At 34.6% G+C, this 144,179-nt stretch overlaps 1 protein-coding gene across 1 annotated transcript; it reads left to right on the top strand.

Moving 5' to 3' along the window:
- The first annotated feature begins 19,129 nt into the window (after positions 1 to 19,129).
- Positions 19,130 to 20,778, top strand: LOC149545638 (uncharacterized). The gene is made up of 2 exons (XM_089790752.1): positions 19,130 to 20,463; positions 20,653 to 20,778. Exon 1 carries the CDS (start codon positions 19,553 to 19,555, stop codon positions 20,432 to 20,434), a length of 882 nt encoding a protein of 293 aa, XP_089646878.1. The 5' UTR covers positions 19,130 to 19,552; the 3' UTR covers positions 20,435 to 20,463; positions 20,653 to 20,778.
- Positions 20,779 to 144,179: the final 123,401 nt, after the last annotated feature.

The following is a 144,179-nucleotide window of genomic DNA, read 5'->3' on the forward strand; positions in this document are numbered from 1 at the left end:
TGCAAGATCAACAAAGGCACATATTAGGGCACATCATCCATCATCATCCCCCTACATGCTCTTTCATATCCTCTCCATCTCACAAAGCTTCTCCTAACCATCTTCCCAAAGCTTACCACAGCAATGTGAATGCCAACTTCAAAATGCATGAAGCTAAAAATCCACATCCTAGGAAATCATATGTCTATTCTAAAAGACATACTCCAAGAAGGAAAAATCCAATCAAAGAATGCAAAACAATGCCAAAGCCTTCGAAAAGAAAATCCAAAACCATGTGGATCCCCAAGAAAAAAGTTGAAACCCAATGCATAATGGCATCCGCCATTGCTAATCCCCCATCTAGTGACTCATGTCGCCCATCTCCTAACTCCATCTTGGGTGCCTATATCCCCAAACACGCTTCCAAAAATCCTCCATCACGCCCGCATCTACCATCTATCCCCCATATGCTCTTTTCACACCCGTCCCAACATGTGCCAATGTTGCTCTTCCAAGCATCCCCATCTCATGCTCCTTTCCAGCATTTTCATCCCTCCATCTCCTACCATCAATCCCATCTAATCCGATCTATTGCATAAATCACACATCTGGTGTACCAACAGCTAGCAACAAAATTGAACATTCCAAAAGCCAGTGAAAAATCCCAAAAAAGCCAAAATAGCTGAAGAAAGCCAAAATCATTCCAGCTAAGTCCAAAGTCAAAAAGTCAAAAAAAGAAAAGAAAAATAAAGCGTCCACTGGTGAAAACTTGGCAATTCAAGCACCTTGGACAAGTACCATGATGAAAACTTGGCAAACAAGCGTCATGCGTAATCCTGCCATCCCCAACTTAGCCTATCACCCTCATGCTTTTGGTCATCTCTTGACATCCAACTCCATCTTCCAATCTATCCACCTATCCTCCATCCTCCAGCTTCCATCTCACACCATCCACTAATCTTATGCAGCTTCAACCAATCATCTCAGCTATCATCCATCTCCCTAGCCCCTTCTGCTTTTTCCATCCTAGCTTCAATCCTATCACATCCATCATAAGACATCCTTCCGCATGTTATCTTCTGATTGGGGGCACTATATTCCTTGGAGATCTTGTCTTGTCCATCCTCCCTTGTCATTAGTATCTAGCTCTAGGCTATCCTCATGCAAACCCAATGTCATCTCTTTATATCCATCATAATCCTAGCTATCTACCATCCTATCCAACCATCTCATCCTGCTCCTCTAGCTATCCTTGGTCACAAAATCTCTCATCATCATTGGATGCATCCTTCCAATTCCATATCTTTCGCTATCACCCCACCCTTAGCTTTCGCATCTTGCACAACATCGAACCATCTCGCTATCCTATCATCCTGAGCTTTTGCCTGCTTGTAACTATCTTGGTCAGCTTCAGCTTGTAAATATCTTGGTCCATCAGCTTGTACATCCTCTTTAGCTTAGTACCATTGTATCTATCCAGCGTTCGTGTCAGTTCATCCTTGATCAGCATCTTGTACCCATCACACATCTTGGTTAGATATTCCAATGCATCCTTTAGCTAGATTTCCTATCACCAAAGTGTTATCTTTCTTAGTTCAGCTTGCTAGACGCATCACTCATCCAAATCCACCAACTTCAGTGCTCTTCGATAGGTCCTTGCAGGATATAGCTTTCCTCATGTCTGATCTTGGTCCGTTAGTACCTTGTCCTACCCATCTCGTTGGCAAACGACTCTCTTTTGGATTTTCACTTTCTTTTGATTTGGGATCTTCCCTTTTGGGTCTTGAAGTATCTTTTCCAAAAAATCTCCTTGTTCCCTCCTCAAGGTTGCCACGATCTTCCATATCATGGTATGCTGCGAATGGGGCAATTAGAGCATAAGGTCTAGATTAGGTCTTTCGTTTGTTTTTCTTTTCTGCTTGTGGGTTCTCTAGTGTCGTTTCCACGCTGCTTCCTCTAGGTTTCATGTGTGATGCTGGGGCAATCCTTGCGTGTTTGTTTTGAGTCAGTTCGTCAGTCCTCTGGACGGTTGGTGAAAAGGCCTTGATGTTCTTGGTAACCTTGGCAATTAACCAATAGTCCTATAGCAAATCTAGTGCTCAACTACATGGTGGTACTTCTCTTTGAAGTATCCCCCCGCTCAAAAAGCTTCAATGGTTTTCCTTCATCTCCATTATCCCCCATCCATATCCAGCATCCGTCTCTCCTACCCCAGCTGATGCATCAGTATCTCTTTGAATCACTCATTAGTCTTAGCTTTAGGGATCCACAATCCTAGTCTTAGGGATCCACCAATCCAAATCAACCCACCAAGCCTCATCTTTCGAGATCCACAATCCTAGTCCTAGGGATCTCTGAAACACATCTTCCGCCAATCTGACTCTTTGAAATCCTGTTGCATCAGCTTTTTTAATCCCCTCATCCATCTCCCCATCTTGGATTCCTTTTATAGCACTCCGCTCCTTCATCCTCCGCAATCCCTAAGGTCTTAAGCTTGCTTCCTCTTGTGCATCTGATTCTCCTTTATCATTCTCCCATAGTGAGAGTTTGAGCTAATTCAGCCCCTTCTCTTTGCCAATCTGAGTTTTCTTGCTCATCCGAGATTCTTGTACTTTTCAAGAAGCCATCGAGCCTCGCTTTCTCTCCCTGCCGCCTTCTTGAGGGGGCATCTCATAGTTCATTCTCTCCTCTTCTGCTCTAGCCTTGGGCATCTTATTTTCTTATCTTTGATGCCATGCCACTTGCGGCATCGCATCAAAGAGGGGCAAAATGTAGACACCTAAAAATCTTTTAAAAAATAAAGTATTTTTATTTTTTGAAAAAATCCTTGATGACATCATCATTTATTAATTAATTATTTAATTAATTAATTAATTAATTTATAAGCCATTAAATCCCTTTATCTTAATTAAAAATATTTAATTAAGGAATCCCTCCCAAAAATGTTTAAATCTTATTTAAACATTATTTCCTTATTTATTAATTATTTAATTAATAAATTGACCAAAAAACCCAAAATAAATAAAAAATTTATTTTTTGCCCAAAACTTGGCCAATTTCCTTAAGACCACTAACCTCTTCCAAAATCTTCTAATCCTTCTTTAATTTTGATTAAAGGCTAATCCCATCATTTCCTACCCCTAATCTCAACTCAAAATATTTAATTAAGATTAAATATTAATCCTCATGTTTATTAAAAAAGTTTTAATAAATATATCCTCAACCCAAACCCTTGAAATAAATAAAACTTTATTTATTTCCTAAAAATCTAATTTATCCTCATCCTAAGAAGTTCTAGACTCTTCTAGAAAGTCTTCATCCTCATCCTAGGAAATTTTAGACTATTCTAGAAAGTCTTTATCCTCATCCAAAGTCTAGACTCTTCTAGAAGATGTCTTTAAACCTAATCCTAATCCCCTCCTAACCTTGTCACATTCCCTAAACATGGGTTAAGACTTACTAACCCAAGCCAAAGTTAACAAATATCTCCTCCTTCACCCACCCTCATTAAATGCCATCCACTTGCCTATCCCTAAGCTAATCCTAAACCATCCTAATCCACCCTCTAATCATTTGCACAAGCCTAAGCAAGCTTAAAACCTTCTTAATCAAGTCCAAGTCGAATTTGCTCTCATCACCCTCAAAATATCTCAACCATAAAACTTTATGAAGTCCACTAGGTCATAAATGACTCTTACAAGCCCTTTTATTGCTCTTACAAGTCATTATGAGGGTCTTTATGAATATTTTATCCCTTGAGCCTCCTTTTTTGACTCATCCTTCCCCTTTTCTCCATCCTCTCACCATGTGACATGTGTCACTCCTTGATTGGCTATAAGGAAGCACAATCCATGTGCTCTCCTCTCATGCAATCTGAGCCCTCCATAAGCTTTTTTCCATCCTTGCATCTTAGCCCTCAATCCCTCAAGCCTCTTGCCTATAAATTGGATCCTTCCCCTTTGCAAAATAACACAATCCATGAAGTAAAGTCATAATGCCATTTTGAGAAGCCATTTTACATCAAAACCATACACTTACACTCCATTTGAAGCCCTTTTTAAAGAATAAGCTTGAGCATACATCCTATCTATTTAGACAAAGCTACTCAACAAGAGAGCTTCTCATTGAGAGAGCCCATTAATGGCTCATATTTTCAATTGAGAGCTCATCTTAGTCTATCTTGAAGTTTATGAATTTTGTTTAGTTTGTAGAAGCTTTATTTAAATTTGGTTTCTATTAGCATACTAACATTGCTCATATACAGCACCGACTTCTAACGCAGCTTTCAGAACCTTCTATTTGGTCGGTGGATGCCTACTAGCACTTTCTAGAATGTACTCCTAGTCCTTAACCCTCCAGGGTCTATTTAAGGAGATTTTTGGCATTGTAAAAGGCAGTTTGGAGTGGAATTTGAGAGGAGGTACCATAAGGAGAAATTATCTCCAGATTTATGCTATTGTAAGCCCTTAGGGCATGTTCTGAAGTTTATTTTCCTATACTGTTTGTACTAGCTTATTTTCTCAGTTAATATAATTTCCCTTTTCTGTTGTTTCTATTCTGTTCTTGGGCGTGTCTCCATCACTATCAGAGTTGAAGTGTGTAAAAGCCAAGAAGAATGGATTACTGAAACATGGATCTTTAATCTGGAAGTGAGTTGTAATTTTTTATTAGATCAAGCCTTACTATTACTTTTTAATCATTGTATTAGTCTAGGGTAAATCCTTTGGATTAAGGTTGACCTAACAATCATTTGTAAATCCTTTAACTGAGTGAGATTCCAATTGAATGGTCTAAAGTCATCTAACAAGGCTCACTCCTAATAGGGTGATTTAAATCCTCTAACCAGGTCACATTTAACACTATGTATTGTAACCTTTAATAGGGTTGGCCTTCATAGGGCATCACTTCAAAAGAGTGAGAATTAGTAAGATGTTACTGGTAGTTTTTTCCTAGATTGGGCTTCCATGTTAAATCCTTGTGTAAAATGTGTTATTGAATATGTTATGTTTCATGTTTACACTTTTGCAAAGTTGTTTTGACCTAGGATAGTAATCTACAAAGTTTAAGATTTGTATGATCTAATGGATGCATGCATAATAGGGTTTTATGGATATGGGTCTATTAAGCATTGAAAAGTTTTATTTGTACATCTAGACCTTGGATAATTGATTCACCCCACTCTCAATTATTCTAAAGAATTCCAACAATTGGTGCTTCATTCATGGTGTGACAATTCTTCTATCTATATGGGATTCATGAAATAGTGTTGCTAATTAATGAGTCTCAAAAAAATTGATTGTGCTTATTGTGATTCATATCTATGATCATTTAATTGTGGAGTTTATTTTTGTTGTAATTATCTTGTTGTCATTGATCATTGAGGAGGTTTCTATTGGAACTAAAATATAAATTTTTCTCAAAGGTGCATACATTCATAGTAGCTTCATGATTTTGATGAATTTTGATGTATCTTGCATCTAAAATACATTTTCCTTGGTGATTGCATCTACAAAGCATGGATTGTGAGTAATTATATTTCATGTTTTATGGGGTCTCGTCATCTTCCAATTGGTGGTTTAACTCACAAGATGATACAATGATAATTTATGTCCATAAGATTTTCAATTTTAATAATTTGCTTAAATTCTCATTACCCTACACCTTTGTAATTTTTTTTGGAAAGACTAGTTAAAAGAGGAATTTATGGTAGAGATAGATTAAATATCATTGATAGAATTGTATTTCATCATTGATAAATTTCTTACAACTTACAATTTTATTCGAATCAACAAAGACCTCATCATGAACAATTCACACAAGTCTTCAATTGAGTTATCTAGGCAGTTGACAAATAACTAAACGGAACATTGGCAATAATTTGATTAATCTTTTAATAGAGGAATTTATATCTCCAATTCATTTCATTATCTCATGTAATAACAACCCTCACAACATTACCTTTGTAATTCTTCCCTGGATTGTGTTTCCATGATAAAATCATAGTGTCATGAGCTCTTGGATGTTTACTTTGTGGTTTGGTAGTTTATTTATTACTGCTATTATAGTTATGCAATCAATTTAAAGTATTTAAAAAGTTCAAAACATTGACCCCCCAAGTGTTCTTCAATCCTAACATCAAAAATTTTTATAGATAAAGAGCTATCACAATTAGTTCAAAGTCATACATATTTTGATGTACTCATATATTTATCCAATACCATCATTCTTAAAGTTGATTATCTTATGCATTACACTTTATATACATAACTCAACATTTAATATTTCAACTATCACATATATTACTCTTAAATAATTAATTTAAGTTGATGTGTGCTTATATATGCATCTTATTGGACTAGCTCATATTAAGATTAGAAAATGTTGATCTTTCTTAACAATAATCTACAAATCAATGCAATAAATATATTTTGCACATAAAAAATACTTTGATGTTACATTATTGATTTTGTACCCTTAATTTTTGAACTCCAATTTATTTTTTCTTAAACTTGTGTTGCCATGATTTCAGGTCCCCTATATTTTTCGAACTTTAAAGATTAGGGTTGAGTCAATGTGATGTCGTGCATGTATCTAGATTGCCCTTAAGAAACTTCTCTCATCTAACCCTTTGTATGCATAGGTAGGTGGGCATTCAAAAGCAATCTAATGCATTCATTCATATTAGGTGATTAGGAAAGGGAGGGTAAGTCTATGCATTTCCTAGATGAGAGGGAAGTTGTTCTGGAACCCTAATGTGTTGATCAGGTGCTCATGGTGAAGACAAGATGCATTTGAAAAGAAGATCACAATTATATACAATGCAAAAGGCAGTAGAGAACATCGAGATCAAGGCTAGAGGATATGATGTAGATCATGGAAACAAGTTAGAAGGAAGAGCATTCAAATCAAATGCAGAGGAAAAAATAGAAGCCTTCAAGAATGCTCAATTTGTTACAGAATGGAAAACACCTTGGTCAAAGGTGGAAAGAATAAAAATGGAAATAAGATCAATGGTTCTTCTTCATTTTGGGAAGTTTTACTACAAGTACAAACTCATTTTAGAAAATCTCCCTAAAATGCACCATGTGTTACCATATGTTAGGCATGAAGGTGGGTCCCTCTTTAGTTTCCAAGTGATGTCAAACGATGCATCTTCCCAGCCATCAGATCTTAAAAGATCAAATCTTCTTGCTTTCTCACTTTTCAAAGATTCATGAAAAATAAATAAAGCAAGAATGTGAGCATTGGACACATGTGCACAAATGGACCCATGAAGGAAGTTGTAAATGAAAAAATAAGGAGGATTGCTAAGTTTTAATCATGATTGTTGATATAAAATCGAAGACCAAAATTCAAACTTGTTGTGATTGTTGAGATACGAATTACATGGATTTGGCTACAACAACAAAATATGAAGGAAATGAAGATTTTCACAGGGTTTTTGAAGCTGCATGAAGATAAATAGTCGCTAGGTGTTCTTAGAGGTACCATGTGAGGAGGATCATCACTGGGAAAGATACCACATATCCATACCATGTTTTAGTTTAGATATTTTCATCTTTTATTCATATTTTCTTGCTACTGTGTGACTATTGCATTGCCATAACTGAGGAATGATAGAAAACTATAAATGTAATTTCTTCTGATAATGAAAAAGTTTGGAAAACTTGACAGTGGAGAGTTGGTAATTCCATTTACCTTGATTTGGCTTTTTGTTGTTCCAATCATAGGTTAGATTAGATTTGCATTGAGGGCCAAAGAAAATTATATTTTCTATTGCAAATTTTCTCTTGGATTCCATTCCATTATGGTGATTGCAACATAGGTAATTCCATTTATCTTCCATCTGTAGTTTTTTTTTCTACACCTTCCTATTGTATTTGTACATCATTAGACTCAATATTCATGGTTGTAGAAGTTAACATAGTTGCTAATTATAAGTTAGATGCTATAAATTTAAGATGACTTATAACAAACATTCCATTGGGGGTTGTGAGTTATCCAAACCCAATTTTACCTAAATTGTGTGTGTCTACAAGCAATTTGGTTAGTATCCTCTTTTTCTCTCCTGTCAAGAGCTTATCCTTTAAAATAATGATCAAATGAAGACATCAGTTCATTGTATATCATTTCAAGCCAAAGGGTAGTGTACCTTGTAATTCAGAGGGTAGTGATATAACACATACACTGACCCATTTGTTGGTGACATCCATTTGTTTCTCCAAAACACTGGGCATTAAAAAGAGTCAAGTTATAAAACCTAACTAGAGAACAAATTGTTAACCAACAACTTTTGGTAACTCTACTGGAGAGAATTCAAAATGAAAGAGCTATGAAGAATTTCCCTTCATAATTATTTTGCGCTCTAGTTCCTTATATATTTTGAGTTGCAAGATAGGTCTTGTGGAGGTGAGGTGTTTTCCATAAGGACTTAATACTAATCTTACAACCTCAACTTGCTAGCAAAGGAGAAGATAACTCAAAGTTGAAGACTGGTAAAGTTTCCTTGATCACCAAGGTTAAGGTAAACTCAAAACACCATTTTCTAAGTAGTTGATGTAGACACCTAAATTTTATTACACTGCTTTGGTAATCTAATTTAGCCATCTCTAAAGGCATCATTAATTAAATTCTTATTTAATTAATCCTTTGCCATCCCTAGTTGATTAATTTAATTAATCATCTATAGTCCTAATTGATAAATCAAATAATCTATTATTTATCAATTAAATCCTTTTCTCCTATCTAATTCCAAAAATCCCCATTTATTAAATAAATCTATTTGATAAGTGAAATCCTCAAATTCAAAAACCCCTAACCTATCTCTAATCCTCCATTTAGCCTAATCCACCCCATCCACCCATACTAACCAAGCTTTGCCACTAACTCACCCACCCTCATTAATGTCATCCACTTGCACATCTCTAACATCCCTAAGCTAATCCTAAACCCAAGCCTAATCCACCCCCTAATGTTGTCACATTCCTTAAACAAGTTTAAGACTTTCCTAATCCAAACCAAAGTCTCCCCTCAACAAACCCAACCACTAAGTCATGCGTGCTCTTACGAAACATAAAGACTCTTACAAGCCCACTCATGACTCTTACACCCATCTTCCACACTCTTCCCTCTTCCACACTCATTCCTCTTACATCCCTCTTACATACTCAACCCCACTCATCATGCCTTTAACCAACCCTTTACCCTACCCTCTCACACTCATCCTCCTTGTGACAAGTGTCACCTTCCCATTGGTGCTAAACAAGCACAATCCATGTGCTCTCCTTTGAGTGCATCCTAGCCCTCCTTAAGCCTTCATCCATCCTTGCATCTAAGCCCTCCATCCCTCTACCCCTTAGCCTATAAATTGAATCCCATCCCAAGCCATTTCATCAACAATCTTTGAGCTAAAGTTACCATGCTATTTTGAGAACCAAAGCCATCAATCTTACCCTTATAATGCCAAATTGAGAGCTCACAAAGCTACCAATTTGCCATTACCCATCTCCATTGAAGCAAGCTTTTGAGCATCTTGAGCATACATCCACAGCAAAAGGACACATCTACAGAATCAAGAAAGCATGGAGTGTTTTATCTTGTGAGGTTTGCACTTCTTGTTTTCTTTCTTTGTCTAAGCATATATGTGAATTTAGTTTTTGGTTTGTGAATGTTTACTTTATTTGTTAATGTTCTTTGCATACTAAATCTTGTTCTACAGTTGATTCATCCTAGATTCTAAGTATACCAGGAGAACAAACTATTAACTAGCAACTTGTTAACAAAATCAACTACCGTAAGTCATATTGTTCACAAACCATAATTACAAAAGCTATTTGCAAAAGCCAGCTTCTAGCTTTTCATGTAAAAATAATATTTCCCATATATAAAATAGAAGTTTTGTGTAGCTAATAGATTTATGTACAATAACATGATAAATTATAATGTATAATTACAAACAAGAACATATAATTGTTACCATTTTTTAATCGACATTTAGCACTCTTCTTCTTTTTAAACTATGATTTAAATATTATCTAGTAAAAAAAATACCTATACTCAAAGCTTGCTCTAACCATGAAGAGATTGATATGGAACATCAAAATAAGATGCTCTTGGCTAAAACAACTATCAAATAAGGGGAAAAATGTACAAATCACTAAATGTCATAAATAATAACTCATATTTACAAATGCTTTTAAAAGAATGCAACTTCAAGTTTTTCATATCCAAACAAAACTCCACATAAATTAAAAACAAGGTTCATGTAAATAAAAGAGTTATGCACACTATTACTATCATTATAAGTTATGAATATTTGTTTTTTTTTAAAGATTATTTATATTAGTCATTATTGACCTTACTCTTAATTGTGGCAATTTCCAATTTGAAAAAGATCATGACCCTTACAAAAAGTCATAATAATGATCTATATCTACTTGAATGCTTTCAAATGAAGGAACTTCAAGCTTTCCATGTCCAAACAAACTCCCACATAAGTAAAAGATATGGCTTGTGTCGATAAAAGAGTGATGTACAATATCAAAAATTTACCAAAAAAAAAAAAACCATGACGATCCTATAAAACAATGGCACTAAACATGAGGGGATTGGTGTAGCACTTTATAATAAAACTTTCTCCCACCCATCAATATAGCCAACATGCCTAGCAAATTCCATAGAATATTTCAAAGTTGTACAAGCAAGGGAATATCATAGATAATGTTCATCACATTTTAAAATGCTTTTAAAAGAAGGAAACTTCAAGCTTTCCACATCATCACAAAATTGCCCATAAGTAAAAGATAAATTTCATGTAAATAAAAAGGTTATGTACTCTATAGATATCATTATAAATTATGTACTAGTATTTTTCCATAAAATTATATGCTAGCCATTATTTACCTTAATTTCCAAGATTTCCAATTGTAAAATCTATGAACCTTGCAAAAAGCATAAATTATGACCTTTATTTACAAATGGTTTCAAAAGAAGGCAGCTTCACGCTTTTCATTTGGAAACAAAATCCTACATAAGTAGACAATAATGTTCATGCCAATAAAAATACCATGTACACTATCAATATCAATTATTTATGTAGTCTTTTTCTATAAAAAAAAAATGCATACATGGTCCACGACCCTATACTAAAATCATGACCTTGAACATGAGGAGATTGATGTAACACTTTGGAATAAAACTTTCTCCTACCCATTAATAAAGCTAACATGTGTAATACCATTGCTAAATGAATTTCTTTTAACGTGCTTTCAAAAGAAGATAACTACAAGCTTTCTACGTCTAAACAAAGCCCCACAAAAAGTAACAAATAAGATTTGTGTAAACAAAAAAATATGTATACTACATGAATATCATTATACATACATACATATATACATATGCGCGCGCGCACACACACACATGTATGTATGTATGTGTGTATATATGTATACACACACACACACATATACATATATATAGATATGTATATATATACATATATATAGATATGTATATATATATACATATATCTATGCATGCATACATACATACATACATACATACATACATACAAGTTGTTATTAACCTTACTTTGCATCACTTTTAATTGTAAAAGAGCGCAAGTGTCTTATGAAAATCATAAATTATCATCTATATCTACAAATGCTTTCAAGACAAGGCAACTTCAAGTTTTCCATGTCAAAACAAAACCTTGCACAAATAAGAGATAAGGTTCATTTCATAAAAGAGTTATTTACATATCAATATCATAATAGATAATGTAAAAAAATTTCATAAAATTATAAATATACTAGTCATTATTGACCTTACTTCTACTAATTTTAATTTTCAATTAAAAAGGAGACCATGTCATTGTACAAAGACAACGAACCTACACATGTAGAGATTGATGTAACACTTTGAAACAAAAATTTCTCCTACCCATCAATAAAACCAACATAGCAATTGCCATCAAAGATTTTGAAGTTAGAGGCTAGCAATGATTGTGTGGGTGAAAACCAACCACAAGATTCCCCATCTCAAATGCCATCAAGAAATGATGAACTAGGAATCCCTATCATTTAAATAAATGAGTCCCTCAACTCAAAAATTATCTTGAACATGAAGAGATTGATATAGAAGATCCAAATAAAGCTCTCTTAGCCAAAATGACTATTGAGTAAGAAAAAAGTGTCCCGAAGTATGCAATGTTATAAATAATTACTAATGTTTGCAAATGCTTTAAAAAGAAGGCAACTTCAAGATTTTTGTCCAAATAAATTTCCACATAAGTAAAAGATAATGTACACATCAATAAAAATGTTATGCACATTATCAATAATATTATAAATTGTGTATAAGTCTATTTTTATAAAAAATGTAGTTTTAGTTACTATTGACTTTACATTGATGTAATTTCCAATTTAAAAAGAACAAATGATTGTTTATAAAAACTATGACTCTAAACTATGACAATTAACATCAAGGATTTTGAAGTTTTAAGGCCTAGAATGGATGGATTATGTGGGAGATAGTCAATCACAAGATTTCCCTTATTAAACGCCATACAAAAAGCATGACAACTACAACTAAAAGAATACGTTGAAAAAGGGGCGGGGGAAATGGCCAAACACACTAAGAAAAAACTAATAATAATTCCTTTAAATAGGTCTATGAAACCAAAGTCATATAAAGAAGATGTTCATTTTCCCAAGAATCATGCAAAAGATATGAGTTTAATAATAAAGCGACGAAGCTTCCAGCGTGAGGTCATATGCCGCGTAAAACCACAGGTTCTCCTCAAATTCTTAACGTCGAGTATATGAATTATAGCGGAGCCCTATAAACGCGTTGTCGGTGGAAGACACCCTTGATTGCCGGTCAACAGCCGTATCATGAACGGCACGTCAAAAGGGTATTAATTTACCGTACACGCGGATTCACCGGCAGAAACCGGTCCTGCCGCCAGCTTCTAATCAATATTCTCTCTCAGAAAAAGTTCATTAATTTTTAATGATTTTAAGCCTGCCCGCTTTGCTATTTTTAACGCGTAACGGCAGCTTAAATGCGCATTCAATTTTGAAATACTAAAATATTCCGCCACAGGGTACCCGCTTTGGCCTACATTTATTGCCCTTGTATTCTCTTTACCTAATATTTACAGTCTTTTGTTTCGCTATATATTTTGACATTCTTTACTAGTTTGACTTTAATGGGTGGATTTTATATGTCAATTAGGTGAAGGGATCAAGACCCCCAATGGACCCCCATGGGCTCAAAGTCATAGCTTCCTCTAGAATGACCTTGCAATGGATTCAAAGTCATAGATTTCTCTATAGTGACGTTGTAGTGGTTAGTAAGTTATGGATCTCCCTCTAGAATGGCTTTCACATGTATGCCTTATATATATGAGTTGTTTAAATAATCAGTCTATAGGATCATTAATTGTAGAGATGTGTTTGCTAGATCTTCCAACTTTTTAGTTAACTTTATGTCATTTTAGGTTTGATATTTTGATACTTATTGACAAAAAAAACTTGACCTAATGTTTTATAATAGTCTATTTATCTTAAATACGATCAATCTTATGATTCTATCTAATAGATATGATAGTGATCATGTTCCCATTTTCAATTTTTGAATTCACAAATTTCAAGGTTAATAAGATTATGATTTGATCATTATATACGTGGGCACCAAGAATTATAATTACATATGTTCGTTTATAATCTCAATCTATATTTTAAAATTAGCTTTACATCATTTTTTTGTTTGATGATTCCAATATATATTGACAAAGGGCTTGACCTAATATTTGATTATGTTATATCAATTCTTAAACCTAATTGATTTGGTTTGTAGTAGTCTATTTATCTTAGACATGACCACTTTTATGGTTCTATCTAGTAGATATGAGAGAGAGTGATTACATCGCACATTTTCAAATTGTGAATTTATATTTTTCAAAGTTAGGAATGTTATAGTATGACCATCTTGCATGTGGGGCATCATAAGTTTGAATAATATGTCTTAAGTATTACGTACTCAAAGACATTACAAGCAAAAGTTTGCATCATTGAAAACAAAGAATAAAAAGTTTCTTTTCTTGTGAATAATCAATTATCCTTTATTAGAATCAACAACAAATCAATCTTTCAATAGTTGTCAAGAAAAAATGCATTCTTAAACTACATGACATGCACTTGGTAGGTTGCATTAAGCATTTATTACTATTGACTTCATAGAAGATTTTGAGTCAAATTCTCCATTTCTAACACATGTCTATTTATAGTTTTGGCTATTACATCTGTACCTTATATATCACTTTGGTAGAGTGCTAAAAAGTCTTTGTAATCATTACTATTAGAGGTGTTTCAAATCTCTTATGTTTTAAGTTAGATTTATGTCATTTCTAAGTCCAAGTTTTCTATGTACAATTTTATAATACAATTATTGAGTGTTGAGATATTTAATCTAATGGTTATAATATATTTTTTGATAACATATTTGAGTTAATTTATAGTGGTCTATTATCTTAGACTAATTAGGATTAATCTACTATGGAAGATAGATAGAGTGATCATCCCCTCAAATTCAAAATTTCAATTCATAAATTTCAAGATAAACAATATTAGAAGTTGATCATTACTAGTGTGTGAGCACCAAACATTTAAATTGCATGTTAAAGTAATATGCATTTTTATTCACAACATCCTAATACATTTATATAAGAAGAAAATGACACCATTGTGTAAAACATAAAAAGAAATCATGCAACACCAACTAATCTATCACTAATTAACAACATTCATTATTAAAAAATCCTAAAAGTGTAGTCACAATCACTCATTAGCTTACATCAAGCTTCAATAATTTAATTATCTTAGCAAAAATAGTGTCAAATTCTTTAATTTCAATTGTCTATACTCTCTAATGTAGAATCTAGTTTAGATCCCATGCATTAATCTTCCATCTCAACATTATCATTAATTTCAAGTCCATATCTTATACATGTTCATTAATTATCTTAGTTAACATTTAGTTGTCAAATTAAATACTCAACTAATTAACATGTTTAACATTAGCATTTAATTATACAAATCTTTAGATATTTGGGAAGGTGTGCTTATCCCCCTTCAATCTTAATTATGACAAAGCTTATACATTAGATTATTATTCATATTTTTTTGGAAATTGAGGCAAATAATGAGTGAAAAATCATAAAGTGGAAGGACTAAATCATTATCAATAACAATAGTTTAATGATAGTGCAATTTTGTAGAAGAAAAAATTGCATATATCTTTAACACTTACATTGGCCTTGTTATATATACACTATCTTGACTCAATTTGGTAAGTTGTACATGTAAGCTAAAACAATCTTCAAAAATAATATCCACAAATCTAGCATAGTTCTTGATGGTCTAAATCAACCCTCACCATGTCCATTCCTACAACCTAGAGTGGACTTCACATATGGATTTATCTCCTAGATAGAATTGCACGCATAAGATGATTGTAATTTCATTTTTCCACAAACTTTGCAACCAACACGTTTAGTGAAAAAGTATAATTGAAATAGTATTATATGTTGGAGTTAATTGAAAAAAGTAAGATGTATGCTTTGAAATTTGATGTGGTTATATATCATGAACATCTCTAAGACAATTAATCTTAAGAATATTCTAGTAATTGCCTATATGTTAAAATATATGTTGTATAACTAAGTTAGCTCTTATATATAAGAGGTTTAAAGTCACACCACATCAATCTAGACATGCTAGAATATAACACAACTTAATGAAGACTTGGTACTAATTTGAAAGTGTTATGACACAAAAACACTACAACATAGTAAAATATCATGTTGAAAACAATGAAAAAATCCTTTGAGGTAAGAACAAGATTATCCTAATTACAATTTTTGTAACTTTTATAACTATTAATTTTACTAGAATCAAATTGTTCAATACAAAAAAAATAAACAAAATGATTATAAAACAAAACTAGAATATGAAAGAAAATATTTTTGATAAATGCAAAAATGCTCTTACAACATTAATGCACTTATATCAAGTGTGCTACTCATAGATTAATCATTACATTATATATATATATATATATATATATATATATATATATATATATATATATATATATATATATATATATATATATATATATATATATATATATATATATATCATGAGTTTGACTTTGAAAACAAATTTTTTAATTTAATAAAGAAGTTAGACTTTTAACCCTCTTACTAACTTAAATACCATTTTAAAATATTTTTAAAAATATTTATGCTATTGACCAAGGCTAAGCAATGGGACGATTTTTAATTAAGCCCCAAGTACCTCTTAGAAGAGGTCAATGTCAAAATCATCTTGCTATATAAAACCTCACTTACCAACTCTAGTTAGATTTCACCATCTTCCAATTGTTTCCTATTAAATTACTAGCACTTTCATATCCTCCCCTCATTTTTCCTCTTGAAATTTTATATAAAGCCTATTACTATTTGAAAAAATGAAAATAAACATTTCTAAAATGTATTGACTCGTTGAAAAAGCATTGAGTTTGAAAATGGCATCATTGTCACTTTTTAACGAGATTCATTTTTGACTTATTCTAATGTAATATAAATAAATAGCATCAAAGTAACATATTTCTATGTAATATATGTCATGTAGTTTGAATTAATCTAAAATTGAATCTCTTCCCTACATGGTTTGTGTCTGATCTTTGTATCTATTGTTCCCAATCTTAAATTATAACAATTGTATCAATTTTAGTTTATAGTTATAATTAGAGTTTTGATAATAGTTCAAAATCATGAAATTTTGAAAAAGCCCTAAGTACTTCTTAAGAAGACCAAAGTTAAGGTCAAAATAAAACCTTTAGACATGTTTTAAGCAATAGGGGTACAATATTATTGGCTTGCACTTTTGAAACTAGTAAATGATTGTTCTTATGGTAAGTAAGGTAAGATGCATGCTTTGAAACTCAATGCAATGTGGTCATATGTCATAAACATCTTTAGAATCAATAATCTTATACATGACTCTAGTAATTGGCACAAGGTTCAATGTGTGACACATAATTCCAATTCATCTCTTCTTTAAACAAGTGTCACACAATGACTTGTATTTGTTGTAAGTTGTAATAGTTTAATTAAGTAAATAGTAATTAAATTTAATAATTATAGTTGAATTAAGTAGATAGTACATTCTTAATAATTATGATTTGGTGATAGCATTTAAGATAATTTATTCAAAACTTAAACAATTATAGTTTAATTAGATAGATAGTACATTCAACATAATAATTCAAATTTGGTGATAGTATTTAATATAGTTAAATCAATATTTTAATATTTTCCACAATTTACATGAAAGTTAAAAATATTATAAGATTATAAAAATTATCATTCTATTTTAAAAAGTTATTTCAATCTTGAATTCAAAATTTATTTCATATTTTAATATATTTGTGTTTTCCAAGATATTGCTTTAAAATAGGGGTATGCTTCCTTAACAATCACTCCTATAACACCCAAATAAATGAGTCAATCAAATTGAAGTAAAATGATTTTATTGATTTTCAAAATAAAAAATTTCACATATATACATTAGAAAAATAAAATAAAAATAACCAAATTTAATTGGTTGATAATCATAAAAGTGATTACTATAGTATTAATCCACAATAAATACAATGACACTAACACTAGATAAAAACATCTAATGATGACATGATATACTAGAGTAAGCTTAAGAAAACTATGGTACTAATTCCAAAGCATCTCATAAAGATAAATTATCACTCTCTTGAAATAATGAATAGTGAATGGATTAACTTTTACGCTGAAAACAAGATAATTGTAATTTCAATTTTTTACAACTCTTTTAACTATTTTTACATGAAAATAAAATATTTTACGCTAAAAATAAAATATTTTTAGTCAATGTATAATTAATTTTACATCATCAATACACTTAGAAAAATCATGCAATTGATTAATTAATTATTACATTAAAAATAATATTATTTATAAATTAATAATTATATTTAAAATAATACCACTAACAAGTTAATTATTACATTTAAAACAATGTGATCACAACAAAATAAACATTTAAAATATATAAACTTAACTATTAGAAAATAATATTTCTATTCAAATAGAAAATTGTAGTTTTCAACCCTTTACTAACACAAATTTTATTATAAAATAAACCATTTATTATAGTTTTTACTATTTATTGTAATTTTCAAATTTAGAAAAGATGTTGAATTTAAGACAAACCCCTCTTGACAAGATCCACGTCAAGGTCAAAATCAGCCAGCTCCATTAAAACTTCTCTTATCAAGGTCTAACTAAATATCATCATCTTCCAATTATTTCATATTAAACTAAGAGCAGCTTACCCTTCCACCTCATTTTCCTCTTCATAAACATTTTAAAATAATTAAAATCCAATTAATTTTTTTAAAAAAATTAATATTTTCGAAATTTCTTGACTAATCCTAAGCCCATCTAAATAAACCCACCTACTTCAAAAGAACCACAGCTTCATGTTACACTTGAGTGCACATGTGTAGAGGCAATCTATTAGTTAAATCTTTTTTCCCTCTCATCCCATGTTTTCGAAAAGGATTAGGCGTGGGGACAAGCTAATACAACCCAAAATTCCAAAATTTATAAATTTCGAGTTTCGTTATATACATTGTATATGACAAAATAACTTTTGACTTCTCCATTAAAGAAAGATATACACATTGTATATACGCACACAAGTCCGGCCCGGTCCACTGGGAACCGATCCATGCGCGTTGCCCCCGTTGTCCCGATGTGCTAATTATAGTGCGATAATCGCGTTCCGGTAGGCCCGCTTCTTCTGAGCAATCTAGGACGTATATACACAAAACGTTACCATATATACGAATGGACCGGATGGATACTCACAGTCTCGCATTATCTCGAACTTAAACAGGGAATTGGCGTTAAATTTTTAGGAACTCCAGTGCCCCCCTGTCTTAAAATCTATCTCGTACTCCACTCCCACTCTGATCAGGATGTAGGTACATCGCAGGGCTATTTATATATATGAGTTATATATACCTCGGTATTCTGGATTGATACACAGTTTCAAGTAGGGAATCTGGTAAAGGAAGAACTAGTTTTTTAGGGTGTTGTTTTTTTTCGGTTTTTTTGAGGGATAGTTTGAAGTATTTAGATTGGGCATTCGTTGAGATTTTTAAATGGTCAAGGTATGCACACAGAGTCCGCTTGGATTCGGAGGACTGTGTGGATCGGATTGAGCGTTGATTTGCATAAATGTTGCATTTCAGTATAGAGGTGTGAGATTGCGAAGCTTGTGGAGCTAATTGGGGTGAGTTTTTGCTTGATTTTCGGGCGTTGGAATCTGGTTTAGTGTAATTCATGTATAGATACGTCAAATTGTGATTGATTTGACAGAGCTCGGGGGAAGGGGGCTGATCTAGAGTAGATATCTGGGGATTTCTGTAAATTTTCAAGGGGGGAATTAATTTGGGGGTTTGAGTTATGGGGAAGGCGGGAAGAGATTGGATGCAGGTCTATGCAATCTACGGAATGGAAGAATGGCATTCTCTGGTGTTAACGCTGCTTCAGGGGAGTGCTTTAGGAGTGTCTTCTTTTTTATTTCTGACTTATTTTGGCCCAATCTGTACTTTTCTAGCCGGAACTTTCCATTTTCTTCCGATTCATGCCTGGAGCTTTGTGGCTGGTTTTGTCGGATCGCTCATGGCGCTTCTGGCGGTTTGTTATTTCGTCACGGCGGCGAGCATCTGGTATTCCGACGGGATTCTGCACTGGAAAATGGCGCAGAGGATTGTGTCGATGGTGAACGACTGGTCCAATGTGAAAACCGCTCTGGATATAGGATGCGGCCGTGGTATTTTGCTCAACGCCGTGGCAATGCAGCTGAAAAAGGAGGGAAGCTGCGGGCGAGTTGTAGGCGTAGATCTGTGGTTAGACGGCCAGAAAACCGTGTCTTCCACTCTCAGAACGGCCGCCATTGAAGGCGTTCAGGAGAAGGTTACATGCAGGAGCGGAGATGCAAGGAATTTGCCTTTCATGGACAATTATTTCGATGTTGTGGTTTCTGGACTGTTTCTACACACTGTCGGAAAGGAATTTGGCTTCAAAACCCCTGGTGCGGCCGCGGAAAGAACAAAGGCTTTGCAGGAGATTGTTAGGGTTTTGAAGCCCGGCGGAATGGCGGTCGTTTGGGATTTGATGTGCGGACCAGATTATGTACAGCGGCTTTACGAGCTCAAAATGCAGGACATCAACATTTCCGAGTGTGTGCCGGCATTCATGATGCAAAGCCATGTCGTTTCTTTCAGGAAACCCCATTATCAAGTTCAGCTCAATGGACATGACTGGAGAAGCAGTATTGCATGAAGCTGGATTCAAAATACTGCAAATCTTCTGTACTCTTTGCTTATTATTATTGCTGTTGCTGCTCTTATTATTTTTATTATTACAAAAATATTCATATCTATCTCTGAGTTCATCCGAAGGATGAACGACTTTTGTAAATCCAGAGACAAGTAGTAAATCCAGAGAAAATTAGTAATTACAGTGTTGGATTTAACTGTAGAAACTCGTTGTTTTCACAGATCTTCTCTTTCTCTTGAAAAATCGGCCATTATGGAGCGGAAACAGGAATCTGTGGTGATGAATTGTAAAGCAGAAAGAAAAATGTCTGTAAATCTTTTGGTTATGTAACTCCAGTATTTTGAGTATGGTTCGTTCTTTTTTTCAAGAAGGAATAATAGCTGTCGTTTTTCTGATAAAATCAAATCTGGAGTGGAGAGTCAAACATGGGGGTAAACAAGCACCATTGTTGCTGTCAGATTCGAAAATCGTTTATTTTATCTAATAAAAAAAAAAAGCAATGACTGAATTTATTTATTTATTTATTTTTGTTATTGTTTTGCTTGCAGTTTTCGTTTTTATTCCTTATAAAATTAGTGGCTGTCTTTGTTCTATGTGACCATGCTATATTAGTGGAGATCTTGTGCTATACAAGATGAGAAAATTATATGCCTCCTACATGTTTCTTTTTGTTTTGCATAACTTTGGACATATGCTAATGTCCTTTTGAGGGTAGGAAAATAACATTATTTTGTATTATTTTGTGTGTTGTTTCATAGAATGTGCATATTTTAAAACATCTTTCTCCATTCTGTACATACGCTTCTAAATAAATAAATATTGTGTATATGTTTATCTTTTTGTTTTATATGAATTTTGGATCTATTCGATTGCTACCATATTTAAGAAAATTCTTCTAAGATTTAAGAGAAGTGGATGAATGCTTAAGTGATATCTTGATAGTTGTAAGGATATAAAAGGTGTTGCAATAATTTTTTTCCCTTAATTTTAGTTTTAGTTTCACTTATGACTTTGGTTCTAAATGTAGTTCTATGCAAGAGCTTTCATTACTTTGGACTATTTTGAATCCTTCAAATCCATTGTTCAATTATGCAATTTGAATATTGCTTTATAAACTAGTTACATTTTTAACATTTTTTAAAAATGGGCATTGGTTATTATTAGACTCACGATTTTAATATTAGTTCAAGATCATGCAATTTTAACTTCTAAATGTTTAAATTCAAATTTAATAAAGAGACTTGCATTGAAATATAATTTTTTATTGTTTTTAAATTGATTATTATAATATATGTAACTCTATCTTGAAAGCTTCATTGCCCCATTTCCATTGCCAAGGCCTAGATTAAAGCACAATAGTGGATGCTTCCTAACTCTTTTTTTTTTCTTGTTTTACATTGCCTTCAATGTCTATGTAGAATGTAAAGTGTACAAAAAATGTTTTTCTTTTTAATTTTGCATTAATTTATATATGTACTTTTGTATTTGTATAATATAAAACTAAAAACTTTGAATTTTTTTTTTTTTCTAGATGATAAGTCATAGATATTTCAGCAAGTCAAATTATGATATTGCTATTAGGATTTAAAATTGTGTAGCTTTTGTGTCAAACTCATTAACCCATATATCATGAGTAGGGATTCATATATAAATTCATCTCTCATGAGTAGTGATTCACTCATTGACCCATTTTTCTCTTGTTTCACATGACTTTTGGACCTATACTTTGAATAAATATTTATGCTTATACAAAAATCCTTCTACATTAAATTCTAAAAACCTCTAGTTTTAAGAGTTTTTCTTATTGAAAAGGATATATGAACCAATTTTCTTTTCATTTTTAGTTTTACTTTCAATTGTTCATGAATAATGAACTTATTGTTTTGCCTCTCTTAAAGTAGTTTTTTTTGGAAAAAAGTAAATATTTAAATAAATTAAATAACTTATAAATAGAAGACATAATTAATTAATTAATTAATAAAAAATTCAAATAATTAGTATAGGAGATAAAAATCTGATTTGATTAAATAATAAAGCTCATTTAACTCAAGTGTATGAGATAAATAAAAAAATTGAAGATTTTATTTATATTTAGAAGATGTTACTTTTTTTGAAAAAGAGAGAATAATTAAATAAATTAAGAAATTTTATTAATTATATAAAATTTAGTTAACTAATTAAAAATTAAAATTATTATTTAATTATAGGAGATAAATATAAGTTGATTTGATAAGTAATAAAGACATTTTAATTAAAATGCATGAGATAAATAAATAAAATGTAAATTTAATCTAATTTTAGAAGAGGTTGTGTTTTATAAAACTAAATAATTAAATAAATCAAAGGACTTGTTTAATTAAGGAGGACATAATTAACTAATTAACTAAATAAAATAATTATTTTATTTTAATTTTAGAAAATTGTTCATTATTGTAGAGGAATCAAACAATTAAAAATATATATATAATTAGGTTTGAAGACATGAGAATAGATTTTGTGCTTTGGCAACAGTATATTTTAATTATATAAGACTTAGTTAACTAATTAAAAATTAAAATTATTATTTAATTATTGGAGATAAATAGATTTTTTTTATCAATAAAAAGAAAATACCAATTTTTATTTATATCAAAATTATTTACATTTGATCTCATTCAAGTGCATGCGTTGGGAGGAAAAGAACAAGGTTAAGAAAACTTCTGGTGTAGTACGAGACCAAAGTCTATAACATTTGTACAAGTGCCCTATACAGCGTCTGTAAGAAGGCATAACTTTTTTTTACAACAAATTTAGATATACATAAATGAGTTTAACATATTTGCTCTTTTACAGGTTTGAGATTAGCCTTACAAAGATATTTCAGAGAGATTACAGAAGGATTTGAGGTTGACCTTACATAGAGAATACAAACTTTTACTCTCATAGTTAACCTTACAAAGAGATAACATAAAAATAAAGGATAGTCTTCATGAAAATTTAAAATTTTTCCAACTAGAGCATCGAGGCAAAGTTTAATGAACCATCCAAAATTTTGTGAAAGCCTACCAAAACATAGTCCAATATAACTTTCATGCACAAACTTCACAAACAGGGTAAATCTAGAGACATAATATCATATCCTAATGCCTTACCTAGAAATGTGCAGGAGATAAAAAAAAGTTCACTACAAAGACACTATGTTAAAAGACACCAATACATAGTAATAAGAAGTTGTAAACCTCATATATAGCTTGAGAGTAGCCCCATTGAAATCATCCTAGAAGTACAAATATACAAAATTTGGAAGATCAAGAACCGATTGATTTTTTTTAATTGAAGGATCGATAAGATTAAATTAAGAGTTAATATAAATTTCCTTTTAATTATAGAATTTTTGAGTTATTCTTTTGAAGTTCATTTCTATAAAGATGAGCTAAAAATCATTCTATCATATAGGTGTCTGCGAGCCCCAAAAAACATAACCATTATTATTGCCAAAACACAATGGTTTTGTTACTTATGAGATCAAATCAACTAATAGAGCATAAATCCCCATAAATCATCTACCCAAGCTGGAATATGCTTTAAAATATTCCCACAAATATACAATAGAGACTGTGAAAACTCAAAATTTTATTTAAGGACAACCCAGGAAAGAGTAAACTATTGAAGCTGACAGACATATCATAAGCTAGCAAAATTTTACTATTTAGAAATTAGAGATTTGAAAGCTAAAGCTACAAATTAGTTGTGGGATAAACTATAAAAGTATGTCATTACTAGTCCCATGAGATGATTACTATAAAAGGTGTCTGCTACTAGTTAAAGTATGTCATTACTAGTCCCATGAGATGATTACTATAAAAGGTGTCTGCTACTAGTTTTCTATTGGATGACTTATTCTGGCCCTAATTTTATAAGTGGCAAAAAACTTGTATAAAATGGCATAGGGTTAGGGATTTCATAATGTATGATGAAATTGTAGCTACTTGCAGTAGTATTGAGCTATAAGGGATTATAGATTGTAATAAGGTTGTATTCACTGGGTATTAAGAATATTGGACTCATTGTGTGGTGGACGTAGCCCAAGGATTGGGTGAACCATGCCAAATATTAATGTATTTTTTTTCTCTTTTGTGCGATTCATTATTTTTTGATATTGGTTATATTTGTATGTAATTATTATTTATGTCAGTGGTTGGTCCTAACAAGTTGTATCAAAGCAAGGTCTCATAGTTGAGTAGGAGTCTCATGGTTAAGTGGGAGAAATGACATATGAGTGTAAGATGAAGGTTGAGAAGTTTAATGGCTAGAACTTTCAGTTATGGAAAGTGCGAATGAAGGACTATCTCTATTAGAAGGATTTATGATAGCCATTAAAAGGAAAATCCAAGAAACTAACAACTATGACAGATGCGAACTAGGATATTTTGGATCAAATGGAACTTGGAAGTATTTGTTTATGCTTGGGACAATTGGTGACATTTAATATTACGAAAGTTAAGACAATGGAAGAGTTGATGCAAACCCTAGCAAGGTTGTATGAAAAAACCTCCACTTCAAACAAGATATTTCTCATGAAGTGTTTATTTAATATGAAGATGGAAGAAGGTAGATCTATTGTAGATTATTTAAATGAGTTTAATACAGTTACTCATCAATTATCTTATGTAAATGCCAATTTTGATAAAGAAATTAGGGCTATCTTGATTTTGTGTTCTTTGACTAAAAGATGGAATGGCTTGGTCATGGTTGTGAGTAATTTTGTTCCTAGATCTAATACCCAAAAATTTGATGATGTGATTGGTGTTATTCTGAGCGAGGGAACTCGTAGGAAAAGCTCACGTGGATCTACATGAGGAAGTGTTTTGAATGCACAAAGTAGAGGCGTAACAAATGAGAGAGTAAGTAATTTTCAAAATCATGGGAAATCAAGAGGAAATCAAAGGAGAAGAGGTCTCAATCCAAAGGACCGTGAGATTGTTGGTACTGTGGGAAACCATGGCAGAAAAAGAAAGATTGTTGGAATCGAAAGAGCAATGGAGACAAACAAGAAGGGAACAAGGAGACAAATGTGGTAAGTAATAAATCTGAAGAGGATGCTTTACTTCTTTCTGTATATAGTAGTGTTGATGATTCATGAGTTTTAGATTCAGGGGTTTCATTTCATGCTACTCCCCATAGAGGTTATTTTCTTGATTATGTCCAAATGAATCTTGAGCTTGTTTATTTGGGGGATAATTTACCCTATCAAATTATTGGAAAAGGCAAAATTAACATTAAATTGCAGAATGGGAATCCTTGGCTACTACAAGAGGTAAGACATGTTCCAAGGCTAAGTAAGATTTTAATTTCAATAGGGCAACTGGGTGATGAGAGTTGCAAAGTTACTTTTAAAAATTTTTTTTTGAAGGTTTCAAAAGATTTCCTTGTAGAAGCAAAATATGTGAAAGTAGGCACCTTATATCCTTGTACAAGTCATACTGTGCCTTCTACATTAATCATTTGAAAGAAAAATTAATGTTTAGGAACAGTCGTTGCAGTTGAGCAAGGAGAACAAATAATTGTTGTGGATTCTGAAACAACACTATAGTACAACAAACTTGGGCACTTCATTCAAAGAAATTTTTACCAGGTTTGATATGTGTGAATATGGATTTCTGTAAAAGTTGTGTGTATGGAAAACAAAAGAGAGTGAGTTTTGTAAAGACTGGGTAGGAAAAGAAAAATGAGAAATTAGAGCTTGTACAAATAGATGTATGGGGACCAACTCAGGTAGCTACCCTTTGTGGCTCTCATTATTATGTTACATTTATTGATGACGCAACTGGAAAAGTATGAGTTTATTTTATTAGACAAAAATATGATGTATTTCAAACTTTTAAGAAATGGAAATGCTTGGTTGAAAATGAGATTGGCAAAAAGCTAAAATATCTTAGATCTAATAATGGTGGTGATATTATAGCAAAGAATTTGAAAATTATTGTTACTCCAAACACTCCACAGGAAAATGGAGTAGCTGAACACATGAATAAGACAATAATGGAGCATGCAAGGAGCATGAGGTTGCATGTTGGGATGCCCTTAAAAATGTGGGCTGAGATTGTCAATACCACTGTATATTTGATCAATACAAGCCCCTCTACTCCTTTGGGTTGTGGTATTCTAGAGAAAGCTTGAACTGATAAGAAGGTGAGTTACCTCAAAACCTCCATTGTGAAGCATTTTCACATATAGATTATGAAAATAGAACTAGCTAAAAGCTAAGTCAAGTCAATGTGTGTTTTTTGGATATGGCATTGATGGTTTTGGTTATAGGGGTAAAAACACAGATCTATGTCACCATTTAGGATACCAAAACTTGTTTTGGTCAAATCTCATTTCTCTATGAAAACTCAAATTTTTTCAAAAACTAAAAATACCCTTTTATAGATCTTAGATTCAATATCATCATTATATGATTTTTTGAGTGTTTTGACTAGTTATAATATGTTATAATTTCAAAATATTATAAGTCGATATTCCAACATTTCAAAAGATACTCCCTCAAAAAAAACAAAATAGTAAATCATATCAAAATAAATTTTAAAAATTTATTCATCTCTAGAGGAGAGACTTCTCTTTACGAATATGTAAATTTTTTTCAAGAAGGTGTAGATTTGATAGGAGAGTTTTGACGGGAGGAAAAAACTGTTGGGTTCTGACAAGGTCGAGCTTGAGTACTTATAAAAAAGAAAATATACATTAAAAAAAATTATTTATTTATTTATTCCCTGGCTATACATATCATCTATATTATATTTTTAAATCAAAACAAAAAAAAAAGATTTGCACATACTTATTTGACGGGAACTACACCCTATATTTTTTACAATTAAAAAAGAAACTTCAAAATAAAAGAAAATGAATAAATTCTTACTCAAAAAAATATAAAATTTGTAGGCATAATATTCATCCAATTCTACACATTTCATTAGTTTACATCATCTTCAAATTCTAAACACAAATACCATTTTTTTTTGTCATTAATGTGGAATTGTTGCATTCTGATATCTCCTTTCTTTATAAAAGGTGACACAGGTTTGTGCTTTTACCCATAGGTTTAGGATTTTTAAAATTATAAAATTGTAAAAAGCGGGCATGTCATATTCAATCAGAAAGTGTTGTACAAAGATATGTTGCAATAACATGAGAAAAAATAAAATAATTTTGCAATGTTGGATGATACTCAAAATGATGATGTTCCAATAGTCCCTTATGCTCAGTAGATGCCCCTCTATTCCTTTGGGTTCTGGTATTCCAGAGGAAGCATTGATTGGTAAGAAGGTGAGTTGTTATTTTTCTAGAACCTTTGGTTGTGAAGCATTTGTACATATAAATTCTACAAATAGAACCAAGTTGAAAGCAAAATCAAAGAAATGTGTATTTGTTGGATATGATTGATGAATTTGGTTATAGGATTTGAAATTTTGAAAATCTTAAAATTATAAGAAGTGGGGATGTCATAGTCAATGAGAAAGTGTTGTACAAAGATTTGTTGCAATAGCATGAGAAGAAAGAAAATGATTACGTAGTGCTAGACGATATTCCAAAAGATGATCATCAAGTAGTCTAACAAATATCACACACCCTAGTGAATGTTAGATGGTAAAAAAGGCTAAGTAGACTTCCACAAAGATTTTCTTCATCTTAGTATTCTATTTTATTAAAAGATGCTGGTGAACCTAAATTTTATGATGAAGCTATGCAGGTGGATACAAAGATTAATTGAGAGTTTGCAATGACAAAAGAGATGGACTCCTAGTTAAAAAATCAGACTTGGGATTTATGTAAGTTATATGTAGGTAAAAATGCTTTACAAAAAAAAAGGGTTTATAGGTTGAAAGAAGAGGATGGAGGTAAGAAAAGATTTAAAGCTAGGTTAGTTGTAAAAGGATTTGCACAGAAAAATGACATTGCTTTTGATGAGATATTTTTCCAGTTGTTAAAATGACTTCTATTTGTACTTTTTAAAGTATTGTGCCTATTGAAATTTGCATTTGGAGCAGCTTGATGTTAAAACAACTTTTCTACATGGTGATTTGGATGAAGAGATATGTATGATACAACCACAAGGACTGAAGATCAAAGGTAAGGAGAGTTTAATGTGCAGAATAAATAAACATTTATATCGCTCAGGCTAGAGTAGTACTGGGATGGGTGACCTCCTAGGAAGTCCCGGTGCTTCACCCCTATGAGCATCACCTAGATCCAATGAGTGCTATGTGTTCCATTTATTCTCATGAGAGATGGATTCATGTTGAATCACTACTCATGAAACATAGGTCAATGAGTTTGACTCAAAAATCACATAGTTAAATCTTGATAGCAATATCACAATTTGAATTGCTATGGAAATTATCTCCTACTTATCAATTGATGAGCTTAAGGGGCTTTCTAATGAATGGTTCATAAGGCACAAAGCTTGGTGAATATTTTGCAAATGGGGATGCAAGCTTTGGGTTTAACCATGGAGGAAACTCCGTAGTTAAGCACTCTCAGGCTAGAGTAGTACTGGGATGGGTGACCTCCCGGGAAGTCCCAGTGCTTCACCCCTGTGAGCATCACCTAGATCCAATGAGTGCTAAGTGTTCTATTTATTCTCATGAGAGATGGATTCATGTTGAATCACTACTCATGAAACATGGGTCAATGAGTTTGACTCAAAAATCACACAGTTAAATCCTGATAGCAATATCACAATTTGACTTGCTATGGAAATTATCTCCTACTTATCAATTGATGAGATTAAGGGGATTTCTAATGAATGGTTCATAAGGCACAACACTTGGTGAAGGTTTTGCAAATGGGGTTCCAAGCTTTGGGTTTAACCATGGAGGAAACTCCGTAGTTAAGCACGCTCAGGCTAGAGTAGTACTAGGATGGGTGACTTCTTAGGAAGTCCCAGTGCTTCACCCCTGTGAGCATCACCTAGATCCAATGAGTGCTAAGTGTTTCATTTATTCTCATGAGAGATGGATTCATGTTGAATCACTACTCATTAAACATGGGTCAATGAGTTTGACTCAAAAATCACATAGTTAAATCCTAATAGCAATATCACAATTTGACTTGCTGTGAAAATGATCTCCTACTTATCAATTGATGAGCTTAAGGGGCTATCTAATGAATGGTTCATAAAGCACAACACTTGGTGAAGGTTTTGCAAATGGGGTTGCAAGCTTTGGGTTTAACCATGGAGGAAACTCCGTAGTTAAGCGTGCTCAGGTTGGAGTAGTATTGGGATGGGTGACCTTCCTGGAAGTCCCAGTGCTTCACCCCTATGAGCATCACCTAGATCCAATGAGTGCTAAGTGTTCCATTTATTCTAATGAGAGATGGACTCATGTTGAATCACTACTCATGAAACATGGGTCAATGAGTTTGACTCAAAAATCACACAGTTAAATCCTAATAGCAATATCATAGTTTGACTTACTGTAGAAATTATCTCCTACTTATCAATTGATGAGCTTAAGGGGATTTCTAATGAATGGTTCATAAGGCACAACACTTAGTGAAGGTTTTGCAAATGGGGTTGTAAGCTTTGGGTTTAACCATGGAGGAAACTTCGTAGTTAAGCGCACTTAGGCTGGAGTAGTACTGGGATGGGTGACCTCCCGAGAAGTCCAGGTGCTTCACCCCTGTGAGCATCACCTAGATCCAATGAGTGCTAAGTGTTCCATTTATTCTCATGAGAGATGGATTCATGTTGAATCACTACTCATGAAATATGGGTCAATGAGTTTGACTCAAAAATCACATAGTTAAAACCTGATAGCAATATCACAATTTGACTTGCTGTGGAAATTATCTCCTACTTATCACTTGATGAGCTTAAAGGGATTTCTAATGAATGGTTCATAAGGCACAAAACTTGGTGAAGGTTTTGCAAATGGGTTTGCAAGCTTTAGGTTTAACCATGGAGGAAACTCCGTAGTTAAGTGCTCTCAGGCTAGAGTAGTATTGGGATGGGTGACCTCCTGGGAAGTCCCGATGCTTCACCCCTATGAGCATCACCTAGATCCAATGAGTGCTAAGTATTCCATTTATTCTCATGAGAGATGGATTCATGTTGAATCACTACTCATGAAACATGAGTCAATGAGTTTGATTCAAAAATCACACAATTAAATCCTGATAGCAATATCACAAATTTGACTTGCTATGGAAATTATCTCCTACTTATCAAGCAAACACCTCGGAAATGGTATCTTAGATTTGACATTTTTATGAATGAGAATGGTTATACTTGACGTGATTCTAACTATTGTGTTCATTTTAAGAGGTTAGATGATGAAAACTACATTATTTTATGTTTATATGTTGATGATATGCTTGTAGTTGGGTCTAAAATGGATCACAATAAGGGGTTAAAACAATAGTTAGCACATTCATTTTCTATGAAGGACTTGGGGGAAATAAAAAAAAATCCTTGATATGGAAATTTATAGAGATGGGAAGAATAGAAAATTGACATTATCTCAAGATGATTATATTGAGAAGGTGTTGCAACATTTCTCTATGGTGAATGCTAAAGTTGTTAGCACACCTTTACTTGGTCGTTTAACATTGACTAAGGAGATGTGTCCATCCAAAAGAGGAGCCTAAGATGTCCAAGGTACCTTATTCTTCAGTTGTAGGAAGCTTAATGTATGCCATGGTATGTATTAGGCCAGATATTGCACATGCAGTGGGAGTTCTTAGCAGGTATATGAGTCATCTTGGAATTGAGCATTGTAGTGTAGTTAAATGGATTCTCATGTATTTAAGAGGAACATCTAGTAAGTGTTTACATTTTGAGGGCTCTACTACTAATTTATAGGGCTACATTGACTTAGATTTGGTAGGAGATACTGATACCAGGAAAAATACTATAGGTTATGTATTTACTATTGGTGGGACAATAGAAAATTAGATTTCTCTATTGTAGAAGGTTAATACTTTATCCACTACATAGGCATAGTATATTGCTGCTATAGAGGCAACCAAGGAGATAATATGACTTCGATTATTCATGGAAAATTTTGGGTACCCTTAGATGGATAATTATTTATTTACAGATAGCCAAAGTACCATTCATCTTGCAAATAATTATGCTCTACATTCAAAAACAAAACACATATAGTTGTAATACCATTTTATTTGGTCAATTTTGGATGATGGATGACTAATGATGGAAAAGATACATATAGATGATAATCCAACATATATGTTTTCAAAGGTAGTAACAAGGAAGAAGCTGAACACCTCTTCAGCTTTGATTGGTCTTATAGACTGAAAAAATAAAAGAACAACAGAGTTTGGGGTGGTTTTACATTCCAATGGGAGCTATAGATTTTGTGGTGCTATGATCAATCTCCAACTGAGAGGTTATTGGTGTGGAGTCTGATCAATATGAAACTGGGAGACTAATCATACTTGGCAGTCAATTTGTTCCCCATTATTCAATGCGATTCCCCCTAAGATTATTACTATGGAGGGTTGGGAGCAGTGCCCCTGAGACAAGGTCAAGGGGAAACACCCTTTATGGGTTCCTAGGGTAGTGCCCTGGGTACGCTCTTTGTCATAGTACAATGAGGATCAATGCCCCCATGGGGGTTTTTGGGGAAAGTGCCCCCGAAAGCTCAAATGACTTTATTATTGTAAAAGGTGTTGGTTACTATTTTTCTATTGGATGATTTATTCTAGCCCTAATTTTCTAAGCGACAAAAAGCTTGTTTAAAATGGCTTAAGGTTAGGCATTCCATAATGCATGATGAGATTGTATCTTCTTACAGTAGTATTGAGTTGTAAGGGATTACAAATTGTGATCAAGATGTAATCATTGGATAATAAGAATACTGGATTGACTATTTGGTGGACATGGTCCAACGGTTGGGTGAACCACGTTAAATCTTTGTGTCCTCTTCTGCGTGATTTATTATTTTATGATATTGGTTATATTTTCATGTAATTTCTATTTCTTTTGTGGTTAATCCTGACAAAGATTTCTTCAAGTAACCATTGTTCAAACTAAAACATAATGATTTCGTTAATCCTAAAATCATATTTTTAAATAGTCCCACCATCATGTATAATGCCTTGGTTCTTCAAGAAAAAAATCAATAGAGACTATAGAAAACACAAGATTACATATAAAGATGCCCATGAAGAAAAACATAAGTAAAAAATTGTATTACAATGTGGAAAGCAAGAAAGAACCTAAAGATTACAACAAGTTTCTCTATGTCTATAACAAGGCACTTGATACTCTACCTAAGTTACAACATAAAACTATCACGAACCAAATAATTGTTACCAAATAAAAAATAGTTATATCCAAGTACCATACAATACAACCCGAGGAGGAAGCTCAACCTCTACCGAGTGAAGTAAATGCTGAGAGTCAAAGAATTGAACCTATATTGGCTAAATATGCAAGGAAGAATCATCCTCCTGAACAAATAATTGGAGCTAGGAATGTTGGTTCAAACAAGAAAAAAAGAAGAAGTTCATGTTAAATGGCTGATTTTGAACCAAGAACAATAAAAGATGCATTGGATGATCATTATTGGGTTAATGCTATGAATGAGGAGATTGATTAGATTGAGAAAAATAATACCTAGGTACTTGCACCAAGATCTACTAACAAAAATGTGATTGAAACCAAGTGTATTCTCATAAACAAGTTGAATGAGAATGGAAAAGTGGTGAGAAAAAAGGTAAGATTAGTTTGCAAAGGATATGCACAAGAAGAAGGAATTGACCATGGTGAAAATTTTGAACCTCTAGCAAGATTGGAAGGAGTAAGAACATTATTGGTTTATGCTACACACAATAATCTATACTTGAAGAATGAATCTAAAGATATGGTTTTGATTGTTGAATTTTTTCTAATGACATAATATTTGGAGGAAATGATATGTTGAGTAATGTAGACACCTAAAAACCTTTAGAAAATAAAGTATTTTTATTTTTTGAAAAATTCTTGATGACATCATCATTTATTAATTAATTAATTATTTAATTAATTAATTTATTTTTTATGCCTTTAAATCCCTTTACCTTAATTAAAAATATTTAATTAAGGAATCCCTCCCAAAAATGTTTAAATCTTATTTAAATATTATTTCCTTATTTATTAATTATTTAATTAATAAATTGACCAAAAAACCCAAAATAAATAAAAAATTTATTTTTTGCCCAAAACTTGGCCAATTTTCTTAAGACCACTAACCTCTTCCAAAATCTTCTAATCCTTCTTTAATTTTAATTAAAGGCTAATCCCATCATTTCCTACCCCTAATCCCAACTCAAAATATTTAATTAAGATTAAATATTAATCCTCTGTTTATTAAAAAAGTTTTAATAAATATCTCCTCAACCCAAACCCTTGAAATAAATAAAATTTTATTTATTTTCTAAAAATCTAATTTATCCTCATCCTAAGAAGTTCTAGACTCTTCTAGAAAGTCTTCATCCTCATCCTAGGAAATTCTAGACTATTCTAGAAAGTCTTTATCCTCATCCAAAGTCTAGACTCTTCTACAAGATGTCTTTAAAACTAATCCTAATCCCCTCCCAACCTTGTCACATTCCCTAAACATGGGTTAAAACTTACTAACCCAAGCCAAAGTTAACAAATATCTCCTCCTTCACCCAACCTCATTAAATGCCATCCACTTGCCTATCCCTAAGCTAATCCTAAACCATCCTAATCCATCCTCTAATCATTTGCACAATCCTAAGAAAGCTTAAAACCATCCTAATCAAGCCTAAGTCGAAATTGCTCTCATCTCTCTCAAAATATCTCAACCATAAAACTTTATGAAGCCCACTAGGCCATAAATGACTCTTCCAAGCCCTTTTATTGCTCTTACAAGTCATTATGAGGGTCTTTATGAAGATTTTATCCCTTGAGCCTCCTTTGTTGACTCATCCTTCCCCTTTCCTCCATCCTCTCACCATGTGACATGTGTCACTCCTTGATTGGCTGTAAGTAAGCACAATCCATGTGCTCTCCTCTCATGCAATCTGAGCCCTCCATGAGCTTTTTCCCATCCTTGCATCTTAGCCCTCAATCCCTCAACTCTCTTGCCTATAAATTGGATCCTTCCCCTTTGCAAAATAACACAATCCATGAAGTAAAGTCATAATGCCATTTTAAGAAGCCATTTTACATCAAAACCATACACTCACACCCAAATTCCAACTCCATTTGAAGCCCTTTTTGAAGCATAAGCTTGAGCATACATCCTATCTATTTAGACAAAGCTACTCAACAAGAGAGCTTCTCATTGAGAGAGCCCATTAATGGCTCATATTCTCAATTGAGAGCTCATCTTAGTCTATCTTGAAGTTTATGAATTTAGTTTAGTTTGTAGAAGCTTTATTTAAATTTGGTTTCTATTAGCATACTAACAATGCTCATATACATTTTGGCACGCCCGGTGGGACCCCGCATGGGTCATCTTCATTAGCTTTTTTAGTCAAGTTTTGTATGTCATTTGCTAATTTTGGCTAATTTTGCTTGTTTTTGTGATTGGTAGGATTGTATAAATTGGTTTTGTAGGTCCACATGAGCATGAAGAAGACAAAGAAACTCATAGTCAATCTCATAGTGTTTGCAGATTTTTCAAGCTTATAGGTGGACAAAGCACTTGGAATTCTTCTTCCTCTTCTTGTCTATATTCTTCTTATTCCATCTACTTCTTCTTCTTCTTCTTGTGGGAGATCTTGGCCTTTTTTTTTTAAGGAAGCAAAATCATACACACTTCTTTTTAGTGCTTAAAATGAATCCCAAAATCATACTTAAATCAATTAAAAACTGAAAATTTGCAACAAAAAAAAAAAAAAAAGCATTTTAACAAGTGAAACTAAACCAATCCAATCATTTTCATCCTTGCAACATCAAGGTTTTAGATGCATTCATGCAAAGTTAGGAACACTTCATTTTTGGGAATTTAAAAAGAACTTCAAGTTTCCATTTCAAAAGGTTCAAAATCAACACTAAGTGCACACTAAAATCTAAGTCAAACTCAAAGCATCAATCAAGGATAAAATGAACCTCATTTGCAAATATTTTAAAGTTCTTTTAAAAATCTCATGAAAACTAAGGATCCTAAATGGTTGCCAAAAATTGTCCTAAAAGCTTTGTTATTTGTTCCAAAAAAATGTCTTGTTGCAAAATCTTGAATGTTTCTTAGGTTTTTCATGCATCAAAACAATCTAGGAATATCATTTTTGAGCTTAAAATATGCAAACTAGAACACAAAATTTTGAATGAAAACCAAAGTCCAAAGAGTCATTTTCACTTTTGAGTCCAAAACAATCTTGAATGATCTAAGGTTAAAACAAAGCACTTAAAAGTTCTTAAAACAACACACAAAATCTCAATCTTGAATGCTCAAAGGTAAAAAAATTGAATGTTTAATCACTTGTCTTTGAATGCATGTTGCTAAACACAATCTTGAATGCCATGGATTAAAATCAAATTTTCCTTGAATGCATGATTAAAATAAAAAATCCAATCTTGAATGCCAAGGATCAATTAACCATTGCAATATCAAACACTTCATTTGGAGCTTCTAAAATTGAACAAAACAAATCTCTTTTCCACATGCAATCTAGGTAAAGTTTGATTTTTGGACATTTAAAAAACTTTGTTAAGTTAAATACAAATTTGCAAAAATCAATTTGAGTAGTTCCTTGGACTCACCTCTTTTCTAATCACCCATCAATTCAACCATTGGTTGCAATCACAACGCCATTTATGGGGATGAGTCTACTTGAAAAAGGTGTTAAATGTTCCACAATCTAACTCACTCACTTGGTCTTTGAACGATTGCTTTAACTTTATCAAAATTCTTAAATGATCAAAACTCTAGATTAAATCGATCACACTTCAAGTTTGGGTAATAAAATTGAACAACTATTGACGTGGAGGGCCTCCAGGCGCGCGCTTGACAAATTGAGTCTCACACATCTTTGCTTTGGACTTTAAAACAAAATCACACCAACTCTTGAATGCTTTAAAAGGAAATTAAATCGATACTTGACGTGGAGGGCCTCCGGGCACGTAGGTTTACTTTTTTGTTGACCCTAACTCTTCTTCTTGTATTCATTCTTTGCTCGATTTTGTTTTGTTGGCACTTCAAGTTGGAATTGAACATTGTCTCTTAAACATGAGTGCTTGCAAAGTCTAGATTAGCACACATAAGAGTCAGTTGGTAAAAGAACAAGCATGTTTTTTTTTAGCCCAAGGTCATCCAACTCTTCTCTCCCCTTGTCGTCTTTCGAGGCCATCTTGGGTGCATAAGATTAGGATCCAAAATCTTGTTTCTTTTTAGGAGGTCTGGTTGGGGATATCATCACCCCTTGGACAACCTCAACTCCAGTGTTCCGGCGGAGTATAAAAATCAGGAGGTGAATCCAAAGACACCTCTCTTGGAATCAATATTTTTGTCACTCAGGCTAAGCCTCAAGGAACTTTATACCCTTGAGAAGTGAAAGAGGAGAAGTGAGTTACCGCTCCTCTCGGCTGTGTTACATCTTGTTGGTTTCATTTACGGATTTGGGCCTCACGTACCTTTGGGTATATTGAGGACTCCCTAGCTAAACCGACTGTCAGCCTTGTAGACAACCATCTAGAATGTTAATGTGTTTGAAGTGACTGATCGAAACATTTGTAAAACATACACACTCCTCAACGCAAGTATCACATTCTGAGAATCAAAAACTTCTATCTAGTTGTTCCTATCTATTGCTTGCTTTTTTATTTGTTGAATGAATGTTTGCCAAACTTGGTCAATCCTAGCTTAGGGTATACTTAGCGTAGTCACTGCCTATTCCAGAAGTTGAACAAGTTGAAGCAAAATAATTGAAGTCTCTCAAAGCCAAGAAAATTCAAGAATTGATGTCAGAGCAACCCAAACCCAAATAGAAGTTCCACAAAGTTAAACTCAAACCATCTCAGGCATACCAAGAACTTTCAGCCAAGAGAAAAGAACTAACACCAAGTCCTCGAATTGCCAAACTCCACAAAGCAGAGGATAAAGCTGTCGACGAAGCACTTCAAGAGGCCTGGTTAGAGCGCACCATCAAATTTAGCCAACATCTAGGAGTTAATCCTGCTTATGCCTTACCAACTAGGCATGATTTCTATGATTAGACACCCTTGTTTCTCCACACCTTCTTCCAAAATCTTCACATCCAAGCGTTCATAAATTTTTGTCACCTTGCTAAAAGTTTTCCATTCCTAAAATCTTTCAAAACCACCAATCTCACCAAAGTTATCCCTTTGACAAAGCCTTGTCTAGGGTAATCTAGCTTTGCCACTTGTTATCCCTCATCACCTTGAGCTAAAGGTTGGGATCCACAAGTGGTCAATCTCGTGTTCTTCCTAAAGGATCATCAGTCTATCCTTAAGTTGACACAATCACCACCAAGCTTGCACATAGGAAAGCAGACCTTTTGTGCTTTGGCAACATATCTTTAAAGTTAGAATCCCCAACCCAATCCTCCTTAGGTTTTGTCATATAGCTTTGCCTCAACCTAGGAAATCATTTGCATAGAAAAGCCTTCCTCCCTTTTGCATCCACTAGCATTTGTTGCATCTCATCCCTAGGAGCTTTTTTCATGCCACCCGTCACTCGCTTAGCCAAGAAGAAAGAAACAATGGAGCCCTATCATTTGGATCGAACAGCCTCACCCCCCTTGAGCACTTAGCCCTCCTTCAGCCCAGAGAAAGCTATGCCATCATCTACTGACATTGAAGCTTTCATGAACCAACCAAGAAATGCAGTATTGGTAAACGCCATTATAGACAAGAACAAAGAGACAATCATGGCTAATTTTCGAAGGGACAATGTAGGAACCTTTGACTTTGGAAGACCCCCTCCATTATCAGATCCATCTCACCCATTGTTTGGGTAGTTGGCACCACCCATAGGCTCTTATGATCCAAATTATCCTCAATATATGCCAAAAGAAGAGCCTCCAGCCAATCCATATGATTCAACAGACCCAAACATACCATCATCCACCCAAGTGGAAATCTCCATGCCGCAAGCCAACCCAGCCACCACCACTCCATCCTTGGTTCATACCTCTCTGCTCCAAACCCCTTTTACCCAAAACACCTCACCGTTCACCCCCTTCACTATTGCTGCTACTGCTCCCCAACCCAACCTTCCAAATCCACCCATCTCCCAAATCAGTGCTAGCATCTTTGGCCAACCTCATCAATATACAATAGGGATGCTGCCCATGGGGCCAAGTAATCAACCTTTCATCACCCCCAGCTTGTTCACCACAGCCCAAAGCACAATCCCATCATTTCCATTAGGTCTTGGGAGCTAAGTGCCATCAGCCACAAATCCACAAGCTACTACCCTCACTCCACAAAGCTATCAAACCCCACAAGCTACTACCAATGTTCTGCCCAGCTCTCAAGTGACCCAAGCTCCCGCCACCACTCTACCAAGCTTCCAAATCTAGCCACCAAGCTATCAAACCCCATCAATTCCATTTCCTATCTTTCAATTCCCACCACCTCCACCACCAACTAATCCATTACCTCCTATTAACAACTACTTTTCAATGCCACTTCTAGGAGGTAACCCACCAATCCAACCAACTACCAATTATTTGCAGGTACCATCCCAAATTGGGGCGTAGCCCACATACCTTGGTCAAACCCCACAAGCCCCCCGATCCTTTCCCCAAGCTTCACAACCATCTTATACCTTACCTCTACAAAGCAATTCATTTATCCCAAGCTAGCTTATGTTCCTCAATCCCAACTTCAAATCCCATATCAACAACAAGCCTCACAGCACATGCAGCAATATGCGCCTCCTCCCCCTCAACAACCCGTCATCCACCATGCAGCTGCCCAAACAATGTACAATCCCTATTAGCAAATCCCTCACAGTCATCTGTATTCAGTGGCCCCATCTAGCACATACCTACCTCAAGGCACTCCTACATTGGGGGCACCCCAGCCATCACCTATCAATTCAAAATGGGAGCAAATGAAGATAGCTCAGAAAGCCATCCAAGAAGGGAATGATCTGAAGACATTCCAGTTTGAGAATGTGTGTCCTTACCCATTTGACAGAGCCATTACCATGACACCATTTCCCAAACACTTTGACGTACCCAAATTTGACAAATTCAGAGGAAAAGGAGACCCTATCACACATATCAAAGAATTTTACATGCACTACAAGGACGTAGTAGACAATGATGTCTTCCTCTTGTGCCTTTTTCCCAAAAGCTTGGCTGGACCAGCGCTTGAATGGCTTTATAGAATCCCCTATGACACAATTAAAAACTTTGCTGAATTATCTGAGGCATTCGTAGCCCAATATGCCCATCTTGTTGAAACAGAGCTATCAATAGTTGACCTTGTCCACACTAAGAAAAAAGGTGGAGAAAGCCTTGCTGAATACCTGCAAAGATGGCAAACCCTTACCACCCGCATATCCTACACCTTGCCAGAGCGCCATCTGGTGAAAATGTTTATTGATAATGCCCATCCTAGCTTGGCTCACCACATGACCATGAACTGTTTGCAGACCTACAAAGATATCAAAGAGAAAGGAATGATCCTTGAGCAAGGACTCATTAAAGATGGTGTGGTCAAGATTTACAAGGAAGCCAACCAAAATCAATCACATTCCAATAACAAGTCTAGGTATTGGAACAAAAACAAGCATGTTGCAACAGATGGCGTCACTGACACCAGACATGTGAATATTGTTGGTCCTTCTCACAACCAATCCAACCCACCCTATCAACCAAACAATCAGCAAGCTATCAACTACCAACAACAGAATAACCACAGCTATCAAAACCACAATCCAAGACCAAACTTTCAAGGGTCTAGCAATCAAGTTAATGCCATCAATGTAGCTGTAGGACAAAAGCCCAGATTCCAACCTACACCTAGAAACTATACACCCCTTGGTTAGCCATTGGATGTCATTTTTGAGAAATTAGTCAAGGAAAACCTCATCAAATTTCTTCCTACCCAGCAAATTGACCCAAGCCAATCCAAAGCTGCATGGTACAAAGACAATGAGTATTGCAAATTTCATAGGGTAAAAGGTCACACTAGCCTCAGATGCATGAAATTGAAAGACTATGTGCAAGACCTCATTAATCGGAAGGAAATCACTGTTGGTGCCCAAACCTCTCCCAATGCAGGCTTATAGATCTATCAAAATGCTTTTCCTCCACACCATAACCAAAATCCTGGAAAAGCACCTATCCAAACCAACAAGAACAACACCAACAATCATCAGCCAAACCAATAGCATGGGAAGAACAATGACCACACTTCATCCTATATAGACTATGGTAGCCTTATAGGTCGTATATCCGAGAAAGAGCCTTCTGTCAATGTTACCAATATCCAAGGACCAAACAATGAGTGTGCAGTCACCACTCGAAGAGCGCAATTTAACGTCATAGGCCTACCCGTTCCACCAGCACCATCAGCTCCATCAAAAAGCCAGTACAATATCTTGGAACACCTTGGGAACATGCCAGCCCAAATCTCCATTTTAGACCTTCTTCGCACTAGTCCTGTGTACAAGAACATCCTTGACAGTGCTCTCATAGAATCCCGTGTCCCTTTAGATATCAATGCTACTAATTTTTGTAATCTTGTTGGACACCTATCCTCCTCATGTGCCCTATCTTTCAAACCCACCGACATACCCGTGGTCGAGCCAGATCACACCCTTCCACTTCACATAGCCATCATGGTATCCAATTTTTCCGTGAAAAGAGTAATGATAGATAATGGATCAGCCTTGAATATTTGCACCCTGAAATTCATAAAACAAGCTGGGTATACTGAGGCAGATATCATCAGTGAGGTTATCACCATCAAAGCTTATGAAAACTTGGAAAGAACCAAAGAAGGAACTATTTTGCTGCCAATCAAGGTTGGGCCAGTCATCCAAGAAACACTTTGCCATGTTATTGATCTAAACCTACCATTCAACATCCTCCTCGATCGCCCATGGATTCATGCCATGAAAGCCGTTCCATCCACTTACCATCAGTGCGTCAAATTTTTGCATCAAGGCACTGAGGTAACCATCCATGTCGATCCAGAACCCTTTGCTTACTGCAATGCAGTTCAAGCTTCATATATAAACCATTGCCCTGGAATTGATATCGGCACAGCCATCGCCAGATCATCCCACACTTGTAATGACCCAAAAACCATCCTCGCCTCCACCCTATCTACCGTGAAGATCAATAACAAATGCTGTGGAGAGTATAGTCTATTAGATGCCTTTGCTGTCGGGGCACTCCCACTTGATCCACATGCCCATGGAAGACCGACATATCACAAAGCTAAGGAGATTCCACCTCCTCGATACAAACAGTTTGGCCCAACAACCTTTGTATCTTCGAAAATCCCTCTTCATGAGGAGCTCACTCCGGATATCAACAATTGGTTACATAAGGATCCCCCTCAAAGAAATCAAGCACGCCTTGATCACTTTAGCCAGAAGTATCCCCAAGAACATAAGCTCATCACTGACAAACGAAACTATCAAGGTGGTGGTCTAGGACCAGAAGAAAGAGGCATGCAGTGCCCCATCAACACACACAAGTGGGAATCAAAGTTAGCTCTTGGCTTTGGCATACCCACAACTAAGGGCACCAATACGGATGGTCAAGCTTTTTCGAACATTCACCGTGACCTTGTTGAAATCGAAAAAATTCCTGAGGAAGTTGAAAAGAGAGCCTACGACGATATCCTAGACCAAATCTCCCTTGGAGACTATGTTCTCCAAGAACTATCCATCCACCTCATTGACCTACCACTCGCCCATCGACAACTCATAGATTGGGACCAACCAAGCATCATACACATTGATGAGTTCACATCAGAGGAAGCACTTCTGAGATTCATGGGAGCTGAAACACCTCACAAGAAAACAAAGCCAGATTTTGCCTATATCTACAAGCTAGATCCCAAGGGGTATTTTGGAGAAAATCCCCAACCTAGTTCCGATACACCGAAAACTGGAACTAAGGTGAATCCAGGACTAGCTAAGGCAGCGAAGAGAACCCCTTAGCAAGAAAATCTAGAGCCACAAGAAGAACATGAGGATTTAGCATTGCCTCCTCAAGATAATCGACCAAAGGTGTCTTCTATTCTAATTGAGGATACTCGAGAAGTCAATATTGGTTCTTCAGAGATCCCCAGACTTGTTCACATTGCTGCATCCCTATCACAAGACCAAGCTGATCTCCTCTTTGAAGTCTTAAGAGAAAACATTGGCTGATTTGCATGGTCATATCAGGACATGCCAGGGCTTGATAAAAAGCTTGTAGTTCATCATCTTGCAGTCAATCCACATATCAAGCCCGTTAGACAAAAGCTTAGAAAAATGCACCCCAAGGTGGCATTACTAGTCAAAGTTGAGTTAGAAAGAATGTTAGCTGCTAAGGTTATCCGACCTATCGACTATTCAGAGTGGATCTCCAACATGGTCCCCGTCACTAAGCCTTCTGGTGACATCATAATCTGCACTGATTTTAGAGATCTTAACAAAGCTTGTCCAAAAGATGATTTTCCCTTGCCCAACATAGATATGATTGTAGATCTTACAGCTGGACATGAAATGTTGTCCCTCATGGATGGATTTTTTGGGTATAATCAAATCAAGATTGCAGAAGAGGATCAGCATAAGACATCATTCACTACCCCTTGGGGAACCTTTTGCTACAACATGATGCCTTTTGGCCTAAAGAATGCTGGGGCTACCTATAAAAGAGCTATGACAACCATTTTTCATGATCTCATCCATAGCATTTTGGAGGATGATGTGGATGATATCTTGGTCAAGTCTCATACCTTCATGGATCATCTTGCTGACCTGGAGAAAGTCTTTGATAGGTTAGCCAAATATCATCTCATGATGAATCCCAAGAAATGTGTCTTTGGGGTCACATCTGGCAAGCTTCTAGGCTTTATAGTTTCTAAACGAGGTATAAAGATTGACCCCAAGAAGGTCAAGGCTATCTTAGACATGCCTCCTCCCTAGACACTGTGACAGCTTCGTTCTCTTCAGGGAAAGCCTCAATCTATTCGACGCTTCATCTCCCAGCTTGCAGATAAGTGTACACCATTTTCACATTTACTGAAGAAGGATGAGAACTTCAATTGGGATCCTTTATGTCAATGCAACTTTGACCATCTCAAGCAGTATCTCATCAATCCCCCTATCTTGGTTCCACCAGTTCTTGGTCATCCCCTAATTTTGTACATATCAGCAACACCTATTGCTCTAGGGGCACTTCTAGCATAGCTCGATGACTACAACAGAGAAAGAGCCATCTACTACATCAGTAGAACCCTAGTTGGTTATGAACTCAATTACACTCCTATGGAAAAAGCTTGTTTGGCAGTTGTTTTCTCAACTCAAAAGCTTCGCCATTACATGCTAAGTCATACCATCCAACTAGTCTCCAAGATTGACCCTCTCAAGTATATGCTCTCCAGAATAGCACTTACAGGCCATTTGGCCAAATGGGTTATGCTCCTTAGTGAATTTGACATCCAGTATGTGGACAGAAAGGCAATCAAAGGGCAAGCTATAGAAAATAACCTAGCTGATGCACCTCTAATAGATGCTTATCCATTGATCACAGAATTTCCAGATGAGCATATCTGTCTAATTGAAGAACAACCCCCATGGAAACTTTATTTTGATGGCTCGTAAACATCTCATGGATTGGGGGCAAGAATATTGTTGGTCACACCTCAAGGAGATTACATTCCAAAAGCCTTCAAGCTACAATTCCCTAGCACCAACAATATAGCTGAATATGAGGCCCTCATAGTAGGATTAAAGATAGCTATAGAATGGAACATTGTTGAGCTACAAATCTTTGGCGATTCTCAGCTCATCATCAAGCAAGCCCTAAATGAATATCAAACCAAAGATGAAAAGCTATTACTCTACAAAGAGCTAGTTGATCAGCTAACCCAACATTTTACAAAGCTTTAGTTTACACAAGTACCTTGAATACAGAACAAAGCAGCAGATGCTATGGCTACTATAGACTCACTCTTAGAAATTCCCCAAGCAGCTACACAGTATGAGTTTTTAGTGGAGCAGCTCCTCACACCCGCCTATGCGAATGAGGATTCAAATCGTGTTTGTATCTTGGTTGGTCCCCAATCCCCTTGGTACCATGAGATTCATGCTTACCTTAACGATGGTATCATATCCCCTCACCTCACACGTACCCAACGCCAGAGCCTCATCCAAAAATCATCTCACTATGTTATTATAGCCAATACCCTATATCGTCGGGGTTATCACGATACTCTCTCTCGATGTTTAGACCAAAACGAGGCCGCGATGGTGTTAAAGGAAGTACACTCTAGACTTTGCGGTGCCCACATGAGTGGTATTGTCCTAGCACGAAAAATCCTTAGAGCAGGCTACTATTGGCCTACCATTGAAGAAGACTCCTGTGACTTTGTTAGAAACTGTCTCCCATGTAAGCAGCATGCAAAACTTGTGCACGCTCCAGCACAGGATCTACAGCCTATTGCACCACCTTGGCCTTTCGCTTGTTGGGGCCTTGATCTAGTTGGAACTATCACACCCCTCTCATCTGATGGACATAAATGGATAATAACAGCTACAAACTATTTCACTAAATGGGCGGAAGCAGTCCCCCTAGTCTCAGCTACAGGAGTTCAGGTCTCCAAGTTCATCTTGTACCACATTGTTTGCCACTTCGACATCCCATCTACCATCTTCATCGACCACGAAGGTAACTTTGAAAATATCAACATGGAAGAATTATGCACTTCCCTCCGCATCCATCACCACTTTTCTAGCCCATATTTCCCACAAGGTAATGGACAGGCAGAGGCAACTGACAAAACCCTCCTCAAAATCCTAAAGAAAGTTGTCAATGATTTCGGCCGTGATTGGCACCTACAAATAAATCCAGCCCTATGGGCCTATCAAACTTCCTTCCGTACATCCACAGGCACAACTCCATACTCCCTAGTCTATGGTGCCAAAGCAATACTACCTATAGAGGTTGAAATTCCCTCCTTGCGCATATCTTTGCAAGGGCAAATATCAGATAAAGAATACAGAGTAGCTCAGCTCACCCAGCTAGATCTCTTAGACGAGAAGCGACAACAAGCCTATGATCATCTCATAGTCTATCAAACTCGTCTCAAAAGGAATTTTAACAAGAAGGTGCTTCCATGACACTTTCAGCTAGGTGACATGGTCCTCAAAGAAAACATGAAAGTCCAAGCAGATCGAGAAAAGAAAGGCAAGTTTGAAACTACATGGCTTGGTCCTTATGTTGTCACTGCTTCCTTTGGCTCTGGAGCCTATCAGCTATCTACACCAGAAGGAGAACTCTTGAATGATCCTACTAAAATCATTCATCTCAAGAAGTTCTATGCTTGAAGATCCTTGGTATACCTAGCTTTTGAAAAATAAAATAAAAAATAGTAAAGAGAAATAAGCGTCGAATGGTGAAAACTTGGCAATTCAAGCGCCTTGGATAGGTACCTTGGTAAAAACCTGGTAATTCAGGCGCCTTGTGTACTAAGACTAATCCATTACCTATCACTATCCTATCCCTCATCCATTCACCCACCATCCCATAAAACACTTGCGTGTTCCCTTGGTGTTCCAACCAAATATCCAAAATCTAATGGAGCTTGTAAATACCTCCTATACAGCTTGTAAAATCTTGTACCAAAGCTTGTATTATACCTTGTAAATCTTGTACCATACCTTGTATATCTGAATCTTGTCCAAATTTTGTACCATATTCTAGCCTGTAAATAATCTTGTATCCTAGCTTGTATACTATCACATGCACACACAAAACAACATTTTCACTTAAGCTTTTTGCAAACCATCTACCTATCCACCTATCACCTATTATAGACATCCCATCCTTCACAAACATTTCCATATCACAAAAACCAAAACATGAACAAACTTGTACATTTGTAACATATCTTGGTCCATCAACTTGTACATCCTCTTTAGCTTAGTACCATTGTATCTATCTAGCGTTCGTGTCAGTTCGTCTTTGATCAGCATCTTGCACCCATTGCACATCTTGGTTAGCTATTCCAATGCATCCTTTAGCTAGATTTCCTGTCACCAAAGTGTTATCTTTCTTAGTTCAGCTTGCCAGATGCATCACTCATCCAAATCCACCAGCTTAGGTGCTCTCCGATAGGTCCTTGCAGGATATAGCTTTCCTCATGTCTGATCTTGGTCCGTTAGTACCTCGTCCTACCCATCTCGTTGGCAAACGGTTCTCTTTTGGATTTTTGCTTTCTTTTGATTTGGACTCTTCCCTATTGGGTCTTGAAGTATCTTTTCCAAGCAATCTCCTTGTTCCCTCCTCAAGGTTGCCATGATCTTCCATATCATGGTATGCTATGAATGGGGCAATTTGAGCGTAAGGTCTTGATCAGGTCTTTCGTTTGTTTTTCTTTTCTACTTGTGGGTTCTCCAGTGTCGTTTCCACGCTGCTTCCTCTAGGATTCATGTGTGATGTTGGGGAAATACTTGCGTGTTTGTTTTGAGTCAGTTCATCAGTCCTCTGGACAGTTGGTGAAAAGGCCTAAATGTTCTTGGTAACCTTGGCAATTAACCAACAGTCCTATAGAAAATCTAGTGCTCAACTACATGGTGGTACTTCTCTTTGAAGTATCCCCCCGCTCAAAAAGCTTCAATGGTTTTCCTTCATCTCCATTATCCCCCATCCATATCTAGCATCCATCTCTCCTACCCAAGCTTATGCATCAGTATCTCTTTGAATCACTCCTCACCTTTAGCTTTAGGGATCCACCAATCCAAATCAATCCACCAAGCCTCATCTTTCGAGATCCACAATCCTAGTCCTAGGGATCTCCGAAACCCATCTTCTGCCAATCTGACTCTTTGAAATCCTATTGCATCAACTTTTTAATCCCCTCATCCATCTCCCCATCCTAGATTCCTTTTATAGCACTCTGCTCCTTCATCCTCTGCAATCCCTGAAGTCTTAAGCTTGCTTCCTCTTGTGCATCTGATTCTCCTTTATCATTCTCCCATAGTGAGAGTTTGAGCTAATTCAGCCCCTTCTCTTTGCCAATCTGAGTTTCCTTGCTCATCTCGGATTCTTGTACTTTTCAAGAAGTCGTCGAGCCTCACTTTCTCTCCCCGCCGCCTTCTTGAGGGAGCATCTTGCAGTCCATTCTCTCCTCTTCTGCTCTAGCCTTGGGCATCTTATTTTCTTATCTTTGATGCCATGCCACTTGCGGCATCACATTAAAGAGGGGCAAAATGTAGACACCTAAAAACCTTTAGAAAATAAAGTATTTTTATTTTCTAAAAAATTCCTGATGACATCATCATTTATTAATTAATTTATTTATTTATTTTTATGCCATTAAATCCCTTTACCTTAATTAAAAATATTTAATTAAGGAATCCCTCCCAAAAATGTTTAAATCTTATTTAAACATTATTTCTTTATTTATTAATTATTTAATTAATAAATTGACCAAAAAACCCAAAATAAATTAAAAAATTTATTTTTTGCCCAAAACTTGGCCAATTTCCTTAAGACCACTAACCTCTTCCAAAATCTTCTAATCCTTCTTTAATTTTAATTAAAGGCTAATCCCATCATTTCCTACCCCTAATCCCAACTCAAAATATATAATTAAGATTAAATATTAATCCTCATGTTTATTAAAAAAGTTTTAATAAATATCTCCTCAACCCAAACCCTTGAAATAAATAAAACTTTATTTATTTCTTAAAAATCTAATTTATCCTCATCCTAAGAAGTTCTAGACTCTTCTAGAAAGTCTTCATCCTCATCCTAGGAAATTCTAGACTATTCTAGAAAGTCTTTATACTCATCCAAAGTCTAGACTCTTCTAGAAGATGTCTTTAAAACTAATCCTAATCCCCTCCTAACCTTGTCACATTCCCTAAACATGGGTTAAAACTTACTAACCCAAGCCAAAGTTAACAAATATCTCCTCCTTCACCCACCCTCATTAAATGCCATCCACTTGCCTATCCCTAAGCTAATCCTAAACCATCCTAATCCATCCTCTAATCATTTGCACAATATTAAGCAAGCTTAAAACCCTCCTAATCAAGCCCAAGTCGAAATTTCTCTCATCTCCCTCAAAATATCTCAACCATAAAACTTTATGAAGCCCACTAGGCCATAAATGACTCTTCCAAGCCCTTTTATTGCTCTTACAAGTCATTATGAGGGTCTTTATGAAGATTTTATCCCTTGAGCTTCCTTTGTTGACTCATCCTTACCCTTTCCTCCATCCTCTCACCATGTGACATGTGTCACTCTTTGATTGGCTATAAGTAAGCACAATCCATGTGCTCTCCTCTCATGCAATCTGAGCCCTCCATGATCTTTTTCCCATCCTTGCATCTTAGCCCTCAATCCCTCAAGCCTCTTGCCTATAAATTGGATCCTTCCCCTTTGCAAAATAACACAATCCATGAAGTAAAGTCATAATGCTATTTTAAGAATCTATTTTACATCAAAACCATACACTCACACCCAAATTCCAACTCCATTTGAAGCCCTTTTTGAAGCATAAGCTTGAGCATACATCCTATCTATTTAGACAAAGCTACTCAACAAGAGAGCTTCTCATTGAGAGAGCCCATTAATGACTCATATTCTCAATTGAGAGCTCATCTTAGTCTATCTTGAAGTTTATGAATTTAATTTAGTTTGTAGAAGCTTTATTTAAATTTGGTTTCTATTAGCATACTAACATTGCTCATATACAAGTAAGACATTTATTGAAAAAATGAGTACTAAATTTGGAATTTCAACATTTGGTGAGATAAAAATTTTCATTGGATTACAAGTTCATAAAAAAATGAGAGGTGTTTAAGTTACTCAGTCAAAATATGTAAAATAAATCTTGATTATTTTGGGATGGATGAATCTAAGCCCATCGACACACCTATGGTGACTAGAGAAAAATTATCAAAGGAAGACACCACGAGTGAGGTTGATCAAACAATATATAGATCTATGATTGGAAAGCTACAATATATTGTGTATAGTAGACCATACATTTCCCTAGCTATTGGAATTGTTGCATGGTTTTCATCTAATCTAAGGGAGACACATATGAGTATTGTAAAAATGATATTCAGATATCTCAAAAGAACTAAATATTATGGCCTATGGTATACATAAGAGGATGAATTTAGTTTTAAAGTCTACATAGATTTTGATTGGGTTGGAAATATTGACAAAAAGAAAAGTACAAGTGGTGGAGATTTCTTTCTAGGAGAAAGATTGTTTACATGGATAAACACGAAAGAAAGTTGTATTTCACAATCTATTGCTGAAGCTAAATATCTTGTCGTTGTAATCAATTGTTCAAATATTGTATGGATCAAATAACTATTGGAAGAAACACAAGAAGAGGTAACTGAGCCTTTCACTATTTATTGTGATATTACAAGTGTCATTAATATTTCAAAAAATTTGGTGATGCATGCAAAAACAAAGCACATATCAATCAAGTATCATTATTTGAGAGGGAAAGTACAAGAGAAGCAAGTGAGACTTGAATATGTAAAGACTAAGGAACAAATTGCTGATATGTTTACTTAGCTACTACCTAAGGATGATTTTCAGTATCTAAGAGGTATACTGTAGGTTCTACCCCTATTCAAAATTCATTAAGTAAAGAGGCATGTTGCATCAATTCGTGGTTGAATTGTTATAACTTTATAGAGTTAATGCAAAAGTGTCCACACTTTAGGAGCATTTATGAATTTGTGAAGTTGATTGTGATGAAATTGAAATAATTTGTACATGCAAGGTACAAGGATAATTAAAAGGCTATTTAAGTTTCATGATGAAATTTATAATGACCTTTGGCATTGTTGTTAAAGGGGGAGAAGATTACCGATAAAGAGGGAGAATAGACTAAATGAAGAAAATGATTAAGAGAAATGTATGTCAAAGTAGGGAGATGATTATTGAACTAAGATCAAACATTAAAGGAAGCAAGATTACCCAAAGAGAGAGCACTGCAAAAATGAAGATGAGAAGAAGACTGAACCTGAAATAAGAGATTATCCAACAAGCTAGTTGTGATAAAGAAGTTGTTTCTTCTAAAGATACACACTAAGTTATAGAGTTCCAGATTGAATTGAAAGAGCTGAAAAGTTGTATTGTTGTCATTGATATGTACATTTGATTATATTGTGTAATTTTTTTAAATGTAAAATCTTATGTTATGTGTTTCCATTAATGCCAAAGGGGGAGATTCTTAGCCCCAATCGATAATGTAATTAATAGTGGGAGATTTTTAGTTGATGATGCTATGAATGTATGTAAGAGAGTCATATCAGTTGTTATATTTTCATTGATGTCAAAGTCTTAGATGACTATACATCATGTTAACTTGATGAAATCATATATGGTAACATTGATTAGTGTTATTTGTAAGTCCTTTAAATCAAGCCACTTTTTTAAGTCAAGGATAGGGAGTAATAAGGCCTATATGATCTTTTGGTGAAATCCTCTAAAAGGGTCACATTAGCAACATACATGTTTTTTTAACAAGGTTGGTTCTTAAAAGAGCTCACTTGAAAAGAGTGGAATTTTTGGGTTGTCAGTCCCCAATGGTTTTTTTTCTTTCATAGGGTTTCCACATTAAAATCATGGTGTTAATTGTGTGAACTTTATTTATGTTTAAAGTTGTCTTACATGTTTTTAACACTTTACTACAACTTGGAAATAACTAAGATATCACTAGGTAATAATTGGAATTTTATTGATAGTCGGTAATGAAAGGAGCATTGATATGAAATTTTTGACTAACATATTTGAAGTTGTTGATTAATATTTATATTGAGTGATTGAATTTAATTTTGATGATGTTTAGTTGGTATTGAAATAGTTGAAGGGACTATATGATGACTGGACATAATTGACTCGCCCCCCGTCTCAATTATCTAACAAAAGCTCTAGCTTTGGGAAGATAGCGGCTATCCTAGAACAAAGCGTAGGGCATTGCCACCTTGGGATGATGCCTTAGGCTATTTATATATTTATAACCATCCTTAGAGTTATTCTCACCATTTTTGGCCCCATCCCAAACATAAGTCTTCTTGCTGGGAGAAGGTAACCCTTTTGTCTTTTAAAATTTCATATAGGCATTCAACCTCTTTTGGAGGAATATTCAAATCTTTGAAATGATCTCCATTTCTAGCCTTCTAGATTAATATTATCATGTTCCACATAATTAATTAGATAAAGACCCACTATATCCTTTAGTATTTATCTAGCTGATTTTGAGATTAGCCAAGTTGATAGTTATTTGATAACCACCCCAAGAATCCATATCAAACCTAATTTGATGAACTCCTTACCAATTTTCCAAGTTACTTTATCTAAGATGATATATTGGTACTTGAGCACAACGTTCCATAGATTAGAACCCTTTGGTGGGTTTCTAGGTCTAAGAATTCTTAGTGGGTCACTAGGGTTCAAGTATTCATTAAAACGAATCCTAGCTCACATTAGATAGGGAAATCCAATCATCCTCTAGATTAGTTTGGCTCCAAGAGTCCATTGGAAATTTTTCTAACAAGAGAATATAGAGATAATATGAGGTTTTCATTTATGGTAACATGTATTTGTTATTAAGTGAACAAATTTTGGAGTTATGTTTGATAGGATATAACTCTGAAAATTGTCTAAGTGTTATAAATGATAACTATCAACATAGACAACTTTTTGATTGGTGAGGTTTATAGCTGTAGACACCTAAAAACCTTTAGAAAATAAAGTATTTTTATTTTCTGAAAAAGTCCTGATGACATCATCATTGATTAATTAATTAATTATTTAAGTAATTTATTTATTTTTATGCCATTAAATCCCTTTATCTTAATTAAAAATATTTAATTAATGAATCCCTCCCAAAAATGTTTAAATCTTATTTAAACATTATTTCCTTATTTATTAATTATTTAATTAATAAATTGACCAAAAAACCCAAAATAAATAAAAAATTTATTTTTTGCCCAAAACTTGGCCAATTTCTTTAAGACCACTAACCTCTTCCAAAATCTTCTAATCCTTCTTTAATTTTGATTAAAGGCTAATCCCATCATTTCCTACCCCTAATCCCAACTCAAAATATTTAATTAAGATTAAATATTAATCCTAATGTTTATTAAAAAAGTTAACAAATATCTCCTCGTTCACCCACCCTCATTAAATGCCATCCACTTGCCTATCCCTAAGCTAATCCTAAACCATCCTAATCCATCCTCTAATCATTTGCACAAGCCTAAGCAAGCTTAAAACCTTCCTAATCAAGTCCAAGTCGAAATTGCTCTCTTCAACCTCAAAATATCTCAACCATAAAACTTTATGAAGTCCACTAGGCCATAAATGACTCTTCCAAGCCCTTTTATTGCTCTTAAAAGTCATTATGAGGGTCTTTATGAAGATTTTATCCCTTGAGCCTCCTTTGTTGACTCATCCTTCCCCTTTCCTCCATCCTCTCACCATGTGACATGTGTCACTCCTTGATTGGCTATAAGGAAGCACAATCCATGTGCTCTCCTCTCATGCAATTTGAGACCTCTATGAGCTTTTTCTCATCCTTGCATCTTAGCCCTCAATCCCTCAAGCCTCTTGCCTATAAATTGGATCCTTCCCCTTTGCAAAATAACACAATCCATGAAGTAAAGTTATAATGCTATTTCGAGAGCCAAATCCATACTAAAGCCATCTATCCATACCAAAAATCCACAATCATCCATTGAAGCCTTTGGAAGCATATTGAGTATACATCCTATCCATTTAGATAAAGCCACTCAACAAGAGAACTTCTCATTGAGAGAGCCCATTAATGGCTCATATTTTCAATTGAGAGCTCATCTTAGTCTATCTTGAAGTTTATGAATTTTTTTTAGTTTGTAGAAGCTTTATTTAAATTTGGTTTCTATTATCATACTAACATTTCTCATATACAATAGCAAGTGAATTGGCATGTGCACACTTGAGGGAAGATAGTACATAGTATGATAATTCTATATCTCACATCACAAGTCATAAAGAGCTATACAGTCAGAGATATCAATAATTTACCAATTACACTCATGTACAAGTAGCACAAAAGATAGACAAGGAAATGGTAAATCGTGTTAAGGAATTAGTTTGATTTACCAAAATAATTACATAACTATTATTGGATGACATCCTAGATACTTACCCTAAGTGGGTAAAGGTAAATTTTGTATTGTGAGACACATGTACATACTTGAAGGTTAACAACACAAAATAGATTGGCATAAGGGACATACTTCTATGTATGCAAAGTTATGTGATGACCATGTCATTATATTGTGACAATTATATGATGCAAAATTTATGTTATAGTAGAGGAAAAGGTAGTATATGTGAAGTTGTGTAAAAAGAGCTACAAAGGATAAATCAGATATTGAAGATATCAACATTATCAAGAGGTTTTTTGTATCTAGACCTTTTATGTACAAAAATATCATCCTATATGCATGTTTGAGTAGTGGGATCATCTTGATACTTTTGTAATTGTAATACCAATTCCTAGTAAGGTTGAGACTTCTAACAAGGCCTAGTCCTCTAACAAGTACAAAATACTTTATGGATGTAATAGACTCATAACATGGTCAATATATTTCACAAGATACTTTTGATTAGTGGATCATTTTGTGGGTACCATCCCCACTGGGGTTTTCCCTTGGCCACAATTTCCCTAGTTAATAAATAATGGTGTTATGAGTTGCATTATGTTACTATTATGTTTACATTTTAGGTTGATTATATATTCATGTTTAAATACTGTTAATGATATCCATGGTTGGGCAAATGTTTGTGAAATACCAATTCACTGCGCCCTGCTCGGTATTTCCTATTTCTAACAAAGTCATGGCTTGGTCTTTGAGATTCCTAATGCCAAAGCCTCCTTCCAACCTTGGTCTACAAAATCTGTCTCATTCTAATAAAGATATTTTATGCTTATTTTTAGATCATTGCCAAAGGAAATCCCTTATTTTTTTATTAATAAAATGACCCTTTTAAGATGGTAAGTTCAAGATAGAGAGATAGTATATAAGTATGCTAAATAATATTGCCTTCAATAAAGTTATTTTTCCTGTCAAATAGAACCATCTTCCCTTCCAAAACCAAATCTCAGATTTAAATTTTCTAGTAAGAATATCCCATTTTGAAGTAATCTTCTTGCCCACTTCTAAATGGATGCCCAAATATTTTTAGGGAAAGGTTCCCCTTCTGATTTTTAGAGCACTACTAATCTCTTTTTCCATGGCTTCCTTGTTATTAAAGAAAATTTCTTTTGATTTAGACATGTTTATATCCTATACATATGCTCACATGTAACTTGAGAGGATATTTTTGATGGATCTTACATCTTTAATACTAGCTTCCGCATATAGCATTGTGTCATCTATAAATTGTTGTTGGGTAGTAGGGTATTCATCTTGAGCCTATTGAATACCCTTGAGAGATTGATTAGACCCAAAGAACCCAAAAATTCTGCCTAAGGCTTTTGACATCAAGACAAAGAGAAATGGCGATATTGGTCACCCTACCTCAAGCCTGAGGATGGTAAGAAAAAACCTTTAGGGGAGCCATTATCTAGGATTGAGAACTTAGGCATAGACATACATTCAAATATCAGGTTAATCCTTTTTTTGGAAAAACCATAAGCTTGAAAATATTTACATAGGAACTTCTAGTCTACCTTGTCATAGGCCTTAATTATTTCTAGTTTAATTAACATACGAGGATATCCATTGAGTTGGGGTGAATGAATTGCCTCTTTGGAAATAATAATTCCATCATAAATAGATCTTTTAGGAGAAAATCCTATCTATTCCTCACTGATAAGGCATGGCAGAAGATTTAGTATATGATCGGATAAAGTCTTATATAATAGTTTATATAAAGTATTGCACAAGACAATCAAGAGATAGTCTTTGAAAATTTCCATAGATTCTTGCTTAGGTATTAGTTCCAGAAAGGTATGATTTACCTCCTTGAGTAGGTTTTCTAAGTTTCTGACATCCTCCAAGGCTTCTATAATCTCACCCCCTATGAAATCCCATCATTTTTGGAAGAAACAAGCTAAGAAGCCATCCAATCCTAGAGATATATGAAGATTCATTTGAAAGATTGCAACAATGACCTATTCATTAGTTTCCTTAATAGAGCTTTATTATAATCCTTAAAAATCATATTTGGTATACTATTAAGGAAGGTATTTTGGTTAAAAAGGGGTGACCTTTCCATATTATTTAAGGTGTTTTCAAAGACAACAACTACCGCAAGGGAAATGACAGAGGGGCTTTCCATTAGAACACCTTCACTATATTTCATCTTGGATATTTTATTATTTTCTCTTTCTAGTTTAGTATTATTATGAAAGAATTTAGTATTTATTTCACCTTTAACCAAGTTTCTTTAGATATATGCCACCAAAATACTTCCTCTTTTTCTAGGATGTCCTCCATTCTCAGTCTAGGGTCTCTTTCCTGAAGATAGAGGCTTTTATCAATTCTCTATTTGATGACTTTTGAGTTGACCCTCACTAAATCATACTCAATCTCATCTTTTTTGAAGTTGATGAAAGATCAACCACATAGCTCGCAAGAATCACCTACATGCAAACACTTGTCATAGAGAAAGACAGAAGCAAAAAGCTATGGAGGCTAGAATTCCCAGATCCATAGATGAGACATTCTCGATGAGAAAAAAAAGAAATTAACATTAACAAAATTAAATTAATATATTACAAAGATATCAATCCTTATAAAAGGAGATCAAAACCCTAATAGGGTAAAACCTAGGTTGCAAGATAATAATTAATAAAAGAATTAATTATTATATGCCCAAAGTTTAGCTTAAGTAAACTAGAGATAATAAGTGACTTAATAATTAAATCAAAATGATTTAATTAATAAGAAAATAAATTATTACTCTAACACCCCCCCCCTTAAGATAAACTTAGGGAGTAGCTAAAAACCTAGAAGCTACTGTTGAAAGTAAATTGGGTCTCGACATCAAGGCCTGATGAGATACCCAAAAAAAACCAAATCTTTTTAAAGAAGAGAAGTAGAGAAAACCACATGGGAAAAAACCTACTCCAAAAAGAGATGTAAAGAATGTTCCAAAAGACAAGAACAAAATATGATCATGAAGAACACCATTGAAGCATGAAGCTACAAACACTACCAAACTGTTGATCTAAAGAACCTCCATTGTATAGAAAATAACCAAGTGGAGAAGACTACGTTTGAAGAGTTGATCAATTAAAGATGGAAGGTATCTTCATGGCCTCCAAAAATAGGAATGAAAGAATGTCTATATGGTAAATGATCCATCTCACCAAAATGCATAAGTATCCAACCACTACAATTGCCTAGTACACAGGATAAAATACTTAATACACAACTCACTCCATCAAACCAAGAAAGAAATAGAACCAACATAACCCCCCTCTAATGCTGAGAGGTAAGACATGAACACTAAAATTGTATGCAATATCTCATGCAGAAAGAAGAACTAGGAACATCAAGAGTATAAAAGAAGTGCAAACACCTATACTAGCACATGTCATCGACACATCATGAGGGTAATATCATGGAATGAACACTCACTTAACAAAGGAAGATGATGAATATGGCCAACATAAAACCCCCCAAGGTACTTTATAATGTAGTGTGAGTATAATAAAACAAAAAGATGTGCAAGATCTTGAAACACAATCAAGTGAGACTTTATCTCAGTGTGTTTGCAAAAATACTACAAAAGAATGTCAAAAAAGATCAAAAGAGACATGAGGCTGATACAATAGATAGTAAAACCCATGAAAAATCATCTGAAACAAAAAAATCAATCCCCAAACCTAAAACAACCAAAATATCCATTAGAATGTAGAAAAGCAAAAAAATTGAATGGGATATGCTTGGAGCAAAATCTGGAAAATAAAATGTCTCAAAATATTTCTCTCAGAGTGTAAAATAGAACTTATCACTTTTATAGCCAAAAAATGCCACCAAATAGCATAAAAAATCCAAATAAAGTTCCACATAAACTACACCATCATGACAAGCTCATAATCAAGTTTCTAACGCTTGTTTTGGATCAAAAAATAGAGTTCGAATGAGCAAGTTATGGCCAAAAAACCACATGTAGGTAAGAAAAAAACTAGAGAAATTTTTTTAGTACCTTGAGATCCATGCCAAATACCTCAAAAATCATGTCCACCAGTACTAAAAATTACCTCAGGAAGCATGTCTGTTCTATACCAAAACTGTCTCGACTGAGTGACCAAAAATCTTGATTTGCATGACAAAAAATCTTGATTTTGTGCCAAAAATCACAACATCGTTACCTCAAGAAACATGTAAAAAATCTTGACTTCGAACCAAAATCTTGACTTGTGTGCCAAAATTCGAAAAATCTCTGCCTTGGGAAACACACCAAAAAGCTTGATTTGAACCCAAAAATCTCAATTTGCATGCAAAAATCAGAAAACTGCCACCTCTAGAAACATGTCCAATTTGGAAGTAATATATTTTAGCCTCAAATTCCATCTATCTCCAAATTGAACAAATTTTATATGAAAATAGGGGGTTTTTGATGCTTTGAGCTCAACGGTAATGTTTGTTTGGGCTCAGAGTGCACCAAAAAATCATGACCCACTATGTTCAATACAAAAAAACTTTGAAAAATGAAACCCTCTGAAAGGAAAAACATAAATTTGAAAGCCAAGCCAAAATTCTCATAAATAGAACAAGGGCATGAAGATCTGGAGGTCTAATACTATGTTGAAGTTGATGAAACATCAATCCCACAACTCCCAAGAATCACTTACATGCACACACCTGTCACAGAGAAAGAGAGAAGCAAAAAGCTATGGAGGCTAGAATTCCCAGATCCATAGATGAGACATTCTTGATGAGAAAAAGGAGAAATTGCTATTATCAAAAGTGAATTAATAAATTACAAAGAGATCAATCCTAATAAAAGGAGATCAAAACCCTAATAGGTAAAACCTAGGTTGCATGATAGTAGTTAATAAAAAAATTAATTATTATATGCCTAAAGTTTAGCTTAAGTAAACTAGAGATAATAAGTGACTTAATAATTAAATCAAAATGATTTAATTAATAAGGCAATATCTTATTACTCTAACAATCTTTAAGGTAAATAATATCCCCAAATTTCCTTTTATTCCATTGAATAAGACTTTGTTTGATAATTTAAGTTTTTGAACTACCTTCTACATCTTGGAGCTAGATATTTATGTGCTTACCCACTTCTCTTCTAATAGCTTAATCATTGAATTATCTTTAACCACATTTTCTCAAATGTACATGGGTTTCTTACTAGAGTATTCCCCATATCAAACCTTAGAAGGACTGGATAATGGTCTCTATTGGAAATATAGATGGAGTAACTAAGAGGGGGGGGGGAGGGGGGGTGAATCAGTTACCACATAAATAAATCCATAGATTCCTTAGATGTCTGATAAAACTAGTTACTATTGTCACTAGGTAAACTTATCGAAAATGCTATAACTCGGTAGATGCAATGTATGTTAACTTTAACAGATCTTGAACATTCATAGCAAATAAATTCAAGCATAAAAGAAATAACATGAACACATGAGACACCAGATTTAATATGGAAACCCAATATTGGAAAAACCACCAAGTAACTAGCCATTGATTTTCACTCTTCTAAAGTGAGCCTTGTTAGGAGCCAACCTGGTTAAAGGTTACAAAATACACTATTAGGTGTGACCTTGTTAGATGATTCAATCACCCTGTTAGGAGTGGCCTTGCAAAAGGTCTTTAGAACAATTCAATGGAACTATCACCTTGTTAGAGGATTTAAAAATGGCTATTAGACCAACTCTATTAAGAGATTTTGGAATCACTACTACAATGGTGAGAAAGTAATAATGAAATTACTTGAATGAGATGCAACTGAATTGCTGATTATAGATCTTTGTTCTACTTCACTAGATCATTCCTGATCAAATAAAACTTTGCTGCTTGTCAAGGATATCTGACCATCCTTCAAAATTCACTCACACTTTCCTCTTCAAACAATCAATACACTTGCATACTCCCTCATTACACTTTAGAATTCTTAACTTGACCTTTTATTTATACCTTACAAATTGTCAAGTCAGCCCAATTACAATTTTCAATTACCAATAATCATTACCTTAGTTGACTACAACCATTATTTCAAATAATTAAACTTTATTTCTCAAATTAACAAAATCCTTCATTGGCCGACCCTGCTTGGTAAACACTGTTCCTAAAAAGATTTCTTGTGTTAACCAACAGAAGCTCAGTTAACACTATAAACCTTACAAAATTCTTTGGAGATCGAGTGAATTTGGTAAACACTAACTTTCCTTCGTTAACCATGAGGACTTGGTTAATACTGACTTTTGCAACATTTCCTTCGACACCCAAGTGAGCTTGATAGACACTGCTTCCACAGACTAATTTCTAGGAATGCTCGGTAGACTTTGAAAGTTGCTTTGCTGAACAACTGAGCTTGGTAAATACTAACTACCAATTGATATGAAATTTGTGTAACATCAAAGACAACACACAATTAGACAATTGTATCTAACAATCTCCCTCTTTGGCATTGATGGCAACACAACATGTCATAGCACAATGAAATTTGAAAACAAGAATTTCTCTGATAGAAATTTTCTCCCTCTTAGATTTTATGCCACAAACTTCTCTAATCCAGTAATCTCCCTTAGTGAAGGAATTGCATAGCTTCTTCTTCAAACAGGAAACTCTCCCTTAAACTAATTTAAATCAAAAAGATATGATAGTAAACTCTCCCTCTTTGACAACACATGCCAAAGACAACACATACAAATAAGTATCAATGTACCTTTAGTACTAATTTATATGCAATGTTCCCTTGATTATGCTGCATCAAATGATAGATCTTCAACATGGTTCCTATTGATGCATCACTAAAACTTTATTTTAATGAGCTTTAGATAGGGGAACGACCCATAACTTACCTCTTAGATACATGAATGCATCCTTAGGTAATGGCTTGGTGAGTATGTTTGCAATCTATTCTTTTGTATGGACATATTCCAATCTGATCTCTTTATCCTACACCAATTCTCTAACAAAGTGGTATTTTGTAGCAATGTGCTTGGTTTTGGAGTGCATCACTAGATTCTTTGATATTTTGAATGCACTTGTATTATCACAAAACATAACAATTGGTTCTTTTATCTCAACCTTCATTCTTTCCAATAACTATTTAAACCAAATAATATTAGAATAGTTCACTGCTATTGCAACATGCTCTGCTTCTACTGTAGATTGGGATGTGCAATTTTACTTTTTACTTGTCCAAGATACCAATCTTTTGCCAAGAAAGAATGCTCCACCACTTGTACTCTTTCTGTCATCAATGTTTTTTTCCCAATCAACATTAGTAAACACTTTCAAGTCCAAATTTCCTCCAAATTTACACCACAATCCATAATCTTCAGTGCCTTTCAAGTATCTCAAGATCCTTTTGATTGCCATCATGTAATTTTCTCTAGGTTTTGCTGAAAATCTTATTACTATACCAATTGCAAGAGCAATATCAGGCCTTGTATGAACTACATACTATAATTTTCCAATCATTGATCTATATAAGGCCTGATCTACCTCTTTTAAATCATCATCTTTGGTAAGCTTTAGTCTAGTACACATGGGGGTTCCGACTAATTTTGAGTCATCCATATCAAACTTCTTGAGTATCTCCTTGATGTATTTAGACTAAGTGATGTAGATACCATTCTTGCTTTGCTGAATCTAAAGACAAACAAAGAATTTAATCTCACTAAACATAGGCATTTCAATTTCCTTGTTCATTTGAAAATTCTTTGCATAGATCATCATTCTATGTAAACAAAGTATCATCCACAAATATTTTTGCCAAAACAATCTTGTTATCTAGTCCTTCCTTAATGTACAAGCGACTGTTATCATTAGTTTTCTAGAAACCAATCTGAATAAGGTAGTTATGCAATCTCTCATACCATGATCTAGGAGCATGTTTCAGACCATAAAATGCTTTGTGTAATTTACAGACCATGTCCTTTTTGTCTAGATCAACAAAACCTTCAAGTTGTTCAATGTAGACTTCTTCATCCAAAATATCATTGAGAAATGTTGATTTAACATCCATCTGATATACTTTAAATCCTTTGTATGCAACATATGCAAGTAAGGTCTTGACACCTTCCAATCTTGCAACAGGAGAAAAATTCTCTCCATAATCAATTCGTTCTTCTTGAGAGTATCCTTTACATACCAATCTAGCTTTGTTTCTTGATACCTTACCATCTTCATTCAACTTATTCTTGAATACCCATTTTGTTCCAATCACAATTTTATCTTTAGGCCTAGGTACAAGAGTCCATGTTTTTTTCTTCTCTATTTTCTCTATCTCTTCATTCATAGCCTCAATCCAACTTTCATTTTCCAATGCATCTTTGACATTTCTATTTTCAAAATCAACAAGTAAACAAGTACCTTTTAGCTTACTTCTTGTAATAGTACCTTCTAATTTATCTCCAATAATTGGATCTGGTGCATGATGTCTCCTAACATACTTGGCCAATATAGGTTCCTTGCCTCTTGAATGAATTACAATGTCATCCTCTTGAATTTCAACTCTAGGTTCTAGCTACTCAGACACAGTAGGCATTGGCTCCGTAGCTTCAAAATGTGACTCAGGTTCCTATGACTTGGTTTGAATTTCTTGCAACTCGGTGACTAAGGAAGACTCGGGAGTACAAGTCTCTTGATTGATAGATGTATCTAGCACTGTATTAGGTTCAATGAAAAAAATCTCCTATAATCTTCTAGTTTCTTTTTGCTTTCTTCTTTAGTCCTTTTTGCAAACTCATCAACTTTCACATGTGCACTTTCTATAGTTTTGTGAGTAGAGAAATTCAAACATCTATATGCCTTACTCTTGCAAGAATATCCCAAAAATATACCTTCATCACCTTTCACATCAAATCTACCTTTTCTAGATTCTTTCAAGATATAACATTTACTTCCAAATACTTTTAGGTATTTTACATTGGTTTATAGCCATACCATAACTCATAGGGTTTTTTGAATGAGTCCTTCTTCAACTTTACTCGGTTTAAGGTGTGAACTGCAGTGCTGATAGCTTCCTTCCAATATTTGATAGTAATGTTCTTTTCAATCGTTAGAGTCCTTGCACAATCCATGATAGATCTATTCCTCCTTTCAACTATTCCATTTTGCTTGGGAGTTCCAGGGGCTAATACCTATCTTTTGATTCCTCTTTCAATGAAAAAGTTATTTAATTCATTGGAAATGAACTCACCACGTATGTCTGATCTTAAGCATTTTAGTCTTTTCCTTATTTCCTTCTCTACTCTAGTCAAATACCATTTGAACTTCTCAAATGCTTCTGACTTGTCTCTTAGATACGTAATAGTCATCATTCTAAAGTAGTCATCAACAAAAAAAATGAATTTTTTTTCTCCAGTATAGCTCTCAATTCCAATAGGTCCACACACATCAGTATGCATAATTTCTAAAATATCTTCAGATTGATAGTTTTTTCTTTTGAAACTAGTCTTTCCCATCTTTCTAATTTGACAATTCTTGCATAAACCAAAATCAGGTTTCTTTAAACTAGGAATGCCTCTTACTTTCCTGAATTTTCTTATCTTTACCATGTTATCAAAATTCACATGACATAACCTTCTATGCCATAGCCAACTTTCTTCAACTTGAGTAATAAAACATGAGCACTCACCTAGATCAAGATAAAACAAGTTACCTTTTGTGTGTTTGCCTGATCCAATAAGCTTTCCTTTGTCATCTAGCAGTCGTGCCTTCCCATGCATGAATTCCACCTTGAATCCAATATTGATTAGTTGTACCACACTCAACAGATTATGTTTTAGTCCTTCAACCCAATAGGCTTTATCACATGCAAGTTCTTTGGTTAATTTGATTCAACCTCTTCCTTTTATGCAACAAGGCTCATTATTTCCAAACCTTACGCTACCACCATCATAATCTTCAAAATGTTCAAACTTAGTTTTGTCACTAGTCATATGATGTGAACATCCACTATCTATGATCCATGTATCATTTTTTCTCACATGAGAGATAATTTCCATCTTATCTTCTTCTTCATTATCAGATTCATCTTTCATAGCGATGTAAACAATTTCATCTTCACTATTATCAGAATCCTTAGAGTCCTTAGCAATAAAACATGTTTTCTTACCTTTATCCTTGAATGATTTGAAATCTTTCTCGCCATTGCACTTGTGACCTTTCTTCTCATCTTTGCTTTTCTTGTTTGGGCACCTAGCAACAATATGACCAATTTCTTCACATGAAAAAATAGATTTGGGGAACCTTACCTTTGTATTTTCCTTTGCCTCTAGAATATTTCCTTGCAAGTAGAGCTTTAAAAAAATCAAGATCACTATCAGAGTTTTCTTCTAATTCTTCTTCACTTTTTGACAAAGAGTCCTTTATTTTCTTGCCTTTTTCTTTGAGTGAAAGCTTGGCTTCAAATGTTGATTCAATCTTCTTAGAAGCTGGAAGATAATTGTCATAGTTATCTAGCTCAAAGATTATCAACCTTGCTACTATAGCATCCAAATTTATCTTATGATTTGCTTCACATCTTCTTTCTTGAATTGTAGATACTCTAATTGCATAAATGGGAAGTAATGTTATAAGAACTTTACCTACAACTATTTCTTCCTTGCTATCTCCTCCAAAAGCTTTGATTGCTCTAATACTTTCTAATCCTTTCAAAATATTTGGCAATGTTTTCATCCTCTCTCATTCTCATCTAATCAAATTGTCCTCTTAGACTTTCTGCTTTGGCTCTCCTCACGTTTTCATCAACTTCATAGATATCCTTCAGCTTGTTCCACATAACAAAGACAATTTTGTAGTCCTTGATATCATCAAATTCTTCATAGCTTAGGGTAGATGCAATATCTGTCATCATGGTGTTATGAGTCTTCTTCTCAGCAATGTCATTAAGAAGATAATGTTCCAGAAGGAGTTGTGTATTCTTCATCAAGATATTTCAATCCTATATCTCTAATGGAAGCTAGATGAAGTCTCATGAGACCCTACCATGCTGAAAAGTTATCTCTGTTAAGCCTTGGAATTTCTCTCTTGTAAGACATCCTGATCTTTAGCTTAGGTCTTTTAAACCCTTCCTGCAAGCACCAAAAGCTCTGATACCAATTGTTGGATATAAATGGAGTAATTGAGGGGGGGGGGGGTGGTGTGAATCATTTACCACATCAATAAATCCACAGATCCCTTAGATGTCTGATAAAACTAGTTACTATTGTCACTCGACAAACATACATAAAATGCTATGGTAGATGCAGTGTATGTTAACTTTAACAAATATTGAACATTCATCATGATTAACATTCAAGAATAAAAGAAATAACATGAAAACATGAGACACCAGATTACATGTGAAAACTCAATATGAGAAAAACCACCAAGTAACTAGCTACTGATTTTCACTCTTCTGAAGTGAGCTCTGTTAGGAGCCAAACTTGTTAAAGGTTACAAAACACACTGTTAGGTGTGACCTTGTTAGAGGATTTATTCACCCTATTAGGAGTGGCCTTGCAAAAGGTCTTTAGAACAATTCAATGGAACTATCACCTTATTAGAGGATTTACAAATGGCTATTAGACCAACTCTGTTAAGAGATTTTGCAATCACTACTGCAATGGTGAGAAAGTAACAATGAAATTACCTGAATGAGATGCAACTGAATTACTGATTATAGATCTCTATTCTACTTCACTAGATCCTTCTTGATCAAATAAAACTTTGCTGCTCCTTAAGGATATCTGACCATCCTTCAAAGTTCGCTCACACTTTCTTCTTCAAACAATAAATACACTTGCATACTCCCACATTACACTTTAGAATTCTCAACTTGACCTTTTATTTATACCTTACAAATTGTCAAGTTGGCCTAATTAAAATTTACAATTACCGATAATCATTATCTCAGTCAGCTACAATCATTACTTCAAATAATTAAACTTTATTTCTCAAATTAACAAAATCTTTCATTGGCCGACCCTACTTGGTAAACACTATTCTTGAAAAGATTTCCTATGTTAACCAGCAGAAGCTTGATTAACACTGCGAACCTTGCAAAATTCTTTAGCGACCGAGTGAACTTTTTAAACACTAACTTTCCTTCATTAACCATGAGGGCTTGGTTAACACTGACTTCTGCGACATTTCCTTTGACACTTGAGTGTGCTCGGTAGGCACTATTTCCACAAAGTAATTTCTAAGAATGCTCGCTAGACTTTGAAAGTTGCTTTGCTGACCAACTGAGTAGTTGTGTAACATCAAAGACAACACACAATTAGACAATTGTATCCAACAATCCCATTATGAGAAAAGGAGGGTTTCTAAATCAAGGTAAGATATCGATATAGGTATATTACCAACTATGAGAAACCTATCTAATTTCTCTATAATCTAATTGAAACCTTTCCTTCTATTATGTCAAGTATAGGAATTATCCTTGGATGCTACTTCAAGAAGTGTCATTCGAGAAATCTAGTTATTGAAATCTATAGATTCTTTTGATATTTTAGACAAATGCCATTTTTTCTCTGATGAGGAGATAATTGCATTAAAGTCACCTCCCAAAATTCATAATGACTAGAGGGAATGGAGATGGTAATCAATGTTCAGCCATAGGTCCCTTTTATCAGCACTAGGATTAGACCCATAGAGGTTAATTGAAGAAAATTTTAGATTTAAGTTAAAACAAGTTACATGAATGTTCATCTAATATATCTCCATTTTGAGAGGAGTAATACTAACATTACGAGGGTTCCAGATGATACCCAAGCCACCCAGGGCCCCTAATATTGGGCTTCTAATGATATCTCTAAAATATAACCTATTTTTGAAGGCTAAGATCTCTTCATGATTAATTCTTAAATGATGATAATATCTAGTTTATAATTACTTAGAAATCACTTAAAATGTGTTGTTTGTTAGGAGCATTGAGGTCCATAACAGTGCAGGTTAGGATCCGCATTAATCCTTGGGAAGGAACTTCCCCTTATCTATATTAAATAAGTCAGTTAATTTGGTTTCACCTTTAACCTCTGCATCTTGTGACCCAAGCTCATTAAATGTTTTTTGCCTCTCTATTTTAGAGTCTTAATCAAGTTAGGGGAGGCTGAAGCTTCTTGAGATTTCCAAATGTCTCTAATAATATCCATTTCCTCAATTTTGATTAAATCATTGTACTCAAATCCTCATTGGTGTAACCTCCCACCCCACCCCCAACTCCAAAAGATGAATAATTACTTTTTCTTTCTCCATAGCCATACCCTCTACAATAGCCTCCTCGCTACAATTTTTAAAAGAATGATTCTTTCTCCTCCTAGCTCAACCCAAAATTGGAGGCCTTACCATCACTGAACATTGAAGGATCTCCTCCTAAAGGATATTTATGAAGAAATTCTACAAGGGGAATAGGAAGAACCACTAGATCCTAATCTTGAGAAAGGGGAGAGAATGCTACAAGATCACTCTCTTGACTTTGTTCACTATTTAAAGTTGGTTATGTATTATTATGAGGGCTATTTAATACTAGAGACATCACCTCACTAAAATTAGCGATCATAGGGGAAGTAGTAGGAGTCACTTCTACAATCCCTTGATCCTTGACAATTTCGCATTCCTTAGTTATAGGATCAAAACGGAGGACCTTGGCATCTTCTATAGGTGAGGAAAATATACTAATGATGATAAATTCTCTACCTTGGAGGTTAGTAAAATATAAAAATGAAATTTAGGGTTAGATTCCCCCAACATATCTAAATTTTTCAAATCCTTGATCTTATTACATTTTTTGCACAAGGAGGAGGGTGGGGGGAATCATTAGTTATAATTCTGATTTGTTTAAGGTTAGATTTTGAAAGCTACATCTTGACATTAGTGGAGGAGACATAACCATTTTTTAACCTAGTGTATTTATCCAAGCAATTTCCATTTCGGCTCAAAATATCACTCTACCATAATTCCACCAGAATATTTCTAAAGACAACCCATTTTAGAACTTTTATGTTATTAAAGGAACTAGGATCAAAATTGGTTTCCATTTTATAAATTTTAAGTGATTACCCTTAAAAAAGATAGGATTTCCTTACAATAATCTTTTCCTAAGATCCAGAGATGAACAATCTATGAACAAAATGATTCTACTACAAGAAGAAATCCTTACCTAATTGCCAAAACTAGACTCCAACTAGTCCCTCACTAGGATATGCAATGGATCCTTTCCACACCATCTCACAAACAAATATTTTTTTGACAATAATCCCATAGCCTATTAGTATAAATGTAATTGAGAATAAGAGTTTAGGGCTCTTCCACAGTTGCAGCAAGAATGATTGATCCCTAAGGAGGGGGGATTGATAAGTTGTCTTCTATTGAGCATAGCATAATTGATTACTCTGATCCCTACTAGAATTACTCAATAATGACTTAGGTTGCTAAGGAAGGGGATCTTTAGGACAAGTAGAGGGAACCAAAGGAATCACATTCACCTTAGTTGCCCTATATAAAGAGCTAATGGGGAGACCCTATAAATATTTGTTAATTGTTCTACCATTAGGGTTTCCATTTCCCTCCATCTAAAGCCCTTCCTAAACCAATCTTCTCCTATTTGATTTGGAGAAGCCATCTTAGGGATATTAAACCATGAAGTAGCCTTTCTCTTCCTTGAAGCTGATTAATCTTCCATTAATGCAACAAAATTGTTCCTTGGAGGAGATATTAGAAGCTTAGAATAAAAAGATCCCATTTGGATAAATGGATCGACCGAGCCTGGAGGAGCCAAAGAGGAGTTGTCGTAACCAAAAAATTGCTTGGGAAGCTGAAGAAGTGAAAATTATTTTCACTTGTGAGCTATTTTTCTAATTATTAAAGATAAAAAGAGATAAATATAAATTTATCTAATTAGGTAATAAGGATAATTTAACTAAAGTACATGAGATAAATAAATATAGTGCAATTTTTACCTATTTTTAGAAGAGGTTGTGTTTTTAAAACTAAATAAGTAAATAAACCCAAGGACTTATTTAATTAGAGAGGAATTAGTTAACTAATAAAATAAATAAAATAATTATTTTATATTAATTATAGAAAATATTTATTATTGTGAGTAATCAATAAATTGAATAAAAAATATATAATTAGGTCATGAGAATGGAATTTGTATTTTGACAATAATGGTCAAATGGAATGACATAGGTTTGGGACTTAGCATGCAAGCTAGAGCTTCCTAGTTGCCACTATTATATCTCTTGCATTGGGTAGTAGGTTGGGTTTCTTCAAAATAGTTTTGGACTATGACCTTGTTTCAATTCACTAGTTGATGATATATATTTTGGTATTTTTTGTTGCAATATTTTTTTGCATGCAACAGGTTATAGGAAGGGTCTAAAGGATGAATTTGTAAATTTAATTTTCTTTGACTGATTAGCATGGTTACGCCTAGAGATCTATTAGCAAAGAAAAATATCTCCTTCAATAATATGATGTTAAGAGAAAATGTGGTTCCTCTTGTGAGTGGTAAATGTGGGCCTCTGTGATTCACACACACTTCAACATGATCCTTATATGAAAAATCATTCTAGAATGAACATTGGATTGTTCATTTGAAACAATTCAACAAGCTAATCATTTGCCTCCTAACGAGAATGATTATTGCTATTCACTCTCAGAATGAGAAGCTAGCAACCAAACATGTAGAATGAAGGATTTTAAGCTATATGATATGCAGTATTTATTCTAGATGAGATGCAATATTAATCTAGAATTATGAAGGATATATTAATCTAGATTTATTCATTATTAAGCTATATGAAAGTAATATGAAAATATAAGCTAAAAATGTAAGAATGATTGAGTCAACAATTCAGCATAAGTTTGATGTAATTCACTTTTCAACCTCTGAAATGAGGAATTGAGAGCTTCTTAAATAGAATCCAAGAATTGATCAACAATTGAGATCAATTTGAATGAATGGTTGAGATTTGAAGAAGATTTAGTTAGAATAGAATGTTTCCTTATGAAAAGGAAGTTAACTGATTGCTTTTGAGTGGAATAAGGAGTTAACTAATTTAATTCCTTTTCTAGATTTTAGTCCACTCAAAGTTTCCATTTTTGAACTGAAGAGAAGATTTGGAAAATATATTTAATTTAATAAAATAGAATATGACCTCATAAATGGATATTCTTAATTAATTGAATAATTAATATGAGGATATATCTTATTAAATCAAATACATTTAATTCCTTAATATGTATCTTAGCAAAAAGGGGTAATTTTAATTTAACCAAAGTGCTAGGACTTATAATTAAATTAAATTGATTAATAGGTTTACCTTTGCTAATTATATTAGAATTAGGAATTAAATAGAGTGTGTAATTGATGTAGATTAGGGATTTAACACTTAAGTCAAGTAGCAATAAATTCAAAATTTCCTAGCAAAATAAGACACTAAGATTTTAATATACCAGAATTGGTTTAGCATGGCAATGTGCCAATTTTGGGGTATGAAATTTTACCCTCTTTGAATAAATGTGTGAGTAGCATGTTGATTCAAAGAAATCAAAAGTATGTAGCATAGATCAAGAGATGAGATTGGTTCCAAAATTGATGATACATAGACCAATTGATAAGCTTTTTAAGGTTATCTCTAGAATGAAGTTTAACCTTAGGGAATCCAGATAGAACACCTAGATACCAAAATTGATAAGTTTTTTAAGGTTATCTCTAGAATGAAGCTTAACCTTAGGGAATCTAGATAGAACTTCTAGATACCAAAATTGATAAGCTTTTTAAGGTTATCTCCAAAACAAAGCTTAACCTTAGGGAATACAGATAGAACACCTCAATATTGAAAATTGATGAAATAAATATTGTCAAACTTCATAGAATTATTCCCCAAATGAGACTCAATTCTTAGGAGTGTGGGTTAGACTGTCCCAATACCTATCCATTAGAAGATAGCAAGATTAATGACGATTCATAGAATTATCCCCAGAATGGGGCTTAATCCTTAGGAGTCAGGGTTAGACTATCCCAATATCTATCCATTGAATAATGATTGAATGAAAGAGCTTAATATTGTCCCCATAATGAGGCTTAATTCTCAACAAGAGTTAGTATTATCTCTAGAACAAAGCTTAATCCTTAGCAAGAATTTGGAATTATCTCTAGAACAAAGGTTAATCCCCTAGAGCCTAGATAGAACACCTAAATACTGGTCCATGAAAGAGATAACAAGACCTATGATGAGTTGTAGAATCATCCCTAGAATGAGGCTTGATCCCCAAGAGTTAGGGTTAGACTATCTCAATACCTGTCCATCAAACTATGATATGGACTGTTATAAAAAGTGATCAACTGATCAAAAGATGACATAGATGACATAGACACTAGATAAAGGGAACAAAGATGCCCCGAGTGATGAGGACATAAGATGTTTAGATTGTGTTAAAGCCAGTTTTGAAAGATTTAATGATGTAATCATCATGCCCCCTTGGGAGTGAAATTGAAAGATGACACACCAGAATAGTGATGTAGAGTATTATATTTGAAGATAAAGATATGATCAAAGATTTAGAATCATGTAGATTATATTAGGAAAGCATGAAGTCAAATTGGACTTGATTCAGAGTGATTTTGAGGTCTAAAATACCAAGTTTGACCAAAGTTGACTAGATTTGACTAGAGTCAAAAGATTTGAAGAAAATATGATTTTCAAAAATTCCAAGATTTTCAAAGTATCAAAAAATGGACTGCATAAACATTCGATTGCATTGGTCCCAAAATTTTAAAATACAATTTTGAGATGTTTATGTCAGATTTTGAATTTGATCCCGAAAATGAGTTTAGAGAAGCCAAATTAGCCAGGAGTGGTCAATCAATCATTTGTGTAGTTAAGATGAAAATGTGACATGTATGAGAAGTCTTATGCCTCTCAAATCAAGAAATGAAATGAAATGAGTTACCAAAATTATGCCATAATGCAAGTCTAATATGAAATGCAGTCCTATGCTAGATGCAATCCCTAGGACTTGGTTATTGAACCCATATGATACAATTTTCATCATAGAGCTTTTACCTAGACCCAAAATTGTCATACAATTTACATTGACAATGAAATCATGAGAATATGAATATGACATGTGTCTTAGTTTTATCAGAATTAGATGTAAGCATTAAGGCACAAGAAGCCAAAATGACCAGAACATCTATTCTTTTTAATGTAGCAAGCATCATAGTATAAATGCTAGGATAGCCATAATTTTTCTTGCGTACAGACACACCATGCACATGAGAGATCCTTCTTATGCTAAGTAATTAGTAACTATTCTTTCTACAATGACCCTTGTATTCGTAACTTGAGACAAAAGTGTGCTAAGTATACTTGCAGTGACCCATATGTTCACTTAATAGGGTGAGTGTCAGTATTTATTGTAGCATAGAGAGTTCACTCAAACAAGCAAGGATAAGAACCAACCTCACTAAAATATTCATATTAAAGGAATTGAGGTACACACGACTATCCAATACAAGATAGAGGCTCTTATAGTGGACACCACTTTTATATAGACATTTCAAATCATTAGAACTAGACCATCAAACACAAAGCAAAGAAAAGACCATTCTCCCAGTCCTCACTTCTCTAGTCAAAAGAGACATCATCAAGTTTCTCAAAGGGAAATGATAAAGTGAAAGCAAAACAAACAAAGAAAAGCTCAACATATCCTAAACAATTTCAACATTTTTAGTTTAGTTTCTGTGTTATAGGATTGATGTCAAGTGTCAATGTCCAGAACATATATGCAAGAAATCTCTTTAGTAGGATGATGACAGTAGATAGACATAGTTAGAACAATTGGTGATTGAAATCAAAGAGGAATCTTTATCAAGAAGAACCCTAGTAGGAAATTGATCAACAGTAGACAGACACAATTAGAACTAGTGATTGACATGAGAGAGATTGTCCATGAGAGGAATCTCAATAGTGACACAAGCGACAATAGGAAGATATAGTTAGAACAACTAGTGACGGATGTAAGAGATCTTCTATGAGAGGGATCTCTTAAATGACACAAGCAACAATAGACGGACATAGTTAGAATAACTAGTGACTGACGTGAGAGATCTTCCATCAGAGGAATAGGAATCTCTAAAGTGACACAAGTGATAGTAGGGAGATGTAGTTAGGACAACTAGTGACTGGTGCAAGATAGATTACTATGATACTGTAGGGTGTTGCCCCTAAGTCATGACAAGATTCAATCCATGGATATATGAGTGAAAGCAATAAACTAAAGTAGGAAAGCAACTATACACAAGCTAGAAAATTCATTGCAAGATATGGCATTTGAAATAAGAGGCGCATGTTTACCAAGTTTTCACCTTCTTGGCAGAGACTCTATTTTTGCTACAATGATGCTTGTTTACCAGGTTTTCACCGATGATACTTTTCTTGTTTTTAATTTTTTTTTGAATTTTTGACTTTTTCAAAAAATTTCAAATTTCCATAGAATGAATTCATTTATCTTTACTTTTGCTACCCAAGTGCATGTTTCCAAGTTTTCACCAAGGCATTTTTTATTTTTTATTTTTTTTATTTTTAGATTTTTTTAAAGATTTTTTTTTGGAAAGAATTCAAGCCTTTTGTCAATTTGAATAGTACTCCTATTAGAAGGAGGAGTTATGATAAGCCAAGACCATAGAAATGTATGCTCAAAGATGCTAATAGGGTAATGGAAGGGAGATAGTAGAAAAGATATATGGAGGATAAAATTTTAGGCTATGGATAAGATAAATGGGATGAAAGGATAAAAAGTGAGAGGATAGAAGGTGGAGTGGATAGGGAATTGAAAGGGATGCACAAGGGTAGAAGAAAAAGTGGGCAAGATCAACATTGACACACACACCTTGAAGGGCAGTAGAATGATGGAGGAAATAGTTTGAGGTTTTGATGTATAAGGTGGTAGAATAATTTTGGAGAAAGATGCAGTGGAAGGCTTCAAAATATTCTATGGAAGATGTTTGGAACAAGATGAAGTGGAAGCCTTTGGAAGTTGGAATGTCAACTTTGATTTTTTTTTTCAATATTCAAGTCTTTCAAGAGAGACTTGGTAATCCATATGGATTTAGAGTTTTCTTCACTTTTGGATGCTTTAGAGCATATTTCTTCAATGGTGGATTTACGAACCCATATTTCCTTCAATTTTGTTCTTTTGCTAGTGGACCTTTGTGGTCTCTTGAATAGTTCTATTTTTGGATTCACATGTCGATGAGAGGAGACATAGTTTTCATTTGTGAATGGATTCTCATGTTTAGTTTTAAGTATATCATCTAAATTTCTTCTAAAAGTCTTCAGAATTGTGGATGAAGAAGGTTGATATGGAAGGTTTAGATGGAAAGATTTATGTGAAGGACTCAAGGATTTGTGCCTTTGTTGATCATGAGGTAGGGTAGGATATGTAGCTAATGAGTTAATAGTGGAATTAGGAGATGAAGGAACATAAGGTCCCAAAATAGATGAAAGGTTTGAAGGCTTTAGCTTAGATAGATAAGGACTAAGAATAGATTTAGAAGATTCAAATGGATAGTGGATAGGAATATCAACATCCTTAGAGTGAGAAACATGACCTAGGCCATCAATATACTCATGAATAACTTTAATAGGAGCAAAAAATTTCATAGGATAACTTAAAGCTTGTGTATAATTTAGAAGTGGATGTGGGAAAGTAGAAAAAGAGGGGATACTTTGATCTTGACAAGGATTTTTAGATAGCATAGGAAAAGTATTTTTCTCATGATCTTCAATAATCTCATTAGGGATGGTGGAAGGAATATCATGATCTTTCCTAGTAGAGAGGCATGATTTGGGAGATGTGATGGAATTATAATAGGAATGGTAAACTCTGAGGGGGGTGGGGTGGGTGAATCAGTGCTTCAAACTTTTACCCATAAAAAATTCATCACACATCCATCTCACAAATAAATAAGTAAAATGAAATACCATGTAAAGAATATACATATAAAGTATATAAACAAGTAAGCATTCACACATGCATGAAACAAGATGTGATTACCCAAAAACCCTCCAATGAGAAGGTAAAACTGGGGTTGGGATGACACCCAAAAATCTTCACTACTGTAGTAATAAAGTGTATACAATGAAGGTTACAATGTTTGATCATGAAACATGATCTACCTTATGAATGGTATGCCCTATTAAAAGCTTACAAAGACCATTAGGTCTTACCCTATTAAAGGATTTCAACAACTTTTTCTTAGAATTAAACCACGGATAGAAATAAGAATTACATGCAAATATAACCAATAACAGAAAATAATAGATCACACAAAAAAGAATGCAAGGCACCAAGATTTAACGTAGTTCACCCAATCCCTAGGCTATGTCTACAAAACAAGAAGTCCAATATTTTTATGATCTAGTGATTTCAACCTGATTACAATCTGTAATCCCTTACAACTCAATACCACTACAAGAACCAATTTTGCATCATAGCTTATGAAATAATTTCTAACCCTAAGTCCTTTTATACAAGTATTTTAACCACTTTAGGGTTATAATTAATAATTACATGTCAACCCAAAACCTCGATAAAATAGGGCCTAATTTTTTTAAAATTTATGAAGTATGTACAGTACTTTCCTTATCAGTCACCACAATCTAACAATCTCCCACTTGGGGATTGATCAGGCTCCACATTAAACAACAATCTCCCACTTGGAGACTAATCCTGGAGTAATACCACTACCACAAGGGGCTCCCACTAGATCAAATCACCCTAGACCGTACTGTTCATTTATTCATAGTCAGTCTAGAAGACCAACTGATGCTAAAGAGGAGTTCAACTTCTCCCTTGTTGCTACCTTTGTCAACATATCTATTGGATTGTCATTGGTATGTATCTTCTCCAGCTTTAACTTTCCATCCTCCAAAAATTGATCGAATGAAATGGTACCACAACTATATGTGTTTGGTCTTTGAATGCAGAGCTAAATTCTTTGCAAGATGAATGACACTCTGACCATCTATGAATAAATAATTATCCTTCTAAGCATGTCCCAATTCTTGCAAGAAGAGCTGAAGCCATATCATCTCCTTGGCTGCCTCTATAGCAGCTACATACTCTACCTCTATAGTGGATAAAGCATTAATCTTTGTAATCAAGAAACCTAGCTCACGACTGCCCCACCAATAGTAAAGACATAACCTATAGTACTTTGCCTGGTATTAATATCCCCTACCAAATCTGAATCAACATAGCCATGTAAATAAGTAGTAGAGCACCCAAAGTGTAAACACTTATTGGGTGTTCCTCTCAAATATCTAAGAATCCATTTGACTGCATTCCAATGCTCAATTCCTAGATGAATCATATATCTGCTAACAACTCCCACTATATATGCAATATCTGGCCTAGTATATACCATAGCATACATCAAGCTTCCTAAAGCTGAAGCATAGGGTACCCTGGACATCTTATCCTCCTCTTCTTGTGTCTTGGGACACATCTCCTTAGTACATCTTCTTGTGTCTTGTGTTGATAGTTGTAGCATTCTCCATAGAGAAACGTTGCAACACCTTCTCAACATAATCAGCCTGAGATAGCGTCAATGTTCTATTTTTCCTATCTCTACAAATCTTCATACCAAGGATTTGTTTTGCTGCCCCCAAATCCTTCATAGCAAATGCATGTGCTAATTTTCTTTTTAGCCCCTTACTATGATCCATGTTAGACCTAGCTACAAGCATATCGTCAACATATAAACATAAAATAATGTAGCTATCATCATCCAACCTCTTAAAGTAGACACAATGATCTGAATGACACCTACTGTAACCATGCTCATGCACAAAACTATCAAATTTTAGATACCATTGCCAAGATGCTTGCTTCAAGCCATATAAACTTTTCTTCAATTTGCACACTAAGTTCACCTTACCTTTGACCACAAATCCCTGTGGTTGAGCCATATATATCTCTTCATCTAAATCACCATGAAGGAAGGCTATTTTAATATCCAGCTGCTCTAAATGCAAATCTTCAGTAGCTACTAGACTTAAAATAGTACAAATAGAAATCATTTTAACAACAAGAGAAAATATCTCATCAAAATCAATTCCCTTTTTTTGTGCAAATCCTTTTACAACTAACCTAGCTTTAAATCTTTTCTTACCTCCATCCTCTTCTTTTTAACCTGTAAACCCACTTATTTTGTAAAGCCTTTTTACCTGTAGCCAAGTTGCACATATCCCATGTCTTATTCTTCAGCAAAGAGTCTTTTTCATCTTTCATTGTAGACTCCCACTGAATCTTAGTATCCACTTGCATAGCTTCATCATAACTTTCAGGTTCACCAGCATCAGTAAGTAAAATAGAATACAAAGAGGGAGAAAATCTTTGTGGAGGTCTAATTTTCTTGGTTGACTATCTAACATTCATTGGGGTGTGTGGTATTTATTCTTGCAGTTGTTGCACATCATGAGGAATGGCAGGAACATCAACTTTTGGAGTATCATCCAACACTACATAATCATCTTCTTTCTTCTCATGTTGCTACAACAGATCTTTGTACAACACTATCTCATTGAATATGACATCCCTGTTTCTTACAATTTTATGATTTTCAAAATACCAAAGCCTATAACCAAACTCATTAATTCCATATCCAAAAAATACACATTTCTTTGAATTAGCTTCTAGCTTGGTTCTATTTTCAAAATCTATGTGAGTAAATGCTTCACAACTGAAGGTTTTGAGAAAAGAATAAGTTACCTTCTTACCAGTCCATACCTCCTCTAGAATACCATAGCCCAAAGGAGTAGAGGGACCTCTATTAATCAAATATACAATATTATTGATAGCCTCTGCCCACATGTGTAAGTGCAACCCAACATGTAACCTCATGCTCCTTACACATTGCATTATAGTCCTGTTCATGCATTCATCCACTCTATTTTCCTGTGGAGTCCTTGTAACAATTTTTTGTCTATGAATACCATTAGTGGAGCAATAAAATTCAAATTCATGACTACAATACTCACCACCATTATCAGATCTGAGACTTTTTAATTTTTTACCAGTCTCATTTTCAACCAAGAATTTCCAATTCTTAAAAGTTTGAAATACATCATATTTTTGTCTAAGGAAATAAACCCATACTTTTCTAGTTGCATCATCAATAAATGTAACATAGTAATGAGAGCCCCTAAGGGAAGATACCTAAGCCGGTCCCCATACATTGGTATGCACAAGCTCTAATTTCTCCCTTTTATTTTCCTTCCTAGTCTTTACAAAACTCACTCTCTTTTGTTTTCCATACACACAACTTTCATAGAAATCCATATTAACAAATTTCAGACCTAGTAAAACTTTCTTTGAATTAAGTACTTTCATACCTTTCTCACTCATGTGCGCAATTCTGTTATGCCACAATGCTGTATCATAATCTACAGCAGCTACTTCTTCTCCTTGCTCAATTGTAGCAATTGTTCCTGAACATTCATTTTTCTCTAAAATAATTAAAGTAGAAGGAACAATATGACTTGTATAAAGATATAAGGTGCCTACTTTCACACCTTTTTCTACTACAAGGGAACCTTTTGAAACCTTCTAATTTTTATCATTAAAAGTAACTACACAGCCCTCATCACCGAGTTGCCCTGCTGAAATTAAATTCCTACTCAGTCTTGGAACATGTGTTACCTCATGTAGTAGCCAATGATTTCCATTCTGCAACTTAATCTTAATTTTTCCCTTTCCAACAATCTGATAGGGGTCATTATCCCCCAAACAAACAAGCCCAAAATCCCCTTGGACATAATCAATGAAATAAACTCTATGAGGTGTAGCATGAAATGAAACACTAGAATCTAAAACCCATGAATCATCAACACTTTCTAAAGAAAGAAGGGAGGCATCCTCTTCGGATTTGTTACTTACCACATTTACTTCCTTGTCTCAATCTGATTTATCTCCTTCATTTCTCTTTCGATTCCAGCAATCTTTCTTTTTGTTCCTTGGTTTCCCATAGTACCAATAGTCATTCGGTCCTCTCAATTGAGACCTCCTCCCCTTTGACTTTCCTCTTGATTTTCCACAATTTCTAGAATTACTTCCTCTCTCATCTTTCTGCTCTTGCATTGTGCATTCAAAGAAATTCATGATGTAGATCCACCTGATGTTTTCCTATGAGTTTCTTCACTCAAAATAACATTGATCACATCATCATATTTTAGGGTACCAGATCCAGGAATAGAATCACGCACAACCATTACCAAGCCATTCCAGCTTTCAGGCAAAGAACACAAAATCAAGAGAGCCCTAATTTCTTCTTCAAAATTGATACCCACAGAAGATAACTGACTAGTAATAGTATTAAACTCATTTAAATGATCTATAATAGATCCACCTTCTGCCATTTTCATATTAAATAAACACTTCATACAAAATACCTTGTTTGAAGTGGAGGGCTTTTCATATAGTGTCACTAGGGTTTTCATCAATTCTTCTGTCATATTTGCTTTTGTAATATTAAATGCCACTGATGGTGCTAGACATAATTGAATGCTTCCAAGTGCCTTTCTATCCAAAAGATCCCATTCATCATTTGACATATATCCATGATTCTTGGCTTTGCCTTCCAATGGCTTCTGTAAATCCTTCTGATATAGATAGTCTTCCATTTGCATCTTCCATAACTAGAAGTTCTACCCATTAAACCTATCAACCCTTAGCTTACCCTCATCTTCCATTGCTCCAACTCAACCATGAGACTCCCACTCAACCGTGAAGCTTTCCTATAGAGGATAATTAAAAAAAACTAGGCTTTGATACCACTTTTTAGGATTAAACCACAAACAAAAATAACAATTACATGCAAATATAACCAATAACATAAAATAATAGATCACACAGCACCAAGATTTAATGTGGTTCACCCAATCCCTAGGCTATGTCCACCAAACAACAAGTCCAATATTTTTATGATCCAGTGATTACAACCTGATTACAATCTGTAATCCCTTACAGCTCAATACCAACACAAGAACTAATTTTGCATCACACCTTATGAAACAATCCCTAACCCTAAGCCCTTTTATACAAGTATTTTAACCACTTTAGGGTTATAATTAATAATTACATGTTAGCCAAAAATCTTGATAAAATAGGGTCAATTTTTGTTGAATTTATGAAGTATGTACAGTACTTTCCTGATCAGTAACCACAATCTAACAATCTTCCACTTGGGGACTAATCAGGCTCTACACTAAACACAATCTCCCACTTGGAGACTAATCCTGGAGCAATACTGCTACCACAGGGGGCTCTCACTAGATCAAACCACCTTGGACTATATTGTTCATTTATTCATATTCAGTCTAGAAGACCAACTGATGCTGAAGAGGAGTTTAGCTTCTCCCTTGTTACTACCTTTGTCAACATATTTGTTGGATTGTCATTGGTATGTATCTTCTCTAGCTTTAACTGTCCATCCTCCAAAATTGATTGAATGAAATGGTACCGCAACTGTATGTGTTTGGTCTTTGAATGCAAAGCTAAATTCTTTGCAAGATGAATGGCACTTTGACCATTTGTGAACAAATAATTATCCTTCTGAGGATGTCCCAATTCTTGCAAGAAGAACTGAAGCCATATCATCTCCTTGGCTACCTTTGTAGCTACTACATACTCTACCTCTGTAGTAGAGTATGTACAGTACTTTCCTGATCAGTCACCACAATCTAACACTTTTTAGAAGTGTGCCTAGTTAAAGGACTTCAACTCACAATTAAGTAAGCACCTTGTTAGTGGATTTCAATGCATCCTATTAAGACTAATTTATTAAGAGATTTAATTGATGCACTTGTTAGAATGTCTCAACAATGATCTTATGATTAACACTCTGTTTCTTGATGTTAGATCACCTCTATACTAATGTGTACTTGATCTTTCTTGATTAGAAGTCTCTCTTCTATTCACTATTTTCTTCCTCTATTCTCCTTTAATTGATTCTACAGTGCAATTCAGATCATAATACCTTGGTCACCATGAATTTCCTATTTGTGCATGCAAAATCTCCTTCTCTTTCTCTCTCTAATAATTCATAAAAAATTTAGGGTTTTCCCTCATTAAGAAGATATCAGTGACTTAGGGTTAGGTATGAATTAATGACTGTGATTTACACATATTGCTACTTAAACCTTCCCTTTACCTAATTGGGTGCATGTAATACATAAGGATTCACACTTAAGATTCATCCTTATCAACAAAATATTGTAATTCAATCCTTAAGTTGGCTCAAAAAAGGTTTACATAGTAGTTTGTGCCAATACAACAACTATGTCAAAACTATGTTACTCAACATCTAAAGTCCCTAGTGCTTGGTACTAACTATGACTTCATTGTTGTCACTCAACAACTGAGTGACTCGTCATACACTACTTGCTTGGCTTCTAAATCACTTGGCACATACTGTCTTCTTGACACTTGAGTGACTTGGCATATGAGTGACTTGCCACTCACTATATATTTGGCATGCTCTAACTTATATATTGCACTTGACATATGTTACTTGTTTGGCATGATCTAAGTAAATGACTTTAAGTGTATAAACACTCGTCAAAAGAAATATAAGATTAACAATCTCCTCCTTAGACATGAGTGTCAAAAACACTTGGTCATACATTAGAAAACTTATTCTTACGAGCATAACATAGATGTCTATTTGACTTCTGCACAAATTTTCAAATTTTCAAAATTTTGCAATACATGACTTATACCTGAAAATGTCGCACAAAATTTCAAATTGTCAAAATTTTGCAATACATGACATATACCTCAAAATGTCATAACTCCCCCTAATTTTTTTGATCTATCCTGTACTATACTCAGTATCAAAGTCTTTCTGCCACTAAGTATATTTGCATTAACTGATACTCTTTCTATGTGCCTATTACTCCCCCTTAGATAGATATCTTTTTTTCTTTCTTTCTTTCTTCCCCATGGCTCTCTCCCCCATTGCTCTTACTCCACCTTTTTGACATTGATGTCAATGGATTATATAGTAATAGTGTATTTTTTGAGACATGATTTATGGACCTCAAGTATAATTTTAAGAGTTGCATCCTAATTATGACAAGCTACCTCCAAAGACTTAAGTTCGATGGCCAACTTAGTAGCAAGGTGGACTAAACTATCTAATGTAGAAAGATTAGGGTCTTTCTTCATAAGTGTTTCTGCATAGCCTAGTTCCTTATGTAAAATCTCCGTGTAAGGAGTCAATGTCGACAGAATGTTGATCAGTTTAGCCCTTATGTTGGCTTCATCTAATTGTAATGATGCTAACTAAATATAGGATTGCAATAGGTTCCTAAAATGTTTCTCACATTGAGTTGGAGACTTGGGCAATGTTGCACCAGATGATTGCATTTGTCTCTCCAAACTTAGGATGTGATTCCTTACATCTTGTGTGAAGAGTGTAGGATTACATAGTTTGGTGTATAGATAGAAAACATTCTCTAGTACCTTCTTCACACTCTCTATCTTGGTTGCTAGCTCAACATGTGTTAATGCTATACCATTGGATATCTTCTCATTTACCTTGTTTTGAAAATTCTTTTCAGACCATTCTAATAGTTTTACATTAGTATCTAGGTCTATGCCACTAACTCTTTCCACTATATTGGTCAATTGTTCAATAATAGGCTTGGTTTCATCTAGAGTAGGAAAACTAAATGCATCTATGAAAATCCCTTTGATATCAATCAAAGCTCACTTCTACCTATGCTCTCTTCTGAGCAGTTCTTGATGTTTCTTCTTTGCTAGGGCCTCTTGTAATATGCCCATCTACACAATTGTCGATAAAATTCAAGATTCACCTATTATGCCAACTATTCAAGATTTAGAAAGGAGAAAATGAAGATATAAGAAGCTTTGTCAATCAATTCACACAAACCTTGAAAAAGATTCCACAAGTTGACCATCCCAGCCAAGATAACCTGTTGTCAATCTTTATTGCAACATTACATCCAAAAGTCCAATTTCATCTCAAAAGAAGTAAGGTATGTGACTTTGAAATTGCCAAGAAAGAGGCTATTAAAATTGAAGATGATTTATTTTTATCTGGTTGGTTTCAACAAGACAATATTGCAAAAGTCTCAGGTCCAGATTTTAAATTAAAAGATGAGCATATAAGCGATAAACCTTCACATAGAAGAGTTTGCCTCTATGAACAACAACATCATCTGAAGGAAAAACCCAAGATGAGAAGGCTTGTCTTCAAAAAATTAAAACCAACATCCTCTATTTTTTATTGTCAAATTACATTAGTCTTTCATGCAGAGGATTTTGTAATACCTCCTTTATCTGAAAACAATTTTCACCATACACTGGGATCATATCACCTACATGTCAAGTTTGATGATGAATATTCTCAAGAAGTCACACCTAAAGAAAATAGTTCTTCTAATATAATAGGGTGTTGCTATTCACACAATGAGAATAATAGTGAACATATTTCCCAATCAAAGGATTCTACGAAGCATCTAAGTATGCCTTCGATAGAGGAAGAGCTAGCTGAAAATGAGTTAAATACAAGCTTACCAATGGATACCTCTTAGCCAATCTTTGAATCTTCTTCTATTGAATTTTCTAATGCTATTTCAGCAATCAGAATTACTCAGGAAAGCATGTCAAATCAAAATGACAAAGGAAAGATTCATGAGGAAGGAATGAAAGGCATCTTTCAAGGTGATGGAGACGTAGAATATGAAGCCTTTTCATTTCATTTCCCTTCTTCTCAAGAAGAATGGTCACAACAAGAGGACTTCTACATTCCTATGAGGTGTTCAAATGATGATTTGCAACCTAAGGTTAGACCCTAGTTAGGCATTCTTCATGAGTCAGAGGAAATCACACTCACTCATGACAACAAAGGTTCCCAAAAGGAAGAACCTCTCACATGCTTGGGTAAAGGAGACTCTCTTCAAGTAGTGGATGGATCAACAAGTAAGACAAAAATAGAATTTGAAGAGCTGGATGATAAGTGGTCTTGGAGTGAGCTTAACCCACTATACCTACCAATAGGATGTCATGGTTAGAGAAAATCCTCTTTTCCAAATGCAAGAATCGCTTTCGGGTGGGAAAGACTATTTATTTCCCTTTGGCATGGAAAATGTTGAAGCAAGTATGCTACAAGGAAAATCCCAAGGACCATTAAAAGTTTTAGTAAATACAATTCAGTCCCACTTTCTCTCAGTGAATGAAGAAGGATTTTCTCTCATGAAAACTCCAGGTATAAACCTTTTCAATTCCTCTACTTTAGATAAAGAGTTTTCAAACTTTCTTTCAGCAAAAGATGATGGATTTATCTAGACTGAGATTGATCATATGTTTGAAAAGACTCACTTCTATCTTGAGGGTGTTTTGAATTTTGAAAAGCCTCTTTTGTGTGTTGATCCCAAGGGTATGTGTGCTTAAAATGACATAATCCTTGCTTTGAGAATTCTTGAACAAGCTCTATTTCAGTGTATTGTTGGAAAAGGACTTGAAAATTCTTTGCACAGTGACCAAGAAAACTTAGAATTTTATGATGAGATGTGGCTCTTTGGATGTGATGATTAGTGGATAAGGTTGCTGTGCATGATCAACCTAAAATACCAAGAACATGAGTTTTCCAAATGGAAGTGTTGGTTGCACCATGCCAACACAACTCGTTGTTCAGAATGGGTTCTTTCTTCTCACAGCTAGTGAATGGCTTTGTATAAGCTTTTCCCTCACCTTTATTCCTATGGTGAGTTCTTCTCACGTATGTACATTTGTAAATATTGCTTCTCTCCATTTTTGGTGGTGTCTAGTGTAGTAGTTCGGTTGTTGTTTGGTTGGTTGTTTTGGTGTTGTCCCCTATTCTTTCTCTCTCTCTCTCTCTCTCTCTCTCTCTCTATGAAAGAAACCCCCTTTCTTTTATCCCATGACTCTATTGCCCAATGGATAGGTACTGGTCTCTACCATAGATCATCTTGCATCCCTAGTTAGAGCCAATTGTTACCCTTCTTTTAACACCAGCATTCTAAACTTTGAAGTCAACTCCCTAAAGTAAATTTTGTCCAATTTTTTTTATCACTGATGATAGTTTATGAAATATAACCTATGAAGAAGATAGAGTTATGAAGATATGCTGAGGTGGAACCATCAAATTCAACACTTCAATTTCTGCTTCATTTTAAGATTGGATTTGCACAAGGCCAAATTGTTAATACATTTCAAGGTGCAACATACCCGTGTGAAGTTGAACTCAAACTTGAACCAAAGGTTTCAACTTCAACTTCAAGTTCGAGTTAAAACTTTAGTCTGCAAAATCAAAGTTCAAAGCTCAAATGTATCAGTACAGATGTGTAGCTTGATTTTCTAAACATAAATCTTTGTTCTCAAAATCAGACTTTCATGCTAGATCATAGGTGAAGCTTGAAGGATTTCCTTTATAAATTTCATACCTTTTTAACAAGGTACAAAAGTTCAATAGGTTCAAATGGCTCAAGTACCCCAGATTGAAGCTTAGTTTTAGATTCAGAGTTATGTTTAGAGAAATGATCATGGGTGTATTTCAATGGTTCAAAGTTTCAAAAATTGAAATGTGAAGCAAAACTCGAATCCATAGTTCAGAAGATAGATGTTGTGGTGTAATCGCATCAACTTAGGTTCTAAAACATAGCTTGTTGGTTTCGAGTTGAATGATTCAGTAATGTAGGTTCAGTGGTTCCATAATGCACTTTCGAGTGTCGAAGTTGAAGCTGAACCTTTCAGCCAGTTCAAGTTCAACTTCAAGTTCTATCACTAGTGTGAAATGTTAAAAGCAGGCCAATCATTCTCCTAGTTATCAGCCTTCCTATTCGCATATGGGAAAGTTGAAGTTGAACCTTCAGGTTAGTTCAAGTTCAACTTCAAGTTCAAAGTTCAGCAAGGTTCATGGTTTAATATCCAAGAATTTAGTTTGAAATTCAAAATCTGGTTACTTCAAGCTCAAAGGTCCAAGATCCAAGGCCAAAAGAGGGTGATTGATAATGATATTTACAACAATTAAATTCCAACATGTGATTAATGTGCAAGTATTGGTGTATATATTGTTATCAGTTTTAATATAGCCTGTAATCATAGATTTTTTGTCAGCATTAAAATAACAGTCACAATGCGGGGGGCATAACTTTTAGCTCGACCATTGGATCTAATTTAATTTTGGATATGTTTCCCAAAATCAAGTTTTCTATATGTGCATTGAAGAGATCTTCAAATTTTGGCCAAAGTTAAAAGTTATAATAGACTATATGCAGGTCTGTCAATGCACCAGCAAATATAAATGTGCTGTAGTCAAAAAAATAAGCATGTTGTGGGGCCCACAAATTTTAATCTGAGTATTGGATTGAGCTAAATTTTGGATATGTCTGAGAAAAACTAATTATATAAATTTCCTTCTAGCCGTTTTTAAAAATTCATAACGGATCAAAAGTTATGACTCTTTAAGTGCAGCAGTATATCAATGACAGTTACAAGATCATGACGGTAATCTGTTACCAGCATACGCCACCTATCCAATATGCACATGCGATTCATTTTAGGTGTCCATAAGTGGAATTTAGAGGAATTTAATCAATATCATAATGTTTACAAAACATTATGTTTATCTTTGATACATTACCCTTACTCAATAATGGACAGTGGAATACGAAAGTTTATTTAAAGATCATATGAGGATAGAATAATATGGGGAGATGTGAGGAGTTTCAAGAAATAATTATTCAAACTGAAAAAGAGCTGAAAGAAGGAGAAGATAAATGGTCCATAGAATAAGGAGAGAGGGGTTCTTCTTTTCCCAGGCGGGAGTTCTATAGTTGTGAGTACAAGGAGAAGAGATTTCTATTTTGTGCAGATCGACTGCGATAAGGGGATTGCATAGTACTATTACTATTTTATCGTGTTTCTGAAATAAAGAGTGACATTGGTGTGTTTGATTTTACAGTAATATACATTGGTGTTTCTTATTTGGAAGGATTCTGAGTCCTTTTATTTCTGTTTTAGATGCAGTTATTTATTACTATGTCGGATGTGATATATGTAGTCTTGTGGTTATATATTCATGTTTTTGCATAAAGATGTTTCCAACTTTCTCAATTTTCTCTGTAATATGAAAATATGGTAGATAGTCCTATGGCTATTTACTGGTTTTTCATTCATTTCCTATTTAGCAATCTGATAATCACATTTATTCCATATTGATGGATGAATGTCTGAAAAACCCTTTGTGTCTTCAGGTTAAAGACATAACCGAATATCACATTCATTGAATATCTTTTATGAGGGAGTTGTACCTCTCAATTTAGAGGAAGATTATCAATAAAATGATAATCTATCCAATTGTTAGTGCATTTTGTTCTTCTTTTAAAACATATTGAGTCATTGTTTGCATTTCTATCCGAAGGACAAACTGTTTACTAAGAAGTTTACTGATAGTGAAACCTACCGTCTCCTTCCTTTGATATACCACTATGGGTTGTAAAGGTTGTACACTTGTGACTTGAGGAGTGATTGTAGGTGTTTCTTTTGTTTTCACTTCCTCCCTTGTAGTTATAGTCTCTATCTTTTGAATTTTATTTATACTCACTAGTACAAGGTTGATCCTTTTCAAATCTTCCTCTATAAGGGTGTTGATGTTCTAATCAATAGTATCAGAAACATCCTTTACTTTGATAGTTTCAGTGTTTTCACTTATCACCTATGGAGGGCTAGCACTTGGCATTTGTGTATTTGGTACACTCTATTCTGTTTTCTACTCTTCCTTAGCTAGTGCCTAATTATCAATAGTCATATTAGTGCCTCCCTTAACTGTGTCTTATTCATTATCATCTTCTTCATCTTCTCCTACCTCAATAGGTGTCTAGTCACTTTCTTTTGATGTTGATAGTCCATATGTTAAGTTTCACATTTGTTTGGACTTCTTTACAACATCCTATATATTGTATTGTAATATGTTAAATGCCCTATACTCTGGTATAAATCTTACAACATATTTCTTAATCGCCTTAGAAATTTCAACATTTCTAAGTTCTGGCATAACTTGAGCAAGGAATGTCTCCCTAATTTGTCTTTTAGTGTTTGAAAAAAAGTGCCATTTTTGCTCAACTCTATCATATAAACTTTTAGGTATGGAGTTGGAAAGTTCTAGAGGATCCTTTTTAAATGTAGCCATCATGGCATATACTGCCTCTTTTAATTGGTTCTTCTCAATCTTTTGAAGATTATAAAAATCAATGTGAGAGAAACCTAATAAATCAAACATTGTTTCTAACATTCTCACATAAATTGTCTAGATCTAAGGAGGGACTATGACTCACCACTTGGAATTAGCTATTGTCATCTGATTTAGTCTTCTCTGTTGGATTGCCTGCCTACATTCCCCTTCGAGATTCATGACATGGCTTAACTGCCTCTTATGTTCTATAATTCTAGTGGTTGTATTAGGCATTAAAAGGTCAATCTTTTGGTGCAATGACACCTCTAGCTTGTAACAAGTGGTATCAGAGCTTGGTCACAGGATCAAATCTCCTTAGGTAATGTTGAGGGGGGGGGGATTGTTGGACTAACTGCCAATGTTCCACTTTGAGATCTATGACATGGCTTATCCTACTACTATTTTCTATAATTCTAGTGGTTGTATCAAGCATTAATAGGTCAATCTTTTGGTGCAACATAAACTCTAGCTCATAACATTCTCCTTATCATATTCATCTTGGGCAACATACTTCTTCCTCGGTCTCCTCTATGCTCCAACTTCCTTCTCTTTAGGCTTGGCTACTTCTTTAGCCTTCTATGTAGTGACTCTTGTACTAGCCCTTGTGGTAGGTGCTATAGGTTTTGGCTAATTAGGTTTTGCAACCTTCTTTGGTTTACTCACATCTTGAGTCTTTGCCTTTCTTTTATTCTCATTAGTAGTTATAAGTGCTTCACAGGCTTCTTCTTCCTCAAAACCTTCTATAGTTTTTACTTCCTCCTCTTGCTAATCTTCTCCCTGACCTTGTATCAGTGCTAATGGTGCTTGAGCCTATGTGTCCTCTTCTTCTTCTTCTTCCTTGGCTCCTTCACCAAATTTTTCTTTCAATTTCTTCACCAATTTTTTCTTCTTTCTCATTATTGAAGAAATCTTCAAATCCATAGTGATCTTTGATTTGGCCAAGTCATAATTATCAAATGCTTGGGCTTCCTTGTCCACTTCTTCTACAAGTAATGTTGTGATTGTTGTAGAGGCCTCATCAACATTGATTTCATAACCTAATGGCCTTAGCCATCTCACCCTAGGAATTTATGCTTGTACATAAGTGAAATCAGTATCATCTAGGAAGCAAACATCATTAAAATGTTTGTCCTCTAGTGAGACTGGTATCCTTAGTCTTTTCTTCATTGTTTTCTTAAAATATTCAAAATAACTAGTCATTACTGACTCAAAGTTATCACCTAGTTGCTCAATAAATTGTCCTATTTAAACTACAATTGATCTATTCACCTTCCATGCAACCTTACCAAATGTAGGAAATGTATTCTACACATAAAAGGAAATGCATACCAAAATAGATCCAAATTTACACTGAGCACTCTTGGTTTTCCTTATGGCTCCCAAATTCTCAATCAATTGTTGCAACTACAACTCAGCAAGATCATAGTTATGATCCTTCTTCACAATTTTATAGCCCATATCCGCTACAATGGAAGGTACACTATTTAATCTACTAGATTGATAAAACTTGTGTGCTATTACCCTCACTACAAAAGCTATTAGGGAATTTGTGATAGTATCAATGGCCATTCCCATTTTATTCCATACAACCCCTATGTTCTTCTCAATAACTTCCTTTGATTCACTTCTCATTGTCTTTGGATGATCCAGGGTTGGATACCCTATTACCCTATGAACAATCTTCTTTTGATTTTTACTAGCCCATTTTCTAACCATATAGAGCTATCATGAATTTTAATTAAAAAAAATCTTAATCCACTCTATTTTGAAGATGTTGGGAAAATCTAGGGCATGACTTAACCCTTTGTTCTTGACAATCTTGAATTCTTCCTCCAACGCTCCTTTTTCTCATAGTTTCCCATATGCTTCTCTGATTTCCATGTCTCCTACGCTTCTGATCTTGCATGAGTAACAATTCCTAACATCTTGAATTATCAAGACTTGTGGTGGTATCATAGACAACACACTAGTGGGATCCTTCTTATAAGTTATATCTAGGATAGCCTTGAAAATAGTTTGTTTGTTTTCATTGCTAAACAATTGAACATTTAGAACCTCTTTTCCACTTTAGAAGAACTAGACACTATTACATGTATCTAGGGTTTGTGAAATTTGAAACTGCATAGCTTAGCCCATGATAAATACCTTATAAATCCTATTGAAATGGTGTCAAACAACCATTTAAATCTCCTAAAAATGCTCATATCAAATTCTCTAGATTTCCTTTAGCTCTTCATGTTCTTCTTCAAATTTTAATTATGTCAAATGAACAAGAAAGCAATCAAATAGCCCTCAAAATACTATATTTAGTGCTAATTCCTTACACAACTGTTAGCTTGGCATCAATTGAATTTCTAGCTCACTCGGCATCCACGTGTCTTTCCATACACTTGAAAACCATTACGAGCTCAAAATTAGCTAACAAACTTTCTATCTTAGTATCCACTAAAATTTTACTTGGCAACCATATTAAACTTTTTTTCATGCTTGGCAGTAACATGAAAAAAATAGCGAAACTTAAAGATTTATCCTTGATTTCTAACAACACTTTGCATCTTTATTCATGCATATGTAATCTTTTCAAAACTAAATCCTTGGAACTGATGTATGGTATATCTTTTAAATATTAGTCTCACATACCTCTTGATTTCTCAATTTGATGAAATGTGATCACCTGACCCATTGGGTGAAGTGATCAGGTATCTACACTTGATGCGCTGCAATATTCCTTTCTCTTTCATGTCATGTTCATCTCATTTCTAACATTCTCAACATCTTCCTTGCATTTTCCTTTGTTGACCTGACAAATTGGTGCCTTTGACCTTGTTGGATAATTTCTACTTATATGACTAGTGAAGGATTTGATCAATACAAATCCACAAAGCCTTCAAACACCTGCATGTAAAAAACCTATCATAGAAGAAAAAGATGAGAGAAGGCAAGGGTTTTTCTCTGAAAATTATGCAAATGTATTCTCGAAGATGAAAAAGATAATTTTTTTTTACAAGAGTTCAACCTTAAAGGTGAATAAAACCCTAAATCCTAAGAAAGCTAGGTTGCACATTAATAATTAATAAGAGAATTAATTATTAATGCACCTAAGAGAAAGCTTAAGCACTAAAGAGTAATAACTTAACTAATTAAATAAAAAATATTTAAGTAGTAAGGAAACAAACTATTACTCTAACAATCCCCCTTAAGCCAAGCGAAGGGGAAAAGCTAACCTAGCACAGCTATGAAAGTAGGAAATGGATCCTGACAATAAGGCCTGATCAAGTACCTAATACAAGGAAATCTCTATAAATTGAAGAAAAAGGAGAAAACCCAATAGGAAAAACTCCTCTCCAAAAAGAGATGAAAAAACAACAAAAATAAAATGGCTCAAGAGACTCTCTCAAAATCATAAGTACAACCAAGCTCCCCATGAGAGAGAGATAAGACACCAAAGCCCCCTAAGAATGATGGAGCCCCTATTGAAATGAATGAACCAATGGAACTCCAATGCGGAAGAAATAAGGGAATAGAACAAGGAAACCATTGAATGACTAGAAGACCTAACTGATGCTCAAAGGAGAAAGCATGAGTATCATGAAAGGGAATCCCCAATGTAGGTGTGATGATACTATCATGAAGGAGGAGATGGATGTCCTCTATAGAATCCTCAACAAGTGCACCTAGAGGCTTGATGAAAGGAGCTGGAGGTTCAAGCAGAGCTAAAGAACCCTATTGAAGAGAAAAGATGTCAACTGGATGTGGTGTAGTAGTCAAAATAGGGATCTCATGAACAATACAAATGTTCAAGTTTCCTGACTTCACCACATGATACTCTCACAAAAGAGAAGAGCTGTGCTCCAACAATAGAAATGGTGGACCAAAGTGTGAGAAGATGTAGAGATGGATGGTATGATCAACTATCCCTATAGTAATAAGACCTCATGTTGCACTACCCTAAATGAAGATTGAATCTGTAGTGAGCTCAACTGTCTTCCCTAATCCACTATGTTTAAGCTAATAAATTAAGAGAAAGTTTGCAAATAGAGATCGAACATACAATACATCATTGAATGTGCCATCTTGAATGCCAACTGAACCTTTCTCATAAACTATTAGGGCAGTGTTATTCCCCATGAGAACATGAGAAATGGGAGAAGCTCAATAGTGGAGAAGACCCCTTAAGAAGATTCCATATGGTGAGAAGCACCTAAATCCAGTATCCAAGGTACCTGGGAAGGGGATGCAATGGAGGCCTGTACTGCATGACCTTGTCCAAAATCTATTGGAGATGTCAAAGAGATGGAAGAAGATTGAAAGGTAGACCCTTGTGAGGTAGAAGAGGATGGAGAGGAAACAATACTCTTCTAAAGAAGAGCTTCCAAATTTGCAATTGGTTTCTCATAACCATCAAATCTCTTCTGAAAATAATGTGACTCATCATGAGGTCCCTTCCAAAAATAGGAATAGGTGGGAGTCTCAGTTTTCTTTTTCTCCTTCTTAGAAGAAGATGATGAACTAGTAGAGTGCTAAGAAGAGGAATTTGATATCTACTTTGGCTTCTATGTATTTGGAGGTGACTTGGCAAGTAATGCCTATGACTATGAACCTGTAAGTGAATCCATCTGAGTGAGCTTTGACTGCTCATGAGTTAACCTGTCATAGAATGTCTCAAAAGAGGGCATAAAAAATTGATTCCCAAAAGCATCTTTGCTGGAATAGAATGTGGAAGAAAATATTTGAAAATTCCCTCTAAGCTTTGAGAGAATCAAATAGCTACACTCAATATTAGTCTTCATCTTTCCACAACCCTGCAATAAGGATCTCTGTTGAGAAAACTTCATCAAGAAGTCATCAATAGTTAGAAAGGAATATGGTACAAGTGATATAAGCTCTATCTCTATCTAAAGTGACCAAGCCATGAAGCTTGGTCCACATATCTAGAGGAGTATTACACCCATCCAAATGAAACTGTAAACTATCTGATACCTATAATGAAATCAATCCAATTGCCTCATCCATTTTGTTTTGATGTTGCATGATCTCAAAAGGCCTTTGAAAAATAGGCTGCACTACATCTAAACATGACCACAACCCTTTTGATCGGAGAAGCTGAGTCATCAAGCTCTTCTAGGTGTGATAGTTATGAGGGGTCAGAAGTTCTAGAGATGAAGTGGTCTTGCCATTGTTTTAGAAAGGGTTTGTTATGTTTTCTAATATAGTAATATAATAATAGAAAATAATATAAAAATGCACCCCACAATTCAATAAATTGAATCCTAGCTTACAAATAGATTGCGTGAATGAAAGAAGAGCAAAAAAAAATTAGAGATGAATAAAAAATACTTGATAGAAAATACTAATGAAAAGATTAAGAATCTAGAAAGTGCTCGAGAAGACCTTTCCAACGCATTTTTGGAATGAAAAACAAAGATATAACAAAGAAGTTATGCCCCTTGGAAGATAGAAATCATCAATAGACTTCAGGCACCAAAATAAGTATCAGTCTAGAAAAAATCCAAAAAAAATTTCTCCATCATCGTTGTCTTGGAACTGACTTTCTGACACTTCTTTCAGATCAAAATAAGACCCCCTTATGCTTGAGTTATCACAAAAAAATTGATAGGGCCCTTGGAAGCTTGAAAAAATAAATTATATATATATATTTTAAAAAAACAATAATAATTTTTTAACCACCACTAGGTGGAGTGGTAGTCTGGCTAAGCCACCGGTGGTGGTGGTTGATTAGAGTGGAGGAGGGTGGTGGAGGAGTAGTGGCACTGCAGTGGTGAGAAGGTGGGCTGCCAGTGACTGGCGGTGCTGAGGACTATGGTGGTTGCCGGGACTACTAGTAGTTTTGGTAACTACTAGCTAGTTTTTGCAAAAAAAATTTATTTTTTTGCATCTCAAACTGCATGTAGAGGCCATATGGCCTTGCTGGGCAATTTTTTTTGCCTCTCGAATCAACGTTGTCCAAAATGGACAAACTTTATATGGAAATAGGGGTTTTGACATCTTTTGGATCCATCTGTGACATCTATTTGGCCTCAAACTACTCCAAAAATTAGTGACCCCCTCTTTTCACAAAAAATACCCAAAAAACTCCAGATCTATTCTGTCAAACCCTCATTCTCCTTTTTCTTCAAATATCGAACAAGCTACAATAGATCTAGCTTTGATACCATGAAATATTTGATCAATACAAATCCACAAAGCCTTCAAACACTTGCATGTAAGAGACCTATCATTGAAGAAAAAGATGAGAGAAAGTAAGGGTTTTGCTTTAAAAATCATGCAAATGTATTCTCAAAAATGAAAAGGATAAAAATAATTACAAGAGTTCAACCTTAAAGGTGAATGAAACCCTAAAGCCTAAGAAAACTAGGTTGCACATTAATAATTAATAAAAGAATTAATTATCAATGCACCTACGAGAAAGCTTAAGCACTAAAGAGTAATAACTTAACTAATTAAATCAAAATGATTTAAGTAGTAAGGAAACAAAATATTACTCTAATAACCAATCTTCAAATAGCTAAAACATGTGGCTTGACTCAACCACCTTTTGTAATCACTTTTGAAATGTGTTCTAATATAATTCTTAGGAAAATGTCCATACTCTTGGTAGTAGCGACAACTATAACTTATATTATAATCCCAATTATAAGAGTTTTCATTGTTATTTACCTTTGTTTGCTTGTTTGATGACCACTTGGGTTTGGTTCTATCTTCAAAAGCTCTATGTCCATACTTCTAATATTTATAATAGTATCCTTAAAATATTTGAGTGTGCATGGTCTTGGTTTTGCATTCATGTGTTTGATGACCTTGTTTGCTGCACTTGTGGCAGTGACCCATGTTCTTTTGCTTAACATTCTGACTTACAATCTTGCACTTGCACACATTAGCAATATGTCCTATCTTTCCACAATTATGACAAGCAGGTTTGGACTTCTTACCTTTGTTACTTCTTTCTTCAGTACTTTTGGATGGTTCTCCTTCTTTAGTACTAGTGTATCCTAGTCTAGATGTATCATTGTTAGATCTAGGGGATCTCATTAATTGTTCAAAGTACTTGATGGCTTTACTAGGTTTATTGAAACTTTCAGCAAACACCTTTTCCCTTTTCAAATCATTGCTCAATTGTTCATTTTGCAACTTTAGTGTTGTGATCTCAATGTCTTTACTATTTATTTCATGATTAGCAGTCATGACTTGATTCATTATTTCCAATTGCATGTGAGCAATCATGTTTACTTCTAATGATTTGTCTTCTAGTCTGCTGGTCAAAACTCTTTTGTCATCTTCAATCATGACTTTATCTTCCATAGATTTTTTTTTTTATTCAATTGCCTCACATAATAATATGGCTTGTGATTCTTGCTCTATTTTAAGAATTTTGATCTCTTTAGCTAGGGTCATATTCTTTTCCATTAGATTTGCAACTGCTACATCAAATTCATTGGAGTCTCCATTTGCAAATAGCTTAGTAGTGTCCATCTCTTGGTATTGTGTGTCATTCTCCTCAATAGAAATTTCCTTCCTTCTTCTCAATGATTTCTTTAGATCTTCTCTTGCTTCATTCAATTGATGTAAAATGAGTTGTATTTCAATTTCCTAGTTCTCAATAATCTTTCCCAACTTGTAAACTTCCATTTCCAAGATCTTTTCTCAAAGATGCAAAGCTTTACTTTTAGAGAACTAGGCTCTGATACCAATTGATGGAATTACGATAGGAAAGGTAAACTCTATGGGTGGAGGTGGTGGTGGGGGTGGGGGGGGAGATGAATCAATGCTTCAAACTTTTACCCATAAAAACATTCACCACACATCCATCTCAAAAATTAATAAGTAAATTGAAATACCATGTAAAGTATATACATCTAAAGTATATAAACAAGTAAGCATTCATGCATGCATGACACAAGATATGATTACCCAATGAGAAGGTAAAACTAGGGTGGGGATGAAACCCACAAATATTCACTATGATAGTAATAAAGTGTATCCAATGAAGGTTTCAATGTTTGATCAAGAAACATGATCTACCCTATGAAAGGTCTTCCCTGTTAAATGCTTACAAAGACTATTAGGTCTTACTCTGTTAAAGGATTTCAACACCCTCTTAGAAGTGTGCCTAGTTAAAGGACTTCAAATTACAATTAAGCACCTTGTTAGAGGATTTAAATACATCCTATTAGGACTACTTTGTTAAGAGATTTAACTGATCTACATCTTAGAATGTCTCAACAATGATCTTGCAATTAACACTCTATTGCTTGATGTCAGATCACCTCTATACTTATGTGTACTTGATCCTTATTGATGAGATATCTCTCTATTGTTCATTGTTTCCTTCCTTTGTTCTCCTTTAATTGATTCTACAATGATATTCAGATCATAATACCTTGGTCACCATGAATGTCTTGTTTGCACATGCAAACTCTCCTCTCTCTCTGATCATTCATAAAAAATTTAGGGTTTGTCCTCCTTAAGAAGACCTCAGTTACTTAGGCTTAGGTATGAATCAGGAGCTATGATTCACCCATATTTCCACTTAAACCTTCCCTTTACCTAATTGGGTGTATGCAATATATAAGGATTCTCACTTAAGATACATCCTTATCAACAAAAGATCGTAATTCAATCCTTAAGTCAACTCAAAAATAGTTTACATAGTAGTTTGTGCCAATACAAACAACTATGTCAAAATTGTGTCCCTCGACATCTGAAGTCCCTGGTTGTTGACACTAACTATCACTTGAAAATTGAGTGAATTGGCATGCACTGCTTGCTCGGATCTTGAATCACTCGACACAAAATATTTTCTCAAAACTTGAGTGACTTGGCATATGAGTGACTCAACGCTTGCTTTATATTTAACATGTTCTAACTTATATGTTGTGCTTGACATATGTTACTTGTTTGGCATGAACTAAGTAAATGACTTTAAGTGTATAGACACTCACTTTTTAAAACCAATATGAGATTAACATGATGGAGGACTATATGACTCTTGAGATGGAAGGATGACATCTTGAGGGATATGACAGCATTCTTGATCTTGATCTTTAGATTTTTTTTAAATCCTCTTGACATGGATCCACTTCTATGGACAAGATAGAATGTGGAGTTTGCATGGTAGGCTCTTGAAGAGATAGTGAAGGTATAGTTGGAATGGGAATAATAGGAGTAGCAACCAATGAAGGTTTTGGATTTTTATATTGAGTATTATGGGAGATGTTTGTAGCTAAGTCAAGATTAGCTTGGGTTTCTTTTAGAGGCAGCCCTCTAGGGTACACATAGTCAATAGAAAAAGCATTGGGTGCTTTTTTTTGTGGAGGTACGTTGGAAAGCTTAGACACTTTAGAAGATGATGGTATGTTGGAAGAAGTAGAAGTTGCATTTGAACCATTTCTAGACATGGTTTCATAATGTTGATCAAGCTTGAGAGTAGCATCTTTGATAGATAGGTTCTTAGGTTTTTGAATTATGCCAACGTCAAATAGATCTTGGATTTTATTTTCAACTCCATGCAATGTGAAGTTTCATGTAGATTATGTCTATGATAGGCACAATAATTAATCATAAAGAAGACTCTAGCCAAAGTGACTTTAGGTAAAACAATGAGTTTATTTTGAATAAGTTCTTCCAAGTTGATTCTTAAGATCTTCCCAAAGGGATGAAATCACACTTTGGTTTAGGTTCCCAAGGTTTTTCTTCAAAGATATTTCTAGAATTCTTGGGTGGTTGTGGATTGTTCTCAAATATCTTGGATTCAAGATCACAAGAATTTGTTTTTTTTTTTGTCATAGGAGGAAGGGAAATAATCTCACAAGGAGAATTTGTTCAATGATGTTTCATCTTCCTCCTTCAGTCTTTGAAGTTGAGTATTCACTGATTGGATTTGTTTCTTCATATTTTCAATAAGTATCTCTTCTTCCTCACTAGGAATGTTGAATTTAGTGTATTTGTTGTTAGCCATTATGATGTCCTAGGTTTATGTGAAGAAAAAAACTCTCTTCCACCATTAGTTGCAATAGCCATAGGTACAAAATGTTTGACAGGTTTAGACTAAGAGCACACTTAAAACATTATCTCAAAGTAGGTCTAAGTGATAGCAAGTGTGATGTTTCCAAGATATGAATAGTCGAAAGAGTCGCTAGAACAATGGAGAGATTGACTATCATGACAAAAATGGATAACATCATAATAGAATAAGTAGAGTTGTGTAGGGAGTCATAGAGTAGTGAAGATTCAAGAAGATGGTGAAGTTATCATTTTCAAGCATTTTTTCATCAGATGTTTAACTCACCCTTTCAATAGTTTTGACTTGTTTGATGTTTATGTAGATTTTGGACTTTGAATACTCAAACATGCCAAACACATCAATATTCCTATCAAGGCTTTCAACTAGGATATACAAAGATCAACTATAGGATGTCCTCGATATACACAAGGTACATGAGGTCTAAATATGTAGATGAAAGAAAATAATGTCACACAATCGAGAGGAGACAGTAACCAAAATCTCCACCTTCAATTCCCAAAGTTATAAAGTTCTTTGGTGCTTAGCCAAAAGTGATAAGATTATACTTCCAAGATAGGTGTCTTTTGATTCACCTCCTGATATTTATACTCCGCAAGAACACATGAGTTGAGGTTGTCCCAAGGGGTGATAAAATCCCCAAGTAGGCCTCCTAAAAATAAAACAAGTCCACTTATTTCTTATGCACTCAATATCACCCAAAGGTGTTAGAGGAGTGAATACATAAGTGGCCTTGGGGTGTAAAAGTTACTTGTTCTTTCCCAATGAATCTTTAGATTTTTAAATCTACTCTTGAAGACACTCATGTTTAGCATGCAAGGTTCTTTCCAATTTACATTGTAGTCAGCATAAGAATTTGAGTGTTTGTTAAAAAAAGTAAATTGAGTGTCATCAAAATAAGAAATCGATAGGGAAAAGATCCCATTCCTTTATGCATTCAAAGACTGAATGAGTGTTCTTTTTAAGCACCAAACTTGAATGCTAAAGATTCATTCCAATGAAAGCAAGTAAAATTCCTTTAAGCATTCAAGAGTGTATTATAGTATGAATTCCAACAAAAAATTTAGATTTTAGTTCATGAAATTCAAGATTGCTTTAAACAACATTAATTTAATGAAAGATTTATCAGTTTATTAACACACTCAAGATTGAATTTGATTGTTTTAAATTTGAAGGCATTCAAGAGTGTGTTTGGATTTTGAATTTAATTGCAACATTCAATCAAATAAAAATGATTAATCATTTCAAGTTCATTCCTTCCTAATTTAATGTCTTCCCTTGTCTCCTTCCTTGCCACTTTACATAGACTTGCAATAAAGTTTTTTGATAAAAACTCAAAGATTTGCATCATGAATTAATTTTTTTCATGAAACTACATAAAAAAATTTATTAAAAATAGAATTTGGAACAAAAAGATAGTGTCCCAAACTTGCAATAAAATTTTCAGATTAAATTCTATGATTTGTCTCATAAATTATTTTTTGATTATGAAAAATCATTTTTTAAAAATTAAAAATAGAAGTTTGATAAAAAAAATCTAAAATTTTTACTGGAATCTTCTGAAAGCATCCCAAATCTATAATAAATTTTTAAGATCAAAATACCATGATTTGGGTGATAAATGATTTTTTAATGAAAATTATAAAAAAAATATTAAAAATAAAATTCTAATAAAAAAATCTGAATTTTTTTTAGTGACCCCCATATATTCATATAAACCTACAAAATATTTTATTATTTAGTTAGATGATTTGTGCCCAAAATGATATTTTTAATAAAAATTAACATTAAAAATTAAAAATTTGAAAATCAACACAAAAATCTGATTTTTTTGTTTTGATCTGTGCATGTGTATATAAATCTATAGAAAAAATTCATTTCCCAATTCGATGATTTGAGCCCAAAATAATTTTTTCAATGAAAATTCATAAAAAACATAAAAATATAAAAAATCAATCCAAAAAATCAGATTTTTTTTTTGTAGGCTGAAAACATCAAGATAAACCTGCAAAAAAATTTTCATTAATAATTTCCATCTCTTTTAGGAGATATGAAAAAATATTTAAAAACTTGTAGGCAAAAATTAATCTGCATCTAGAAAGTAAGAATTTGAGGCTAAATATCAAGTTCAGCCCCATGGTGGGCACCATAAATGTGAGTGGTAAATGTGCACCTCTGTGATTCACACAAACTTCAACATGATCCTTATATGAAGAATCATTTTGGAATGAACATTGCATTGTTGATCTGAAACAATTTGACAAGCTGATCTATTGCTTCCTAACTAGAATGATTATGCTATTCACTCTCAGAATGAGAAGCTAGCAATGAGACATCTAGAATGAAGGATCTTAAGCTATATGATATATAGTATTTATGTTGGATGAGATCCAATATTATTCTAGAAATATGAAGGACATATTAATCTAGATGTATGCATTATGAATCTATATGAAAATAATTGTTGGAAATCTAATTGAAAAGATCATTGTGAGAAGAAGATTAATTGAAAGAGGGAGATTGTTGTTAAAAGAATGTTTTCAATCATTTTTTTGTCATTGATATCAAACCTGAAAACTACATAAGAGGAGAGCCAACCCAACAACAGTTTGGATGCATCTCAAGAAAAGATCTTAACATAAATGTCACGATTGAAATAAATCTTGCAAGTCAACTTGCATAAATCATGTCCAAATACTGACACTCGGCATATGAAGGGTCATTCAACATACACTGGGTAACTTGGCACATGAAGAGTCACTCAGCATACACTGGGTAACTTGGAACATAAAGGAATTGCTATAGTAACTTGGCTTCCATTGAGTGTTATAGTAACTCAGCTCCAACATGCAGAGTGAACAAAAATGAGCAGGATAACAAGGCAACCCAAGATACTCCTGCATCAAGCCAAGCAAGATAGAATTCCTATATGTGTTGAGCATAAGAAATCAGTAAGTGTCGAGTAACACAAAATTAGTATAAGTGTTTGCGCCTTCACAAACTCATATGTGAACCATTTTTTAGCTGACTCAAGATGAATCTAAAAGGATCTAAAAGATAAGATTGAATCTTTTTGATTCCCTATGTAATCAGCATGCAACCAATCAGAAAAATGGAAAGAGCATGCAACCAATAAGAAAAATAGAAGGAATTGAGAGGGAAATATGGATGAATCACAATCATAGATTCATACCTAACCCTAAGCCTCAAAACCTTTATAAGGAGGTTGAAACCCCATAATTCATTAGTGTGACGAATGTGAGGAGAGAATGCTAGTGAAGCTTAAAGGGGTGTGAAGACTTAGAGGAAGAATAACATTTCTTAATCAAGTTGATCAAAATAGAGCATTAGCACTTCATACAGAGTTATATCAGATCAAGAAGGATCAGATCAGATTGGACAGAACATGGATCTGTAATCAACAATTGAAGATTGTAAGTTATCAAGTCAACAAATTCTACTATACTTTCTAGCCATTGTATAAGGAGAATGAAAATCCTATGATGATAGGTTGGTTTAATAGCCATGTTGCAAACCATTTAACAAGGTGCTAAACCCTTTAATAGGGTGACATTCCAAGTGAATGTTTGTAAATCCTTTAGATAGGTCACTTTTAACAGGGTAAAGAGCCTTTAATAGGGTAGGCCTTTCAGGGGGCAAACCATTGATGATGGTCAAACTTTGTAACCTTAACTAGTTACATATTGTTGTAGTGATAAGTTGTGGGTGTCATCCCCACCTCAATTTTACCTTCTCATTTTGGAGGGTTTCTGGGTGATCAAATCTTTTGTTATCTATTTTCATGCATGTCTTTACTTTCATGTTAATTAGAGATGTTAGATGCATGTGATTGATTTCAGTTAAAAGGTTTTAGAGGTTAAATTTTGGTACTTCTGATTCACTCCTCCTCTTAGAAGTAAATCTTCCCACTTGTAAATTCTAATAATTGGTATAAAAGCCAAGTTCTTCTAAGGAGAAGCCTTACAACTTGAAGAAAAGATCTAGAAATATAAATCTACCAACTTGGGAAGATCATAGAGAACCAAGAGATTGAGATACATCTCATTCTGCATTCTCTAGAAGAAGCTAGGGAAGAATTGAGGAAATCCTTAAAGAGAAGAAGAGAGATTGACATAACTAAAAATGATACATGGTACAAGGAGACTAACACCTCAAAAGTTTTTGAAAATGGAGATTCTAAGGAATTTGATGCAGCAATAGCATACCTGATGGAGAAGAATAGAGCTCAAGTAGAAGAGATTAGAACTCTTAAGATTGAACAAAAATTTCAAGCCATGATGCTTTGTGAAGTGATTGAACAAAAGAAAAGAGCCATTGAACATAAGGCTATGATAGAAGATGACAAGAGAAACCTTGTTAACAGATTGGAGGAAAAGTCAATTGAGCTTGCAAGAATTTCCAACATGCAGTTAGACACCCTAAGCCAGATGATGAATGCACATCATGAGCTAAATGTCAAGGACATTGAAATCTCCACACAAAAGATGCAAAATGAACAACTAAAAAATGACTTGAGAAGAGAAAAGGAGAGTTTAGGGAGCTTCAACAAACCTAATGAAGCTATCAAGTACTTTGAACAACTACTAAAATCATCAAGATCCAATAATGACACTTCAGGACTAGGATACACCAAAACTGAAAAAGGAGAGTCATCCAAGACTATAGGAGAAAGAAGTGACAAAGGTAAGAATGTTAAACCCACTTGTTATTTTTGTGGTAAAAAGGGACATACCTCTAATGTGTACAGGCACAAGAATGCTAATCAGCATGAAAAACCTAAGAATATGGGTCACTGTTACAAGTACAACAAGCAAGGTCATCAAGTAGATGATTGCAGGACTAGAACCATAAGAACACCAAGATTTAAAGGTCACTACTACAATTGAAAGAAGTATGGACATAGAGCTTTTGAGTGTAGATCAAATCCTATTTGGACACCTAATCAACTAGCTAAGTCAAATAATCATGGACATCACTATAATTGGGACTACAACACCAGGCTAAGCTATCACTACTATCAAGAATATGGACACATCCCTAAAATTTGCATACGAACACATTTTAGTGGAAACAATAGTAGATGGTTGAGCCAAACTACATGCTTTAGTTGTTTGAAGACTGGACACATCAGCAAGAATTGCCCAACAAGGTCAAAGGCACCCAACTTAAAGTTCAACAAAGGAAAAGGGAAGGTAGATGTTAAACACATCAAAGGAGAAATGAATAAAACATGGAAAAAGAAAGATGGAGGCAGCACATCTAATGGAGAGATCACTTCACCCAAAAGGTCAAGTGGTCATACTTCATCCAATTGAAAAAAAGGTGTGTGGAATTGATATACAATGCTTTATCATACATCAATTCCTAGACAAGTAAGTACTAAAAATTATAGATCATCATAAATATAGATGCAAAGTTAAAACTTCAAGTTTTCACAAGTGTTGTCAAGTAAGAAAATTTGTCCTCAGATGTTGAGTAAAATTCTATTGTAAGCTGAGTTGTTTGCCAAAGTCAGTAGAAGCCGAGCGATTAGTTACAGCCAAGTTCATAGTGAAGCCAAGTAAGGGAAACTCTAGTGTATGTCGACTGTTGGAAAGACAATGGAAGCTAAGTAAAGTAGAATTTCTTAAAGAGCCAAGTGGACAACTGTAAATGCATTAAGCATTAAATGCTATGAAAGAAAGGCATATGATCGCATTCTGAATCATTTTTCGCCATTGTGAGTAGAGAGAAAGAATGAGAAGAGCATAGAAAGGATTTCAAAGTAGAGTTTCAAGAATTTGAGTAGATTTCAACATAATTTCAGCATAGTTTCAATGATTCAAGGTATTTATACTTGTGCTGAGCTACACAGTTTCAAAATTTCTCTATGTTTAAACCCTAGTTTAAAGAAATAGCCTCCAGCTCTAGAAAAACTCAGTATAAAGAGTCATTTGAAGTCCACTCAGTATCAAATGAAGTTAAGCAACCTAATTTCAGACCTATCTTTGAATTTGCATACAAGAATGACTTAATTAGAGCCCTATTCGTGATTCCTCCTAAAGTAGTAATGGTTCAATATGTTAGGAGATGCTATAATTGCAAAATAGGTGCTATAGGAGACATGGAAATTAGGGAGACATATGAAAAACTATATGAAAATGGGGTCTTGAAAGAAGAGTTCCAAATCGTTGAGAAGAAGGGCTTAACCCATGCCCTAGATTTCCCTACTATTTTAAAAACTGAATGGATTAGAATTGTACTCAGTAGGATACATAATGGATGTTTGTGGTTGGAAGATGGGCTAGTTACAATCTCAAAAAGGATTATTCATAGGGTAACAGGGTATCCAACCCTAGATCAGCCTAAAACCCTAAGGAGTGACTCCAAAGAAGCTATTGAGAAGAATACTAGAGCTAAGTGGAACAAGAGAGGCATGACTATTGATACCATTAAGGATCCTCTTGTTGATTTTGCTATTAGAGTCATATCCCATAAGTTTTACCTATCTAGCATACTCAACAGTGTTCCATGTATTGTAGTGGACATTGGCTGAAAACTTGTCAAAAAGGATCATACTTATGATCTAGTTGAACTACAACCACAACATATCGATGAGAATTTGGGATCAATAAGAAGAACAAAGGGAGCTCAATGTAAATTTGGAGTAATTTTGATATGTATATTCTTCTATGTAAAGAATGAATTCCCCTCTTATGGAAAGGTAAGTTGGAAGACAAATAGGTCTATAGTAGTCCAGGTGAATGAATACATTGAACAAATGGGAGCAAATTTTGAGACTATCATGACCAATTATTTTGAAGATTTTAAGAAATCAATGAAATAGAGACTTAGGATTCCAATCTTACTTGTGGAGCAACATATAAATGATATTTATTTTCTTGTTGATATTGATTACACCTACATCCAAGCAACCATACCAAGGGTAAGATGGCTTAGGCCACTTGGTTATGAAATAAATATTGATGAGGCACCTGTAACAATAATAAAACTTCTTTTAGAAGAAGTAGCTAAGAGTGCCCAACACTTTGGGACATATCATGTTCTAAGATCAAAGGTAGACGTAGAATTGAAAACTAATTCAACACTAAAGAAAAAGGACAAACTAGTGAAGAAGCTGAAGGCCAAAATTTGGAGAAGGGGCTACAAAAGTAGAGGAAGAAGAAGATGATGAAGAGGAAGGTGAATATGAAGAGAAATAGGGCTAGGGACCACTAGAACTAACCCAAGGCATGGGTGAAGATGTTGAAGAACAAGAAGGTGCCGAGGAAGAAGAGGAAGCACCTAAGATAGATTGTAAGAAGAGGAAAGCACAAACACAACTTGTTGCTCAGCCTAAAGGAAAGAAGGAAGCCAAACCTAGCCCATCAAAACCTACCACTAGAGCAGATACAAGGGCTACAACAAAGGTGGCCAAGGAACAAGAAAAGAAGAAAGCCACAAAGTAGGGAGGACTAGCAGAGAAGAAGCAAAGGAGAAAATATGTGGCACCTCCTTAGTCAGATGAGGAGAGAATTGAGTCAGATGATAACAACTAGTTTAGAGTGGTAAGTCACACCACCAAATTTGATTTGGAAAACATTTGTGACAACATTAGGGACAATGTAAACTTGACAGGGTTTAAAGGCATTGATTTCAATAAGTTGACAAGAGAGGAGCAAAATATGGTTGAAGAATCAATATAAACCATGATGGAAAAGTTCAAGACGACTCTACTTGAACTTGATAATAGTATACCTAAGGAGCTATATTCAATTGTAGAGAATAAATGGCATTATTGTCTAAATATGGAAGAGGAAATAAGAGAGTCAAAATTGGCTCATGTGATGCCTGAACTCACAAAAGGCAAAATAAGCAAGGCTAATAAGAAGCATGGGAGAAAATTTGCACCCAAGTACAGAGCCTCCAACATATTGCAGAATAAAATTGAAGATGTTGTGAAGAAGTCCACTCTAATGTGGAAAGTAATCTATGGGCTCATAACTGCAAAGGAAGATCAAGAATATCCCTTTAAGGGAAGAAATAATGATGAAGATGAAGAAGAAAATGATAAGGAAGAAGAAGAAAAAAAAGATAAAGAAAATGTTACAGTGGAGAAGGACACACATGAGAGGGAAAAAGCAACTACTGAGGAGCATCAATAGGAATAGAGTGTGCAAGAGACACAAATGCCACCACCAAGTCTTCCACATGTAACTCCCACACCTACAGAAATAGTAATTGTAAAGGATGTTCCTAACACTATTGGTCAGAACATCAACCCATTAACTGTAGAGGATCTTAGAAAAATCCTTCACCAAACTACTTTACAATCACAACTATGTACTAATGCAGTCTTGGTGAATGTGGAGGAACATCAAAAGGCTATAGCTGAGATTATAAAGGAGAAGGTGAATCCATAAGAACTACCTTCACATACTCCAATAGTTGCAAGTGGAAAACCACAAGAGCAAGCAGCATAAGATGCATCAGCTAGAGTTGATTCCACAGTCACAATGACTTCAACTGTAGAGGAGCCAGCTGAGGATCAAATAGGATAGAAGGATATCTCTATTCCTATAGCACAAGTACAAGGATCACCCCCTAAGATCACAATTATTGAACAAGGCAAAACCAAAGAAGACAAGGAGAGCCCTAATGAGAAGGAACAAGAGGAAATTCAAACACTGATAAATTTTCCTACTAAAGGGACTCCCATAGGAGCAACACAATAGTTGACCACTGATGTAATACGACTACAAATATCTGCACCAGGATCAAGCTCTACCAAGGTAGCAAGGGTACTTCACTATGGATAACTTACATTTGATGAGGAGATAGTCATTCCCACATATGATTATAAAACTATGAATATTGATTAGATTAATGAAGTGCAAGAGGCACTGAAAAAGAAGAAGAAACAAGAGATACTAAGAAATGAGTATAAGAAAAGGCAAGCTCTAATTGAAATCAAAGAAATCTTTCTAGATGCATTCAGCTTGCAAGTACTTGATGGAACAAAGCCCACAATGGAGCAATTACCCAACATAGTGGACCAGGAATAGAATGAAGACCTAGACATCAATGCAAAATTGCTTGAATGGTCTGAAAAGAAATTCTAGATGAAGGTAAATGAGAAAATACCTAGTGAGATAGTGCTTTCACAAGTAGAGCTAGCAAAGAAGATAGAGAAGGTAAAAACAATACTTGAGAACATATTCTCATTGTACTCCAAATTGTGTGATCAATAAATTTTCACACAAGAGACCAGCCAAAGGATTATGAGCTTGGAGAGGAATCTTAAAGTATCTAGCATGCAGCTACCAAAGGATCCATCTCAGAGTGAGAAGCATTATGCTACTATGCTTCACACTCAAAAGGAAATAGTTGTAGTCATAGTAGATGAGGCTAACATAAAGGCCAAGTTGATACATTTACAGTCTGTTATAACCCCTCACATGGAAGTTTTGCACAAAGAAATGCCCTATGTAGAGAATGTCTTGAAGAAAGATCCCAATCTTTCTACATTTTAAGGCCTAGTACACTTTGCAACAGAGACAACCATCCAACTTAAAGTACTGGAGATTGCATTAGAAAATCAGGATACTACTCTGAAGATCATAATGGAGGTAAAAAAAATCTTTTTGGCTATGTATTCCATTAATGCATAGAACCCTTTGACAGAAGTGTCAAAAAGGGGGAGATAATACATTTTGAGGGAGATAATGAAGGACATCCAAAGGGCGAGATGACCCAAAGGGGGAGATATAATAAATTGGGGGAGATAATAAAATTTTGAGTTTTGAGAAGATAAAGCCAAAAGGATATAAAAATTGCAAGGGAAGATGTGTAAGGGGGGAGTAAAAACCAAGCAGAACAGAATGATAAGGCAAAGCATGGAAACAACATGAGTCAAAATCAGCATAAGGAGTTTTGGATACAAAAATGGTACATCAACTCAGGGGGAGTTACAAATTTTGATGTATATAGTCTTCTATAAAATTTTGAACAAGTTTTTGAAGTTTTGTACATATGCCGAACAAGATGTACATATTATACTCATAGAAATTAGATTCATAATGTTTAGTTAAGTGTTTTTGATACTCATGTCAAAGGGGGAGATTATTGGTATCAGATTGGTTTTGACAATTGAGTGTCAATACACTTAAGAAATTTCTAAGTTGATGCCAAGTATAATATAGATGCAGGGCTATAGTATGTGTTGAGCTAAAAATTCAATAGGTGCCAAGCAAGTTTCAAGTGCCAAGTGACAATTGATGCTAAGCTAGTATATGTGTCAAGAAAACTATAGGTGTTGAGCAAGATAGAGTTACTATAGGAGCTGAGCAAGATAGAATTCCTATATGTGTTGAGCATTAGCAATCAATAAGTGTCGAGTAACACAGAATCAACATAAGTGTTTGTGCCTTCACAAACTCAGATGTAAACTATTTTTGAGCCGATTCAAGATGAATCTCAAAGGATCTAAAAGATAAGATCAAATCTTTTTTATTCCCTATGTAATCAACATGCAATCAATAAGAAAAATGGAAGGAATTGAGTAGGAAAGATGGATGAATCTCAATCGTAGATTCATACCTAACCCTAAGTCTTGAAACCTTTATAAGGACGTTGAAACCCCATAATTTAATAGTGTGACGAATGCAAGGAGAGAATGGTAGTGAAGCTTAAACGGGTGTGAAAACTTAGAGGAAGAACAACATCACAGAATCAAGTTGATCAGAATAGAGCATCATCACTTTGAACAGAGTTATATCAGATCAAGAAGGATCATATCAAATTGGATAGAACAGAGATCTGTAATCAGCAATTGAAGATTGTAAGTTATCATGTCAACACATTCTACTATACTTTCTAGCCATTGTATTAGGAGAATGAAAATCCTATGATGATAGGTCGGTTTAACAACCATGTTGTAAACTAACAAGGTGCTAAATCATTTAACAAGGTGAGATTCCAAGCGAATGTTTGTAAATCCTTTAGATAGGTCACTTTTAATAGGGTGAAGAACCTTTAATAGGGCAGGCCTTTCACAGGGCAGACCATTGATGATGGTCAAACTTTGTAACCTTAACCAATTACATATTGCTACAGTGATAAGTTGTGGGTGTCATCCCCACCCCAGTTTTACCTTCTCATTTTGGAGGGTTTTTGGGTGATCAAATCTTGTGTTATCTATTTTCATGCATGTCTTTACTTTCATGTTAATTAGAGATGTTAGATGCATGCGATTAATTTCAGTTAAAAGGTTTTAGAGGTTAAAGTTTGGTACTTCTAATTCCCCACCCCACCCTGCCCACCCCCCCCCCCCCCCCCACTTAGAAGTAAATCTTCCCACTTGTAAATTCCAACATAATCACCCCTATCCTAAAACTTATGGATCATGTTAAAAAGAACAAACCCTACATTTTAGATTGAATCAAATCACTTTAATATGTATTTAAGCCAAAATAACCTAAACAAGACTAACAAATAAAAGAGACATAACTTTGTAAAATACATTTGGAAGATGCAAACCAACAAATGTGAACTAGGAGTAAAAGGGGAAAGTTGTAAACTAGACAAACAAGATGTTACTATTAGTTCCATGTTACCAATTGTATAAGAAAGGGAAACACCAAAGAATTCATGATCCAAATCAAATATTTGTTAGTGGTGCCTTTATTGAAATGACACAATGGGTAGTAAAACTTTTTAAACAAGGGATGCCACACAAGTACAAATATTGAAAGTGTCTTGAAGAGATCAAACAAAAATGTCATACATGTGCATAGGTTGGATCCAAATGATGGAGATGAGGTACAATAAGAATAATAAGTTATAAAATAAATTAATGAAGAGCCATCAAGTTTAGGTTTTTTCACATTTTAGCTTATTCAACACTAGACAAACCATGCAAAATCTAAAAATATGCAAGGTGCTAACAACACCTTTAAGAAACTTGATACCTTCTTGGGAATTATTGAGACTAACAATGTTGTCCACTGACATGCATTCCAATCTTATCAATTGTTACTACCTATGAATCCATAAATGATTCAAGTAAAGCATGAGTGATTCATTGCAACAAAATATGCATTCTCCTTTTGAGCATTGTGGGTTTGGAAACCAATATGACAACACTCAATCTTTGGATCATGTTCGAAATTGAGAGATAGTAATAGTAATTTATATAGATTTGAAATTAAAAATAATCTTGCACACATTTATGGTGTTGTTCAATGATTATGTTTCATATTCAACATCTAGTGCCAAGTATTGACAAAAGTCCAAGTATGGCATTGTGGGAGGGTTGTATAGTCTCTTATTTCTCTCCTATGGAGGGGGACATTCAACATTGGTGAATATAAGTCATTCTTGGGGGGATACCATGACTCCTATATTTTATGACATATATCCTTCACTCGTACATTTATTATTGTATCATTTCTCTTTTTACAAAGGCTTTGTATTTACACTAGGTTTTCTCCTTTACTACAATTATTAAAAAATTGTACTTATGAAAACCTAACATGAGGTACTATTTAGGATCGATCATCATACATACATTAATCCTGAGTTGCACTTAAGGGGGTGGTTAGCATACATACTATCATCACCTCACTTGTAAGTTGTTAAGACTTTCTAAATTGACTCATTTAGGCATAAATTTAAGTTTACTAATGCATTTAACATTTTGTCTCAATCCATATATAGTTGAAAGATGTGTAATACACTTAAAGTACATGCATTAGTCACTTGGACTCAAAAATACACATGCTAAGTGTACTTACAAGTGTCCCATTCTTAGATAGGTAGTTAGTAGTTGCTTCTCACCATCACACTCTAATTGCTTGTGTTTATATGTGTGTCATATCCTAAATAATAAACATATAAAATTTTTGGTCTTTAACCAAACTCCATTTTTGTTTCAAGAATTTCTATACTTGTTATGCTTGATTCAACCTTAATTTTACAAAATAAATACAACTTTTCTTCTAATTTTAACATTAAATTTGTCTACTTTTTCCCAAATATATCATATATGGCTTTGTAAAAAGTACTAAACCACCAAGATAAATCGTTATATATAGTTATAATATTTTGGCCCCATCTTCCAAAGCTTTCGAGAGAAAAGGCAAAAACGCTACTTAAAAGAAAAGATGGTATCCATTGAAGGCCCCTCTCTCTCTATTGATAAAGATATTTCAAATTAACCTTAATTACGAATATGTTATTGTAACTTCACAAAGTGATTATGGCAACCACATTCCTCGCTTTCGAAAAAGTGGGTGGTGGTCCACTTCCTATCCAACTAATACTAAATCATAGCCAATCCCATGTTACATGCTACAAAAATCCTTAAAAAATGAAATTTAGTTTTAAATATTAAGTTTGAAGACAATAAAACAATACCCAACTTTACACATATTTCATTTGCATGGTCTTCTTACTTACGCCACCACCTTTATAATCAATGGATCAAATAAAATTTAAAATTAGTGAAGCAGCAATGGATTTCATACGATTCTAACCCCACATTTGTTCCTTATAATATGTTCATAAAATGATTTCTCTTTTAAAGTTGTGGAAGAAGTTAAGGTTAAGTAGCAAGATTAATTATTAAATGTAAATATTTATAATTAAAATTGGGTAATGTTTGATAATCAAGTATTTTTTTGTAATGGAATAAATTATGTTTGGTTTCTAAATTATTTCATATAAATAATAATTTAATTTAATTTAAACATTTTTTTAAAAATCAATATGAGAATTGTGGACACATAAAAATAATAATATATATTTGGAAAAATAAGGTTTCAAACTTTTTTGAAATGTTTATATCATATAATAAATATGTCTTTATATACACAATTATAGTATTATAAGAAATCATGTCATATATTAAAAAATAAAAAGTAAAAAATAGAGATAATCTATTAAGCCACTCAAAATTGAGATATGATCTAATCACATTTAAAATTTAAACCTAATGAATAACATTATTTAAAAATATTGCATTATTATAGCTTATAAAGTTGCATGTACTCAACCATTTTTTTTAAAGTTTGCATTTTTTAGAAAAATATGAGCTTTGTGATATAACCACTACACTCCATCATGTCCATAGGTTTCATCACCTTTGTAGACTTTGGCCATAGAGAATCTCTACGACCTACATGAATGTACGACTATGGATAAAGTAAAGGGGTTGACTGATACAAAATGAAATTGGAGGAAGGTGTTTTGGGTTGGAGAACACAAGAGAAAGTTTGGGCAAGGAGATAGTGCTTGCTCATTAAACCCCATTCTAGCAAATGCTATTACGAAGGGTTGCATGGTCCCTCAAATAAGGGGTGTTAAGCCTTATTTGAAAAAGAAATGGGATGAAAGATGTGTATTAACCTATTGCAAGCTCCCAAGATCCCTATTACCAACGTTGCCTCTTCACAGATTCACCCCAATCAGGAAGAAGAGTTTGTGGGTTCATATGTGAAGTATATGACTAGTGGCATTATAGTGGGGCTAGAAAGGGAAGTTGAAGAAGTAGTGTTGCATAATGTGGTTATTTTTCAAAAAAAATTCTTTATTGGCCACTTCAATGGTTTATGGCCAAGTTACAAGAACTACACAAGTCAGTTTTAGAGTTTTAGGTGCCCATTTTGACTTGAAGGGTTCGTATCTACCATGCTACAAGGGAATTTTAATTTGTGATTATCAATAATGTTCAAGATAAGAGGAAAATTTTATATGATTTTCAATGGTTTTGGAAACAAAAAATTCCTTTGATGTTGAAGTCACTGTATCCATGTTTTTCCCCATTTTTAAATTTTTAATAGGGTTTTACTCTTGTAAGGCTTCAAAACCTCCCTTTACATTTTTTGGTTTGACTAATGTGTTGACTCTTTGAATCTTATGCATCCTGCCTTTGCTCACGTCTTAGTGGATATAGGTGTTTCTAATGGGTTCCTAGAACTTTAATGATTAAAACCTCTAAATTTCATCAAGTACAACCTCTATATTTTTTATGCAGGAGCATCCTAAGTACCTTGCATTGGCCAAAAATATTTTCCTTTTCATTTTTTCAATAAGGGTTATTTCTATATAGAGTTTTTGTTATGGCCTACCTACCCATCTCTAAATTTTGTGAGTAAAAAGTTGGGTCCCTCTTTTTTCTATTTGCCTTGTCTCATTTGAAACAAGTCCTTTTGTGTTTTGTTTCAATTTTTGGTGTTTGGGTCCCTGCATCCATGTTCAGGGTGTTGGTTCCTTGTGTCTAGGAGAAGAAAGTAAGGATCTGCAACCATTGGAAAAAGTAATTTCTGAATATGTGACCTAGAAACCTTTCCCTTTTGTCTTGTATGGTGGGAAAAGGCTTATAAGGTGTGGGAGTAAACACGTGAAAAGTTTAATTAATGAAGGACAACTTAAATTAATGCAACCTTTAATTACTGTGATAGACATGTTATTTAAGATGCTTGAAGGGATTAATTATCACTTTGTTTAGTAATCTCAATTGTGCTCTCCAAGAAAAATGTTTTTCTTTTTGGGTTTCCATCCCGCATGCCTATGATCATTTATCGATTCTGCAAGTGCTCTAGTGGGTCGGACTGGTTTTGGTTTGCATTCAGATGAGGATGGGTCCTAGTTTTGTGACACCTTTGCAAGTTGGTATTTCATTTTGGTATTTTTCTCTTCACTTTATTTATTTGTAGTTCATATTTTCTCCAAAAAATAATTGTTCATCATTTTCTATCTTTGTCCTGTCAATGTTGTTTTGGTTTTCATTTTGCTTGTTCCACATCTTGGGGTATTGCTTTGGTTTTTATCACTCAACTTTCTTCCATTGTGTTGTTCTTTTGTTTCCTTTGTTTGTTTGTTACAATGTAGAGATTTTTGGCTCCAGCCTATTTGAGTGTAAAATCAATAAACATCTCTCCCATGAAATGTACTTGATAGCTTGAGTTCAAACAACTAGTTAGTGGTTTGAGTTCATGATACAAGATACATTCTATCGTAGGAAGGTGGGTTGGGTTCTATTGTTTTTTCTTTTGGATCTCATGGTTTGATGGTGCAAGTTCACTTCTTTAGGTTTTTTAGGTGTTGGACCTACCAAGAGAGTAGTTTGCATCAGGGGTGTTAGGTAAAAGTTTTCCCTTTTTACATATGAGACATTTTGATAATAAGAAAAACCATCACAAAATAAATGAGGTTTCCATGAATAACTCTTTGTGTTTTGAGGCACAACTCCCTCCCAAAATAATAGATAGTAATTCCTTTGTTTTTAAAGAGTAAAATTAAAAGTGGTCTTTTAACCTAAAAGAACTAAAGGAATTTAGAATACTTTCCCATAAACAACTTAAAGCATCTTCCAATAAGATTGATTGATGAATATTTAAGCATGAATGTTTATGGTATTTTGATGCAGGATCATTCTTGTCTTTCTTTCAATCTTGCATGTTGGGGGTATTTGGCTTTGGAGTTGTGGACTCAGTCACCAAAGGAGTGGTGCTCGGTCATTGTTGAAAGTAATGTTGGCCAAGGTGCTCAATCATTAAAGGTGATTGGCCACTAAAGAGCTCGACTATTATTGTTGCTCGGCACTCTATTGTGATCTGCATGTGTTAGCTACTCAACGTGTATTGGCTACTCGGCTTATTTTGGCTACTCAACATGTTTTGGTTACTCAACAATGCTTGAGAGTTTGTTGACACTTGGTAGAGTGTTGGTGTCAACTAGATTTTTTGATGCATTTAATGCATGTGGTGTATGATCATGACATGGGTCGATCTGAGAGTTTGTGTGGACCTATGTGTGGTCTTGGTTATATCTTCTATGTGCATTTGATCAGTGTTGTAAACTTGGGGCTTGTCCTAAGTGTTTTGTGTAGTTATCACATGTTAACTACAGGTTAACATTTTTTATTTAATGTTTGTTGTGAGCTGACTTGTGGTTTAAATATGCATTTAATGCAAGGGGTTTTATTTAATTTGTAATTGCTAGGCTAACTTGTGGCTTAGTTGAGTATAAGTAAGGGGTCTTGTGGAGTCTTTAGTCATTATCATTCAACTTGGAGAAGATGATGAAGTGTGGGAGAGAACTTTGAAGGGCTAGTAGCTAAGGCTTAGAAAACTAGGAGATTTCTTGGTGATTTTCTACCAAAGTGTAGATTTGGACTAGCTAGGATTATTGTTGTGAGTTAGATCTTGCGGGATCTTGTAGAATTGATATTGTAATTACTTTTTATATTTGGCCCTAACCTAAAAGGCCTTATAGTCAGGCATATTGCATGTAATCAGTTATATCTATGAATAGAGAGTTTTGATTTGGTATTAAATCTTGCATTATTGTTGATTTATTGTTGTATTTCTACTGTGGTTGTTTGCTTGGGTTTTGGACATCTCATTTTGGGATTCTCTAGCCTTACACTACGTCAGGTGGTATTAGAGTGAAGGTTGTCCCTAAGCATGTAAACAAATTTCCAAAGCTAAGGTAGGTTTGCACCAAGATCATGGGTTGGAGAAGGTTGATCTTGTGGAGCCGATTGGTCTTCTAGATTTGTGGATTTGTTGCATAGGGTTTATGAAATATTGGAAGAAGCCTTTGAGAAGATTGAACCCTAATGCAATTGATGATTTTAGTGATGGTGGGGAAGAAAGAATCTTAGAGACAGTTAAAGTGGATTTCAGAGCTAAGATGGAGGAGGTTAAAGCTTATAGCATTGATCAAGAGTGATATGAATGCTGAAATTGTGAGTGCTTTAGGTAGCATACCTAGGCATGTGGGTAATGAAGGTAGTTATGAGGAAGTTGTCAAAGAATTTGAAGTTGTTGGATCAAGTGGTGAAGATAGAATTGATCATGTGGAGAGACCTATTAGAATTAAGGTTGGTCAGTTTTCTAGACTTGGATCTTAGTTGAAGTTGAAGCATAAGATGGAGGTTTCTAATTTCTTGGGTACTTTGAATCTTGAAGACCTGATTAATTAGATTGGTGAATTGGAAGACTACTTTGAGCTTGAGGATATTGAGGATTGACTTAGCATAAGGTTGGCACAAAATAAGTTCAAAGGACATGTTGCTCTTTGGTGGAAGGAATTGCAAAGAGACAAAGAGGAGGAAGGTGAAATGAAGATCTCAAGATGGAGATTGATGGTGACTAAATGGAAGGCTAAGTTCATTCTTGATGATTATCAACTTGAGTTATTTAAAGGGTTTCAGAATCTAAAGTCGAAGGATATGACTATGAAAGATTACATTGAGGAGTTCTACAAGTTTACTATTTAGTCTGGGCATTAAGAATTATCAAATAAAAAGGCAGCTCAATAAATTAACAGTTTGAGATTTAATATTCAAGATGAGGTTGGTATGATAAATATTGTTTTAGTTGAGGATGCTTATTAGTATGCTTTGAGAGAAGAAGAGAAGTTGAAGATTCAAGGAAAGGAGAAGCAAGATAGCTCAGCACAAGCTAAACCAAATGCAGGAAGTGAACCAAAACCTATTGATTAGAAAAGGAGGATAGGTGGAGGTGTGTTGAGAGCTAATTATTTCAAATGTGGCAAAGAAGGGCATAGATCTTTTGAATGTCTGATTGGTAGGATAACTACTGTTGTGAATGAAGTTGAAGTCTAAGATAGTCAACCTTGTAGACACCTAAAAACCTTTAGAAAATAAAATATTTTTATTTTCTGAAAAATTCCTGATGACATCATCATTTATTAATTAATTATTTCATTAATTAATTAATTAATTTTTATGCCATTAAATCCCTTTATCTTAATTAAAAATATTTAATTAAGGAATCCCTCCCAAAAATGTTTAAATCTTATTTAAACATTATTTCCTTATTTATTAATTATTTAATTAATAAATTAACCAAAAAACCCAAAATAAATTAAAAAATTATTTTTTGCCCAAAACTTGGCCAATTTCCTTAAGACCACTAACCTCTTCCAAAATCTTCTAATCCTTCTTTAATTTTGATTAAAGTTTAATCCCATCATTTCCTACCCCTAATCCCAACTCAAAATATTCAATTAAGATTAAATATTAATCCTCATGTTTATTAAAAAAGTTTTAATAAATATCTCCTCAACCCAAACCCTTGAAATAAATAAAACTTTATTTATTTCCTAAAAATCTAATTTATCCTCATCCTAAGAAGTTCTAGACTCTTATAGAAAGTCTTCATCCTCATCCTAGGAAGTTCTAGACTATTCTAGAAAGTCCTTATCCTCATCCAAAGTCTAGACTCTTTTAGAAGATGTCTTTAAACCTAATCCTAATCTCCTCCTAACCTTGTCACATTCCCTAAACATGGGTTAAGACTTACTAACCCAAGCCAAAGTTAACAAATTTCTCCTCCTTCACCCACCCTCATTAAATGCCATCCACTTGCCTATCCCTAAGTTAATCCTAAACCATCCTAATCCATCCTCTAATCATTTGCACAATCCTAAGCAAGCTTAAAACCTTCCTAATCAAGCCCAAGTCGAAATTCCTCTCATCTCCTTCAAAATATCCCAACCATAAAACTTTATGAAGCCCATTAGGCCATAAATGACTCTTCCAAGCCCTTTTATTGCTCTTACAAGCCATTATGAGGGTCTTTATGAAGATTTTATCCCTTGAGCCTCCTTTGTTGACTCATCCTTCCCCTTTCCTCCATCCTCTCACCCTATGACATGTGTCACTCCCTGATTGGCTGTAAGGAAGCACAATCCATGTGCTCTCCTCTCATGCAATCTGAGCCCTCCATGAGCTTTTTCCCATCCTTGCATCTTAGCCCTCAATCCCTCAAGCCTCTTGCCTATAAATTGGATCCTTCTCCTTTGCAAAACAACACAATCCATGAAGTAAAGTCATAATGCCATTTTAAGAAGCCATTTTACATCAAAACTATACACTCACACCCAAATAACAACTCCATTTGAAGCCATTTTTGAAGCATAAGCTTGAGCATACATCCTATCTATTTAGACAAAGCCACTCAACAAGAGAGCTTCTTATTGAGAGATTCCATTAATGGCTCATATTCTCAATTAAGAGCTCATCTTAGTCTATCTTGAAGTTTATGAATTTTGTTTAATTTGTAGAAGCTTTATTTAAATTTGGTTTCTATTAGCATACTAACATTGCTCATATACATTTTGGCATGCCCGGTGGGACCCCGCATGGGTCATCTTCATTAGCTTTTTTAGTCAAGTTTTGTATGTCATTTGCCAATTTTGGCTAATTTTGCTTGTTTTTGTGATTGGTAGGATTGTATAAATTGGTTTTGTTGGTCCACATGAGCATGAAAAAGACAAAGGAACTCATAATCTATCTCATAGTGTTTGCAGATTTTTCAAGCTTATAGGTGGACAAAGAACTTGGAATTCTTCTTCCTCTTCTTGTCTATATTCTTCTATTCCATCTACTTCTTTTTCTTCTTCTTGTGGGAGATCTTTGCCATTTTTTTTTAAGGAAGCAAAATCATACACACTTCTTTTTAGTGCTTAAAATGAACCCCCAAATCATACTTAAATCCATTAAAAAATTAAAAATTTGCAAAAAGGAAAAAAATCTTTTAACAAGTGAAACTAAACCAATCCAATCATTTGCATCCTTGCAACATCAAGGTTTTAGATGCATTCATGCAAAGTTAGGAACACTTCATTTTTGGGAATTTAAAAAGAACTTCAAGTTTTCATTTCAAAAGGTTCAAAATCAACACTAAGTGCATACTAAAACCTAAATCAAACTCAAAGCATCAATCAAGGATAAAATGAACCTCATTTGCAAATATTTTAAAGTTCTTTTAAAAATCTCATGAAAACTAAGAGTCCTAAATGGTTGCCAAAAATTGTCCTAAAAGCTTTGTTATTTGTTTCAAACAAATGTCTTGTTGCAAAATCTTGAATGTTTCTTAGGTTTTTCATGCATCAAAACAATCTAGGAATATCATTTTTGGGCTTAAAATGTGCAAACTAGAACAAAAAATCTTGAATGAAAACCAAAGTCCAAAGAGTCATTTTCACTTTTGAGTCCAAAACAATCTTGAATGATCTAAGGTTAAAACAAAGCACTTCAAAGTTCTTAAAACAACACACAAAATCTCAATCTTGAATGCTCAAAGGAAAAAAAACTTGAATGTTTAATCACTTGTCTTTGAATGCATGTTGCTAAAATCACTCTTGAGTGTCATGGATTAAAATCAAGTTTGTTTTTTTTATGAATTCATGATTAAAACAACAAATCCAATCTTGAATGCCATAGATCAAATAATCATCTTTTGGGGCATAAAAAGAATCCACATTTTTAAAATCTTCTAAGTTATAAAAACTAATAAAGATGCTTTGAGTAAGTTTGTAGTTGGACTCACCCTCTTTAATCACCCATCAATTTAACCATTGGTTACAATCTCAGTGCCATCTATGGGGATGGGTCTACCTAAGAGGGTGTTAAGTGCTCCACAAAGATCAAACTCCACTCACTTGGGTCTTTAGTGGTTTTTCTAAGTTAGAAAATTCCTTGAATGCCCATTAATCTCGCTCAAACTTCATTTATGGCATAAAAATTGGACAAATATTGACGTGGAGGGCCTCCGGGTGCGCGCTTGGCAATCGAGTTTCACACATCTTTGTTTTGGGCTTAAAACAAACTCACACTCAATCTTGAATGCCTAACAATCAATGAACATTGCATGGTTTGGACGTAGTTTCAATGACGCTCGCATTTTTTATGTTGACGATCTCTCAACTTTCATTATGTTGATGATGTTGTCAAATTGGAATGAACATTGAATGCCATTATCACAAGTGCCTTCAATCATAGCTTACAAAATCTAAATCATCAATTAGAATAAACATAAGTCTTTTAAAGCCCAAGATCATGTATGTGGTCTTTTTTTACACTTTTTAGGAGGCCTGCTTGGGGATTTCATCACCCCTTGGGATGACCTCAACTCCAGCGTTCTGGCAGAGTATAAAAATTGGGAGGTGAATCCAAAGACACCTCTCTTGGAATCAAGATTTTGTCACTCGGGCTAAGCCTCAAGGAACTGTACACCCTTGAGAACTGAAAGAGGAGAAGTGGGTTACTGCTCCTCTCGGCTGTGTGACATCTTTTGGCTTCATCTACAGATTTGGGCTTCACGTACCTTTTGTATATCAAGGACTCCCTAGCTATAACAAATTTCATCCTTGTAGAAAGCTTCCTAGGATGTTGGTGTGTTTGACGTGCTTGCTCCAAAATTTTGTCTACTTGTTTGTTCATAGCTTTTGAATGAATGTTTGCCAACTTTGGTCAAAATCCCAAAAAAGTAAAAATCTCCCAGCTCAAGGCATACTTAGCGTAGTCACTGCCTCATCAAAAAATCATCCAAGCTCCCCCGCTGCAACTAAATCTATCTAGCCTTGCTTTAGAACAATCCCAAATCCAAAGTCTCTCCAAATCATTCCCCCCAGCCAGCTAGCAACCCAATCCAAAATCACACCCAAGCCTTTAGAGAGTTGTTGTCATTCTGCCAAAATTTGCTATCCAATCAATCTGACCAATCCATTGGCCTCACCAAGGTTATCCCTTTGACAGAGCTTTGTCTAGGGTAATCTAGCTTTGTCACTTGTTATCCCTCATCACCTTGAGCTAAAGGTTGGGATCCACAAGTGGTCAATCTCGAGTCATGCCCATAAGATCATTAATCTATCCTTAAGTTGACACAATCTCCACCAATCTAGCACATAGGAAAGCAAAACTCACTTTTTGATAGCATGCCCTTGAAGTCTTCCATCCATAGGAAAGCCAAAAATCTCCAGCCAATCCTCCTTAGGTCTATCATACAGCTTTGAATCTCCCTAGGAAATCCTTCATCAGCCAATCCAAAATCTGTGCTTAATCCAAATCCAACCATGAGCTTTCGTGTTCATCCATATGCAAGACCCCATCCCCATCCGACTCATCATCAAAACATGAAATCCAAAAACTATCATGATGTCTTCGATCATATTGTCCTTGCTCCCGCCACCTCCTATTCCAATGATGATGAAAATCTTGTTGACTATGACAGGTATATTGAAAGCCTTAGAAACATTTCGCCAACCATCCCCCAAAATCCAAGAATTCTTCCAAACTATCTAGTCATGCCATCTCATATCCCAGCTTCTCCTCCATCACCCAATCAACCAAGCTTCCAATCTTCCACCCCCATCACACTAGCTATTCTTGTCAATCCACCTCCACCTCCGAAACACGAGTCTCCAAGGAATCTCCTAGAGGAAATACAAGAAAATTCGCCTCCAGCAGTCAATAAGCCATGTTATCTAATCCAACCATGTGAAGTAGTCAGTAATGAATCTTTCCCATCTATAATATCACCTCCATCTCCCATAGCTATCATCCCCATACCATCCATCAAATTGCTTAAAATCCTTCCACTTCCCGCAAGCATCAAAATTCCACCATCTGTCAAAACCCTCCAAATCCTATCCACATCACCTCCAAGAATTTCCTAAATCTCCCATAATGACCCTTATGCATCCATCTTCTACTCACCCATCTCCACTACTGAATCTCCCATCTATCCATTCGCTGCCTTTGAAGAGTCCATCCCCTTCACCTCCTATCGCACCATCCACTCCAAACCAATCCTATCAAGATCCTGCCCAAAAGCATGTTGACATCTCCCAAAGCATAAACGAAGATATCATCATACCATGTCTTCCATCCATAGTGCAGTCACTATCCCCTCCATCTCCAAAACCTCAAGCCATACCTCCTCTACTGCAGGATATCTTTTCATCCCACAGCTAAATCAAGATCCTATCCTACCATCTCCTCCACTCCATGCTTCCATCTTACCACCTATCCAAGCTATTTCACCATCTATAATATACCCTCTTGGTTCACTTACATTCATCCATTGTGGCCTCCTCTCAACAGAAGAATTAAGAATAGTATCTCCCCATTGTAGTACATCTAATAAAGAACTTCTACCATTTTCTACAAGAAAAAAGTTTCCTCAGCTTGTTCAAATGCTCAATCGATGGCATTATCAAGGCCAAGGTTTAGGACCACAAGAGCAAGGAATCATAAAGCCTATTATTGCACAAAAGAATCCAGGATTTCATGGTCTTGGATATGTATCCAAAGGCTCACCATCTAAAGGTGTTGGTACACCACACCCCCAAACCAAGCCTATCTCCAAACCCCCCATGCCAGCCTCCCATCACTCCTTCAAGAAATCTTATGTCATCCCCCCTCCACCATCTTTGCAAACTAAAACAACCTACCATATCCCCCCTTCAACTGCTAAATCCATTGTGGGTCCCTATGTCCCAAAATCTACCATCCTCCATCCTCCTATTAGCCATCATTCAAATCCTATTCCCTCCATTCCTATGCAAGATCAGCAAAGGCACATATCGAGGCACATCATCTATCATCATCCCCCTACACGCTCTCCCATATCCTCTCCATCTCACAAAGCTTCTCCTAACCATCTTCCCAAAGCTTACCACAGCAATGTAAATGCCAACTTCAAAATGCATAAAGCTAAAAATCCACATCCTAGGCAATCATATGTCTATTCTAAAAGACATACTCCAAAAAGGAAAAATCCAATCAAAGAATGCAAAATAATGCAAAAGCCTATGAAAAGAAAATCCAAAACCATGTGGATCCCAAAGAAAAAAGTTGAAACCCAATGCATAATGGCATCCACCATTGCTAATCCTCCATCCAGTGACTCATGTCCCCCATCTCCTAACTCCATCTTGGGTGCCTATATCCCCAAGCACACTTCCACAAATCCTCCATCACGTCGGCATCTACCATCTATCCTCGATATGCTCTTTTCACACCCATCCCAACATGTGCCAATGTTGCTCTTGCAAGCATCCCCATCTCATGCTCCCTTCCAACCTTTTAATCCCTCCATCTCCTACCATTTATCCCATCTAATCCAATCTATTGCATAAATCACACATCTAGTGTACCAACAGCTAGCAACAAAATTGAACATTCCAACAGCCAGTGAAAAATCCCAAAAAAGCCAAAATAGCTGAAGAAAGCCAAAATCATTCCAGCTAAGTCCAGAGTCAAAAAGTCAAAAAAGAAAAAGAAATATAAAGCATCCACTGGTGAAAACTTGGAAATTCAAGCGCCTTGGACAAGTACCATGATGAAAACTTGGCAAACAAGCATCATGCATAATCCCGCCATCCCCACCTTAGCCTATCACCCTCATGCTTTTGGTCATCTCTTGACATCCAACTCCATCTTCCAATCTATCCACCTATCCTCCACCCTCCATCTTCCATCTCACACCATCCACTTATCTCCTGTAGCTTCATCCAACCATCCTAGCTATCATCCATCTCCCTAGCCCCTTTAGCTTTTTCCATCCTAGCTTCAATCCTATCACATCCATCATAAGACCTCCTTCCGCATGTTATCTTCTGATTGCGGGCACTATATTCCTTGGAGATCTTGTATTGTCCATCCTCCCTTGTCATTGGTATCTAGCTCTAGGCTATCCTCATGCAAACCCAATGTCATCTCTTTATATCCATCATAATCCTAGCTATCTGCCATCCTATCCAGCCATCTCATCCTACTCCTCTAGCTATCCTTGGTCACAAAATCTCTTATCATCATTGGATGCATCCTGCCAAATCCGTATCTTTCACTATCACCCCACCCTTAGCTTTCGCATCTTGCACAACATTGAACCATCTCGCTATCCTATCATCCTGAGCTTTTGCCTGCTTGTAACTATCTTGGTCAGCTTTAGCTTGTAAATATCTTGGTCCGTCAGCTTGTACATCCTCTTTAGCTTAGTACCATTGTATCTATCTAGCTTTTGAGTCAGTTCCTCCTTGATCAGCATCTTGTATATATCGTACAACCCTTGGTTAGCTATTTCAATGCATCCTTTAGCTAGATCTCCTGTCACCAAAGTGTTATCCTTCTTAGTTCAGCTTGCCAGACGCATCACTCACCCAGATCCATCGGCTTAGGTTCTCTCTGATAGATCCTTGTAGGATATAGCTTTCCTCATGTCTGATCTTGGTCTGTTAGTACCTCATCCTACCCATCTCATTGGTAAATGGTTCTCTTTTGGATTTTCACTTTCTTTTGATTTGGAATCTTCCCTTTTGGGTCTTGAAGTATCTTTTCCAATCAATCTTTTTGTTCCCTCCTCAAGGTTGCCACGATCTTCCATATCATGGTATGCTATGAATGGGGCACTCTGTGCGTATGGTTTCGATCAAGTCTTTCATTTGTTTCTTTTTTGCTTGTGGGTTACACAGTGTCGGTTCCACACTGTTTCCTTCAGGTTTCATGTGTGATGCAGGGGCAATCCTTGTGTGTTTATTTTGAGTCAGTCCGTCAGTCCTCTGGATAGTTGGTGAAAAGGCCTTGATGTTCTTGGTAACCTTAGCAATTAACCAATAGTCCTATAGCAAATCTAGTGCTCAACTACCTAGTGGTACTTCTCTTTGAAGTATCCCCTTGCTCAAAAAAAAAGCTTCAATGGTTTCCCTTCATCTCCATTATCCCCCATCCATATCCAGCATCCATCTCTCCTACCCCAGCTTATGCATCAGTATCTCTTTGAATCACTCCTCACCTTTAGCTTTAGGGATCCACAATCCTAGTCTTAGGGATCCACCAATCCAATCAATCCACCAAGCCTCATCTTTCGAGATCCACAATCATAGTCCTAGGGATCTTTGAAACCCATCTTCCACCAATCTGACTCTTTGAAATCTTGTTGCATTAGCTTTATAATCCCCTCATCCTTCTCCCTATCCTGGATTCCTTTTTATAGCGCTCTGCTCCTTCATCCTCCACCTTCCCTAAAGTCTTAAGCTTGCTTCCTCTTGTGCATTTGATTCTCCCTTTATCATTCTCCCGTAGTGAGAGTTTGAGCTAACTAAACCTCTTCTCTTAAGCCAATCTGAGTCTTCTTGCTCATCTCAGATTCTTGTACTTTTTAAGAAGTCGTCGAGCCTCGCTTTCTCTCCCCGCCACCTTCTTGAGGAGGCATCTTGCAGTCCATCCTCTCCTCTTCTGCTCTAGCCTTGGGCATCTTATTTTCTTATCTTTGATGCCATGCCACTTGCGGCATCACATCAAAGAGGGGCAAAATGTAGACACCTAAAAACTTTTAGAAAATAAAATATTTTTTATTTTCTGAAAAAATTTTGATGACATCATCATTTATTAATTAATTAATTATTTTATTTATTTATTTATTTTTATGCCATTAAATCCCTTTATCTTAATTAAAAATATTTAATTAAGGAATCCCTCCCAAAAATGTTTAAATCTTATTTAAACATTATTTCCTTATTTATTAATTATTTAATTAATAAATTAACCAAAAAACCCAAAATAAATAATAATAATAAATTTTGCCCAAAACTTGGCCAATTTCCTTAAGACCACTAACCTCTTCCAAAATCTTCTAATCCTTCTTTAATTTTGATTAAAGGCTAATCCCATCATTTCCTACCCCTAATCCCAACTCAAAATATTTAATTAAGATTAAATATTAATCCTCATGTTTATTAAAAAAGTTTTAATAAATATCTCCTCAACCCAAACCCTTGAAATAAATAAAAATTTATTTATTTCCTAAAAATCTAATTTATCCTCATCCTAAGAAGTTCTAGACTCTTCTAGAAAGTCTTCATCCTCATCCTAGGAAGTTCTAGACTATTCTAGAAAGTCTTTATCCTCATCCAAAGTCTAGACTCTTCTAGAAGATGTCTTTAAACCTAATCCTAATCCCCTCCTAACCTTGTCACATTCCCTAAACATGGGTTAAGACTTACTAACCCAAGCCAAAGTTAACAAATATCTCCTCCTTCACCCACCCTCATTAAATGCCATCCACTTGCCTATCCCTAAGTTAATCCTAAACCATCCTAATCCATCCTCTAATCATTTTTACAATCCTAAGCAAGCTTAAAACCTTCCTAATCAAGCCCAAGTCGAAATTCCTCTCATCTCCTTCAAAATATCCCAACCATAAAACTTTATGAAGCCCACTATGCCATAAATGACTCTTCCAAGCCCTTTTATTGCTCTTACAAGCCATTATGAGGGTCTTTATGAAGATTTTATCCCTTGAGCCTCCTTTTTTGACTCATCCTTCCCCTTTCCTCCATCCTCTCACCCTGTGACATGTGTCACTCCCTGATTGGCTGTAAGGAAGCACAATCCATGTGCTCTCCTCTCATGCAATCTGAGCCCTCCATGAGCTTTTTCCCATCCTTGCATCTTAGCCCTCAATCCCTCAAGCCTCTTGCCTATAAATTGGATCCTTCCCCTTTGCAAAACAACACAATCCATAAAGTAAAGTCATAATTCCATTTTAAGAAGCCATTTTACATCTAAATCATACACTCACACCCAAATAACAACTCCATTTGAAGCCATTTTTGAAGCATAAGCTTGAGCATACATCCTATCTATTTAGACAAAGCCACTCAACAAGAGAGCTTCTTATTGAGAGAGTCCATTAATGGCTCATATTCTCAATTAAGAGCTCATCTTAGTCTATCTTGAAGTTTATGAATTTTGTTTAGTTTGTAGAAGCTTTATTTAAATTTGGTTTCTATTAGCATACTAACATTGCTCATATACAAACCTAAGCAAGGAGAGAATTTGCTAGCTCAATGAGTCTAGTTGCTAAGAGGACACTAGATTCTTGTTATAGGACTAGTTTGTTTAGGACTTGTAAATCTAGTGGTTCTAGTACTAATACTAATAATCTTGTTATTGAGGAGATGGTTTAGAAACTTGGTTTGAAGAGAGTGACACATCCTCATCCTTATAGGATTAGCTAGTTGCAAGGTGAGCATGCTTTGGAAGTGAGGGAGAAATACCTTGTTGATTTCTAGATTGGCCAATATAAGGATCAAGTGTTGTGTGATATTGTGGACATGAATAGTTGTCATGTGTTCCTTGGTAGACCTTGACAGTATGATTGTAGGGTTATGCATGATTGTATGAGGAATGTGTTTATTTTTTAGAAAGGTAGTAGGAAGTTTTCCCTGGTTCCTTTGCAAAATAAAGAGCTCAATAAGAGGAATCTAAGTATTGGAATTTAAGTTGAGTTGACAGATTCTAAAAAGGTTGGAGATTAGTATGGAATGCAAACCTATGAAACACATGTGATGGATGTGAAGAACAAGAATAAGGGAAAGAGTGTGTAAGTTGAAGACTTGGAGGATATGTATGTGAAGAACTAGTTTGGGATTTATGTGCTAAATCCCAGAAGATGTTATTCTAGCTACTAGAACATCTTTTCAAACCTGGGGCATCTAATGTAGGAGCATCCTTGGATTTCTTGCAATCCTGCATGTTGGGGGTATTTGGCTTTAGAGTTATGGACTTGATTACCAAATGAGTGGTGCCTGGTTATTGTTGAAAGCAATTTTGGCTGATGTGCTCAATCATTGAATGGGATTGGTTATTGAAGACCTTGGTAATTACTATTGCTTGACACTCTATTGTGCTCAGTATGTGTTAGCTACTTGACATGTGTTGGCTACTTGACATGTGTTGGCTTCTCAACATGTGTTGGTTACACAACAATGCTTGGGAGTTTACTAACACTCGACAATGTGTTGGTGTTGAATGGAGTTCTTGTTGCATTTAATGCATGTGGCATGTGATCATGATGTGCATTGACTTGAGAGTTTGTGTGGACCTATGTGTGGTCTTGGTTATCTCTTCTATGTGCATTTAATCAGTGTTGTAAACTTGGGGCTTTTCCTAAGTGTCTTGTGTAGTTATTGCATGTTAACTATGGGTTAATGTAAGTGTTAACTTTTTGTATTTAATGTTTATTGTGAGTTGACTTGTGGCTTAAATATGCATTTAATGCAAGGGGTTTTATTTAATTTGTAATTTCTAAGCTGACTTGTGGCTTAGTTGGGTATAAGTAAGGAGTCTTGTGGAGTCTCTAGTCATTATCATTTAGCTTGGAGAAGAGGATGAAGTGTAGGAGCAAACATTGAAGTGCTAGTAGCTGAGGCTTGGAAAACTAGGAGATTTCTTAGTAGGCTTGAGAGCACAAGTTAAGATTTCCTTGGTGGTTTTCTACCAGAGTGCAGATTTGGACTAGCTAGGATTATTGTTGTGAGTTGGATCTTATGGGATCTTATAGAATGATATTGTAATTTTTGTTTGTATTTGGCCTTAACTTGAAAGGCCTTACAACTGGGCATATTGCATGTAATTAGTTATATCTATGAATAAAAAGTTTTGATTCTATATCAGATCTTGCATTATTGTTGTTTCATTGATGTATTTCTATTGTGTGGTTGATTGTTGGGCTTTGGACATCTCCTGTGGGGATTTTTTGGCCTTGCACTATGTCATTGTCATTTGGGGGAGTATCCTAAGCATTGGAGAGATGGTTAGCACAATTAACATGTTACATTCATGACTATGTTTGTCATTGATGTCAACATAGTATTGTTTCTATGAAGACTGGTAGGATAGAAAATGGAGAACAAGTTCATACAAACTCTATATTAATGATAAGGTCAAGCACAGTTGATGATATGTTCTACATTGTATCTTGGTTCTATGTGTTAGAAAGTAAAGTCCACCAAGATAATTGAGAGGGGGGTGAATTAGTTATCCAACTATTAGAAAATTTATCAACCTTAATAATCCTTAACCATGTGAGCAATATAATCAACAACCATAAGAAAATACTCATACACAATAACACCAAATATGATAACTTGGGAAACCCTTGATCAAAAGGAAAACCCTAGTGGGATGATGTGTGCTAAAATGTTGACACACTTCTATAAGTCATTATATCCAAGATCACTCAAGAATGAGGTTTCAAATGGTGGCTCATAGCTCTCTATTCATGGAGTGCAAGGGTTTTTAATGGAGGCCCTCAATTTTGACCAAGTTTGTGCCCATGCAAGTATACCATAAATTGAGAGATTCAAAGATCAAAATATGTATGTAAATGAAGATGCAAGCTAATCTAAATGATAACAATGCAAAGCAAAGAAAGAAAGGAAATCTAATATACGAAAGGAAATAACAATGCAAGATTAATCTATGAAAACAAATATGGATCTAAACTAATATGAAAATGCAAGGATGGATCATGATGATGGAAGCCATGGATTCATGAGAGAAGAAGACAAAAAGATAGAAGTTCTCCAAGAAAAGCTTTAATGCTCAAACTCCTCCAAAATTCTCTCTCCAAACCTGTAGCATAACAATAGCATAATCATGGATGTCAAAAATGAGGAGAGGGCTCTCCCTTATAAAGAAGAATGGATGATTAAGATTAAGAGGCAATAAGATTTATCAAGGGTGGAGAAAGAATGATCTGTGTGAGACAAAATTCCACCAATGAGAAAAGAGGAGGAAAATTAAATGGAATCCCACTTAGAAATATGTGTATTTAAGTGTAGAGGAAAAAAGAATTTATTTTATTTTTATTAATTTTATTTCCTTTTTCAAGTTGGATTTTATTTAATTAAAAAAGAGAAAGTTCTTTTAATTAAATAGGAAATATTTAATTAAATTAAAAGAGGGGTTTTCCTCTTAATTAATTAAATGTGGAATAATTATTTAATTAAAAGAAAGGTTTTCTTTCAATTAAATAAGACTTAGGATAAAATGATCAAACCTTAGGAAATGTTGAAATAATTGAATTAATTACATCAAAGAAATTGATTTGAATTGGTTTAATAAAATATTACAAACCATTGATTCAGGAAATTTGATAAATTGAATACTGGGGGCCCATAGTCTAGGTGACCATTTTAGGGTGCATAGATTTGCCCCTATTTGGCTAATGTGTAATCGATTTGGAAACACATGTAGTCAAAGAAAGAAATTGAAGTGTGAGATCGATTTGGGATCACAAACAACCCAGATGTGTGATCAATTTGGGAACACATCAGGGCAAAGAATACAAACAAATTTTGACTTAAAAAAGTTGAGGATAAAATTGTTAAAATTGAATCAAGGATTGAAGTTGATAGGTACTGCACCCTCATGATCGAAATTGAAATGAGATAGAGGAGAACCAACAAATTCATAAATTTGATCAAATTGAACAAAAGATAAAGTTTTTGATGTAAAATGAAAGATATAAGAATCATAGAACCAAGGTAGATCATCAAGCATGAAATATTATACCCCAAAGGTGAATTAGAAGAAAAGAAGTGGGGTGAAAGTTAATGGAAGGTAGAAATTGTGAAGATATGGAAAGAAACAAAAAGAAGAAAAGAAAATATTCTGTAAGAAATAGAATGCCCCAAAATCAATCAACTATTTAAGATGGACATTTCAATTAAGATCACGAAAGAAGATAAGGAAATGAAGACCAAAATTTGACCACAGCTGATTGAAAGTCCACAAGAAAGATGAAGGGAAAACCCTCTCAAACTCATAATTTAGCCTAAAAATGCAAACTAATATGAAGTCTAATAATACGAGCTACATGAAAATGCAAAGGTGTGGTTGCAATAGAGCAACTATAACATAGGATTTTGTGTTCATCATTCATTAAAGAATGTAAGATAACTTATTTTCATCATTGCGTGATTATTAACAAACATCAGAAAATCACACAATCATCACTAGTCACAATTGAAACTATGAAGATATGAATGTGATTTATATCATATTGGAATGTGGAAAGATTCTAACATAAGCATCAAAGACATAAAGGTCAAGATGAGTTCGATTTTATCTTACCCAATTTAATGTAGCAAAACCATGCTCGCATCAAGGCATAGATGTCAGGATGACCATAAGAACGGTTGTGCAAAAGAAGTCAAGGATGATGCCTCAAATCTCCTAAGTGTTTCAAGGGAATAATAAGAGACACTGTAGAGTTTTTGGGCCACACCCACAAGTAGAAAACAAATAAAAACATGCCCCATGCCCCAAGTCCTCTAGATATACGTCCCAGAGAGACTTTATCAAACAAGGACACTAAATGAAAATCAATAAAAGTCAACACAAAAAGAAAATATCATAACATAGTTCAAGCATTAAGTGTTTGTGTTTAAAATTTTAAGTGTGTTAACTGATACCAAGTTTTGAGGATAAGGATCGAATGCTTGCAAGTAGGTAAAATCACATCATGAAACTGGGTATGACCAAACCAACAAGTGTTAAAAAGCACTCGATGTTAGGGGTTGCATTGAAAAATACAGTTGGGGTGATGTTGAAAAATACAATTGGGATGGTGTTGAAAAACACCATTTGTGAGGTGTCCTAAATACTAACATAGCCAAGAGACCAAAGCTAGCATAGCTATGCCCCCTAGACAAAGACCAATTCCAAGCCAAGGCAACAAGGACAAGGCATGATGGAGAAAGGCTAAGTGTTGAAGACATGTGCTAAGAAACAAGGTTGCAAAGTCCTCAAGTAGTGCCCATTTCAAAGTTTTCACCACTTGGATTTTTATTTTTTATTTTTTTTGGAATAGATAGTTTTTTTGGAGATACATCAAAGTGTTTATTACTAAGATGATCATTTTTTCAAGACATTTTCAAATTTTTAGAATTTTGGCAGGATATCATTTTTTTTTGGATTTTTGAAATATATCATTTATTTTGTATTTTTTTAGGATCAATAAATATGTAAAAAGATGCCCCTAGATAGAATAGGCATCATGGACAGAACTTCTTTAGGTGCAAGACATTGATAGAATCAGGGAGTTGCTCTCCCTCTATTGTAAGTAGTAAATATGCACTAGACCTAAAAGTTATTGTAATAATGTAACGTCCAAGCCAATTAGGTTCAAATTGACCCTTTTGATCTCTATTCTTTTGATTCTTAGGATTTTCACATAGGACAAGATCTCCCACCTAGAATTCTCTAGGGTGAACCTTTTTGTTGAATTCTTTTGACATGCAGTTTTGATAGACCCTGATATGGTCAAATGATGCTTGGTGTTTCTTATCTAGAAGTTCTAACTCTTGAAGTCTCATGGCATGATAGTCTTCGTCTATAACTAGACCTTTGAGGGAAACTCTGAGTGAAGGAATCTCAACCTCTAAAGGTTAAACTACTTCAACACCATATGTAAGGTCAAAAGGAGTAGCCCCAATAGGAGTATGAATACTCGTTCTATAGGCCCACAAAGTTAGATTTATCTATAAGTGCTAATCTATACCATTCTTATGAACTATTCTATGTAAGATTTTGAGAATGGTTTTATTTGATGCTTTTGCTTGACAATTTCCTTGTGGGAAGTAAATGAAGGACCAATGTTGTTTTATCTTGAATTTCTTATAGAGTTGTTTAATGTCCTTATTTTTAAAATGGCCTTCATTGTTAGTGATAATCTTGGAAGGAAATCCATATCTACAAATAATATGATTCAGAATAAATAGAGAAATTTTCTTTCCTAAGGCAACAAAAAGTGGGATAGCTTCTACCCATTTAGTGAAGTAATCAGTAGCAGTGATAATAAACTTGTGTCCAAATGATGTGTTGGGATGAATTTGCCCAAAATGATCAAAGACCAAATGCTGAAATGACCAATGAGATATAGAAGGAATGAGTTCCCTACCTAGAGCATGTATAAGGTTACCATGTTTTTGACACTTTTCACATGACTTTTCAAAAGCTACTACATCAATCTGCATCATGGGCCAATAGTACCCCACCCTATGCAACCTTCAAGCCATGGGAAGACCACTAGAATGTCTCCATAGATTCCCTCATCGATGTTAACTAACACTTGATCAGATTCTTCCTTTTATAAGCATCTAAGAAGTGTTCCATCTAGACCCCTCCTATGTAAATCACCAGAGACAAGGGAATGGCAAGAGGCATTTCGAATAAAGTTTTTGCATTTAGATCAGCTAAAGGTTTCAAGTATAATTCCATTATGAAGGTATGAATAAATGGCACCATAACTAGATGACTCATGACCAACAAGGGTACAAATAACATGACTTTTTGATGAATCATAGATAGTGTTGGTGTTTGAAAATGTTGGAGGTTTCCAACTACTCCGATGAGAACAAAACATATCTAAGGGTAGCTAACTCCCATTTTTAACATGCAATTTTAGACATTAGGCCAACTATAAGGTTGGACCCTTCTTCTACTTCAAGCTCTACAAAACCTAGGTAGGTAGACCTCAAATTCAATCAGTATGGTACTAGTGAAAAAACATATTCATAAATCTATTAAAGTAGATGTAACCCTTGTTTCTCCTAATGACTTATGATATGACATAAATCTGCAATAGCTAAATGCAAAACCATGGAGTTCATAAGCTGAGTGAGCGCATCAAATTTAGGTTCTTCAACATGAAAAGGAAATACAATTGATTAATGATGTTGAATTCAAAAAAACCTCAGATATGCAGTAGTAAGACCTAATGATCCTGTAGATGACTAGTGCCTAATCCATTGGGCAAATTCATGAATCAAATGCATATATATGGATACCTGATACCTATTCATATCTTCAGATATCTGATCTATCCATTCACCTTGTAAATAGACATCTATGTTCAACCTAAACATCATTCTTACCTAATATCCTCATCAGAAAACTTGCAAACCTATTGATTCCCCTGAAGAATTTACATAACCCCTTGAGTTATAAGTAAAAATGAAACAACATATAGTCTTAAGGGATTGCAACTACAACCTAAGCTCTTTTTTTAAAGATTATAAAACATTGAAGATCATTGATAAAGGAGACAAGATTCAAGATGAAACTCAAACTGCTATTCTTTGTATTAATTTCTTTGAAATAATACATTCATATGCATGAAATGAAAACACAAAAAAAAAACCTAATAGATCTTAACTATCTATATTATCCTTCCTAATGTTGTTCGTACAAGAGAATTATGCTAAAGAATGAAGGTGGAATCACATATTTGGATCCACAAAGTGGTCTCATAGAAAGACTAAAAATTCCAACCAACAATGGTCTCACAGTGAAAAAACTAGAATACTTACAATGAATGAAAGAAAGAAAGATATAGAAGAGAAAGAATTCCTAGATCTGTTATGTGTCTAACATCTATCGACTGCAAATTCTCTCCTTTGCAATCAAAAGACTCTCTCTAGTCTCTCCTCCATGGTGAATAAAATCCTTGATCAACTTGCCTCCCAAAGACATCAAGTGATTTAGATATTTGATCAGATATTTTATTGGGAAGACTAACTAATTTCTGATATCAAAACTGAACTTAAGGTAAAAGTAACAAATTAGTTGAACATGACCTCTAGAAGATAAGAAAACCTGTTAAAGTCAATTTTCTTCACTTTCACATTTCACCAAGCCTTTATATCTGCCTTCTAACCACTTCTGATCATCAATGACAAATTTTTCTCATTCTACTAAGAATGCCCTAGGAATCACAAATTGGCTTACAGACTGTACCAGTGAGCACCTATGCAAAAACTGACCTCATATTCGAAAAGTTCAGTTTCTCCTAGTTTCGACGATATATAACATTGCATATTTTTCTTACCAAAAACTCCTCAAATCTCAGTTTGAAAAATGCCCCCTGTTATAAAGCTCGGGTCTGCAACTCTTTGAAATTTAAAAAATTTAAAAATTTAAGAAGTCCTAAAGTTCAAATCTTAGGAAAATGCCTTTTAAATTTAAAAAGAATCTGAACATGCATTTAAAAGAAATAATAAAAAACAATATTTTTTTATCATTTTTCAATTTTCTCCTATCCTCTGAATTTGGGGTCAAACCTCCATTAACCAAGCCATGTGTCACTCTGTGATTGGCTGCTTGATTGTTGTATCATCCACCACATCAGTGCCATTTGGGACCTGTTGCCATGTGTCAAAATCTCACATTCCTACATTTTTAAATTGGTGTGCATCTTCAAAATGCAGGATTGCATTGTCCATTGGATCATGACATGTGTCAAAATCTATGCTTCACCTTTGATCCTACTCCTGATTGCTACATCATCACACCTAGGACCCACTATCATGTGGCATGATCTCACATACTCGCATTCTTTGAATAGTTTGCATCTTAATCTTGCAAGAATGCGTCCACCACATGATCTAGCCACGTGGCATGATCGTGTGCATTTAAGAGTTTTGATGCCACATCATCACGTATGCAAATTTCTTCAAAATTAAGTCTAAACGACCTGCCAACTGATGTCATTAGGCCCTACGCATAGCATATTGATTTCAAAATCCATGAGCCCTTAAGATAGCTTAGTGAATGTAAGGTATTGTATTTAAAAACTTTAAAATTCCTCACATAGAGAATGTGGTACAAAAGCTTCAAAATTTCTTTCAAACTCTGTAGTTTACCTTTGACCATGCCACCTCCTCTCACAATCTTGAAATGTATGCATTTGCTACTTCTTTCTCTCTTTTGAAAATATTCTCTATAGTGGCTTTAGAAGCTTCCAGAGATCTATCAGCAGAATTGTTCATGGGAGAATGATGATAAGAGCGTTGGTTGACTTTTAATTCTTACTCCACTTTTTACAGTGATCAGAATGTTATGAGAAGCAATAAGAGGGAGGCTCCTTTCAAATGTTGCGACTTGGATGCTAGCTCCAAAAATGTGGATGTGGACTTCTTTCTGTGGACTTCTTTCTTTTAAGACTACAACCATGATGCCTCTGCCCTACATTAAACTATTTTTAAAATTGACTTCCTCATCATTTCAATGCATAGGCCTCTAATAAGTGATTATACTACCATTAAGAATACCCTTAAGAGCCAGTTTCAAGCATAGGTGCATATGGCTTTCTATAAATGGCTTCAAGCATAGGTGTTCTTAAGAGTCGGCCTCCTCATCCTTCAAAACCATCTAACAATGGGTAAAGATGCTGTGAAGCGAGTTCCCTTATTGACGTGCTACAGGTTCTCTTACATGTTGGCATCTTCCCTCAATGCATCCTCTACTATTAAAAGGTGGAGCTATTATAGTTGTCATCAACATGAGGACCCTGCCTCCTTGATCATGTGAGCTACACCATGGTGGCTCCCTTGCCTATGCATGGGCCATGACATTGAGATGGGCAGTGTCTTTCCTCATTAGTTTCTCTATTTCTTTTTCATGTGAGGCCCGTTGCCTCTGGCCATCCTCTTTTCAAGCATGGGTTACCTTTCAAATGTGTGTGCTCTCTACTTGGCATGTGTTGATTGACATGCATCTATTCCACTATTCAATGCCATGGGTTTTCTTCCTGCAGATGGTGTGGACTAAGGTTTTCTTTTCAATGCTTGGATGCCCCTTTGATCATGCTATGATTGTTTCTTTTAAAAATGCTATAGACTCCCTTGTTATTAAGGTGCTCTTCTACCATCTTCATTGGTGATGCCTCTTTACTTTAAAAAATGTAGGCCCCTTCTTCTAATTCAAAGTCTCTTCCTTTGCACTCACTGAGAAAGATCATTTCTCATTCCTAATCTCAATGTCAAATGGCTTTTTTCACGTTTGGTGTTGCTGTCTATCTTGAATGAAGAAGATATTACAAGATTCAGAGGAAAACTTAAGGAGAAACCGAATGGAATGTCTTTACATTATCTTAGATTTACTAAGGCTAAGTATGAAGATATGCCCGAATGGAGAGTAGACCTATTGTGGCAGGAATATGGAATGCCATTCAGGTGTTCTCTCCAAAATAAGTGCAACAATGCAATAAATGCATTTCTCTTTCCTACTAAATCAATAAAATCACAAAGAAATCTATCTAACTCCTTTTCAGGGATACCATGAATGCCAGCCAGCTTCTCTGATTTTATCTTGCCTTTAGTGTTAACTCTTGCTCTATTATCTTGTTCTACCTTCCTTTGATTGTACTTTCTTCCATAAACTCAAAAGCATAGTCAATTTGCATCACTTTTTAAACTTTTAAAACATCCTTTATTCAACTCTAAAATCTATTAATTTGATGGAATTAGTTGGGCCCCAAAGTGGGCCCAACTAAAAAAAATTCATTTTTGAACAACTAAACCTTCAAATTGATCCATCAAACTCATCATATTGATTAGAACCAAGTTTGACCACTGATTAATCAATTAAAACTCATTTTATGATTGATCTACAAACTATGAATTTCATGTCAGGAGGTCCTTTGACTAGCCTTAAAAACTGACCAAAACACTTGATTGAGCTCTGAAAACTGGTACAATGACTTTGTTCCATACACTTTCACCCTATCGAATGTCATCTTATGATGACATCAAAGTGACCCCTTTAGAATAGCCTGCAAGCAAACATGTCAGAAAATAATAAATTGGGTTTGGATTTGGCTTCAAAAACTAGGCAAACTAACACTTGGGAAAATGAAAACTGGGGTATTGATTCTCTATCACAAGGAGAGTATAAATCTAGGATTTGGGCTCATGAAAAATAACAAGGTGTAAATGGTGGGTAGTCAAATTGGGCCACTTAGAATTTGTTGACTAGACGCAATGGTAGAAAAGTGATTTTTGCAAATGGAATGGACCTAGGAAAGTGTGAAAATGGATTTAGCAAGACGTAAAAATTGGTACACCTAATGTATTTTTGGAGGACAATATAGTGGTACAATCCATTCATTCTAGGAAGTCACTAATCTCGAGATATAACATCACAAACAGGGCTTTTGACTAATCTATGAATACTGACACTAGTAAAAGATAGAAATTGTGTTTGGAATAGCATTTGAAAACTAATCAAATGGATTCATCATAAGCTGAAAATTGAAACATTACAAGGCTCTGACCTCTAAAATGCAATACAAAAGGAAATATTACATTTTGGTCAACTGGGTCCAAATTATAACTCGTCAAACAGGGCTTCCTAGAATTATGCATAATGTGCATCGACATGAAAACAATAAACTACCAACTTTGAGGGGTTCAAAACCTAGACAAATGGATTCACAATGACTCAAAATCTAAAACATAGGCTATCTAATATGGACACTAAACACTCCCAAAGTGGAGAGTCATGAAGCATTTCTAGGTGCGAGATATTCACTTGCGAGCATAGCCTCCTGTCACTATTTGACATAGGTGAAAATGCAGATTTGAAATGTGCTCGAAATGGGACTTCATGAACTAGCTCAGAATGACAATTTGACTTCATAGAATAGGTAGACACATCAAATGAAAGGTGTTAGAAGCATTAAAAACCACACAAGGCTCAAAGGTATAGCCAGCTACAATCTCATCAAAAAGCATTTATAAGGCTTGATTCTCAATGGTACTCAAAATTGACCATGCAATTTTTAGTCCCAACAGATAGGATGATGTAGCTCTTCCACTAGGAATTCAAATCTTGATTCATGTTTCTCTAATTGAAGAAGTGAAGCAAGTGTAGCCATAGCATCAACTACTTTGTTATTTGCTCTAGGGATTTGCTAAAATGAGACAAATGTGAAGTAGCATCTCAAGGAATCAACCATTTTCTTGTAAGGTACCAATTTCTCATTTTTTGTTAAATAATTGACATTGACTTGGTTGATTATTAGCTGTGAATCCCCATAGATGTGTAACTCAATAATTCTCCATTCTGTAGCCATCTTAAGTCCATTTGTTAAAGCTTCATACTCAACAATGTTATTTGTACATGGAAATAATAACTTGTAAGATTTAGGAATCGTGTTCCCATGAGGAGAAACAAACAACACACCTACTCTAGAACCATTTTGTATAAAGGATCCATCAAAGAACATCTTCCATGTTCTTTCAGTCATATACATGAGGTGCTTGTCTTGGAAATCAACTTTAATAGGTTCATCGTCTTGTAGTGGGAAATTAGCCAATTGATCTACTATGGCTTGCCCTTTGATTTCTTTATCCTCAATGTACTTTATGTCAAATTTTGAAAGGATCATCGTCCATTTAGCAAGTCTACCCATGAGGGCAGCCTTACCTAGTAAATACTTGAGTGGATCAATTTTTGCTATGAGGTGTATAGTGTGTGCAAGCATATAATGTCACAACTTTTGGGAAGCAAACACAACTGCAAGGCAGGCTTTCTTAATACGTATGAAGCAAGAGTATGACTAATATAGTATATTGCTCTTTCTTTCCCATGTTCATCTAGTTGAGCTAATAATGCCCCCAGGGAAGACTATATTGCTGAAATGTATAGAATAAGTGGTTTCCCTAGGATAGGAGGCATTAAAATAGGAAGATTTGCCAAATATCTCTTGATTTGATCTATGCTCTTTTGACACTCTTCATTCCATACACATTTGACTCCTTTATGTAAGTTCTTGTTGAAAGGTTGAGCTCTATCTACCAAATGTGAAATAAACCTCCTTATAGATTGAAGATGCCCTTGAAGACTCCTCATTTGACTAATGTTTTTAAGAGGTGGCATATCCATAATTGCTTGAACTTTTTCAGGGTCCACCTCTATTCCTTTTGCTAAAATAATGAATCCTAGTAATTTTCTAGAGGTGACTCCAAATACACACTTTTTAAGATTTAAGCTAGGTTGAAATTGTTCTGTGCAATCTAGAATGACTTCTAAATCATCTAAGTATGTATCTCTTTTCTTAGACTTAGCCAAGGTGTCATCCACGTAATCTTCCATGTTTTTATGCATCATATCATGAAAAATAGTTGGCATAGCTTGTTAATAGGTGACTCCTATATTTTTAATCTAAAAGGCATAACATTCACTAGTACATTTTGGCAAATACGTGACTACATGACTAAAACTTTCAGTCACACCACTAAAATATTTAGTCAAGTGACTAAAAGTGATCAAATTCTACTATTTCTTTGTAATTTATAGTTATAGGTGACTAAATATGTGATTTAGTTGATCATCTAGTAAAATCACAAGGTTAAGTGACTAAGTGACCAAATAGACTACTAAATAATTGTTAGTCACTAATATTTAGTTCCCTAAATAAAAACTACTAAATAATTAGTCAATAATAACTGGTCACCAAAACTATTAAATAAATTCTTATAATAGAGTTAAGTGATTATTTTTATCAAGGTTCTTAATTTTTTTCTCTTTTAAGATAAATTGTGTCAGCAAATCTTTTCTTGTCTATCTAGGGCTTGTTGTTCCATTCTCATTAATGGTACCCTAGTTGATTTTTTAGTGTTATGCGAGGAGATCCACTATCTCATTTTTCATTTATCATAATGGAAGATCGTCTTAGTCAATGTATACCTTACAAATAGCAATGAGGACCATGAAATGAATGTTGATAAAAATAAGATATACAACTTATACATCAAACAACAAAATTTAAACACACATTATTTATTCTTTTAAAACTCAAACTTTTAAATAAAAAATAATATAATCTATATAAGAATTTAAAATTACATTAAAATACAACACCATTTAGTTAAATTTTAAGGAAAGCACACTTTCTCAGATAAAATTTCAAAGTTTAAAAAAGAAAATAAGACAATAAAATGGTAATATTATGTGAAGCAAACTTAAGAAAAAATTAAAACATGTATTTTGTGAAGCAAAATTAATGCAAAAATTAAAAGATGTACTCTAATATTTTGCGGGAAATATATCCCCAAAAATTTCTCCATTTTTTGTTAGATTGGGAACAAAGAAAAAAATGAAACACCACAGGACTTCACCTTTTTAATTGCAATTCACTTGGTGGGAATATTTACTTTAGGGATATGTAATTCTTAATTAAGGATAGGGATGTTAGTGTTAAGAAAATGGCGAGGTGTATTGCTACTATGTCTAATCCTCACCAGGAATTGGAGGATCTCATGGATTTGGAGTATTCTATGAGGAAATGATAGAGGCAAGGTAATAATAGTGATGTTAATTTGAGTGGAAATAATGTTAATTTTAGTGGGAGTTTTGGTGGTGGAAGCTATCATATGTTGCAGCAAAAGATTATGTGGAAGAAGCAGAGGATAAAGTGCCTGTGGGATATCTCCCTATGGAACCAAAGTAGGGTATAATTTAGTGGTTAATATTCATAATTTGGCTAATTTTAGAATTTTTTGGCTAGTAATTTGGCTAATAATTTAAGATTTGATACAACCTAAATCGCCATAGTTTTATAAAATTCAGTTCTAGAATATTTAAAATTGCTCAATTATTTATTTTGTTAAAAAAATTAAACTCAAATATTCGCCATAATATTCGTTACATGAATAGATTTGAGTTACCTAAATATATATTATTGCAGAAATTAAATTGAACTGACCAATAATTATCATAATTATTAGTTACTTTAGGGATATACCACCAATATTTATTTTTCACCATTGATTTAAAGTACATGTAACAATTCACATAATATTCCATGAGGTAAAAAAAATTCAATTTTGATTTGTAATATTCCATGGTGATTAATGAACTTCCTATTATTATTGAGATTCATCAATATTTTATACCAAAAAAATTATGATTAAAAAATAATCGCCAATGTTAATCATACTTAGAATAAAAAATTGAGAGATTCGCCAATAGAAATAAATTTTTTTTTCAAAATAATGAAAGATTCACCAATATTTTATATCTTTTTTTGGAGGCAGTTTTCTTAAAGTTTACCCTAAACCAAAGTTATGATAAAGTTGTCGAGCTTCTTGCAAGAATGGTATGTACAATTTATGGTAGAGTTTTCTTTGTGAAACATATGGGGATTTGAATGTCTTCCATTGATAATAAATAGGGAAAAGTATGCAACTCTTTCCATGCCCTAAGATGGATAGATTCCTTCATGATCTAGAACTAGAAAGTAGTTCACATCTACCCTACAAATAATGCATGGGACTCTCTACTGCTCATGTTACATCAACATCCTAATGCTTCTAATGCTACTTCATAATTTACACAACCCATTTTAACTAGTTTGATCTAGTGGTAAGAAAATTCATAAGCATAGGCTTACAAAAATGAGGTAAGAGTCAAACTACACTTCTAGGTTGTAAACAACCTAAAAGATCCCATTATTACTTCAGGTATGTTGAAATCCCTCGTCCTTAACCTCTTCCAACACTTGGCTTGGGATGTTGCCAACCTTCTCCACTAAGTGTGCCCTCTTCTTCTCTTCCTTGTTGACTCATGCTCACTGTATTCCAACCTTCGCCAATAGCTCTTTCTCCTCCAACAAATACTCTCTATTCTCCTCTACTTCATGGAATCTTGTCCATCCTAAATAGACCACCTCCACCAATGCCATACAACATCCTCAACACTAATGTGAAAATTTGTCTCTTATTTCAACCTTGTAAACAAAGGTAAATTGAACTCAACATCTTCACATTTAACCTCATTCACTTTTTCTACCCCAACATCCTTTTTATTCCCATCTTTATCAATCCTAGCTTTTTTACATTCCACTATAGTCACATATTCATCCTCTTTAATTACCATTATTATAGATTTCTCCATTGTACTAAAATAGTTTTTGATCCTCTTAATTTCTTCCTCAAGAAACTTTTTTTTTTGTTAGATTTCTCATCAAATACTGGACCTTTATGCATTACTGGAGACTCTATCTCATCCTTATGCTCATTTGTTGTATCCACAGTCCCCAAAGGACACTTCCCTACTTCTTTTAATTTTCCCTTTCTTAATTTGCACCTTATCTCCTCTAGGAATCTTGTAGTTCTTGTTGCAATTTCTATGCTTCCTTCTCAATGCAATCATCCATCTCTTCTTTCTCCCCTTCTCCAATATAGGGATCATCAAAACTCAACCAATCACAAAATCAAGCTTCTTCATTTTCTCCATCAAGAGTTTGAAGTCTCTCTAGCTCTCACCATTCCAGGACTCCTTCACACCTAAATCAATCTCTTGGGACTCTCACTAGTTCACTCTTTTCATGGCTTCAAACTCTTAATCAATCAAGAATTTGAACACCTAGATCAATCCTCTTGAGCCTTCTGCAACTACTTCTTACCTCCACATGAAAACTGGCTTGTGGTTGGTGATTTGTTTACCTGACTCCACTCTTTATCCTTAAGTCTTGGTGTAGACTAACTCATGCTTGGTGATTTTTCCTCACACTCAAGACCATTAAAACTTATACTATTTGATGCAAGATGTACTCCCTCAACATATAAATTTCAAACTTAAAACACTAAAAGAGATGCAAATGTTGCTTACAAATAAGTGCTCAAGTTTCTACAATGATCAAACTTACATTTGTGTCAAATTTGTAATACAAAATTATAATAATAGCCTTTCATCGGCCATTTTCTCTATACACAGTATTTTCCTAGATAGATTTTAAACTTTGCAAATTCCAATCTATATCTGTCTTCACATAAATCCCAACTGTAAATTCTACACTTTGTAACTCTATCTTGTTACTCATTCTTTCTTTCGTCCCTACCTCCAACCTAAGAAATTAGACCGATTTGCACTTTCACATGCCTGATGTGTCCTCTATGTGTGTGAATACCTTCTTTATTCTCACACAACCCTTCCTTATTACCTTGCATGGCTATATATGTTTAGTCACTCAATCTCCTTTGTCATCCCATGTAGCTAATGGCTCTTTTTTATTGTTTGATCTGCATTTGATTGGGTTTCTATTTGCACCCCACCCTTTGGCCCTTCTAGTTCCAGTAAACTACCATGTCACTTATAGTCCAATCTCTTTTTTTTTCTGATAGCTAATCCATAACTAATCAGTTTCTGGAAGGCATTTATGTTTCTTGGCTAGGCTACCTCTTTTGTTGTTTCTTGTATTAGCTTGATGCATGAGATCATTTCTTTAAGGCATTTTGTCAAATGCTTCATAAGATAAGATAAGATAAGATAAAATAGTTCATTTCAATAGTGGTATATTTCAACACTAAACCGCTTATGCACAATAATCATAGATTTGTTCCACATATTCAACTATAGAGTCTCTGAATCGAACATATTGACTCTTCTATCATTAATGATTCACAAGATTCTATCTTTAATAATGATTGTAAGTGATAAAATAATTTACTTCTTGTTTAGAATTGTATCATAAAATAAAATAGACCTTTTTTCTCAAATATACTATGATCTTTCCTTACCTACACTCTAAAATTCTAATGCCATGAAGATTGTGAAAGGGTGAAAATGAAAGGATTGGTTAAACATCCACAATCAGAAAAGTAGCTTGAAAATCAAATTCAATGCAAACTATAGTTTAAAAAAAC

This window comes from Cupressus sempervirens, chromosome 7 (assembly GCF_028749045.1).
Source record: "Cupressus sempervirens isolate cs-2001-9-10 chromosome 7, ASM2874904v1, whole genome shotgun sequence".
Classification (NCBI taxonomy): domain Eukaryota; kingdom Viridiplantae; phylum Streptophyta; class Pinopsida; order Cupressales; family Cupressaceae; genus Cupressus; species Cupressus sempervirens.

Coding starts and splice junctions, on each gene's coding strand:
- LOC149545638 (XM_089790752.1), top strand. CDS start 19,553: ATGGGGAAGGCGGGAAGAGATTGGATGCAGGTCTATGCAATCTACGGA.